This window comes from Erinaceus europaeus, chromosome 12, assembly GCF_950295315.1.
Source record: "Erinaceus europaeus chromosome 12, mEriEur2.1, whole genome shotgun sequence".
In the NCBI taxonomy this organism is placed as follows: domain Eukaryota; kingdom Metazoa; phylum Chordata; class Mammalia; order Eulipotyphla; family Erinaceidae; genus Erinaceus; species Erinaceus europaeus.
In genome coordinates, this window is record NC_080173.1 from 43847908 (window position 1) to 43960173 (window position 112266).

General features: G+C 44.0%; 5 protein-coding genes across 12 annotated transcripts; 2 read left to right on the top strand and 3 right to left on the bottom strand.

Moving 5' to 3' along the window:
- Window positions 1–8099: 8099 nt before the first annotated feature.
- Window positions 8100–22409, top strand: GFAP (glial fibrillary acidic protein). Of its 2 annotated transcripts, XM_060203343.1 has the most exons (10): window positions 8100–8582; window positions 9921–9981; window positions 10150–10245; window positions 11932–12093; window positions 16098–16223; window positions 16442–16662; window positions 17222–17265; window positions 17661–17774; window positions 20218–20303; window positions 20910–22409. In XM_060203343.1, exons 1-10 carry the CDS (start codon window positions 8125–8127, stop codon window positions 20949–20951), a joined length of 1410 nt encoding a protein of 469 aa, XP_060059326.1. In that variant the 5' UTR covers window positions 8100–8124; the 3' UTR covers window positions 20952–22409. The 2 variants fall into 2 exon arrangements, with proteins under 2 accessions (XP_060059326.1, XP_007535799.1); XM_007535737.3 differs by lacking the exon at window positions 17661–17774 and having other exon boundaries at window positions 8102–8582.
- A 272-nt stretch (window positions 22410–22681) lies between these two features.
- On the bottom strand, window positions 22682–24233 carry FAM187A (family with sequence similarity 187 member A). The gene has a single exon (XM_007535751.2). The coding sequence runs from the start codon at window positions 24231–24233 to the stop codon at window positions 22926–22928; it is 1308 nt and encodes a 435-aa protein (XP_007535813.2). The 3' UTR covers window positions 22682–22925.
- Window positions 24234–24323: 90 nt separating this feature from the next.
- On the bottom strand, window positions 24324–30844 carry CCDC103 (coiled-coil domain containing 103). 2 transcript variants are annotated; one of them, XM_007535738.3, is made up of 4 exons: window positions 30754–30844; window positions 29141–29290; window positions 27494–27623; window positions 24324–25572 (listed from the first exon to the last, which is right to left on the bottom strand). In XM_007535738.3, exons 2-4 carry the CDS (start codon window positions 29281–29283, stop codon window positions 25141–25143), a joined length of 705 nt encoding a protein of 234 aa, XP_007535800.1. In that variant the 5' UTR covers window positions 29284–29290; window positions 30754–30844; the 3' UTR covers window positions 24324–25140. The 2 variants fall into 2 exon arrangements, with proteins under 2 accessions (XP_007535800.1, XP_060059327.1); XM_060203344.1 differs by having other exon boundaries at window positions 30695–30758.
- A 208-nt stretch (window positions 30845–31052) lies between these two features.
- EFTUD2 (elongation factor Tu GTP binding domain containing 2) lies at window positions 31053–85309 on the top strand. Of its 3 annotated transcripts, none has more exons than XM_007535739.3 (28): window positions 31053–31202; window positions 32780–32888; window positions 37781–37946; window positions 40274–40352; window positions 45199–45274; window positions 45752–45817; window positions 46606–46641; window positions 49311–49401; window positions 51889–51971; window positions 54633–54799; window positions 60568–60692; window positions 64229–64292; window positions 64633–64723; window positions 69030–69165; window positions 71988–72115; window positions 73531–73724; window positions 75536–75647; window positions 76098–76238; window positions 76885–76986; window positions 77909–77991; window positions 81453–81539; window positions 81744–81870; window positions 82079–82166; window positions 83161–83279; window positions 83366–83460; window positions 84150–84303; window positions 84451–84558; window positions 84844–85309. In XM_007535739.3, exons 2-28 carry the CDS (start codon window positions 32784–32786, stop codon window positions 84937–84939), a joined length of 2919 nt encoding a protein of 972 aa, XP_007535801.1. In that variant the 5' UTR covers window positions 31053–31202; window positions 32780–32783; the 3' UTR covers window positions 84940–85309. The 3 variants fall into 3 exon arrangements, with proteins under 3 accessions (XP_007535801.1, XP_016049190.1, XP_016049191.2); XM_016193704.2 differs by having other exon boundaries at window positions 31078–31198; XM_016193705.2 differs by lacking the exon at window positions 31053–31202 and adding an exon at window positions 31284–31398.
- Window positions 85310–85797: 488 nt separating this feature from the next.
- On the bottom strand, window positions 85798–88486 carry HIGD1B (HIG1 hypoxia inducible domain family member 1B). 4 transcript variants are annotated; one of them, XM_060203345.1, is made up of 4 exons: window positions 88365–88486; window positions 87209–87358; window positions 86524–86658; window positions 85798–85942 (listed from the first exon to the last, which is right to left on the bottom strand). In XM_060203345.1, the coding sequence occupies exons 2-4, from the start codon at window positions 87306–87308 to the stop codon at window positions 85878–85880; spliced, it is 300 nt and encodes a 99-aa protein (XP_060059328.1). In that variant the 5' UTR covers window positions 87309–87358; window positions 88365–88486; the 3' UTR covers window positions 85798–85877. The 4 variants fall into 4 exon arrangements, with proteins under 4 accessions (XP_060059328.1, XP_060059330.1, XP_007535803.1 ...); XM_060203347.1 differs by lacking the exon at window positions 88365–88486 and adding an exon at window positions 88073–88236; XM_007535741.3 differs by lacking the exon at window positions 88365–88486 and adding an exon at window positions 87650–87805.
- Window positions 88487–112266: the final 23780 nt, after the last annotated feature.

Genomic DNA, 112266 nt, shown 5'->3' on the forward strand with positions numbered 1-112266 from the left:
TCCTCCCTTGCCCACTTTCTTTTTTTTTGAAAATTTTTAAAATTTATTTTCCCTTTTGTTGCCCTTGTTTTTATTGTTGTTGTAGTTATTATTGTTAGATGACAGAGAGAAATGGAGAGAGAAGAGGAAGACAGGGGGGAGAGAAAGATAGACACCTGCAGACTTGCCAGACTTGCTTCACCGCCTGTGAAATGACTCCCCTGCGGGTGGGGACCTGGGGGCTCGAACCAGGATCCTTATGCCAGTCCTTGCGCTTCATGCCATATGCGCTTAACCCGCTGCGCTACCACCCAATTCCTGCTTGCCCACTTTCTTTCCATCATCACCCACACACTGCAAGAAAGAGGCCTCTGTTGACCCTCCAGACAAAAAGCTGAGGTCCAACTCCATCCTCAGAACTTCAGGAAATGGGAGAAAGATGACCTTCTGGATGGAATGTCAGTATTCAGGGAGCAGGACTCCAGGTATCTTGGGGATGGGATTCATTAGGACATGCATTTAACACAGGTAGCTCTTTGAGGTATGGGCTAGGTTTATTTTTCACCAAAGTCCCAGCATCCAACAGGCATTCCAGGGAGGAGTATAGAGTAAGCAAGGGCCTGGGCTAAAGTTTTTTGTTTTTATTTTTTTATGACAAAGAAAACAAGAGGGGGACTTCCAGAGGCGGAGCTACGAGCAGCAGATCGCTTTCTCTCCTCTCTTCTCCTCTCCCGGATCAACTAGGAATACCAAAGGAGACCACCCAGACCGAAACAAGACAGGACTAGAATGACCACAGAAACCCAGTAAATCACCCGTGAGTACAAACACGTGTGGCTGGTGACAGAGAGGAGAGAGGGGCCTAAGGAGAGATTAAGTGACTGCTAACAGTTCGACAGTTTGTCAGTGGAGACACCACCTCCAGTCTGCTCCACCAACAAGGGGACAGCTGAAGGGAGGAAAGGACTCCCCAGAGACTCACCAAGTGCAACTCTGAGTCTCCATTGCTACTACCCTCAGAATCTGGAGCAGCAACAGGGAGGGACACCAGGGTACAGATATCTAACCGGGAAACTCAGGAGAAGACCTATACCTTGGTGGCATAGCTGAGGGGCTGTGAAAGTCTCTTTGCATAACCACTGGATTATCTCTGCCACACCCTGCTTTATCTCTTGGTCAGGAGTCAGTGATTAAGCCAAGAAGCCTATTTAAAAGCCCTCAGGCTCCCATAGCCTACAGGGGAAAAAAAAAAAAAGGCTTTTACACCACTGAACTCCAACTCAGGGATTGAAAAAACTGTTAACTTATATAAAATGGTTAAAACAACAAGAAAAAATATTGGAGACTCGAACCAGGACAAGAGTCCAGTTAAAAGTCCTCCAGAGGGTGAAGCACAAAACAACGAGTTCAACATCCAAACATTAGCTAAGGAAATAATAACAGGAGTGAGTAAAGAATTTGAAAAAATTGTAATCAGAAATGCAGGAACAACAAATGAGAATATGGAAGAAAATTCTAATTATCTCATGGTTATTAGAGAGCTGAAAGCTGAAATCGCTGAGCTAAGAAGGCAACTAGCTGAACAAGCTAAAACAGTATCAGAGCAGGGCAACAAAATAGATGAACTCCAGAAAGCAGTAGAGGGCAGAGAGAATAGAATCAATGAGGCTGAAGATAGGATTAGCAATATTGAGGATGAATTAGAGACAACTAAAAAAGAAGTAAGAGATCTCAAAAAGAGATTGAGATGCTGAAAACAACAACAGAGTCCTATGGGATGACTTCAAAAGAAACAATATACGCATTATTGGCTTACCAGAGGAAGAAAGAGAAGGGGAGGAAGAAAGCGTTCTCCAGGCCATAATAGCTGAAAATTTCTCTAGTCTAGACAACACCAAAGACATAAAGATTCAAGAAGCCCAGAGGGTCCCAAACAGAATTAACCCAGACCTAAAGACACCAAGACATGTCATACTTACATTGGAAAGGAATAAGGATAAAGAAAGGATCCTCAAGGCTGCAAGAGAAAAACAAAGAGTCACCTACAAAGGAAAACCCATAAGATTAGCAGCAGACTTCTCCATACAAACACTACAGGCCAGAAGAGAATGGCAAGATATCTATTGAGTGCTCAATGAGAAAGGCTTTCAGCCAAGAATACTATATCCTGCTAGATTGTCATTCAGACTAGATGGAAGCATCAAAACCTTCTCAGACAAGCAACAGTTGAAGGAAGCAACCATCACCAAGCCTGCCTTGAAAGAAGTTCTGAAAGGTCTCCTATAAACAACCAGACCACCACAAATAGAACATATATCAAAACACTCTAAAACTCTACAAGAATGGCGTTAAAATATCTTCAATCTTTGATATCAATAAATGTCAATGGCCTGAATTCACCTATTAAAAGACACAGAGTAGGAAGATGGATCAGAAAACACAACCCAATATGTTGTCTACAGGAAACTCACCTAACTCAACAAGACAAACACAGACTTAAAGTGAAAGGATGGAAAACTATCATTCAAGCCAATGGCCCACAAAAAAGGGCAGGAACAGCTATTCTCATATCTGACATGATAGACTTTAAAATAGATAAGATTAAAAAAGATAGGAATGGACACTACTTAATGCTCAGAGGATCAGTCAATCAAGAGGACTTAACAATTATTAATATCTATGCACCCAATGAGAAGCCATCTAAATACATCAAACTTCTACTGAAAGAGCTACAGCAATATATTAACAGTAACACAATCATAGTAGGGGACTTCGACACCCCACTATCTCAACTTGACAGATCATCCAGGCAGAAAATCAGTAAAGACATAAGGGAGCTAATGAAGAGATAGATAAACTAGAACTATTGGACATTTTCAGAGTCATTCATCCCAAGAAACAGGAATACACATTTTACTCAAATCCACATGGATCATTCTCAAGGATAGACCATATGTTAGGCCACAAAGACAGCATCAGCCTATTCAAGAGCACTGAAATCATCCTAAGCATCTTCTCAGACCACAGTGGAATTAAACTAACACTTAACAATCAACAAAAGATTAGTAACAGTGCCAAAATGTGGAAGCTCAACAGTACACTTCTTAACAATTTCTGGGTCAAAGAGGAAATCAAGGAAGAAATCAAAATGTTTTGAGAGTTCAATGAAAATGAAGACACAAGCTATCAAAATATTTGGGACACAGCTAAAGCAGTCCTAAGAGGGAAGTTCATAGCTATACAAGCACACATTAGGAAACAAGAAAAGGCACGAATAAACAGCCTGATTGCACATCTTAAAGACCTAGAAGAAGAACAACAAAGGAATCCTAAAGCAACCAGAAGGACAGAAATTACTAAAGTTAGGGCAGAAATAAATAACATTGAGAATAGGAAAACTATACAAAAGATCAATGAAAGTAAATGTTGGTTCTTCGAAAGAGTAAACAAAATCGACAAACCTTTAGCCAGACTCACAAAACAAAAAAGGGAGAAGACCCAAATAAATCAGATAGTAAATGAAAGAGGAGAAATCACAACAGACACTGCAGAAATTCAACATATCATGCGAGGCTTCTATGAACAACTATATGCCACCAAGCTAGAGAACCTGGAAGAAATGAATGATTTCCTAGATACCTACCAACTTCCAAAACTAAGTCAAGAGGAAGTGGATAACATGAACAGGCCCATCACAGCTAATGAAATTGAAACAGTTATCACAAATCTTCACAAAAATAAAAGTCCTGGATCAGATGGTTTTACAAATGAATTCTACAAAACCTTCAAAGAAGAACTAATACCTCTACTTTTAAAAGTCTTCCAGAAGATTGAAGACACTGGAATACTCCCTGCCAGCTTCTATGAAGCCAACATCACCCTGATACTAAAAGCAGACAGGGACACAACCAAAAAAGAAAACTACAGACCAATATCTCTGATGAACATAGATGCGAAAATATTGAACAAAATTCTAGCCAACCGGATACAGCAGTATATCAAAAAAATTGTTCATCATGACCAAGTGGGGTTTATCCTAGGCATGCAAGGTTGGTTTAATATACGTAAATCAGTCAATGTGATCCACCACATCAACAAAAGCAAGACCAAAAACCACATGGTCATATCAATAGATGCAGAGAAAGCCTTTGACAAAATACAACATCCCTTTATGATCAAAACACTACAAAAAATAGGAATAGATGGAAAATTCCTGAAGATAGTGGAGTCTATATATAGCAAACCTACAGCCAACATCATACTCAATGGTGAAAAACTGGAAGCATTTCCCCTCAGATCAGGTACTAGACAGGGCTGCCCACTATCACCATTACTATTCAACATAGTGTTGGAAGTTCTTGCCATAGCAATCAGGCAGGAGCAAGGAATTAAAGGCATACAGATTGGAAGAGAAGAAGTCAAACTCTCCTTATTTGCAGATGACATGATAGTATACATGGAAAAACCTAAGGAATCCAGCAAGAAGCTTTTGGAAATCATCAGGCAATACAGTAAGTATTGTCAGGCTATAAAATTAACATTCAGAAGTCAGTGGCATTCCTCTATGCAAACACTAAGTTAGAAGAAATTGAAATCCAGAAATCAGTTCCATTTTCTATAGCAACAAAAACAATAAAATATCTAGGAGTAAACCTAACCAAACAAGTGAAAGACTTGTATACTGAAAATTATGAGTCACTACTCAAAGAAATTGAAAAAGACACAAAGAAGTGGAAAAATATTCCATGTTCATGGGTTGGAAGAATTAACATCATCAAAATGAATGTATTACCCAGAGCCATCTACAAATTTAATGCTATCCCCATCAAGATCCCAAGCACATTTTTTAGGAGAATAGAAAAAATGCTACAAATGTTTATCTGGAACCAGAAAAGACCTAGAATTGCCAAAACAATCTTGAGAAAAAAGAACAGAACCGGAGGCATCACACTGCCAGATCTCAAACTATATTATAGGGCCATTGTCATCAAAACTGCTTGGTACTGGAACATGAACAGACACACTGACCAGTGGAATAGAATTGAGAGCCCAGAAATGAGGCCTCACACGTATGGACATCTAATCTTTGACAAAGGGGCCCAGACTATTATATGGGGGAAGCAGAGTCTCTTCAACAAATGGTGTTGGAAACAATAGATTGAAACATGCAGAAGAATGAAACTGAATCACTGTATTTCACCAAATACAAAAGTAAATTCCAAGTGGATCAAGGACTTGGATGTTAGACCACAACCTATCAGATACTTAGAGGAAAATATTGGCAGAACTTTTTTCCGCATAAATTTTAAAGACATTTTCAATGAAACGAACCCAATTACAAGGAAGACTAAGGCAAGTATAAACCTATGGGACTACATCAAATTAAAAAGCTTCTTCACAGCAAAAGAAACCACTACCCAAATCAAGAGACCCCTCACAGAATGGGAGAAGATCTTTACATGCCATACATCAGATAAGAGTTTAATAACCAACATATATAAAGAGCTTGCCAGACTCAACAACAAGACAACAAATAGCCCCATCCAAAAATGGGGGGAGGACTTGGACAGAATATTCACCACAGAAGAGATCCAAAAGGCTGAGAAACACATGAAAAAATGCTCCAAGTCTCTGATTGTCAGAGAAATGCAAATCAAGACAACAATGAGATATCACTTCACTCCTGTGAGAATGTCACACATCAGAAAAGGTAACAGCAGCAAATGCTGGAGAGGGTGTGGGGTCAAAGGAACCCTCCTGCACTGCTGATGGGAATGTCAATTGGTCCAACCTCTGTGGAGAACAGTCTGGAGAACTCTCAGAAGGCTAGAAATGGACCTACCCTATGACCCTGCAATTCCCCTCCTGGGGATATATCCTAAGGAACCCAACACATCCATCCAAAAAGATCTGTGTATATATATGTTCTTGGCAGCACAATTTGTAATAGCCAAAACCTGGAAGCAACCCAGGTGTCCAACAACAGATGAGTGGCTGAGCAAGTTGTGGTATATATACACAATGGAATACTACTCAGCTGTAAAAAATGGTGACTTCACCGTTTTCAGCCGATCTTGGATGGACCTTGAAAAAATCATGTTGCGTGAAATAAGTCAGAAACAGAAGGATGAATACGGGATGATCTCACTCTCAGGCCGAAGTTGAAAAACAAGATTAGAAAAGAAAACACAAGTCGACCCTGAAATGGAATTGGAGTATTACACCAAAGTAAAAGACTCTGGGGTGGGTGGGTAGGTGGGGAGAATACAGGTCCATGAAAAATGATGAATGAAATAGTGGGGGTTGTATTGTTAAATGGGAATCTGGGGAATGTTATGCATGTAAAAAAAAAAAAAAAAGAATTAGAAACGCAAAGCAGAAATTGACTGAGTTTGGAGTATGGCACCAAAGTAAAAAAGCAGAAGTACACTAGAGTTTGCAGTGAGTACCTCCCTAATACTTCCTCTCCACTTTTCCAAGCTTTGGGTCCATGATTGCTCAACAATTTGTTTGGCTTTGTATGTTAACTCTCTTTTCAGTCACCAGGTTCCAGGTGTCATCAGGATGCCGGCCAGACTTCCCTGGATTGAAGACCCCACCAATATGTCCTGGAGCTCAGCTTCCCCAGAGACCCACCCTACTAGGGAAAGAGAGAGGCAGACTGGGAGTATGGACCGACCAGTCAACGCCCATGTTCAGCGGGGAAGCAATTACAGAAGCCAGACCTTCTACCTTCTGCAACCCACAATGACCCTGGGTCCATGCTCCCAGAGGGATAGAGAATGGGAAAGCTATCGGGGGAGGGGGTGGGATATGGAGATTGGGTGGTGGGAATTGTGTGGAGTTGTACCCCTCCTACCCTATGGTTTTGTTAATTAATCCTTTCTTAAATAAAAAAAGAAAAAGAAAAAAAAAGAAACAGCCACATTAAGCATCAGGTCTCCCACAGTGAGTGTGGGTCATCCAAAAACACCACTAAGTCCAAGCCCAAGTAAAAAAATTAAAAAAAATAATAAATAAATAAATAAATAAAAGGAAACAAGAGGGAAGGGGAAATAGAGAGAGAGGAAAGATAAACACCTGCAGCACTGATTGGGGGTGGGGTGGGGCTTGAGCCCAGGTTCTTGCACATTCAAGCTAATGCCCAGCCCAGTTAGTTAATTTTTTTTCTGAGTTTACTTATTTTATTTTAACAAGAGAGATACAGAAGAGAGAGAAAGTCCAGAGCACTGGGCAACTCTGGGTTATGGAGGTGTGGAGATGGAATCTAGGACTTTTGATGTGAAAGGCTCTTTCCATTCTCCTCCTCCTTCTTCCTTTTTAGTGATTTACAAAATTATAAGATAATATGGATATAATTCTACACCATTCCCTCCATCAGCGTTCTGTGTCCCCATGCCCCTCCAGCAGAAACTTCAGTAGTTCTTTGAAGGTCACAGATAGGGGTTGACTTTATATCCATATCTATTTGTCTCTATCTGTATCTCTAGATAGATATATAGATTTTACCCATTTTTTTCTATGATCCTTTCTAAGTCACAACTGCATCTATTACTACTTCCAGTGCCCTTTGTTTTTCCTCTTCTCAGATAAGCAAAATAGTGCCTGGCTTCCTCTGGCATTTTCTAGATTTGCTTCCTTTTCAGTGATGGTATAAAAAAACAAAGAGTCCTGGTGACAAACATTTTGGGTCCTGGCAGAATTGGGATCCATATTCCCCTATATTTTCCTAAAAGGTTTTTTACATAAACGTTATGCAATCTCCCCAGCCCAGTCCTGGGCTACGGAATCAGAGTTGAAAGGCAGGTCAGAGGTGTCTGGTCCAGCCCTCTCTTGACATACCTTCTACAGAAAGGTCTCCTTGGCCTGCAGCCAAGCCCCCAGGCCAGCACCTGACCCCAGGCACTGCCCATGAGTACCTCTGCTATGACAAGGCCAGGGCTGGTATGCTCAGGGCACCCTGTCTTTGGGCATAGTGTCTGGGAGGTATGTGAGAGGAGCTGTCCTCATGGCTGGGCTACAGTCCAACACCACCCCTTCATGCTGTGCCAGGGGACATTGCCAGGGGGCACCCTGGGCAATGCTAGGCCAGCCCGTTCCTCCATAAAGCCCTCACATCCCAGGGGCCAGGAGAGGCAGGGCAGGATGGAGAGGAGACGGGTCACCTCGGCTGCCCGCCGTTCCTATGTCTCCTCGGAGATGGTGGTGCGGGGCCTGGGTCCCAGTCACCGCCTGGGGCACAGCATCCGTCCCCAGCTGGCTCGAATAATGCCTCCACTCCCAACCAGAGTGGACTTCTCCCTGGCCGGGGCACTCAATGCCGGCTTCAAGGAGACACGAACCAGTGAGCGGGCAGAGATGATGGAGCTCAATGACCGCTTTGCCAGTTACATCGAGAAGGTTCGCTTCCTGGAGCAGCAGAACAAGGCACTGGCTGCTGAGCTGAACCAGCTGCAAGCCAAGGAGCCCACCAGGCTGGCAGACGTCTACCAGGCTGAGCTGCGTGAGCTGCGGCTGCGGCTTGACCAGCTCACTGCCAATGGTGCCCGGCTGGAGGTGGAGAGGGACAACCTGGTGCAGGACCTGGGCACCCTGAGGCAGAAGTGAGGAAGGGGCTGAGGAGGGGGGCCTCCTCAGGGAGGGCTAAGTCCCCACAAGAAAGTACCTGCAGGCTCTCATCTGGGGTTCTCTCTCCTTGCTTCCCAGTTTCCCCACCTCTGGGAGGGGAGAGTTGTCATTTTTCCTCCAAGATAGTGAGGAGACTGGGAGGAGATTCTGAGCCTGAGGGGTCTGATACCTGAGGACCTTCTTCCCAGGAGCCAAGGCAACCTCAGCAGCTCCCTCCTGGGGACAGGGGAACAGGAGCAGCCAGGGGCATGGCAGGAAGGGATCTGTGCTTTGCCTTCATTGTTGGGGGCTTGGAGCTGTGGCGGGGAGCATGCCTGTTCTGAGCACAGGGTTATGTATGAGAAATTGAAAGTGAAGGTTGATATGCACTGGAGGACTGGATTCTTGGTAAAGGAAGTGGGTGACTGGGGAGGTAGTGCAACTGACAGAGCACCAGCCTTACATACCTGAGATTTCTAGTTCAAACCCAATGTTGCTTTAACATGTCTCTCTGTTTCTCTGAGTCTCTGTCTCTCTATCTCCTCTCTGGTTTGATATGAAATAAATATAAATAAAATCTTAAAGAAAAAGGAACATGGGGTGATCATCAAAATAGCTTGCTTGGATAGAGTGCTACTTTTTCATGTGTGTGACCCAGGTTCTAGCCCCCACTGCATTAAAGGAAGTCTTGGTGCTATAATCTCATTCATTCTCTCTCTGCCTTTCTGTCTACCAAAAGGAAGGAATGAAGGTAGAAAGGAAGGAAAGAGAAAGGAAAGGAAAGGAAAAGAAAAGGGGAAAAGGAAGTGGGAGAAAGAGCAGGCAGGCAGGTCAGGCTTCAGACTGGAGCTGACGACCCATCATCGGTCTATAGCTCTAATCAAGGCACTTCAATGTGCACAGCTGTGAGGCAGAGATATTAATAAACCATTTCCAAAAAGCCAGAAGAACCCCAGCACAAGGTGCTATGCTAAGCCAGTCAGGCACGAACCTGTGTCCCCAGTATAGGAGGCCATGTGTGTCCATCTATAGCTGCAAGAGCCCAATGGTGGCAGTGACTGTGTGGGCAGGAACGGGTGCACCACCCTGATAAGGTGCCAGAGTAACGAGCTGAAGCCGAGGCCCTTGTCAGCTCACCCTGCTGGCAAGACCTCTTACTAGGACCCCTCTGATCCTCTTGCTGTCATTCCATCAGTCCAGGGGGCGAGAGGGGGGGGATGATTGGGGTGGGGTGGGGCAGGGGTGCTCTCCAGCAGTCACTTCCAGAGAAACTGAGCCAGGAATTCAGGAGTCTTCAGAGGAATCTGAACCCCAGAATTTACCTCCCAATCCAGGCTCCAAGATGAAACCAACCTGAGGCTGGAGGCTGAGAACAACCTAGCTACCTATCGACAGGTTAGGGGCACAGAAGGGAAGATGGGGAGGGAGTAAGGGTTGATGGCAACACCCAGATCTAACCCTCCAAAAGAAAGCACTGTTCCCTCTGAGTCCCAGAAGGAGGGTCACAGCAAAACTGGAGGAGAGAGCCGGGTCAGAGTCATCTATACCTCCTCCCCCCTCCAGGAGGCAGATGAAGCCACCCTCGCCCGTCTGGACCTGGAGAGGAAGATCGAGTCCCTGGAGGAAGAGATCCGGTTTTTGAAGAAGATTCATGAAGAGGTGAGGCTGGGGCAGTGAGGGAAAAAAGCCAACAGAGGGGTGAGGAGCAACAGGAAAAGACAGAGACCTAGACACTCAAGAGACAGCAAAAAAAAAAAAAAGCTGATTTGGACAGGGAAAGAAAATCAGAGGCAGAGAGACAGTCAGACAGGAGACATCTCCCACCTCTGGTAAACACACACACAGTCCCCCCATTGAGAACTTCCATGGAATATGCTGCCTTGTTTTTCCTTCCTTTTTTTTTTTAAGTTTTTTTTTAAATATTTATTTATTTATCCCCTTTTGTTGCCCTTGTTTTATTGTTGTAGTTATTATTGTTGTCGATATTGTTGGATAGGACAGAGAGAAATGGAGAGAGGAGGGGAAGACAGAGAGGGGGAGAGAAAGATAGACACCTGCAGACCTGCTTCACCGCTTGTGAACTGACTCCCCTGCAGGTGGGGAGCCAGGGGCTGGAACCAGGATCTTTACACTTTGAGCCACCTGCGCTACCACCCAACTCCTCTTCCTCCCTTTTAATTCTGTGAGATAGGAACCCTCCCAGCACTGTCACCCTTTCAGAGAGGAAGATATTCAGAGAGGCTAAAGAATTGACTAAGATCAGTTACCCTGGCTCCACCCCCTCTGCCATGTGGTTCATTTAAATTCTTCTTCTAGCGTTTGCCTTCTTCCGTAGCCAGTCAACAGCGTCAGGTTGAAAGCTTTCAGGAGCTGCTTGTTGCTGGCTTTGAAAGTGACTGGGATCCATGTGGATTCAGTCGGCTAGGAAGGATCGCCAGTTTCCCCAATGAATGGGTACTCACGGGATGCACCACGAGAAGGTCGATCCAATGCATCCCTTTCATTTAAATAAGAGCCATGCATTCAAAAAAGAACCCAAGACCAGGAGACAGCTTACACAATAGAGGGCATCAGGCACAAGGGGAAGTTTCATGAGTGGTGGAGCAGTGTTGTGACATCTCATCTTCTCACTCTCCCTCACTTCCTTTTTATCTCTCTTTCTCTCTCTCATTTTCTCTCTGACATTGACAGAGTGAGTGGGAAAAGATTCTGCCCAAAGAATAAAGCCTCCACCTCCCAATCCCTGGAGTGTGCGTGGAGAGAGAGAGAGAAGAAAAGAAAAGAAAGAAAAGAGGTCCCACTGAGGGATCCAGTGATAGTTTTTCCTATTATGTGCAAGGTGCAAAGACCTGGGTTCAAGTCCCTGGTTCACATCTGCAGAGGAAAAGCATCCTGAGTGGTGGAGCAGTACTATAAGTATCTACCTCCTCTCTCTCAAGAAAAATTAAGACCACCAGGAATGGTGGAGTAGTAAAGATACAGAACCCCAGTAATAGCCCTGGTGACGAAATAAATAAATATCCCCTGACCTCTGGCCACAGATGGATTCCATGGCTTCTTCCAACTGGGAGCCCAAAGATACAACACCCACAGGAACTTAGCCTCTCACAAGACATAGGCACACTTCCAGTGTTCCTGCTTGCCCAGGTCTGGGAGGAGGATGCTGAGAAGCCCCCCAAACTTCCCCCTCAGCCCTAACTACACGTCTCCCTCCAATGAGGACTGCCCAACCCTTAACCAATATCCATGTCTGAAGGCTCAGACAGAAGAGGGCATGACAGCCTGGTGGAAGCCCCCATACAGCCTGCTGCCAGGCTCTGACAGCTCTTCTTTCGCCCCGACCAGGAACTGCAAGAGCTCCAGGAACAACTAAATCGGCAGCAGGTCCATGTGGAGCTGGATGTGGCCAAGCCAGACCTCACAGCAGCCCTGAGAGAAATCCGCACACAGTACGAAGCAGTGGCATCCAGCAACATGCAAGAGGCAGAAGAGTGGTACAGGTCCAAGGTAGTCCTGCCTATCAGCCAGTCTGCCTCTTCCAGGCAGTCCTCCTAGTACTATACAAGAGAATCAGGGGACAAGGGTGGAGGAAAATGGGAGAGGATCTTTCATGGGCAACTAACCATCATCAGAGAACAGGGTGACTTACCTGGGGTTATATAGGAAACTTCCGCTAGGAATTTATTGTTCTTGCTACTTTTTTTCCCCTTTATTTGAGGATTAATGACTTACAGTTGACAGTAAAACACAGTAGTTTGTACATGTGTAACATTTCTCAGTTTTCCACATGACAGTTCAACTAGGTCCTCCTCTGCCATCCTGTTCCAGGACCTGAACCCTCCCCCCGACCCCAGAGTCTTTTACTTTGGTGCAATACACCAACGCCTGCCCAAGTTCTGCTTTGTTTTCCCTTCTGTTCTTATTTTTCAACTTGTGTCTATGAGTGAGATCATCCCATATTAATCTTTTCTGTTGCTACTTTTACTATTATTACTAGACAGCATTGTTGTGTGCCAGGCCTTACACTTTGCTTGAATTTTTTTTAACTGTAAAGTAACTGTTTTCTCGTGTATGAAACAACTGAAGTCAGAGAGGTTAACTATTTTGCCCAAAGTAATAATTCCTGAACAGCAAATCTAAATTTCTTTCTTTTTAAATTTGATTTTACTTATAGACTAGAGACAGAGAAATTGAGAGGGGAGGGAATCAGGCAGTAGCGCAGTGGGTTAAGCGCAGGTGGCGCAGATGGCGCAAAGTGCAAGGACTGGCATAAGGATCCTGGTTCGAGCCCCCAGGTCCCCACCTACAGGGGAGTCGCTTCACAGGCAGTGAAGCAGGTCTGCAGGTGTCTATCTTTCTCTCCCCCCTCTGCCTTCCCCTTCTCTCTCCCTTTCTCTTTGTCTTCTACAACAACGACATCAATAATAACTACAACAACAACAATAATAACTACAACAATAAAACAACAAGGGTAACAAAAGGGAATAAATCAATTTAAAAAAAAAGAAATTGAGGGGGTTGGGCAGTAGCACAGCGGGTTAAGCGCACATGGTGCCAAGCGCAAGGAGCCGGCGAAAGGATCCCAGTTCGAGCCTCCAGCTCCCCACCTTCAGGAAAGTCGCTTCACAGGCAGTGAAGCAGGTCTGCAGGTGTCTGTCTTTCTCTCCCCCTCTCTGTCTTCCCCCCCCTCCATTTCTCTCTGTACTATCCAACAATGAACGACATCAACAATAACAATAATGACCACAACAAGACTACAACAACGGCAACAAAAGAGGGGAAAAATGGCCTCCAGGAGCAGTGGGTTCATGGTGCAGGCACTGAGCCCCAGAAATAACCCTGGAGTAAAAAAAAAAAAAAGAAAAGAAATTGAGAGGAGATAAGGAGGTAGAAAGGGAGGGGGCTGGGGAGACTGCATAATGTTATGCAAAAGCCTTTCAAGCCTGAGGCTCTGAGATCCCAGGTTCAATCCCTTTCTCTCTCTCTCTCTCTCTCTCTCTCTCTCTCTCTGTATCTTTCCCTCTGTATCTACTCTTTCTCATTAAAATAAAAAAACAAAATAAAATAGAGAGAGAGGGGGAGTCAGGCGGTAGTGCAACAGGTTAAGCACATGTGGCACAAAGTGCAAGGGCCAGTGTAAGGGTCCTGGTTCAAACCCCCAGCTCCCCACTTGCAGGGGAGTCGCTTCATAGGTGGTGAGACAGGTCTGCAGGTGTCTATCTTTCTCTCCTCCTCTCTGTCTTCCCCTCCTCTCTCCATTTCTCTCTGTCCTATCCAACAATGTCAACAACAATAATAACTACAAAAATAAAACAACAAGGGCAACAAAAGGGAATAAATAAATTTTTTTAAAAATTTAAAAAGAGAGAGAGACAGAAAGAGAGACACCTACAGCACTGCTTTACCGCTGGAGAAGCTTCCCTCACAGGTGGGAAACAGGGGCTTCATAACTAGTAATGCTCAATCATGTGTACCACTGCCTGGCCCCCAGAGCTAGGTTTCTAATCCTATACTTCTCATTCAGGAGTCTTGTCTTCTCCTCTCTGTCTCTTTCTCTCTCTCTCTCTCTCTTAGATTTACTTGTTAGCATGAGCAACAAGAGAGACAACTGAAGGAGAGAAAGAAAACCAAACCATTTCTCTGATGTATGTAATCAGAGGATAGAACTTGAGACTTCATGCCCCATCTCCTGGGATGCATTTTTATTTTTATTCATTTATTTTTTTGGCTGTTTGTTTAAAAATTTTCTTGGGCCCAGGAAATAACATAGTGGTTATATAAGACTTTCTTGCCCGAGACCCTGGGGTCCCAGCTTCAATACTCAGGGCCACCATAAGCCAGAGTTGAGCAATGCCCTGGGAAAAAAAAAACTTATTTATTGGATAAAGACAGAGAGAAATTAAGAAGAAAGGGGAGAGAGAAAGAGAAACACCTGTAGCACTATCTCACTGTTTGTGAAGTTCCCCTCCACTGCAGGTAGAGACAAGGGGCTTGAACCCAGATCCTTGAACACTGATAACTGTGTGCCACCACCCAGCTGCAAAATTACTTATTATTTTATTATTAATTTATTATTTTTTATTTTTTTATTCTTATTATATTTTATTATTATTTTTTTTCCTTCAGGGTTATTGCTGGGCTTGGTGTCTGCACCATGAATCCACTGCTCCTGGAGGCCATTTTTTACCACTTTTTGTTGTAGCCTCATTGTGGTTATTATTATTGCCATTGTTGATGTTGTTCATTGTTGGATAGGACAGAGAGAAATGGAGAGAGGAGGGGAAGACAGAGAGAGGGAGAGAAAGACAGACACCTGCAGACCTGCTTCACCGCCTGTGAAGCGACTCCCCTGCAGGTGGGGAGCCAGGGGCTCAAACTGGGATCCTGACGCTGGTCCCTGTGCTTTGTGCCACATGCGCTTAACCCACTGCGCCACCGCCCGACCCCCTATTTTATTTTATTTTTTTAAATGCCCAGAGCACAGCTCTACTTTAGCATATGCAATATTGTAAATCAAACCCAGGGCCTCCACACATGCAAATCCTAAGCTGTAGCTGCTGAGCCAATTCTCAATGGCTGTAAAGCCTATGTTCCGGGTTAGCCAGTGCTATTATATACCAGGCACTGCCAGGGTTACAAAGACATGGCTCAGCTGCCTAGAGAGATGTGCAGCACATTAAACATGGCACCCAGGGAAAACACAAAAGGCCAGGCTTTATATGCACTGTGAGGGCCAGGAGGGTGACCTGGAAGGAAAAACATTTTGGCTAAGTGGAACTGGCAAGCTATAGACATGAGAGGAGAGAAGGGGCATTCCAAATAGATGGAGGACAGAATCAGACAGAGGGCAGGAGGCAAGAAAGCACACAGGCAAGTAAGTGTACTGGCCCAGGGTTCTGGGCTAACTATGAAGTGGCAGAAGGCAGGGATGGTTCTGAACATGGTTGAGACCTGATGGAGCCATTTAGGCCTTCACTACAAACGGGGGAGGGGGGCTGAGGGAGGAGAGAAAAGACTATGAGAAAGCAGAGTTCTGCTTGCCAGAACCACTGTCTATAGTGGAAACAACAGTTTTTAATCCACACATGAAGCCATCAGTGCTAGGAATTTTAGATTCTGCACCAAATGCTGTAATATTGACTCAGTTTTAAAACTTTTTAATCTTTATTTATTGGAGAGACAGCTGGAAATTGAGAGGGAAGAGGGAGATAGAGAGATACCTACAACACTGCTTTACCACTCGCAAAGCCTTCCCCCTGCAGGTGGGGACCAGGGGCTCAAACCCAGGTCCTTGTGCATTGTAACATGTGCACTTAACTAGGCGTTCCACCATCCAGCCCCCATTCATTCATTCTTTCATTCACTGAGCAGCCATCCCACTGGGAGTTATATACCAGGGGCTTCTGTGCATCCTGTCCAGGGACCACAGAGGGTAATCCTGACCAGAAGCCACACAGCCTCAGATGCCCACCAAGGCCCCACCTGTGACTTCACCCATCCTCTTCCTCTAGTTTGCTGACCTGAACGATGCTGCTGCCCGAAATGCTGAGCTGCTCCGCCAGGCCAAGCATGAAGCCAATGACTACAGGCGCCAGCTGCAGGCCACAGCTTGTGACCTGGAGTCCTTGCGTGGCACAGTGAGTGCCCCAGGCCCAGGGTGGTGAATGGGTGGTCCCTGGAGGCTGGGGAAGAGGAGGTGAGGGCCTGCAACCTGGCGTAGGTGGTGTGGTACAAAGTAAGGTCAGGACCTGGGATCAAGCTCTGGAAAGTTGTGGGGAGTGGTAGTGTGGTGGGGGAGGGACTGCATGAAGGTGTCTGGAGGGATTCTCCTTCTTTCCCACCCCTGCCGGCATAGAACGAATCCCTGGAGAGGCAGATGCGGGAGCAGGAGGAGCGCCACTCACGGGAGGCAGCAAGTTACCAGGAGGCACTGGCCAGACTGGAGGAAGAGGGGCAGAACCTCAAGGATGAGATGGCCCGCCACCTGCAGGAGTACCAGGACCTGCTCAATGTCAAGCTGGCCTTGGACATTGAGATAGCCACCTATAGGAAGCTGCTGGAAGGAGAGGAGAACCGGTGAGCCCTAACCACCTTCCCTGGGGATCCTCCAAGAATGGCCTCTGCTCTCTTCCTGGGGTACTCTTCTTATTCAGCCCAGCATGCAGAAGTGCTCCCTACCTGGAGACCAACACAGTGCATGTCTGACACACAAATGGTGCTCAGTAAATGTTTGATGAATGCACAGACTCAATTCAACCAGTGTTGATTAGGGTCCAAGTTCAAAGACTTGGGTCACTGCCCAAACTGAGAGGTCACATGCCAGTTTCCCAACAAAGACTGGACTTCCTGTCCCCTTACTGGTCTCTCTGGCCTCCTCAGAAGGTCCTTTACTACCTTTCCCACCGTCTGCCATGCCCCAAGTCTCCACCTTTGTAGATAGTGGTCCATGCCCCTTGCAAACCACCCCTTCAAAGCTCTAGGGCATGCACTGGCCACTGGGAGAAGCTAGGAGACAAGGGCTGGCCTCTCCTAGCAGGGAAAACAGCTTCAAGGCTGTCATAACAACCTTGATCTAGAACGTGGTCCCACAGTATCCCTAGCCAGGCTGGTCACCCTTCTCTCTGTTGTCTTTCAGCATCACTATTCCTGTGCAGACTTTCTCCAACCTGCAGATCCGAGGTCAGTATATCAAGGTCTTCAGGGAAGAGTTGGGATTCTTGGCCCCTCGCCATACCTAGAACCAAAGAGCCCCTAGGGCAAAGGGGTCTGAGTGTCTCCTTGGGGGTCTTTACCACTCAGCCCAGAGCTCCTAGCAAGAATGCCATCCCACACATTCTAGATGGGGACTGCAGTTTTGTGCTGCTGCCGCTATCAAAGGGCTGGTTAGTGAGTTAGCTAGGAATTGAGCTCTGGCTGCCCAACTTCTGGTCCTTCTATGCCAGTCCCATACCCAATCCTGGCTCACAATTCTGCCAAGTAACTGGGAGAGGGTGTCTGCAACAGCCTAAGTGAATTCTGTCCATCTGAGCATTTCATGTTTTTGTTTTTGTTCTTTTAATCACTTGTCACTACAGGGGGCACCAAAGAAGGGGAAAGTCACAAGGTCACAAGACATCTCAAAAGCTTCACAGTACAAATTGTACCAATACAGGTTCACCAGATTGTAAACAGAGCCTCACCAGCTCTCGGTTAGCTGTCTACCTCTCAAACACACTACTTTTCTCCCCCTCTCCACCCCTCTCTCAACAGGAAGAGAGTCCTACTTTCCCCAGTGACACCTTTCCCCAGTCCTCTTGAGTGCCTTCCTTCCAGATCCCCCTCAAGCATCAACACCATGCCATTTCTCCAGCCCTCCAGCAAGTTCAGTGCCTAGCTCAGGACCTTGCACACAGTCAATGCAGGTTAAGCTGTCAGAGCTAGTGGTATTAGAGGTAATGTACCCTTGAGGGCTTAGATGAGACGCTCTAGTGCCTCTTAGTAAATGCCAGTCTCTCTGCCTTTCCTCTTCTCCCTGACTGGAAGGGTCCTGGGATCTCCCTGTGCCTAGGGTCAGGTTCTGTTTGATTCATCTGTCTGTGAGACGCCACTGCCCTCTGCAGTGCTGATTCAGCCCAGAGGATTATTTCCCTCTGGACTACTGTTCTTGCATAGAATAGTTTTATGTGCCTAGCTCTTAATTTTAAATATTAGCAATTATGACGTTATATTTTTTCTCTCTGAAAGGGAGAAGCTAAATTATTTTTGGCTTGTATATGACCCTCAAATAATTTTTAGCTAAGGTTAAAAAAATTCCTTTAATCCAAGAAGTGGTACAGTAACTAGAGCTCTGGACCTAAGAACATGAGGTGCTAAGTTGGATCCTTGGCATCTCATGTACTAGAGTGATGTTCTAGGTCTTTCTTTCATAAATAAATCAGTAAATATTTAAAACTATTTCTTCATAATTAGAAACTTTAGGAAAACCAGATATGCATCCCGAAGGCTCAGTCCAACATATTAAAAACATTTTCTTAAAGATTTATTTTTAGGAGGGGCTGGGTGGTGGCACACCTGGTTGAGTGCATGTGTTACAATGTGCAAGGACCCAGGTTCAAGTGTCCGGTTCCCACCTGCTTTGTAAGTGGTGAAGCAGGGCTACAGGTGTCTCTCTTTCTCTCTCCCTTCCCTTCCCTCTCAATTTCTGGCTGTCGCTATCCAATAAATAAATAAAGATAATAAAAAATTATTTTTTAAAAAAGATATATTTTAGGGTCAGCAAAACAGCTCACCTGGATAGTGAGCCTGTTTTGCCATGCTTGCAACCCAAGTCGGAGCCAAACTACCATTGCACTGAAGAAAGTTTCTGTGCTGTGGCTCTCTCTCTCTCTCTCTCTCTCTCTCTCCATCTTTCTCTTTCTGTCTGAAAAAGTCAAGAACCATGAAGCAAAAAAAAGAGAAATTTATTTTACTTACATCATATGTGGTAGTTTTACATGAGAGACAGAAGTCAAAGAATCACTCCAGTTTATTCAGCACCAGGAATCAGGAGCCTCAAGCATACAAGTCCTGCACTCTACCAGCTGAGCTATTTCCCCAATCATTCAACTCAAAATCGTAAGAGTTAATGAGGAGCTGGGTGTTAGTGCAGGGTGTTAAGACACATGGCACGAAGCACAAGGACTGGCATAAAGATCCCGGTTCGAGCCTCCTGGCTCCCCACCTGCAGGGGGGGTCACTTCACAAGCAGGTCTACAGGTGTCTTATCTTTCTCTCCCCCTCTCTGTCTTCCTCTCCTCTCTTGACTTCTCTCTGTCCTATCCACTAACAACAACAATGGCAACAAAATGGCCTCTAGGAGCAGTGGATTCATAGTGTAGGCACTGAGCCCCAGCAGTAACCCTGGAGGTAAAATATATATATATATATATATATATATATTAACCAGACAGATCAGGTAGAGATAATACTGCCAAGTGTCAGGTAGCAGAGGGTCACTAAGGCCCACAGAAATGGCAGAGAGCAGTAAGAACAGGGAAAGAGAAAAGAACCCCCTTTTATTGAGCCAGTAGTTTAATCAACATCCCCTCCCCCCCCCTGGTCTCCCTCTTCACTGCCCTCTGGGAAAGTAAACAGTAATGACCCCACTTTGCAGATGAGGCTGGGAGAGGTCAATTAGCTTGTCCACAGACAGATAGATGCTTAGTATTCTTTTTTTTTTTTTTTTTTTTTTTTACCAGAGCACTGCTCAGCTCTGATATATGGTGGTACAGGGGATTGAACCTGCGACTTTGGAGCCTCTGGCTTGAGAGTCTCTTTGCATAACCATTATGCTATCTACCCCTGCCCGGATAGCTGCTTAGTGACCCACTCAGTTTCAAAGCTCAGTGCTCCTTCTTCAGCACAGAGCTGGGTTGTCAAAAAGCAGGTGTCAGGCAAAGGCTGAAGAGAAACCAGCAGCCAGGTCAAGTGAGTGATCAGGACACAGAGCATCCAATGTGTGCCCAGAACTGTGGTAACCTGGGGGTCTCTCACCCTTTGGAAGAATAAGCTGTTGTATTCAAGATGAGGATATGTGATGGGGAAGCTGACACTGAGAGAGGGCACTAGGTGCCCTGAAAGCCCATGGGAGGCCTCTTCTCCTCATGCCTGCAGAAACCAGCCTGGACACCAAGTCGGTGTCAGAAGGACACCTTAAGAGGAACATCGTGGTGAAGACCGTGGAGATGCGGGATGGAGAGGTGAGACGGGTGGACCAGAGACTCCAGCCCATCAGGCTCTGGCTGCTGCCAGGAATTCTCAAGGCAGGGCTTCAGAAGGAAACCTGGGACTGGCATATAGAATTTTCTAGATGACTCACAAGAACTCCTCAAGGAGGTTCTAGAAGAGAGGAAGGAAGCCAACTATAACTCAGTTCCTAGCCCTCCTGGCAGTTGTCAAGGGGAGGCTTCCCTCCTTTCTCACCTCCAGATTCAAGTACTCCCAGCCGGGGCCTTGAGGTGGGGGGAGGAGAGAAAGAAAATTAAGGTTAGCAGTTTTCACTCTCAACTTACGATTTCCCACTTGGGAAGAAGAACTTGCCAGTGGTGTGGTAAGAGGAAGTTTGACATTCTGCCTCCCCCATAACTGATCTTACAACCACTATGTTCTCTCAATGCTGCATGTGGGGGTGTGGTTGGAGGGAGGGCAGGAATCCTGGCTACTATCAGATAAGGGACAGACCGGGGTGTGTGTGTGTGTGTGTGTGTGTGTGTGTGTGTGTGTGTGTGTAGGAACTAGCACTGCTGGATCTGGACTCTGTGTGAGCACCCAACTGTTGCTCTGAGCACCCTCTCTGTTCCCTGCAGGTCATTAAGGAGTCCAAGCAGGAGCATAAGGATGTGGTGTGAGGTCAGCGCACAGGGGACCCCTGCCCATGGCAGAGGGGCCTGTGGCAGGAGAGGGGAGAGTTGTCCCTCCTCTGAGAGTTACTATCCCCAAACCTTAGTTCTACCCCACCTCCCATTCCCCTACCCCCTCCGGCTTTGCTGGCTTGCTGCCTTAGGCTGTGTCAGCAGTGGCCTTCTAGGCAGCATCCACTTGCATCTAGCAACTCCTACTAACAGGACTCTGTCCCCGAAAGGTGGCCTGGAGGGGTGTGACCTGAAGCTGGGGTTAGAACTGGGAGAGGAAGAAAGAAGTTAGGGAGAGCTTGAGGAGGTAAAAAGTCATATCCCTAATCCCCGTTGTCATGGCAACTGTTGCCCAAACCTCATGTCTCTGGGGTACCAGGGAAGTGGGCTTCCTAAGCTTCCTAAGGCAGCTAGAGAGAAATTCCAGGAAACTGGAAGCAGCAAGGGGGCTGCTGGCAAGGGAACTCCAGCCAAAAGCTAGTTCTTCTAGACTGGCCCTGTCCAGCTAGAGCGTGGGTAGAGCTCCTGCCACCTGGAGTGGCTCATAAGGGGGCCTCCTTGGCCTGCTGGGGTGTAGGAGAGGATCCCCCAGTGTCTTAGCCCCACCAAGTTGCCAGGCAGCAGCTGCAGGCCTTTACTTGGGGGTCTCTATACTGTAAGTAGAAAGAGGCAGAGTGCTGAGAAGTAATAAGGGAGGGGGTTGCCTGACCCTTATGTGTAAGTAGAGAAAGGTCAAGTCCAGAAAGATTTCACCTCATACAGGCTGGAAGAGGGGCAAGTGGAGATGGTGGAAGGGGCAGCTAGATGGTGGCAGGCACGGGGGTCACCAGTTCCATTTGATCTCTAGGTTACAGGAATCACAAAAGGAACTCATCCTCTGAAGATAATTAAATGTGGGTGGAGGGAGACCATCCAGGGAGGCAGGGCAAAAGTGCTAAGACTCCTCCCTTGCTGCATAATTCCCCAGGCCTCTGAATCCCTGTAGCTGCTGCCCTCCTCCCATCCCTGCAAATACTGCTGAGTGAAGCTGCTTCCACAAGGCTGACCTTCTCCACACCTCACCTGCTGCTTTTCCCAAAGTCCAGGTCCCTGTGGTCCCTTCTAATTCTAATGAATCCCTATATTTCAAGTTGTAACCCTACATTATAATTCAGAAAACTGAGGCATAAGTAGAGGAAGACACTGGGTCGTGTTTTTGTAGTCTGGAGGGCTAGGCGGTGGACAGTTGGTCAGATGCTCTAGCATCTGCTTTCCCTGGGCAGACTGGAGTGCTGAGATGAGGCAGACACCTATAAGGCCAAAGTGGTGGTGGGAGAAGTGGGACTTGCTCCCTCTTCCCAAGAATTGGTGCTCCCCTCCACACACGCTCCGTCCTGCTACCCATTGCTGCTAACCTCCAGGGCACCTCTGCTGCCTTTATTCACTGTGGATTAATAAAGTACACTGCTTCTGCCATCCCTGGAGTAGACTCTGATCTGTTTAGAGAGGCTGGGGCAGTGGCAGGGGCAGGGGGCAGCCTTGTATGAAACCCAACTTGCCGACTCCCCTCTGTTCCTATTCTTTACCTTTATTCCCAAACTCACCATTTCTACCTGACAGTTCCAGGACTAGGTTGGGTAAGAAAAAAGAAGTTTTGCCGTAAGTTTTACACTCTTCTCTTCCTTTCCCTAATTCAACCACCACCCACTTGGTCACCCACAAAGGAAAGAATGCATATCGAACACTGCTCAGTACCACATCATTCATTTGATAAATATAAGGTTCACGTCTTTCTTCTCTGACCTGAATGTGAAACCAGAAGACACATGCACTCTGTTGACATCTAACTTGGCTTTAGTCCCTCACATTCCAGACATGTCTGTGAAAATGGAGAGCAGGTGTAATTAACATATTTCTCCACAACCCCTTAAGAGGTGTTCCAGCCTGGTATCTGGTATCATATTAATAGTTACATGTGAACACAACTGGCCTTCATAGCTGGGGAAGAGATATCCTGGGTGAGAAGTTGGGACAACAGTAAAACAAGTGACAGCAGCAACGACAGAGGTGAATGATGACAAAGACTGCTGTGATGAGCAGGTAGCCTATCAGGGTGAGCATCAGGGCTGCGCGGGTCTCCGGGTCAGAGAATGAGGCTTGGTAGCGCCCTAGAGATGTCACGCCTAGCCGGAAACCAGCCACCCGAACTCCCTGCCGCCAGCAGTAGTAGATGCCCCGGTCTGTCAGCTGGGCAAAGCGGATGTGGAGGTGGTTCCCATGGTCAATGAACACCCTCATGGACCTGTTGACACCTATCAGGTACTGGGTGCGGTAGAGGTGTTGGTGGTTCTTATCCCAGGCCACAGCATGCTCTGGCCGGGCCCCGGGGCAGGAGATGATGAGTCCATGGCCCAGCCTCTGCTGGTGAAACTGAATAGGCACCTGGGGCACCCAGGGTCGACTGCCCACTTTGGACACATAGTTGAAGATGGCCATCACACCTTTGTGGATTGTCTTCCTGTTGTGGCAGGGGGCCAGGCAGCTCCGAATCAGCACCTCAGGTGTGTGGTCCCTAGTCTTAGTCTGGAGCTCTCTGGACACGGCCCGAGAACCACAGGACACCACATCAGGTAGTGTCTTCTGGTAGCGTGGGGATAGGTCTGGGCTTTGTAGGTAGCACAAGCCAATACGCCACTGTTCCCCACGCACCCCACAGCGGTCACAAGGCGTCCACTCCCAGAAGGTGGTGAAGACATGGAGAGTCCCATGGTACTCATCTGCAAAGGGCTCCTGGCCCTGGTCTCTGAAGGTGGCCACTATTCTCTCACTGCTCTGGATGTCCACATCATAGGCATAGAAGTAGTCCCCTTTGCGGGTGCCACAGAAATACAAGCCTGAGTCCTCAGGCTGGGACCGGAAAACCAACAGGCTGAACATGTGGATGCTGAAGCGAACTAGCATGTCACTGCCCACGCGCACTTGGGCAGCTTCCGTCAGGACCCGACCATCAAAGTCTGTCAGCACTTTGGTGTGGCTGCTGCCTAGGTGCTTTTGGTAGTACCAGACAACAGCTGACACATCCTCAGGCTTGCAGTGGCAGGGGAGTTCAAAGCTCATATCAGCCAGGTAGGCCACATTGTCAAACATTAGGAAAGCTGGGCAAGGGGTCCTCTGAAAAATGTTCTCCTTTTCCACGATTTCAAAGGCCTGAAAACTCCCACACAGCCATAGAAGTATTGCTGTGTAGGCCAAGTTCATGCCTGCAGGAGGCAAAAGGCAGAAGGGACAGAGCCATGCCATGGCACGAGATCTTTGGGTCTTCTAGAAATCACTGCCAGGAGAAGGCATCTATATGAAAAAAGATAAACTATCCAGGAAAAGAGGCAACAATTTGCAGCAGCCCAAGGCAAGGCAATTTATTCAGCTGGTATATAAGATTCCTTTCTAATGTTCCAGATGTGCTCTAGAAAGAAAACCATTCTAGAACCCAGCCCTCTATTCCCTTTCTAGAACACTAACACTCATCCTGGAATGAGAAGCAGGGGCCCAGGTTCTAGGACAGGGGGATGGCTGCCTCTCTCCTTTAGTCCCACTCTTGCCTGCCTGGTGGAGAGATCATCCCTCTAGTTAGTTTGGGAAAGGAAGGAAATCTGTTGCCTGCACATCTGACTGACTGAAGAAGCCTACAGGGCTGACTAGAATGGAGCTGATGGCTTGGGGCTTTCCTAGACACAACCTATAAAGTGACCACACCCTAGAAAAAAAACACTACATCTCATCTGATCATCTGTCAATGACATGTCGACGAATTAGTTTGAGATTACAAATATACTTATTAAGAACTACAGTGATCTGGATGTATATGTATGTATATATAATGTATATATATATGTAATATATATATTGATTGGAATAGTTCGTTTTTAGCTGGGCACAAACCTATCTTTCAGGATTGTGGGCCAGAGGTTTGGCAGAAAAGCAGAACTCTTTCAATTTCTTGGGTTCTTGATAAACCTGTGGATCTACACACAGAGTATCAAGTCACTGGTAACTGGAGAATTTTAAAAATTCAGCTTTTGTTTTGAAAATTCCAGGTGAAAAATTAGGAGTAGGTTTCTCATCACATTCCTGCAGAGACTCTCAAGACAACAACCAAAAAGTGCCTCCTACAACTAGTGGGGCCCTTGGAGGCATTTGGCCATGTCAATCACTCCACCTGATATAGCCCTAGCAAGTTTTGCAGGAGCCTCTCTTCCTCCCGAAGCCCACCAGGGTGCTCCTCTAGACTGCACTCCTCCAGGCTGGAAGCACTCATGGCCTGAAGCTTCTGAAACAATCCTCTACAGCCCTCTCTCTCTGCAGGACTCAGCAGACTCAGGTTCAAGGTGAAGCGCCCAGTGCTGGCCAGGCTTTGCAGGATTGCCAGCACCACCAACCGATCGGATAGCCTCACATTATCAGCCAGAGACACCAGCAGCTCTCCTAGAAGGCCAAACCCAATGTCAGTCTGGAAGATGCGAGCCAGCTTTGAAGCTCCGAGTTGTATCAGGGCCTGGTAGCGTTCTGGTCCTCTTTGCAAATGACGCCGCCAATAGCGGTAGAACTCTGCTGAGGTCTCGGGCTGAAGGAATTCCTTCTCCTGGAACACATGGGAAAGAAAAGTAATCCAAAGCTCTTTCAGCTCTTCTGTGACAGAGAAAGTGAGTATTCTGTTAGCTTTGGTGTTGCTCTCAAAGCACTGAGAAGGCTGTGGTCCCTGTGGACTCCATTTTCAAATGAGGAATCCAGAGAAAGGACAGGGAGAAGATGGTCCCAAGGAACCCAAGCCATGACTTGAGTTTCTCAGATGTATCAGGATTTTCTTACTAATAAGTGTAGAATAAATCAGGGTGGAGGGGACTAAATAAAAGCTTAGGAATAAGAAAGGAATTCCAGATAACTGTTAAGAACCTGAACTGCAGCCCAGAAGGTGTTGCAATGAATGGATAAAGCATTGGACCCTTGAGCATGAATTTCTGGGTTCAGTCCCTGGCACTCTATATGCCAGTGATGCTCTGCTTCTCTCTCCTTTCCTCCCTCTCCCTCCCCCACCCACTCTGTCATAAACACACACACACACACACACACACACACACACACATGCACAACCTGACAGCTGGATCTCCCTCCCAACACTGTCACAGGATTATGAAGCTATATTATCAACTTCTCAACTTGCTCTGCCCAGTTTAACTCAGCCCTATAATCTGCTGTTTGCTTTATTTTTCTAGAGTTGTGGTTTAACATGAAAAATAAAGGAGAGGGACTTGGGCAGGCATAGGGAACCTTTTTCCCCCCCCTGCCAAAGGACCGTTTAGCTAGTTATAGCATCACTTGCAGGCCATAGATGATTATAAACTTAGGGGGCCAGGTGGTGGCACACCAGCTAAGTGCACATAGTACTAAGTACAAGGACCTGCACAAGAATCTGAGTTCCAGCCCAGGCTCCCCACCTGCAGGTGGGATACTTCACTAGTGGCAAAGCAAGCATGCAGGTGTCTGTCATTCTCTCTCCCTGTCTCCCCCTCTTCTCTCAATTTCTCTCTGTTTTGTTAAATAAAAAAAAGGAAAAGGACAAAATGGCTGCCAGGAGCAGGGATTCATAGTGCTGGCACTGAGCCCCAGTGATAACCCTGGAGACAAGAGAGAAAGAAAGAAAAGGAAAGAAAGAAAGAAAGAAAGAAAGAAAGAAAGAAAGAAAGAAAGAAAGAGAAAGGGGGTCAGGTGGTAGTGCAGTGGGTTAAGCGCATATGGCACAAAGGACTAGCGTAAGGATCTCAGTTCGAGCCCCAGGCTCCCACCTGTGGGGGGTGGGGGGGCCGCTTCACAAGTGGTGAAGCAGGTCTGCAGGTGTCTGTCTTTCTCTCCCCCTCTCTCTTCCCCTCCTCTCAATTTCTCTCTGTCCTGTCCAACAACAACGACATCAATAACAACAATAATAACCACAACAACAACGATAAAACAATCAGGGCAACATAAGGGAAAAAAATAGCCTCCAGAAGCAGTGGATTAGTGGTGCAGGCACAGAGCCCCAGCAATAACCCTGGAGGCAAAAAAGAAAGAAGAAAATTATCAAGTTGTAAATTAGCACTATAGGGCAGGGGTAGATAGCATAATGGTTATGCAAAGAGACTCTCGAGCCAGAGGCTCCAAAGTCCCAGGTTCAATTCCCTGCACCACCATAGACCAGAACTGAGCAGTGTTCTATTTTTTAAAAAATGTCTGGGTTGCCTTGGCAGGGCCAGACCAAATGATTTCACGGCCCATAAACAGTCCAAGAGTAGAAGTTCCCCAGTCCTGGGCCACAGAGATAGCATTAATCGTCATGCAAAAAGACTTTCATGCCTGAAGTTCCCAGGTCCCTGTTACTACCAAAAGTCAAAGCTGAGGAGTGTTCTGGTTAAAAAAGGAAAAGTGGAAAAAAAAAAAAAGAAAAGAAAAAAGAAGGGAAGCATGTGTTGTAAAAAGACAAGATTGGAAGTTAAAGGTGGGTCAATCTGCAGAGGATGGACCTCATATACCTGGGGGATTTCAGTGGCGTCATCCTGGGAGGTCCACCCCGGAGCAGTGTGACAGTTCCAGGGCACAGTCATCTTTCCTATCTTGTCCTTCTTCTCCAGTGGCTTCAGATGTGATGCAAGGACAATGCCCCTATGGGAAAGGACAGAGATGTTGTCTGTTGTTGTGAGATGACTGGACTTTGCATGATATATGCTGAACTTGTCAGTCCAGTACGGTGATAGTAGTAGTAACAATAGCAATGGGCAAGGTGGCTCAGTAGACAGTGCATAGGACTTGCATGCATGAAGCTCCAGGTTCAGTCTTTAGCACTATATATCGTGAATTGCTGTTCTGCCCACCCTCTTATAAAATAAGCCATTTATAAGTAATAACAAGTGTGTTATGTGGTGGTGCACCTGGTAAAGCGCACACTGCTTGTGTGCAAGGACCCAGGTTCAAGTCATCAGCCCCCACATGTATGGGGAAGCTTCATGACTGATGAAGCAGTGCTGCAGGCATGCCTTTCCCTCCTTCCTCCCCTCTATCTCTCCCATCTCTCTCAATTTCTGTCTCTATCCAAAATAAATAACCTTTAAAAATGTAATAGCAACCACTGTTATCTCATAAGTTTGTAAATCAATATCAAATCAACAATAAAAATTTTAAAGTAATAGCATCAACATTTCCCAGTTTTTAAGTACTTCCTTTTGTTGCCCTTTTTTTTAATTGTTGTTGTTGTTATTGTTGTTGCTATTGATGCTGTTGTTGTTGGGCAGGACAGAGAAATGGAGAGAGGAGGGGAAGTCAGAGAAGGGAGATAGACACCTGCAGCACCTGCTTTACCGCTTGTGAAGCGACTCCCCTGCAGTTGGGGAATCAGGGGCTCCAACCGGGATCCTTAAACCGGTCCTTGGTCCTTGAGCTTTAAGCCACCTGTGCTTAACCCGCTGCACTACTACCACCCCACCCGACTCTTTTAAGTACTTCCTATGTGTTAGTTATTGTGCTCAAAATCTTACATATAACTCACTTAATCAAAGTAACAGTCACTCTCTTCTACTCAGAAACTAGAGGCTCAGAGAAGTTAAGTTATTTGCACAAGGGGCAAGGGAGAAAAGCACAAAAAGGCTTTCATGCCTGAGGTTCTAAGGTCCTAGGTTATAAAATGCCTGGTACCTCCATAATACAGAACTAGGTGCTCTGGTAAAATTAAAAATAATAACTATTGGGGAGTCAGGCGGTAGCGCAGCGGGTTAAGTGCATATGGCGCAAAGCACAAGGACCGGTATAAGGATCCTGGTTCAAGCCCCTGGCTCCCCACCTGCAGGGGAGTCACTTCACAGGCGGTGAAGCAGGTCTGCAGGTGTCTGTCTTTCTCTCCCCCTCTCTGTCTTCCCCTCCTCTCTCCATTTCTCTCTGTCCTATCCAACAACAACGACGATGAACAACAACAACAACAACAATAAAAAAAACATGGGCAACAAAAAGGAAAATAAATAAAAAATATTTTAAATTTTTTAAAAAGGTGTTTGCCTAAGAGCACACAGATAGCAGAGGGTAGGGTCAGGACTAAACCCAGAATCGCCTGGATCCAAGAACATGATGTTGTTCTTCACTATGATGTGCCATAACAGGAAGATTTGAGGGCAAAGGGGCATTAAGTCAACCTGAACTCCTCATAGGAAGCCACTTTCTGTTCCACTGCCCGAAACTTGGCAGCATTCTCCCGTTTGTACTTCTCATCAGCAGCAATTGCATCTTGCAACTCTTTCTCCAAAGCCTTGAAGTCAATGATGCTATTTCTTTCCATGGTCTGCCTGAAAAGGCAAAGGAAATGGATATTAGTTGAGAGTCACCATCCAGGAGAAGGGTCCATCTGTCTTGTTTGTCAGCCCACAAAACAACTTCAAATCATTATAGATAATCTTGCCAATGATCCTGAGGCAGGTGCAGTAAATTTCTCAGTGTTCTGCTTTACAGAGAGGAGCTGAGTTGCAGAAGGACTTGCTGATTCATGTGAAATGTTTTTCACCCCACAGTTTTTTTTTTTTTTAATCAGAGCACTGTTCAGCTCTGTTTTTATAGTGGTGCAGGGGATTGAACTAGGACTTTGGAGCCTCAGGCATCAGAGTCTCTTTGTATAACCACTATGCTATCTGCCACCACTGCAGCAAGGACTTGCTTAGGTCACTGAAAATAAAGTCCTGACTTTCAGTTAGGAGCTCTGTTATAATTTTGTTCTCTGCCTCTGAGAAAATTCTAATATTGGTGTTTCAACTGAAGAAGCATTTGGATCTCAGAATTCAGTCCTCTCACTCTTCCACATGGGCTCAGGCTGTATCAAGTTGTTAACGACAGAGGAGCTCATATAAAAGCAAAAGTATTGGGGAGTCAGGTGGTAGCACAGCGGGTTAAGTGCAGGTGGCGCAAAGTCCAAGGACCTGCGTAAGGATCCCGGCTCGAGCCCCCAGCGCCCCACCTGCAGGGAGGGTCGCTTCACAGGCGGTGAAGCAGGTCTGCAGGTGTCTATCTTTCTCTCTCTCTCTCTCTGTCTTCCCCTCCTCTCTCCATTTCTCTCTGTCCTATCCAACAACGATGGCAACAATAAAACAAGGGCAACAAAAGGGAATAATAATAAAAAGCAAAAGTATTGTTAGCTACTCTTGAGCCCAGGGATAGCATTTCACCCATCATTAAATGTCTTTAGTGCAGATTACTGAAGGGAGAGGGACGTAGCTCAGTGGTAGAGCACATGTATCTTAGATGTATGAGTTCCTCGGTTCAATCCCCAACACCTCCCCAAAATAAAAGCAAAAACAAATACTACGACTGAACAAGAAATCAAGAAAAAAATGACAAGAGAAATGGGACTCAGTGGTCCCCTTTCTCAAATTCTTTTATCCAACCTTACGCTGGAGCACATATCCCTAGATGCACAGGCAGCCTCTTTATTTCAGCTACTGAACTTGTGCAGCTTCCTGGCATCTAAATTTGCTTAGCCTTCGAAAGTGAGCTCATTTGTGTGGTTTCTAGACTTGGCTCTGGCATTACGTGCGTCTTTGCACTGGAACTCTTGGTGAGTCGAGTTGGACTTCGTGATGGAGTCAACATTAACTGCAGGAGGTTTGCAAGTCCACAGCCCTCCCCCTACACCTCAATGTGAGAAAGCAGACAGGAAGGTATGAACCCTAAGTGCTGTCCAGCTGGGGGCCTTCCCCAACCTTCGAATATGGCAACAAATATCCTTCCGCCTCTATCATCTCCACCCCCTGACCTTCACCTCAGTAGCCAGGACCTTGGTTCTTTGATTTTTGGGGGGCAGTGGGGAGACCCTCTAAAGCCGCAGAACCAGACAATTCAGCATTGACCACGCCCACCAGCTGTGGTTGCCAAGCAACTCCTCCAACGTCCTCTCACAGATCGGCCTGAAGGCCCTCTGTCAGGGTGTCCCGAGGCGCCTGGTTAAATTTTTTGCTTCCTCAAGTCTCACACGCTTTGGAACAGCCTACACCTCGGTTCAGGGGTCTGCGGGTCCGCCTCATCTGTTCCTGTGTTTACGGCTGGTATTTTTGTCGAGCTGGTTTTCAGGCAGAGTGCTGTCCTCCATGGCAGAACGCGACCATGGCGTCCGCGGGGTCTTTTTAGACGGCGGGCGCAAGCCGTGCTGCGGCGTGGGGCGGAAGCGCGGTCTCCAGCGGGCAACTTGGACTCTGACCCAGCCGGTGGTAGGTGAGCTGGCCGCGGTCGTAGCGCGGGAAGGTTGCTCCGGGTGGGATGGAAAAATAAGTAGCTTCACATTTGGAAAAGATATTGCTGTCTTCCCTCTTTCACTCTACAGTTGTATAAATTTGAGGAGTGGAACAGGAGAGGAAATGAACACCTATCCTACCACCACCACACACCCTCACCCTCATATCGTTCATCTGTAAAATCCTTTTTCTTGGGGGATCGTGATCTCACTATCTAGCCCCATCTCACATTCTCATCCTTCTATACCAGCCTCACCTCTTCCCAACCAAGCTCTCTGTTCTGCATTCCTTTGAGGGCCTACATGATAACAGGATGCTGCAGTGGTGTTTGGTACCAGCCCCCCGCCGTCTTAAGTCTTAACCAGAACTCTTTTCAGCTCTGTCTTATGGTGGTGTGGGGGATTGAACCTGGAACTTTGGAGCCTCAGACATGAGAGTCTCATGGTCTAGGAGGTGGCGTAGTGGCTAAAGCCCTGGACTCTCAAGCGTGAGGTCCCCAGTTCAGTCCCCGGCAGTATACGTACCAGAGTGATGTCTGGTTCTTTCTCTTTCTCCTCCTCTTTCTCATGAATGAATAAATCTTTAAAAAAAAAAAAAAAAGGGAGTCGGGCTGTAGCGCAGCGGGTAAGCGCAGGTGGCGCAAAGCACAAGGACCGGCATAAGGACCCCGGTTCGAACCCCAGCTCCCCACCTGCAGGGGAGTCGCTTCACAAGCGGTGAAGCAGGTCTGCAGGTGTCTAGCTTTCTCTCCTCCTCTCTGTCTTCCCCTCCTCTCTCCATTTCTCTCTGTCCTATCCAACAATGACAACAACAATAATAACTACAACAATAAAACAACAAGGGCAACAAAAGGGAATAAATAAATAAAATAAATATTTTTAAAAAAATTTTTAAAAAGACGAGAGTCTCTTTGCATAACAATTATACTATCTCTCTTCCCTCTCCCCCCCCACCCCCATCCTTTTTAACCAGAACACTGCTCAGCTCTGGCTTGTGGTGTGGGGGATTGAACATGGAACTTTGGAGCCTCAGACATAAGAGTCTCTTTGAATAACCATTATGCTATCTGTCCTGCCCCAGTACTAATATTTTTATTTTGATAGTTAATATTGTGGTTATTTAGGACAATACTCTTGCTTGTAGAAATCACATCCACTGGGAGTCGGGGCGGTAGTGCAGTGAGTTGAGCACAGGTGGTGCAAAGCACAAGGACCTGCATAAAGATCCCAATTCGAGCCCCCGGCTCCCCACAGGCGGTGAAGCAGGTCTGCAGGTGTCTATCTTTCTCTCCTCCTTTCTGTCTTCCCCTCCTCTCTCTATTTCTCTCTGTCCTATCCCAACAACTACAGCAGTGACAACAATAACAACAGTAAAAAACAAGGGCAACAAAAGGGAAAAATGGGCCTCTAGGAGCAGTGGATTTGTAGTGTGGGCACCCAGTGCCAGCAGTAACCCTGGAGGCAAAATAAATAAAAATGAAAAAAAGAAAAGTAGGGCCTGTCATGGAGTATTTGATTATCTTGGCAGAATCTTAACTCTTTTCTTCTTGAATTTTAGCATTATGGATACTGACTTATATGATGAGTTTGGGAATTATATTGGACCTGAACTTGATTCTGATGAAGATGATGATGAATTGGGCAGAGAGACCAAAGATCTTGATGAGGTAAAACAAATGTATTGCTTTTTTTTCTCTCTCTCAAAGGAGGGAAGCGGAGGGCAGTTGTTGGCTCACCTAGTAGATTGCACACGTTACCATGTGTAGAAACCTGAGTTCAGGGGCCAGGTGGTGGTGCACTTGGTTGAAGACATGTTACAATACAGAAGGACCCAGGTCGAGCCCCCAGTCCCCACCTGTAGCAGGAAAGCAAAGAGAAATGGTGAAGCAAAGAGAAATGCAAATTAAAACGACATTGAGATTCCACCTCACACCTGTGTGAATGGGCTTCATCAATAAAAACAGCAGAAGATGAGTTTTACTACACTGCTGGTGGGAGTGCAAATTGGTGCAGCCATTATGGAGAAAAGTATGGAGTCTTTAAATACAAGTGGAAATACCGTATGATCCAGCAGTTCCACAACTAAGCATGTACCCAGAAGATGTAACACTGATTTGAAGGGATATATGCACCTCTATTCAGAGTGGCTTTATTGACAGTAGCAAAAACTTGGAAACAGTCAAAATGTCTTTCAACAGGTGACGGGATGAAAAAGTTCTGGGACATATATTCAGTGGAGTATTATTCAGGAATTAGAAGATGATTTTGTGTCCTTTGGGATAAATTGGATGGAATTGGAGAAGATTATGCTTATTGAAGCAAGTAAGGAGGTGAAGGACAACTGCAGAATGATTTCACTCATATATAGAATGTAGAGAATTAAACATATGAATGTGAAAAAGAAAAATGTCATCGTGGGGCCAGGCAATAGTGCACTAGGTTAAGCACACATAGTGCAAAGTTGCAAGGACACGCAAGGATCACAGCTTGATCCCTTGGCTCCCCATCTGGGGGGTCAGGGTGTGGGTGGGGTTGCTTCGCAAGGGTGAAGCAGGTCTGCAGGTCTTTCTGTCTCCTTCTGTCTTCCTTTTCTCTCTCTCTTTTTAAGTCATTATTTGCTTATTGGATAGAGACAGCCAGAAATTGGGAGGAGGAGGAGATAGAAAGGGAGGGAAACAGAGAGACACTTGTAGTCCTGCTTCACCACTTGTGAAGCTTTCCCCCCTCCAGATGGGAGCTGGGGGCTCAAACCCAGGCCCTTGTGCATGTGCACTCCACCTGGTGCGCCATCACACAGCCCTTCCTCTCCTCTCTTAACTTCTCTCTGTCCTGTCCAACAACAGAAAAAAGATGACCAGGAGCAGTGGATTCATATTTCAGGCACCAAGCCCCAGCAATACTGGAGGCAAAAAAAAACCAAAACAACCAGTCAACCTATATCTAAGAATGTGAGAGGACTTTCATGGTTATCAGTGGGAGTGGGGAGTGGTGGCAGGGGGGAGGGGAAGACTAAACTGTAAATCATTACTCAATAAAGCTCTAAGGAAGAAAAAAAAATGATGTAGAAAAGATATAAAGAAGGAGAAGTGCTTGTAGTACTTTTCCACCACTCATGAAGCTTCTTTGAACTTGAGCCTAGAACCCTAGGTCTCCTACTACCAAATGAGTCACCTCCCAGCTTCTGATAGTCTTCATTCAAAGTCTTGGTAGAGGGAGTCAGGCAGTAGCGCCTCGGACTAAGTGCACGTGGGAGGGAAGCACAAGGACCCGTCAAAGGATCCCAGTTCGAGGCCTCGCTCCCCACCTGCAGGGGGTTCACTTCACAGGCAGTGAAGCAGGTCTGCAGGTGTCTGTCTTTCTCTCCCCGTCTTCCCCCTCCTCTCTCTGTTTCTCTCTGTCCTATCCAACAACGACGACACCAATAACTACAACAAGAAAATAACAAGGACAACAAAAGGGAATAAATAAATATAAAAAAAAAAAGTCTTGGTTGATTGGAATGCTATAGAACTTCAAGGTGCTATTTAAGAACTATGATATATGTGCTAGGTCACTGATAAGGCGATTTTATTTTTATTATTTTTTTAATTTACTTATTTATTTTCCCTTTTGTTGCCCTTGTTCTTTTTCATTGTTGTTGTAGGTGTTATTGATGTTGTCATTGTTGTATAGGACAGAGAGAAATGTAGAGAGGAGGGGAAGACAGAGGGGGGAGAGAAAGACAGACACCTGCAGACCTGCTTCACTGCCTGTGAAGCGAGTCCCCTACAGGTGGGGAGCTGAGAGCTCAAACTGGGATCCTTTTGCTGGTCACTTTGCGCCACGTGCGCTACTGTCCGACTCCCTGTTAAGGTAATTTTAGGATATTCAGTTCTTGCCCATTCCTGTATAGTTCTTAGCTTTTATTTATTTATTTAAGAATAACAAGACCTTAAGTTAATATAGTCTCAGACCATAGTTAAGAAGAAGCAAAATAATTGAAGATAACTTACCCATAAAAGTAAGTTCTTGGGAGCAGCGGGTTAAGTGCACATGGCGGAAAGCGCACGAATGGGCATCAGGATTCCGATTTGAGCCCCTGGCTCCCCACCTGCAAGGGGCTTTGCTTCACGCACGGTGAAGCAGGTCTGCAGGTGTCTTGTCTTTCTCTCCCCCCTCTGTCTTCTTGTCCTCTCTCGATTTCTCTCTATCTTATCCAACAACGACAGCAATAACAATAACTTCAACAATAAACAAGGGCAGCAAAGGGAAAAAAACTAAAAAAAAAAAAAAGTACTTTCCAGGCATGGTGAAGGACCTAATAGTTAATGTCATTTGCCCCATGTTACAATCACTTTTGCCTTGTCTGTTTGCACCAGAAAGGCAAAGCCCCTTAAATGACAGGCCTTTTTGTGACTTGTCTTGGAGTAGCCAGGAGAGATAGTTCTATCTAAAGATGTTTAGATAAAATTTCTGGGTGGAGAACTTCCCTTCCCCAAAGAATACCTCTCTGCCTTTTGACCTTTACTGTTATTTTTTAAAATTAATTAATTAATTTCCCATTTTGTTGCCCTTGTTGTTTTTTATTGTTGTAGTTGTTGTCATTGTTGGACATAGGACAGAGAGAAATGGAGAGAGGAGTGGGAGAGAAAGATAAGACACCTGCAGACGTGCTTTACCACCTGTGAAGTGACTCCCCTGCAGGTGGGGAGCCAGGGGCTCGAACCAGGATCCTTAGGCTAGTCCTTGTGCTTTGTGCCATGTGCGCTTAACCCACTGCGCTACTGCCCGACTCCCCTTTACTGTTATTCTTAATCCTTTTTGAAAAGATTTACTCTCAAGGCATTCCTGACTTAATGAGAGTGACATTGTTAAAGTTAATGGAGCGGGAACATTTAAAAAAAAAAGTGGAATGAAGGAAGGGAAAAAATGGTCACCAAGAACAGTGAAGTCGTGCAAATACTGAGTCCTAGCAATAATGCTGGTGGCAAAATAAGTAAGGACCTGGAGGTGACTCAACCCAAAACCTAGGTTGAATTTCAGAAGTCTCAATTTGTTCCCAATTACTGCCTCTGATTTCTACCCTTAGAAATTTTGGGTTAAAAAAAAAAAAAGAAATTTTGGGTTTTGTTTTAAAAGAATGTTGTGGCACACCTGATTAGGTACTCACATTAAAGTTTACAAGGACAAGTTTTCAAGCCCTTGGTCCCCACCTGCAGGGGGGAAGCTTTGCAAGTGGTGAAGCAGTGTTGCAGATGTCACTATGTCTCTCTATCTCCCCCTTCTCTCTCAGCTTCTCTCTATCTCTATCCAATAATAAATAAAAGTTTAAAAAAAAAGAAGAAGAATACGTAGGCCCAGAAGGTAGTTCAGAGTTTAGTGGGGAAAGCACAGTCTTTCATGCATGAGACCTTATGTTCTATCTTCTGATCTTCTGTGTTGCTTGGGAGCACCAAGAGCAAAAAAAGAGGGGAATAAAGCTCCATGGATGATAAAGTAGTGGAATGAAGGAAGTGCTTTGATGTCCCCCCCCCCCTCCGTGTTTCTAAACAATAGAGATGCCAAAAAGTTGGGTTTGGGCTGGTGTGGGAGGTGGCACAGTAGATAAAACATTGGATTCTAAAGCATGAGTTCTCGAGTTCAGTCCCCAACAGCACATGTACCAGAGTGATGTCTGGTTCTTTCTCTTCCTTTCTCATTTTAAATAAATAAACTCTTTTAAAAGAAAGTTGGGCTTGGGAAGACAACTCAGATGTATCATACATTCAAGAGGGGCATGTGATAAGCCATTTATTTTCTCTAATCTTGATCTACCTGTGACTGTTTATCGTTGTTTTTGCCCTTGTTCTTTGTTGTTGTTGTCATTTTTGTTGGATAGGATAGAGAGAAGTGGAGAGAGGAGGGGTACACAGAGTGGGGGAGAGAAAGACAAGATAGACCCCCATTTAGGAAAGGGCTAGTTTAAGTAAGGAGAACCATTTATAGCCAGGACTTAAAAGTTTTCTCTTCTTCAGAGCTTGTTTGGAGGTTCTAGCAGGGGAGTGCAGCTACTTGTATACCCTCGACCGAAGACCAGTCCGTCTCTATTCGGGGAAGGCCGTCTTCTTCCACTGAGTGCACAAGCTTTGGGAGGGATGCACATGGAGTTGTGAGGGAGGAAGGGGACATCTGCCTAGCAAGCCAGATCAGCCGAATCAACCCTGACTATCAGTGGGGTGACAGATGTCGCAGCCAGATCACCCTCACACTCAAGTTTTCTCTTCTTAAAAGATCATACAAGAATAGACCCTGCCACAGATGGAGCATTGGACTTTCATGCATGAAGTCTTGAATTTGAACCCTGGCATTGTTTGAATAATACTCTTGGTGTGTACCCATGTGTATGCACTCCCTTGGTCTCTCTCTCTCTCCATCCCTCCCCCCTTCATTAGTGAAATTAAAAATAAATGCATTTTAAAAGAACATAATGTAATTCAATGTAAGAAGCTATTAGGGATGTGAAATCATTGCTTTTAATGAGCGTGATGCAGTCAATCATTGAGTAGAAAAAGCATGCGTCTCTTAACAATCTCATGTTTAGATGGATGATGATGATGATGATGATGAAGTGGGAGATCATGATGATGATCATCCTGGAATGGAGGTGGTGCTGCATGAGGACAAGAAGTACTATCCCACAGCAGAGGAGGTGTATGGTCCTGAGGTGGAGACCATAGTTCAAGAGGAAGACACCCAGCCTCTCACAGGTAAGTTGGGTGATATTGGGTTGTGAGAGGTGAAATTGAAATTAAAGAATTTCATTTCATAGCGAACAGTGATCTTGATAGTGAATAAGTTGATTTGTTTTTCTTTACTAGCAGCAAAGCAGGTGTCTATCTTTCTCTTTCCCTCTCTATTTCCCTCTCCCCTCTCAATTTCTCTCTGTCCTATCCATTAAAATGGAAAAAATGGCCACCAAAATTAGTGGATTTGTAGTACAGATAACAAGCCCCAGTGATAACACTGGAGGCAATAATAATAATAGGCTGGGTGATAGTGTAAGTGGTTGAGTACACGTTACAGTGCCCAAGGACTCAGGTTTGAGCCCCCAGTCCCCACCTGCAGGGGGAGAGCTTCATGAGTGGTGAAGCAGGTCTGCAGGTGTCTCTCTGTCTCTCCCTCTCTGTCTCCCCTTCCCTCTTGATTTCTGACCGTGTCAAATAAATAAAAATAATAGTACAAATTTATTTTATGTATGTTCAGCCCTCAACACCATAAGCCAGAACTGAGCAGTGCTCTGGTCTTTCTGTATTTCTCTCAAATAAAATTAATAAAATATATTTTAAAATGATTATTGTTCAGACAGAGAGATAACTCATCATGTAGAGTGTTCATCTTACTATGCCCAAGGTTCTCAGTTTAAGAGCCAGTACTGTATGGGAGCTAAGAGTCCTGTGGATTACTATTTTTTTTCATTAGTGATTTGATATTGACTTACAAAATTACAAGATAACATGGGTACAACTCTAAACTGTCCCCACCATCAGAGTTCTGGATCCCCAGTCCCTCCATTGTAGGCTACAGCAGTTCTCTCAAGGTTGCAGATATGGATTAACTATTATTTCTACAATCATCTGTCTATATTTGGACTTTTTTTTTGAGGGGGGTCCCATCTTTTCCTTTCCAAGTCACACATAAACCTATTATTAAATCCAAGTGTCCTTCCCTTTTTCCTCCTCTCTTTCCAGTTCCTGATAGTGTTGTAGTTCAGAGCCCTCTGGTCATCTTCCCTCTACCATTTCTCACCCACTGAGAGTATGGATCAAAGTTGTTTTTGTGGATTATTATTATATCAGATATCTGAAGACTATTTTAAAGGTTTCCCTGTGGTCTGATAAGTTTTTCTCTCCAAATAGTTCCAGTTTCTTTAACCAGTTCTCAGAATGCATATTTTCCACTTTAATCAATTTTATTGATCTTCTGGCAAGTAGTTGCATGTACAGATGTAAAGAGAGATTTGGGACTCATATTGACCTCAACCTGTATTTAGCTCCTCTTTCATAAAATGAAGTCTAAACTCCTTAGCCCATAATTCAAAATCCTTTATTCTTTCTCCTAAACAAGATTCTCAGAACTTTCATTAAGAATAATCTTTGTGGGGGTCCAGTCGTAGTACAGTAGGGGTTAAGTGCACATGGTACAAAGCGCAAGGACCAGAGTACGGATCCCAGTTCAAGTCCCTGCCTCTCCATCTGTAGGAGGTTACTTCACATGCGAAGCATTGAAGCAGGTCTGCAGGTGTTTATCTTTCTTTCTTTCTTTTTTTTTTTTTTTTTAACCAGAGCACTGCTCAGCTCTGGCTTATGGTGGTGCAGGGGATTGAACCTGGAACTTTGGAGCCTCAGGCATGAGAGTCTCTTTGCATAACCATTATGCTGTCTCCCCCGCCCGTGTTTATCTTTCTTTACCCCCTCTGTTTCTCCTCCTCTCTTGATTTCTCTCTTGTCTTGTCCTACAATGACAATAGCAGTGACAACAATAATAACAGCAACAACAAGGTCAGCAAAATGGGGAAAAAAAGGCCTCCAGGAGCAGTGGCTTTGTAGTGCAGGCACTGAACCCCAGCCATAACCCTGGAGGCAAAAAAAACAAAGATCTTTGTCAGTAATAACAAATTTTAAATTTAAAGTTTTTTTTTTTTTTTTTTTAATTAACAAGAAAGAGAGAATGAGGTAGAAAGAACAAGAACATTAGTCTGGCACATACAGTACTAGAAGTCAGACTCATGACCCTATGCTTGAGGGTCCGCTGCTATATCCACTGTTGCCATCCCATCGGGTGCAAGATTTATTTATATTCATGAGAGAAACCAGAGCATTGCTCATCTTTAACATAAGGTAGTGCTGAATTGAACTTCAGACATCTAAGACCTCAGCATGGAAGTCTGGTGTACTAGCTCTGTATTATCTCCCTGTCCCCAAAGTAATGTAAATTGATGTTTGTGTTTTGATGTAGTCAAATGGAATAAGACTCTATATTTTTGTTTTATGCTTACCTACACACAACTGCTTTTTTTTTTTTTTTTCCCTCTTAGAACCCATCATTAAGCCAGTGAAAACCAAGAAATTCACTCTGATGGAGCAGACATTACCTGCCACAGTATATGAAATGGAGTAAGTTACAGACCTCTCACTTTTCTTTGCACAAATAGTGTGGGTTCATATCATGGAGGTAGGAAGTAACTTGTCCATATCACCAGTGAATTGTTAAAGCAAAATCCCTCTCTACAGTTTGCCAGAATTTTCCTTTAGTTATGTTACGGTTACCAAAATATTTAGATACAATCCTCACTTTTCTCTGGCTCTCCCTATTTTGTTTTGTTTTTTCCCCAACCTTTCGTTTGGTATTGGAAGCTAGCCCATAGGACAGAACTAGGTATTGTAATTATCAGTATGAGGGCCAGAGAGTGTATTTTCACTTGGTAAAATAGCCAAGTGAAGAGCATATCAACTCTGTTTCAGAAAGGAGAGCATAAGCAGGAAGATAGGAGCATAGAATAATTTAGTTCATATCACAGTTATTGAAAATATCTTTATAAAATTTGCTTGTAAGGCCCTTGTCTACTGAAATGTTTTGGGCTCTTTCATTTATAATGGAATCAGTTTTTTTTTTTAATATATATATTTTAATATTTATTCCCTTTTGTTGCCCTTGTTTTTTTTGTTGTTGTTGTAGTTATTGTTGTTCTTATTGATGTTGTTAGATAGGACAGAGAGAAATGGAGAGAGGAGGAAAGACAGAGGGGGAGAGAAAGATAGACACCTGCAGGTGGGGAGCCTGTGAAGCGACTGGGGGCTCGAACTGGGATCCTTTGTTGTTTTTATTATTGTAGTTATTATTGTTATTGATGTTGTCATTGTTGGATAGGATAGAGAGAAATCAAGAGAGGAGGAGAAGACAGAGAAGGGGAAAGAAAGATAGACACCTGCAGACCTGCTTCACCGCCTGTGAAGCGACTCCCCTGCAGGTGGGGAGCCGGGGACTCCTTAACGCTGGTCCTTGCGCTTGGGGCCACCTGCACTTAACCCGCTGCGCTACCGCCTGACTACCAAAAATATATTTCTGTTATAAGAGTCTGTTCCCTTCTGAAGTGTCAGTTCACCTGCCATCATGTATACATTTTTTTCACATTCAGATAAAGAGATCATAATGCCAGAGCTTCTTCTGCCCGTGCCATATCACATATAATGTGCTGGGGCCCAGACTTGGGCCAAACATGGCAAGGTATGGGTCCTACCTGATGAGCTGTCTCTTCAACTCCATTCATACTTTTTTTTTTTAACTATAGCACTACTCACCTCTGGTGCTGAGGATTGAACATATTTATGATAAATAAATAAATAAATAAATAAATCTGTTTTATTGTGTATTAATGAAAAAGAACAAGAGCATTACTTTGACACATACAATGCCAGGATCGAACTCTGAACCCCATAATTGAGAGTCCAGTGCTTTATCCACTGCACCACCTCCTGGTCTGCAAGTAGCCTTGGTTTTTTTCAAAGAACTAGAGTTATCTGAAGGTTGCTTGCCACATGTAATGGTGTGTGATAGGCAAGAAAGACAGCACTGCTGATTTCGATTCCCCTCTATCCCAAAGGTAGTGCTGGGGCCTCACACATATGTTGTATCACCACTAGGTGATCTCTTCAGGGCCTATTCATTTGCTTATTTATATATATATGGTTTAGTATTGATTAACAAGATTGTAGGATAAGAGGAGTACAATTCCATAAGATTCCTACCACCAGTTCTATATCCTACTCTTTATCCCTCAGGAGGTATGGACCAAAATTCCTCATGGGAATTTGGAAAGTGGGAAGGTCTGGCTTCTGTGATTGCTTCTCCACTGAACATTGGTGTTAGCAGGTTGAGCATACTCCCAGCCTGTCTTTATCTTTCCCTAGAGGGATAGGGCCCTGGGGAGGTGAGGTTCTGGGACCCATTGGTGAGATCTTCTGCCCAGGGAAATCGGCATGGCATCATGCTAGTGTCTGCAACTTGGTGGCTGAAAAGCAGTAAGATATGAAGCAGGACAATTTGTTTAATAAGCAGGAACCTAAAGGTCAGAATAAAGTGGATGGTACTAAGAGTCTTGGTGTAGCAGATTTATATTTATTTTTTAATTATATATTTAATACACGTTTTTGCTGCCCTTGTTTTTATTGTTGTAGCTATTATTGTTAATTGATGTCATCATTGTTAGATAGGATAGAGAAATGGAGAGAGGAGGGGAAGACAGAGTGGGGGAGAGATAGATAGACACCTACAGACCTGCTTCACTGCTTGTGAAGTGACTCCCCTCCAGGTGGGGAGCCGAGGGCTCGAACCAGGATCCTAACGCCGATCCTTGTACTTTGTGCCACCAGCACTTAATTCACTATGGTATCACCCGACTCCAAATTTTATATATTTTTATTTATTATTCATAGAGACAGAAATTGAGAGGAGAGGGGGAGGTAGAAAGGGAAAGAGACAGAAGTCCTGCTTCACCATTTGTGAAGCTTTCCCCCTGCAGGTGGAGACCAGGGGCTTGAACCCAGGTCCTTATGCACTGTAATGTGTATGCTTAACCAGGTGCACCACCGCCTGGCCCCAATTCTTTATTTTTTACCAGAGTACTGCTCTGGTCTGGCTTATGGTGGTACCAGAGATTAGACATGGGACCTCAGAGCCTTAGGCATGCAAGTCTTTTATATAACCATGCTCTCTTTCTAACCCATTTATAATTTTTTATTAGTGGTTTAATAATAATTAACAATATTATAAGATAACGGGTACATTTCCAGAGTTCCCAACATCAGTGTTCTGTGTCTCATCCCTTCTATTGGAAGCTTTCCTTTTTTTTTTTTTTTTTTTAATGTCTCCAGAATTATCTCTGGGGCTCTGTGCCTGCACTACAAGTCCACTGCTCCTTGCGGTCAGCTTTTTTCCGTTGTTGTTATTATTGTTGGACAGGACAGAGAAATTGAGAGAGGAAAGGAAGACAGAGGGGGAGAGAAAGATAGACACCTGCTTCACTGTTTTGAAATGACCCTCCTGTAAGTGGGGACCTGGGGGCTTGAACCAGGATTCTTGCGTGGGTCCCCTTGTGCTTCATACTATGTGTACTTAACCTGGTGAATTACTGCCAGGTTCCCCAGCTTCCCTGTTCTTTATCCCTCTTTGGAAATATGGACCAAAATTCTTTATGGAGGGCAGAAGGTGGAAGGTTTGGCCTTTGTAATTGCTCCTCTGCTAAACATGGATGTTGGCAGGTTGATCCATAACCTCAGCCTATTTCTGTCTTTCCCTAGTGGAGTAGAGCTCTGGAGAGGTGTGGTTCTGGGACACACTGGTGAGGTCATCTGTCCAGGGAGGTCAGGATTGTAGCCCAATTTTTAATTGAGAGAAACACCACAGCATTACTTCATAATCCAAGAAGTCTCCCCGTTGTCCCTTGTGCTATTTGTGGTGCTCCCGTATGGTGAAGCTCAAACCCAGGGCCTCACACGGTTTTTATTATTATTTTTATTATTTTTATTTTTATTTAAATTTTTTTGCCTCCAGGATTATTGCTGGGGCTTGGTGCCTACACTACAAATCCACTGCTCCTGGAGGCCAATTTTCCCCATTTTTGTTGCCTTTGTTGTTATATTTATTGTTAATGTTTTCATTGCTGTTGTTGTTGGATAGGACAGAGAGAAATGGAGAGAGGAGGAGAAGACAGAGGGGGAGAGAAAGACAGACATTAGCAGACCTGCTTCACCGCTTGTGAAGCGACCCCCCTGCAGGTGGGGAGCCAGGGGCTCGAACCAGATCCTTGCAATGGTCTGTGTGCTTTTGCACCATGTGCGCTTAACCTGCTACACTACCGCCTGGCCTCAGGTCTTACATTTTAAGGCATATATTTTAGTGAATGAGCTGTCTCCTAGACAACTGGTTTTTATTTAAATGAAAATTTTCTTCTTAGTATCGTTATAGTGAGCTAGGGTTTTCTTGACAACCTTGCTAACTAGCTCTAGTGGGAAAATTTCAAAAGAGAAGATCATAAAATAATTTTAAATAGTACCTTTGGCATCAGAGAAATAAATGTATAGAATCTAACCTGAAGATTTTGAAAAGGATGGTATTCTCGTTTGTGTGTATACATATATATGTTTGTTTGTTTTTCCTGCTTGCCTTTTATTATTGTTTTTTCTGTCATCACTGGGGATTCACTGCTCCAAGCTGATTTTTTTAAGCTAGAGAAAGAAGGAAAGATAATCACAGCACTAAAATATCCTCCAATTTGTTGGGGCCAGGCTCAAACCTGAATAGTGTGCTTAACAAAGCAGGGGCTATGCAGGTAACTTGCTTTTTCCAGCCTCATTTTGGTGTTGAAATCCTCGTAACATTTCACAGTTGTTTCACCCCATCTACTCTATTCCCAAAGTTAGAACTGTGTCAACACAGACATTTAAGTTTGCCTTTGAGTTTTCTCCAGATGGTCTGAAAGTTGTTCCTCAGTAAAATATACCTAAAACACCTTTACACGATTATTTATTTTATTTATTTATTCCCTTTTGTTACCCTTGTTGTTTTTTATTGTTGTGGTTATTATTGTTATTATCGTATATAGGGCAGAGAGAAATAGAGAGAGATGGGGAAGACAGAGGTGGAGAGAAAGATAGACACCTGAAGACCTGCTTTACTGCTTGTGAAGCGATTCCCTTGCAGGTGGGGAGCTGGGGGCTTGAACCAGGATCCTTACCCATGTCCTTTAGATGATTCGTTTTTTTTATAGACATTTCTTTTTTATGTATATTTTTATTTATTTATTTTACCAGAGCACTGCTCAGCTCTGGCTTATGGTGGTGCAGGGGATTGAACCTGGGACTTTGAGCCTCAGGCATAACCATTTTGCTATCTACCCCTACCCTACACAATTCATTTGAAAATTTTTTGCTAGAATCTCTCTTTTTTTCTTTCTCCTTTTAGCTTCTTGGCAGATCTAATGGATAACTCGGAGCTCATTAGAAATGTAACCCTTTGTGGCCACCTCCACCATGGCAAGGTGAGAGAAATTTTGACTACTTGGAACAGGGTTTCCTTCATTCTTGCTTTTGTTTTTTCTTTTTTTTCTTCAATTCTCAGTCATGAATTGAGGTTTGAGGTCATAAGGCTGAACCTTCTGACTATAGGGGACATGATAGACTGTTTCAAAACCATGCTATAAAATTTTAGCTTTTCCTGAGTAGCACATTGATCCTGTTCCTAAGCCTCTAGAATGCATGAGCCTTGTGTCTACATCTGGTCAAAATGGGAGAATTGATCCTTACTTTAATTTCATAAGTTTTCATTTCCTGGGAGATCCTTGTCCAAGAAAGATTTCACATTTCATTTGGAAAATAATCCTGTGGCTTCAGTGTTTATCCTTTGCTATCCCATAATCCTCCTTGCTCTCATCTTCCTCTCCTCATCCCTAAATTATGTGGTGTATTGGGAGCTGAGTATTGTGGTTGGCAGGTTTTAACCTTCTCTTCCCTTTCAGACATGTTTTGTAGATTGTTTAATAGAGCAGACTCATCCAGAAATCAGAAAACGCTATGACCAAGATGTAAGTAGAAATTCTTTTGGGTTTGGGAGGAGGCATTCAGAATATACAGGGGTATACCTTCCCCTTCCTTTAATCTTCCCATTCATTATAAGCAATGATGTCTGCAGAGTGCTGCTTTATAACTATAATCTCTATTAATAGTTTTTAAGAAGATAATTCCAGCTCTCTTGGGAGCATAGAGAATATTAACCTGCAGTATTTTTAGATGGTCTGTTCTACACTTGGGATCCCTCCTCTGTTCTGATGTTTCCTGACTTTTGTTGCCCATTCTTTTCAGTCATAGTATTAATAGTCTTCTCTATAAATATGATACAATTAGACCTTGTTGTGTTCATGATAAATTTAAATGCCTGTGATTGAGGCCAAGTGTTGCGGCTACAAGTCTCAGTGCAATAAATGTTCTATCTTTGTCAGATTGATTGTTTTGACATGTGGGGGTACCACAGAGACTGGATGTGTCTCCCTTTGCCACACTGTAAGAATTCAGTGCATTTGGTATAATTTAGCTCTCCAGCCATACTTGGTCTTTTGTGACCACCCTACACCCACCCCAACCAAAAAAAAATTAAAAAGATAGTAATAATAATACACATCCAGGAGTGTTTTTCATGTAGGAGGTCCCTGGTCTCATTGTCTGGAATTTCTGTGGGGATACTCTGCTCTTTCCAATTTATTCTCCTCCTGAGGCAGAAGTCCTCGAGTTGGGATATGGTGAAGGACAGTGATTGATAGTCTGTGTGTAGGGGGGAGTCTGAATTCAGGTAGTAATGATAATTTATTTTTTCCAGCTGTGCTACACTGACATCCTCTTTACCGAGCAAGAGGTAAGTGTGGTGAAATCTGGTTGCCCACACCAGACTCACCTGTAGTAGTTTTTTCTTTTTAATTATTTTTATTTATTTATTGGATAAAGATAGAAAATGAGAAGGAATGGAGTGATAGGGAGGGGGGGTGAGGCAGTGGCATATCTGGTTAAGCACTTGCTTTACAGTGCACAAGGATCCAGGTTTAAGCCCCTGGTCCCTACCTGCAGGGGAGATGCTTCACAAGTGGTGAATCAGGGCTACAGGTATCTCTGTCTCTTTCCCTTCTTATCTCTCCTCCCCTTAAAATTTCTTTCTGTCTCTATCCAATAATAAGTAAATAAAATATTTGATTTAAAAAAAAAAAAAAGACTGAAAGAGACACCTGCAACACTGCTTCACCACTTGCAAAGCATTCCCCCTGCATGTTTGGACCGGAGACTTGAACCCAGGTCCTTGCGCATTGAAGCAGGTGCACCACCACCCTTCCTCCTTCTCCAGTAATGGTTTTATAGAGAATTTAGGAAAGCTTTTGTCATAACTCTTTAGCTCATTATCACCACCTCTTCCAACCCCTAAATATACAATTAGGCATTGTGTTTTTCATGCCTGTGAGATCAAGTGCTCTCACATATTTCCCTGTCATTCATTCACAATACATACTATGAAGGAGCTGAGTAGGCAGGCTATATGACACTCTCCTTCTTTGACTGTATGTATTTTGACATAATAGGGCAAATACTAAGCATGATGTTTACCTTTATGTTATAAGTTGTGCAGGAGTCCAACTTGAACTTTTTCTAACTTAGTATTTATCTATGAATGAGTGGAGGAGAGAGAACCAGAGCATCACTCTGGCATATTCTGGCACATGTGATGCCAGGGATAAGAGTAAGGACCTTGTGTTTGACGGTCCAAGGCTTTATTCAGTGCACCAACTCCTTGATCATACAACTTGATTCTTAAGGATGACATCATATTTAGCACCTATGAGGTCACTCCATCCATCAGGTTTTAGCCTGGTCCACATCACATGAAGGAAGCTTTAGACCTGTGGTTGCTTTCACACTATCTTTGCCTATTTCTCTCTCTCTCTCAAAAAGGAAAAAAAGAGAGAGAGAGATAAAGAAAGACTCCATCTATGAGATGCTCTCATTCGAAGAGTGTTTTTTTTTTATTTTACTGTTATTATTATTGTTGTTATTTGCCTCCAGGGTTATTGCTGGGGCTCAGTGCCTACACCATGAATCCACTGCTCCTAGAGGCCATTTTTCCCCCTTTTGTTGCCCTTGTTGTTGTAACCTTGTTGTGGTTATTATTGTTATTGTTGATGTCGTTCCTTGTTGGATAGGACAGAGAGAAATAGAGAGAGGAGAGAAAGACAGACACCTGCAGACCTGCTTCACTGCCTGTAAAGCGACTCCCCTGCAGGTGGAGAGCTTGGGGCTCGAACCGGGATCTTTATGCCAGTCCTTGCACTTTGTGCCACGTACGCTTAACTTGCTGCGCTACTGCCTGACCCCCTTTTTAAAATTTTTTAAACTATATTTGTTGGGTAGAGACAGCCAGAAATTGAGAAGGAGGGAGTGATAGGGAGAGAGATAGAGACACCTGCAGACCTACATCACCACTTGTGAACCTCTCCCTCTGCAGGTGGAGGCTTGAACACTGTAACATGTGTACTCAACCCGTTGCACCACCACCTGGCCCCAATGATTTTTTTGTTGTTGTTATTAATAGTGTTACAATATTGTAAGATTACAGTATTCCATACCACACCCACCACCGAACTTCTGTATCCCCACCCTCCCACCTCCGAAAGATAACCACTATAGTTCTTATAATTAGTTTGCTTCTGTGCTTTGTTTTTTCCCTAAATTCATGTGAATCAGATCGCTAAATTCCACGAGTAAAACCATCTGGTAGTTGTTTTTTTTTTATCTCTTTACTTATTTTGCTAAACATAATCACTTCCAGTTTTATCCATTTTGTCCCAAAGGACATACACAGTATTATCTTTTTTGATTGCAGAATAGTATTCCATGGGATATATATCCCATAACTTCTTTTTTTTTTTTTTTTTTTTTTATAATTTAGTTATTTATTCCCTTTTTGTTGCCCTGGTTGTTTTATTGTTGTACTTGTTATTGATATTGTTGTTGTTGGATAGGACAGAGAGAAATGGAAAGAGGAGGGGAAAACAGAGAGGGAGAGAAACCCGCTGCGCTACCGCCCGACTCCATCCTATAACTTCTTTAGCCAGTTATCTGTTGATGAGTATTTAGACTTTCCTCTCTGGCTATTGTGAACAATACAGCTATAAACATAGGGGTGTATATATCCTTCTAATTAGTGTTTTTCTTTTGGATAAATGCTTAAGAGTGGTATTGCTGGACCATAACATAATTCCATTTTATTTGCTTAAGAACTGTCCATGCAGTCTTCCAAAGGGTCTGCGCCATTTCCATCCCACCAGCAGTAATAGCAGATTTTCTTTTTCTCCACAGCCTGTCTAGCACCTGTCATTTTCTGACTTGGGGATGTGAGATGTGAGATGGTGTCTCAGTATAGTTTTGTTGGTTTGTTTAGTGATTTACAGAATAACAGGTGCAGTTCCACACTGTTCCCACCATCAGAGTTCTGTGTCCCCATTCAGAAGCAGCTTTGACTACTCTCTTTGTGATTTTCAGAGAGGTGTTGGCATCAAAAGTACTCCTGTGACAGTGGTCTTACCAGATACCAAAGGAAAATCTTATCTCTTCAATATTATGGACACACCAGGTAAGACATTCCTTGATCTTTTTTTTTCTTCTAAGTTTTAAAAATATTTATTTTCCCTTTTGTTGCCCTTGTTTTATTGTTGCAGTTATTATTGTCCTTGATGTCATTGTTGTTGGCTAGGGTAGAGAGAAATGGGGGGGGGGAGACAGAGAGGAAGAGAGAAAGAGAGACACCTGCAGACCTGCTTCACCACCTGTGGAGCTACCCCCTCCAGGTGGGGAGCCGGGTGCCCGAACCAGGATCCTTACACCGGTCCTTGCACTTTGCCATATGTGCTTAACCCGCTGTGCTACCGCCCAACTCCCTCCTTGATCTTTTAATGTCAGAGCCATCTCCAGTTTGATTTTTGTACTGCTGCTCTTTCAGAATCAAGCAATGTTTTTTAAAAATATATATATATATTTATTTTATTTTTTCCTTTTTGTTGCCCTTGTTTTATTGTTGTAGTTATTATTATTGTTATGATGTCATCATTGTTGGATAGGACAGAGAGAAATGGAGAGAGAAAGGGAAGACAGAGAATGGGAGAGAAAGACAGATACCTACAGACCTGCTTCACTGCCTGTGAAGCGACTCTCCTGAAGTTGGGGAGCCAGAGGCTCGAACCGGGATCCTTACGCTTTGCCATGTGTGCTTAACTTGCTGCGTTACCACCCAACTCCCAGAATCGAGCAATGTTTTTACATCCCCTTTACTTATATTGTATTCTCTAGCTCTGCTCTTGCCTCTCACACAATTAAAAAGTAATTCCCCAAGGGGCCAGGTAGTGTTACACCTTGTTAAGCTCATACATTATATTGCACAAAGACACAGCTTCAAGCCCCTGGTCCCCACCTGCAGGGGGAAAGTTTCATGAGTGTTGAAGCAGGTCTACAAGTGTCTCTCTGTCTCTTGCCCTCTCTATCTCCCCCTCCTCCTCAATTTTTCTGTCTCTATACAATAATAAATAAAAATACATTTTTTTTTAAAAGCAGGGGACTGGGCAGTAGCACACAGTTAAGCACCCACAGCGTGAAGCACAAGGACTGGCATAAGAATCTCACTTCGAGCCCCCAGCTCCCCACCTGCAGGGAGATCGCTTCACAGGTGGTGAAGCAGGTCTGCAGGTGTATCTTTCTCTCCCCCTCTCTGTCTTCCCCTCCTCTCTCCATTTTTCTCTGTCCTATCCAGCAACAACAACAATGGAAAAAAGGTGGCCACCAGGAGCAGGGGATTTGTAGTGCAGCCTCTAAGCCCCAGCAATAACTTTGGAGGCAGAAAAAAAAAAAAAAGCAATCCCCCAATAAAATAATTAAAAAAAAAAGAAGTAAGAAAATGCTGCTAGGAGGGCCGGGCAGTAGGTAGCACAGTGGGTTAAGTGTACATGATGCAAAGCACAATAACTGACCTGGTTTGAGCCCCCAGCTCCCCACCTGCAGGGGGCTCGCCTCACAAGTGGTGAAGCAGGTCTGTAAGTGTCTGTCTGTCTTTCCCCCTCTCTGTCTTCCTCTCCTCTCTCCATTTCTCTCTGTCCTATCCAACAACGATGACAGCAATAACAACAACGATAAACAATGAGGCCAACAAAAGGGAAAAAATGGTCTCCAGAAGCAGTGGATTTGTAGTGCAGGCACCAAGTCCCAGCAATAGCCCTGGAGACGAAAAGGAAAGGGAAGGGAAGGGAAGGGAAGGGAAGGGAAGGGAAGGGAAGGGAAGGGAAGGGAAGGGAAGGGAAGGGAAGGGAAGGGAAGGGAAGGGAAGGGAAGGGAAGGGAAGGGAAGGGATGGGAAAGGAAGGGAAGGGAAGGGAAGGGAAGGGGAGGAAAGGGAAGGGAAGGGAGAAAAAAGAAGAAAATGCTGCCAGGGAGGTGGCACAGTGATAAATAAAGTGCAGGAGTTAAATGCAGAAGGTCTTGCATTTGACCTGTGGCACTGAATATACCAGGATGACCCTCTGGTTCTCTTATCTTTCTGATGCTGGACATGAAGGTTACCGTGAGAGCAACATGTCTTGCCCTGTGGCTAATTCTTTTCTTTTAGAAAGAATCAACTCAAGCCATAGTTTTAAAAGGGAAAATTGGGGTTTTGACAGATTGGCCTTGTTTACCACATCAGGTGCTCAGTACCCTCATACCTCTTCACTCTGTCCCCACTCCCACTAGCAGCATCTTACAAGAAGCTGTCTTCAGTCCTCTAGGTAAATTCCTTTGCCCTTCCTGCCCCCAAACTCTCTTCTGTCCCTCTCTGCTTACTGCTAATTAGACTAAGCTGATTTGTGTATGAAGGTGTTGTGCCCTCAGGTAAAACACTACGTTTTTTTATGTTGAGGGTGGGGGGCTTCTATATAAAAACATAAGCCAAGAAAGTGGCACAGTGATGGAATTTTATATACTGCAGAGAACGGTGGGGGGAGGGGATGTTGGGGCTTGAAGTGTCTTTCAGAACACCTACGAATTGTGCCTCCTCCTATCATATATAAGTAGTGACTTATTTGGCATTGACTTTTCAGGACATGTGAATTTTTCTGATGAAGTAACAGCTGGCTTGCGTATTTCTGATGGAGTAGTCCTTTTCATTGATGCTGCTGAAGGCGTGAGTCTGATTGTACTTACTCTCCTGAACCTCCCCCCCCCCCGCCCACAATGCCCAGAGCACTGAGGAAACTGGAGCCAGAAAAATTAAATGCCTGCAGGATAAAGACTTATATTTGTGGGGGGCCAGGTGGTGACACACCTTAAGTGCACATATTACCATGTACAAGGACCTGGGTTCGAGTCCATACTCCCTACCTGCAGGGGGGATGTTTCATGAGCAGTGAAGCAGGTCTGCAGGTGTCTTTCTCTATCTCCCCCATATCTTTCAATTTCTCTCTGGCCTATCCAATAAAATAGGAAGGAAAAAGAAAATAGAAAAAGGGAAAAAAAAAAAAAAAAAAGGCCCTGGGAGCCATGGATTTATAGTGCTCGCACCAAGCCCTGCCAATAAAAATACAAAATAAGTATCTACATTTGTTGGGGCCGGGTGGTGGCGCACCTAGTTGAGTGCATATGTTACAGTGCATGAGGCCCCAGGTTTGAGCCCTAGGTCCCCAGCTGCAGGGGGAAGTTTTTGCAAGTGGTCAAGCAGTGTTGCAGGTATCTGTCTTTCACCCTCCCTATCTCCCCTGCCACTCTCAATTTCTGGCTGTCTCTATCCATTAAAGAGATATTTTACATATATATTGGCTGGGCAGTGGCACACCTGGTTGAGCACACATGTTATAATGCACAAGGACCCGGATTCAAGCCCCCAGTCCCCACCTGCAGGGGGAAAGCTTCACAAGTGGTGAATCAATGCTGCAGGTGTCTTTCTGTTTTTCTCTCTCTCTCTCTGTCTCCCCCTTCCCTCTCAGTTTCTGGCTGTCTCTACCCAATAAATAAAGATAATAATTAGAAAAAAATTTTTAAAAAGAAAGTTTAATATATATATATATATATATTATAAAATTAGTCAGCAAAGGGACACAGAGATCATGCAATGGTTGCATACCATGCCTGAGTCCCCAGAGACCCCAAATTCAGTCCATGGCACCAACACTGGTCTCTCTCATTAAAGTAAAATAAACAGGGGCAGGAGAGAGAGCACAGTGACTGTGCAAAAATACATTTATGCCTGAGACTCCAAAGTTCCTGGTTTAATCCTCAGCATTACCATCAACCAGAGCTGAGCAGTACACTGATGTGTGTGTGTGTGTGTGTCTCGCTTTCACTCTCAATAAAATAAAATATATATTTTTAAGATTTAACATTTTAAAAATAAAGTTAGGCAGCAAATGAAGTATAGAAGTAGGTCTTCATATGGGTCCCTTCTATCCCTACCGAGTGAAGCTCAAAAGTTAGAATCCATTATTATTCAGGAAACCCCAAGGCTAAATGGCAGTTGTAAATAAAAAGGTGGGAGGAGATTATATTTGTGTAAGTGGATTTTAAATATGAGTTTTTCTAAACTAGGGACAGATTGGAGAAAAGAAGTCCAGAGTGTCTTCTGTTTCTAAATTGAAAGATGAGAGGGTGGGGGCAGATAGCATAATGGTTATGCAAAGAGACTCTTGTGCCTGAGGCTCCAAAGTCCCAGGTTCAAGCCCCCGCACTACCGTAAGCCAGAGCTGAGCAGTGCTCTGGTAGAAGAAAAGATAGGTAAATTGGCTAGCCCTCATTTATATAGTCATTGCTGACATAGCCAGCAGAGGGAGCCAGAGCTTCCTTTTTAAAAAATTGATCTTGGGTTAGAGTAAATAGTATGTTTATGCAAAGAGACTCACATATCTGTGGCTCTAAAGTCCCAGGCTCAAAACCCCACCACCACCACCACCACCACCACCATAAGTCAGAACTTATTAGTGCTCTGGTAAAATAAAAAATGATAATAAAATTTTTTAAAATTGATCTCTTTAATTTGGGAGTTATTTCAAACTTGGGGTAAAGTTGAAAAAATAGAACTCTCTCACTTGCTTTGTAAATTCTCTCTCATTGTTCATGTACACACCTGTGTGGTTATTTCTATCTTTAACCCCTTATTTGAAAGTAAACTATTTCAGAATATATTTCCTAAGAGAAAGTGCAATTACATACATAACCAGACACACCACACAGAGACTTTAATATTGACACAATATTATATACAGATATTTTTCTAAAACAAACTTTATTTAATTTCAATAATTGACCCAGTACTTATTTATTAAATAAAGATTGTCCCAGTCTTTATTTATTTTCCTACCTGGGGACTACTCAGCTCTGGTTTATGGTGGTGCCACGTTTGAACTTGGGGCCTCTAAGCCACAGTCATGGAAGTCATTTGCATAACCAGCAGAGGGGAAATAGCATAGTGATTATGCAAAATGACTTTCATGTCTGAGGCTCCTGGATCCCAAATTCAGTTTACCACCATATATATATATGGTTTGTTTTTTTTTCATCAGTTCTTCTTGGTAAATCCAGTTCTTTTCCAGAACCATGGGTTCTCTGTAGCCTTCTTCTCTTCCGTATCTAACACTGAGAAATCTGGCTCCCAACATCATTGGTGTTTGTACACATTACTAGTCTGACAGGCATGCCCTTTGAATCCTATATCTGACTTTGGGCAAGATGTTCTCTGGTTCTACTGAATAATCTGTCCCCCATGTCCTCTTTTCCATATTTCATACTTAAAATAGTACCCTCTGAACTCTATTCTCTTTGCTTTTATCACCACTCGCTGAATTGTATCTCTCAGGTGATGCTGAACACAGAGCGACTGATCAAACATGCGGTGCAGGAGAGGCTGGCTGTGACTGTGTGTATCAACAAGATTGACCGGCTGATCCTAGAGCTGAAGTTGCCGCCAACTGATGCTTACTACAAGCTGCGCCACATTGTAGATGAGGTCAATGGACTCATAAGGTATAGGACTCTAGGGAGTGGATTTTCTATCCTCTGGGACTCTGGCTTTTCAAAATCTTAGAATTAAACACTTCTGGGGGCATCTCTGATTCTTGGCACATTTGATGGGCAAATCTAGAGATATATTCTGGGTCCTGTGGGGGATAACTTTACAACCTTAGCTTCATTGGCTCTGATTTAACCACTTTTACAACTTAATACATATCTTCAGTTTAGTATTGTGTCAGTACCTTAGGTTTTACAGTCAGTCTCATCTTTGCCTCATACCAACTATGTATAGGTGGACTTAAATTTATAAAGCCTCAGTTTCTGTAAAAAAAAAAAAAGAGGAAAATAACTGCCTAATGGAACGTTACCCAAAAAGTAGGTAATCAGTGTGACACATTTAGCCCAGTGCTAGCATATAGTCTCTGACTGGTAAACTTTTACAACTCTTGACTTTAAGCAAAAGGCCAAGAAGCACTTGATAGAGGTTTAAAAAAAAAAAGTTATTTATGAAGGAAAAAGAGAACCAGAGTATTACTCTGGCACATGCAGTACCAAGGATAGAACTTGGGCCTTCGTACTTGAGAGTCTGACACTTTACTTTCTGCACCACCTCTCAGGTCACTATCTCTTTATTTTTATTTTTGTTGTCACTCTATGACTTCACTCCAAGTCAGCATTTTGATTTTTAGTATATTTGTTTTAAATAGAAAAACAGGGGCCCCATCTGCACTGGGGTCAATGACAAGCTTCACAAGTGTCTTTCTCCCTCTGTAGCTCCTCCTCCTCTCTCAATTTCTAGCTGTCCTTTCAACTAAAAAGAAAAAAAAAAAAAAAAAGACCTCCAGGAGTGGTGGATTCACAGTGCAGGCAGGCACTAAGCCCCAGCAATAACCCTGCAGACAAAAACAAAAGAAGATTAAAAACCGAGGTGTCAGACAGTGGTGCACCTGGTAGAGCACACAGATTATAATACACAATGCAAGCTGCAGATCCCCACTGCGAAAGGGGATGTTTCCTGAACAATGAAGCAGGTCTACAGGTGTCTTATGTTTCTCTCTCTCCCCCTTCCCTATTGATTTCTGCCTGTCTCCAGTAACTAAGTAAATAAAATAAAAAGATACAGTTGTACCAAAGCTTCCTTTGGTGTGATGGGTACCAGACTCAGATATAGGCCGTCCCCATGACAAAGCAAGTGCAGTACCCAAATGAGTTATTTGACATTTTGTGACTTATTTAGGAAATGGGAAGTGACTTGCCTAGTAGAGCACATTTTTTTACCACGTTGCAATGACCCAGACTTGAGCCCCAGCCATAACATCAGTTTATTAATAAATGAGATTGAGAGATATACACACACCAGAGCGCCATTTAACTCTGGCATATAGTGGTGTCACACAAATCCTCTAACAGTCACCTATTATAGTACAGTAAGTCCTTCCCAGGTGAGCTCTCTTCAGCCCAGATATAGCTGCTTTTTCATTATTAATTTTTTTAATACTTTACTTTAATGAGAGAGACACCAGAGGTGGTGCTGGGGATTGAACCCTGAGTCTCAGGCATGAAAGCCTTTTTGCATAACCATTATGCTTTGCCTTTTTTTTTTTTTTCCTTTCAGTTGTCACCAGAATTATCGCTGGGACTTGGGACTTTGTGTTTGCACAATGAATCCATGCTCCCAGTAGGCTTCCCCCCTCTTCTTTCTTTGTTGTTTTTGATGGACATAGGAATTGAGAGGAAAGGAGGAGGTAACGAAGAGATACCTGCAGCACTGCTTCACCACTCATGAAGCTTTTCCCCTGCAGGTGGGGATGTTACAGTAACCTGAAACCCTGGTTGTTGTGTGTGGTAATGTGTGTGCTTTACCATGTATGCCACTACCTGGCCCTACTTTTTTTTCTAACTTTATTTTATTTGGTAGGACAGAGAGAAGTTTAGAGGGGAAAGGGAAATAGGGAAGGAGAGAGACAGACACCTGCAGACCTACTTCACCACTTGTGAAACTTTTTCCCTGCAGGTGGGGACTAGGGACTTGAACTCAGATCCTTGTTCACTGTAATGTGTGCACTTAACTAGGCACCACCACCTGGCCCCTGCCCTACCTATTTTTCACCCTTTTTTTTTTTTTTTTTTTTAACCAGAGCACTGCTTGTGATAGTATGGGGGGGTTGAACATGGGACCTTGAACCTCAAACATGAAAGTCTTTTTACGTAACCATTATGTTTTCTTCCCAACCTACATTTTCCCCCCACCGAAGACCTCGGTTTATACAACACCACTGCTCTTCGTGACCTTTTTCTTTTTTTTGTTTCTTTTTTTGATAGAGTGTGAGAGAGGAGAGACATCACTCATGAAGCTTCTACCCTGTAGACATCCTATGTGGTGGTGTTGGGCTCAAACCTGGCTTTTCATGCATGACAAGTTCTATTTTCTACCAGACAAGCCACCTCTCAGCCCTTTAAGTATCTTTTATGGTATACTTTATTATTATTATTATTATTAAACATTTTTTAATTTATTTATTTTCCCTTTTGTTGCCTTTATTATTTTTTATTGTTGTAATGTTATTGATGTCATCATTGTTGGATAGGACAGAGAGAAATGGAGAGAGGAGGAGAAGACAAGAGGGGGAGAGAAAGATAGACACCTGCAGACCTGCTTCACCGCCTGTGAAGTGACTCCCCTGAAGGTGGGGAGCCGGGGGCTCCAACCGGGATCCTTACGCCGGTCCCTGAGCTTTGCGCCACTTGCGCTTAACCCTCTGTGCCACCGCCCGACCCTCGAACTGGGATCCTTATGCCGGTCCTTGTGCTTTGTGCCACATGCGTTTAATCTGCTGCACTACTGCCTGACTCCCTATGGTATACTTTTATAATGTATTTAGCAAGGCGGATTTTAGTCTCGTTAATTGGTATGAGTGGGATTAGGAAACTATGAAATATATAAGTGGCTTTGAGGAATAGGATATATGAAACACTGACAAGACCATAGGATAAGATGGGTACAATTCCACCTTTCCCTAGTGGGGCAAAGCTCTGGGGAAGCAGGGCTCTAGGACACATTAGTGGGGTCTTCTGCCCAGGAAAGTCCTATTGGCATCATGGTAGCATCTAAAACTGGTGGCTGAAGCTAAATAGATCTTAAAGACTGTCATCTGGAAGCTAGTGGAATACTGGTATCTTCTTATAGAACACAGGAGGAGGCTTCTTACTGAGAATGCCCATCCAGCTAAGAATTAGAATAGTACCTTCATGGCTAGAGACAAATTTACCTTCAGAATTTGACCTCTGCACTGCCACTTCTCTCTCTCCCCCCCCCCCAGTTGTAACACTGATTCTCAATAGTTTTATCATTTCCCTTTCTGGAAGGACTGAGAATGACTAGATCGAAAATAACCATCAGGAATCCAAAATATTATATGATTAACTTGTTTGAAAGGGGAAGAGGGACAGAATAAAGGTAATCCTGATTTGCCAGTATGGGAAGTAAAAGATATATCTCACCCCCTAAACAAAAAATAGTAACATATTGGTGGTAGGTATGGTGTGGAACTATATACAATATAATCTAAGAATCTCGTAACCTATTAATCACAAATAAAAAAGCAGCTTTAAAAATATTGAAAGCAGTTGTCTCTGTGGACTATAATATAGACGTGCCTGGAGTGAGGTGAGGGGCTGCTCTTTATCAGCTAGTACTTTTATTTCTAAATTAAGAAATTTCACAAAACAGTGTGTTAATAAACCTACAGTTATGAATTTAATCCCTCTGTGTGATTTGGTTTCTTATAAATGCTAATTAATACTGTACTAAGTAGCTTAGCATGACTGACTTCCGGATGGCATTTAAAAGACTCAAAAGTTGGGGGCCAGGCAGTAGCACAGTGGGTTAAGCGCACATTGCACGAAGTGCAAGGACCCGTGTAAGGATCCTGGTTCAAACCCCTGGCCACCTACAGGGGGGTGGCTTCATAGACAGTGAAGTAAGTCTGCAGGTATCTGTCTTTCTCTCCCCCTCTCTGTCTTCCCATCCTCTCTCAATTTCTCTCTTCCTATGTAACAACAATGACAGCAATAACAATAATAATAACAACAATGATAAACAACAAGGGCAACAGAAAGGGGAAAAAATAGCCTCCAGGAGCAGCAGTGGATTCCTAGTGTAGGTACTGAGCCCCAGCGATAACCCTGGAGGCAAAAAGAAAAGAAAAGAAAGACTCAAAAGTTTTAATGCAGGGGCAGTGCCACACCAGGTTAAATGCACATAGTGTGAAATGCAAGGATCCCAGTTCAAGCCCCAGCGCCCCAGCTCCCCACCTGCAGGGGGTTGCTTCAATAGTGGTGAAGCTAGTCTGCAGGTGTCTCTTTTTCTACTCCTCTGTGCCTTCTCCTCCTCTCTCAGTTTCTCTCTGTCCTATCCAGCAACAACTATGGAAAAAATGGCAAATGGCCTCCAGGAGCATTGGATTCATAGTGCAGGCAGTGAGCCCCAGCAATAACCCTGGAGGCAAAAAATAAAAATGAATAAAGAAAAATTTTAAAAATGTGTTTAAGTTTTAATGTAATTATATAAAAACAAAGTAAAAAAGAATATAGAGCAGTGGGAGTGGGGAGCAAAGTTGCCCTTTTCTCATTCACTTATACTGACTGACATGTTTTTGCATTTGTGAAGTTGAAATTTCTTTAAGATTTCTGATACAGTAGATTTGCTTCCTATGTTCCAAGGTCTTTGTCTCCATCCTTCAAGCTTTTTGTTTTTAATTTTCATTTGTAAAGTGGAAATATTAACAAGACCATAGGATAATAGGGGTACAATTCCCACCACCAGAACTCCCTATCCCATCCCATCCCCCTCCCTTGAAAGCTTTCCTGTTCCTTAGCCCTCTGGGAATATGGACCCAGGATCATTATATGGTACAGAAGGTGGAAGATCTTACTTCTGTAATTGCTTCCCCACTGAACATAGGCGTTAGCAGATTGATCCATACTCCCAGCCTGTCTCTCTCTTTCCCTAGTGGGGCAGGGCTCCAGGACACATTGGTGGGGTTGTCTGCCCAGGGAAGTCCGGTTGTCATCATGGTAACATCTGGAACCTGGTGGCTGAAAAACAAATTGTCTACTGAGTTTTCGTTCTTTTTTAATCTGTTTTTTAATATTTATTCTCTTTTGTTGCCCTTGTTTTATTGTTATAGTTATTATTGTTGTCATCATTGTTGGATAGGACAGAGAGAAATGGAGAGAGGAGAGGAAGACGGGGAGAGAAAGATAGACACCTGCAGACCTGCTTCACCGCCTGTGAAGTGACCCCCCCCTCCAGGTGGGGAGCCGAGGGCTAGAACCGGGATTCTTACACTAGTCCTTGCACTTTTTGCCACCTGCGCTTAACCCACTGCGCTACCGCCCGACTCTCTTCTTTCTTTCTAAGATCTATTTATATATTAAGAGAGAGGATGGAAGGAAAACCAAAGCATGATTCTGGCACATTCAATGTCAGGGATTGAACTTGGGGCCTCATCCTTGAAGAGTATGATACCACTACTTCTAAACCCCTCAAGTTTTCTATGTTCACTGCAGAACATACAGAATGTTCCCAGCTCTGGAAGATCAGCTGGTTATTGGGAGTCAGGGAATAACAGCTTCATGGGACTTTCTTGGACCAGGCTATCGGCAAACTCCTGAGGGCAAGGACTAGAGACGGGATGATATCGAATCCCTGCTTTCACTCTTGGCTTGGTCAGTGTTACTGCACATCCTGACTTTGCTCATGGCTGTCTCTCTTTCAGCATGTATTCAACCGATGAGAACCTGATCCTATCCCCTCTCCTGGGCAACGTCTGCTTCTCCAGCTCCCAGTATAGCATCTGCTTCACGCTGCGCTCCTTTGCCAAGATTTATGCCGACACCTTTGGTAAGTTGTGACTGGCAGGCTGTCTCACCAGAATCTCCTGTTGTGAGGAGCATTTCATATATTGGTATCATTTTAGGCTCTGTATGTACTCTGTGCACTTTTCTGGTCTCTAGATGCTTTTCAGGCTAAGTTGGTTCTAACAATACAAAATAAAGGTAACTAGAATGAAATGAGAGGGAATTTATTTTAGGAAAAAAGAATCTCTTCAAGAATGAGATAGATTTTAGAAAAAGAGAAAGGAAGGAAGGGAAGGAGGAAAGAAGGAATGGAATAGAATTGTCTGTGCGCATAGGCCTGTCCATATTTTTCAGTGGAACCTTTCTCACTCATAGTACCTCTAGGTGTCTTTCCAATCATATCTAAGCACATAAGAATCTTACAGGCCTGTGGTCTAGGAGGTGGCACAATAGATAAAGCATTGCACTCAAGCATGAGGTCCTGAGTTCAATTCCCGGCAGCACATGTGCCAGAGTGATGTCTGGTTCTTTCTCCCACCCCTCTCTCCCCTATCTTTCTCATTAATAAATAAATATTAAAAAGAAGAGGAAGAATCTTACAGGCCTAAGAGAAACCTCATGATGAATTTGTAGTCAGTGAAAGGAAGCTTCCACTGGATGACCAGCTGAATTCTTTCTTTTTTTAAAAAAATCTTTTTAATATTTATTCCCTTTTGTTGCCCTTGTTGTTTTACTGTTGTAGTTATTATTGTTGTCGTCTTTGTCGGATAGGACAGAGAGAAATGGAGAGAGGGGGAGAGAAAAATAGACACCTGCAGACCTGCTTCACTGCCTGTGAAGCGACACCCCTGCTGGTGGGGAGCTGAGGTCTCGAACCGGGTTCCTTAAGCTGGTCCTTGCACTTTGCGCCATCTGCGCTTAACCCCCTGTGCTACCTACCACTGGACTCCCCCAGTTGAATTATTTCATATGTACTTGAGCTCTCAGCACCAGAGCCTTGGGACCCAGCTTTTCAGCTTGAAAGATTACCTTAGAATCCATCTCTGTGCCTCCACAACTACATCACATTCCAGTGGATCATATCTTGGTGTCATTTGCATTTTTGTTGTTTTCTTTTTCTTTTTAAACTATCATCCTTGGTTTTAGAGCTAAGGAGATATAGGCTCTCTGAGAGAACTCATAACTAATCAAGGGAATTCTAGTACTTCTGTTCTTACCAGTGAATTCTCAGTGTGAATATATTTGCTCTTAAGAAAATAATGAATGACTAAAAATTTGTCTCTTTAATATGTACATACTTTGATACATTTTCATTATGGAAAAATAGAATACATTAGTAAAATCTATTGAAGAAAATTAAGTTCTCCATTATCATAACCATTTCATACTTTTTTTTTAAGATTTTATTTACTGAGGAGAGCGAGAACAAGAGCATCACTCTTGCATATATGCTGCCAGAGATGAAGCTCATAGCCAAGAGTCCAACAGTTTATCCACTTTACCACCTTCTGGACCTCACAGACAATTTTTGGTAGTTCTTCCTGTTTAGTGTTTTACATGTAGTTTTACATGTATTAACTGTAGTTATAATAATAAATATAGAAGATAATAAGTATGTATTTATACTATATTTTTATTACTGGAGTGTAAGAATTTGCCTATTAAAATTTACTTATGAAGAAAATCGGGGGGGGGCTGGCAGTAGCACAGCAGGTTAAGAACACATGGCGCAAAGCGCAAGGACTAGTGTAAGGATCCAAGTTTGAGCCCAGGGCTCCCCACCTGCAAGGGGGTTGCTTCACGAGTGGTGAAGCAGGCCTGCAGGTGTCTATCTTTCTCTTCCCTTCTCTGTCTTCCCCTCCTCACTCTATTTCTCTCTGTCCTATCCAACAACAACGACAGCAATAACAACAATAATAGTAACAGCCACAATGATAGACAAAAAGGGGAAGCAACAAAAGGGAAAAAAATGGCCTCTAGGAGCAGTGGATTTGTAGTGCAGGCACTGAGCCCCAGCAATAACCCTGTAGGCTCAATGCCTATACTTCTCCCGGCAACCGTTTTTTTTCCTTTTTTTTCTTTTCTTTTTTAATTATATTTATTTGATAGCCAAAAATTGAGAGGAAGGGGATTATAGAGAGGGCAAGAAGCTTTCCTCCTGCAGGTGGGGACTGGGAGCTTAAACCTGGGTCCTTTCTTATTGTAACGTGCGCTTAACCAGGTGTGCCACTACCCAGCTTCCCCTTCTTTTTATTTTCTATTTGGTTGGGCAGATAAAATTAAAGGGGCAGGAAGAGATAGAGAGGGGGATTGAAAGAGAGACACCTGCAAACCGACTTGCTTCACCATCATGACACTTCTCCCCCCTGCTGTTTAAGAGTGGGAGCTTAAACCCTGGTCCTCACACATCCCAGTGTGTACACTTAACCAGGTACACTACCATCTGTGCCCATGAAAAGTATTTTATATAACTTACCATTTGCACATAGTCTAGAAATACTATATGTAACAATTTTTTTCATTAGATTTTTTTTTTTTTTTTTTTTCTGTATAAGTACCACACACTAACCGATTGCACCATTGGAGCTCTGAAGTTTTTTTTTTCCTGGAAGTTGATCTTGGGGAGGAATATTAGGGATCATTGAGAACTTAACCTGTTTGCATCTAATAAAACTATTGGGTTGTTTTTTTTCTCTGGCTTCTGACGGTGCAGGGGATTGAACCTAGGAAACTATTGGGTTGTCATGATGCATTTTTGCATAGAAAAACATAGAAAAGTATGTCATGACTTCTCCGACCCAGTATTTCTAGAGCCTATGAGACTAGAATCCACTTTGCCTTTTGATCAGATGATACTGCCAAAATATATACATCTTCTAGCAAGAGTTCTATAGCAAGGCTTGAGAAATATCTAACTTCTAGCAGTTTCGTCCAGTGGAAGACAGAATCCCACAAAGTGAAGGACAACAATGAAAGTTAGTGTAGGCCTCCTGCCAGATAACTACTATAGGCAGGTGGAGCTCAGGGAATTCAAACTCCAGTGTACAAGGGATCAAAGAAAGCTACATGAAGGAGATGGGACCCTAGAGAACAAGGAGCCAGAATTCCAGGCTTGCACGGTTGGGAGAAGAAACGTCTGGGTGAGTAGTATTGGCATATGGCTGTTCACTAATAGTTAAAAAGGAAATATGTTTAAGTAAAAATTGCTGACAGGCTGGGTTGGAACCACATTGAGACAAATGTAAGTGCAAATGTAGGGAGGATGACATATAGATAATAGAACTTGCTCCATTGAAAGAAAGGAGTTAAACCATGTTGTTGTCTGTGGCTTAGTCTTAGTGTCCACAGAAGATGAAGATCAGAGAGGCTACTCATTTTGGCTCCAGCAGACCTTGTGAGCTTTGGGCCAGTTCTGTTCTTTGTGCCTCAGTGACCTCGTCTGCCTGTCTGGTAACGTGGAAATCCTGGACCTTGGAAATGAAGGTCCTAGGATCCCACAACTGCAAACTGTGGCACTTGAAACAAAATTTCAGATAATTTTTTTCTAGGTAGATTATAATTGTATGGCTTCTCTTAAAGGTGACATTAACTATCAGGAATTTGCCAAAAGACTGTGGGGTGACATCTACTTCAACCCCAAGACGTAAGTAGAATGTGGGGTCTGACTCTGGAGAGGTGCTCCATTTTCCCGGTGAGAGCAAGCAGATAACGCTTTCCTAAAATCAACCCCTTTGTTGATTTTAGTAGATATGAGCTACTATCTCTCTTCCTCTAAGTGGGCTGGCTACCTAAAACTGATGTGAGGGGCTGTTTCTCTTGTGGCCTTCACAGCTCAGCTCAGGCTGTCAGGATCTCTCCTTGGAAATTTTATGCTTACACATACCCTCCTTGCCTCCTTGCCCTTAGTCCTGCTCAGATTCATAATGTCAAGATTGGTGACACTGCCTTCTCCCTTCTGGATCATCCATAATTCTTCTCTTTAGGCGAAAATTTACCAAGAAGGCACCAACCAGCAGCTCTCAGAGGAGCTTCGTGGAATTTATTTTGGAGCCCCTTTATAAGATCCTTGCACAGGTGAGTCTTGGTCCATCTCCTTCAAGTCTGAACCCAGATTTCCCCTTGTTGTCCCTAAGCCTACACAGTTTTGGATCACTAATTATAACGGTGGTTTGGTTACCAGTAATCTGGAACTAGATAGTACAACCCACAGAGTACTGTTGAAATTAGAGTAGAGCTAAGGAGATAGCGTAATGGTGATGCAAAAAGACTTTCAGGTCTGGTGCTCTGATGTCCCAGGTTCAATCCTATGCACCACCATAAGCCAGAGCTGAGCATTGCTCTAGTAAATAAATATAAAAATAAGAATTGAAAAAAATAGAGTAGAAGGAAAAGGCACAAAGGTCAGTTTCTTCTTCTAGCGTTTGCCCTTCTTCCGTAGCCAGTCAACAGCGTCAGGTTGAGCCTGATGTAAAGTTTCGAGACCTCCTTTGAATCTGGAGAGGTGGCAGTCGTTGACTATGTGGGTCATAGTCTGTCTGGAGCCGCAGGGGCAGTTCGGGTCGTCTCTGGCTCCCCAGCGGTGGAACATAGCGGCGCACCGGCCATGGCCTGTTCCATAGCGATTGAGGAGGGCCCAATCATGACGTGCTAGGTCAAAGCCGGGTTGACGCTTGCAGGGGTCTGTGATGAGGTGTTTGTTCTTTACCTCAGCTGACTGCCAACTTTGTTTCCAAGAGACTGGAACAGAGAAGTTCAGTGTAGGCGTAGGGGACCAGATTGGGTGACGAGACGCAGTGCTATAGCTCAACTAAGTGGGGGCACGCTCCAGCTTTGTCATGCTTGCAGCCCACTTTCTAGAACAGCCATTGCTGCCCTGGGGGATGCTTTCATGCTGTGGTGTCTTTCCCTCTCTCCCTCTGTCTCTATCTGGAAAATTACTGAACCAATGAAGTTCCAGTGACAACCAGAAGTGTGTGTGGGGGGGGGGGGGGTAAGGAGATGACAACAGAAAGAAAAGGTACAAACTTGAAGAGTTTTGTGCAAAGAATGTGATAATAACTAAAACTTTCAGCTATAGGTTATCAATTTATAGTTGTGCATGTACATATATACATACATGCATACTTGTTATAGGTTATTTATAGCAGCAGTTAGAAAGAACTGGAAAAGCTAAATGTTCATCAGTGAGATAGCCTGGAAAAATGACTTACAGTATATCCCATAAAATGAAATATTTTACAGTCATTAGAAAAATGACTGTTTTGAATTTTTATTTTTGTTTTGCCACCAGGGTTAACACTGGGTCTCAGTGTGTGTGTGTGATTTCACAACTCCTGGCATTTTTTTTTTTTAATAGAGGGTGGGAGAGAAAGGAAAGATACCATAGCACTGCCCCACTGCTTGTGAAGCCACCCTCCCCCCTCCCTGCAGTTGTTCCCAGGTGTATAGTAATTTGTGCTCTATTGAGTGAGCCACCTGCTAGCCCCCTTCTTTGGTTTTAGTAACTGACTGTATGCTTACATGATATTTGTCAGATTGAAACGGGTGCATCAGACACTGGCAAGAATGCTCCAGATGGGGCCAAGAGATATCTTCACTGGTAGAGTGCACACTTAACCATGCACGAGAACCTGGGTTTGAGTTCTAGCATCGCATAGAATTACCATGGAGGACAACAAAAAAAGCTTCATGAACATGAGAAAGGTGTTATGGTATCTCCTTTCTGTCTATCTAAAATTTAAAGATTGGAGGAGCAAAATTTATATACCGGGAGAGTGGAATTACATAAACACAAAGTCCCAGTGAGCAACAACAACAACAAAAAACCCTAATGCTCCAAATAGCCTGGGGAAGTTACACAGTGCTTGTGCTGTGGACTTACCAGAGCTGAGTTGTGGAACTGGTAAAAAAAAAAAAAAGTATAATGTATTTGTGTGGTTTAAATATGCCTGAAAAGGGTACAAAAATGTTTATAGAATTTTCATTACAGATCTTTCTCCTAAGACAACTATAAAATATATGAGTGTTTAAAAAGCACTGTGATAAATAAATACATGAACAAAATGTGTGTGGCCATTCCAGCTGACAAAACAGGAAAACACACCAAGACAAAATACCATGATTAAACTGTATTAGTGTTGAAAATAGTATCTTCTGTCACACTGGAGTAGATTAATAAAATTAATTTATAGAATCTGTCTCAGTCGAGACCTTGAGGCTGCTGAGGATGATTTAACTTGGCCCTGCCCTGACAGGGCATGGACTGCTAGGTGACCTTTTTTGGTTTCCTCCAGTACAGTGATCCTCTAAATCAGAGAAGACTAAATAGGGAAGGAAGGGCAAGGAATTCCTAGTCAGGATGTGATTCTGCTTTTCAAACACCAGGGGGCAGCACTGGCAATAATGCAGTTAAATGCCTTTCTTTAGCCAAACTTCACCCATGGTTGGTTTGGAGGATAAATACAAAAGACTCCCCTGAAACCAGATTTTTCTCCTTGTCAAGAGCTCTTCCTTTCCTTTTTTTGCTAATGCAGTGCTAGGGAATTTTTTTTTTTTAAATCAGAGTACTGTTTAGCTCTGGCTTGTGGTGCGGGGGATTGAACCTGGGACTTTTAGAGTCTCAGGCATGAGAGTTTCTTTGCATAACTATTATGCTACCTACCACTACCCTTTTTTAGTTTATTTTTTATAAAGTATATTTTAATGGTTTGCATTCAGCAGTAAATACATGTGTCAATTTTCTCAAGTTTTCTGCAGAATACCCAAACCCCCAGCCTAAGTCCTATACTATTGTGTGCCAGGACTATATTGCTATCCCCCCCCCCAGTCCTTTACTTTGGTGCAAAATTTTATTGTATTTTAATAAGAGAGAGAGAGAGAGAGCACTACAGAGAGAAAGACCAGGCTACAAAGAGAAACACCAAAACACTGCTCAGTTTTGACTTATGGTGGTGGTGGGAGTTAAATCTGGGACCTTAGAGCTTCAGGTATGAAAGGGTTTGTTTTGTTTTGTTTTGTTTCCTCCAGAGTTATTACTGGGGCTTGGTGTGAATATGAGTCCACTGCTCCTGGAGGCCACTTTTTCCATTTTTTGTTTGTTCTTGTTATTGGATAGGACAGAGAGAAATTGTGAGAGGAGGGGGAGAGAAAGAAAGACATCTGCAAACCTGCTCCACTGATTGTGAAGTGACCTCCCTCTGCAAGTGGGGAGCTGGGGGCTCGAACTAGGATCCTTTCACTGCTCACTGCACTTTGTACTATGTGTGTTTAACCCAGTGTGCCACTGCCTAGCCCCCTCAGGTATGAAACTTTTATGGGGGCCGGGTGGTAGCACGTCTGGCTAAGTGCACACATGGTGCACAGGGACCCAGGTTTAAGCCCCGGTCCCCACCTATAGGGAAAAGCTTCATGAGTCATGAAGCAGGGCTGCAGGTGGCTCTCTGTCTGTCTCCCTCTCAATTCCTCTCTGTTTCTATACAAAATATAAATAAATAAAAATATTTTTAGTGAGAGGAGAGCTCTACACTATCATCCATGTAAGCATCTCACACATAAAACTGCATGTACTGCATTGGGCGAGCTATCTCCAGTCCCCAAAGAGTTCTCCTTTAGAAGAGAACTTAGGATAGGCAAAATAGCTCACTTGGATAGTGTACTTTCTTTGTCAATAGCACAACCTAGGTTCAAGCCCAGCCCCCATCACACTACAGTAAGCTTTGGTACTGTGTTGTCTGTCCCTGCCTCTGTCTTTCCTATCTGAAAAAGTCAGCATACAGTGGGAAAACACACAGTGATGAGAGAGAGAGAGAGAGAGAGAACCTGAGAAAATTGTATTGTGCAAAAAGACTTCCATGCCTTAGGCTCCCAAGGTCCCAGGTTCAATCACTGTCACCACCATAAGCCAGAACTGAGCAATACTGTGGTAAAAGGAAAGAAAAGGAAGAAGGAGGAGGAGGAGGAGAAGTAACAATAGGGAGTTGGGCGGTAACGCAGCAGGTTAAGTGCACATGGCATGAAGCACAAGGACCAGCGTAAGATTCCGTTTTGAGCCCAGGCTCCCCACATGCAGGGGAGTCACTTCACAAGCGGTGAAGCAGGTCTGCAGGTGTCTTTCTCTCCTCCTCTCTGTCTTCCCCTCCTCTCTCCATTTCTCTCTGTCCTATCCAGCAACAATGACATCAACAACTACAACAATTTAAAAAAAAAGGACAACAAAAGGGAATAAATAAGTATTTTTAAAAAGTTATATAAAAAAGGAAATAAATATTTCAAACAAAAAAAAAGTAGTCACAATGACACTTCAAATTACCCTTCTTTTGTCCTTTGTAGCACCACATTGGGGCTGTCAGTACAGCTGACATGGTATCTGTTGTTGTCACAGGTTGTGGGTGATGTGGATACCAGCCTCCCAAGGACTCTGGATGAACTTGGCATACACCTGACCAAGGAGGAACTGAAGCTGAACATCCGCCCCCTGCTCAGACTGGTGTGCAAAAAATTCTTTGGCGAGTTTACAGGTAATAAAGAGCTCTTATATCATCATACTGTGCCCTGCTGTATGTATCATGGGAACCTATTCCTTATCCCACCGTGGTTCGAGGATCTGAGGCTTTTTTAAGCCAAATGCCTATTGGGATACAGAATGCCTCATGTTTCCCTCGCTTCTTTCCTTAGCAGAATATAACCAGAGTTCTGCCTTGGGAAATAAAAGCAATTAACTGTACCTTCCAGAAAAGCATACAAGTAAAGTTCTAATATGTGGGGCCAGGCAATGGCGCACCTGGTTAAGTGCACACACATAGTGCAATAAGGACCGGGGTTCAAGCCCCTGGGTCCCACCTGCAGGAGGAAAGCTTCATAAGTGGTGAAATAGAACTACAAGTGTATCTCTGTCTCTCTCCTTCTCTGTCTCCTCCCCTCTTAGTTTGTCTCTATCCAGTAATAAGTAAATAAAAAAATAATAATAAAGTTCTAATATGCTAGCTAGGGACAGAAAGAAGGTAGGGTAAGCTGAGAGTTAGGACTAGATAAAGTATTAAACTCACATACGTGATGTCCCAAGTTCAATCACCAGCATCACATTTGCCAGAGTGACACTGTTCACTTCCCTGGTGTATTGATAACTAAATCTTTAAAAAATGAAGGAAGAAAAGGAAAAGGTAGAAAAGCATGCTATGAGAACTTGGAAGACGAGCTATAAACTTAAATATCTTTCTCCTGAACTCTTCTTCAGTTTTGATACAAAGAAAGTAAGTGATATGGCGCAAAGCACAAGGACCGGCATAAGGATCCTGGTTTGAACCCCGGCTCCCCACCTGCAGGGGAGTCGCTTCACAGGCGGTGAAGCAGGTCTGCAGGTGTCTATCTTTCTCTCCCCCTCTCTGTCTTCCCCTCCTCTCTCCGTTTCTCTCTGTCCTATCCAACAACGACGACAACAACAACAATAACTACAACAATAAAACAACAAGGGCAACAAAAGGGAATAAATAAATTAAATAAATATTTTTTTAAAAAAAAGAAAGTAAGTGATAAAATAGAAAGAGCCCTAGATTGGTTGAGAGAAGAACTAAGTCTTGCTCTGGTACTGTCCCTGAGCCAGCTTATAGTTTTATGAGAAGAGGAGGAGAAAAAGAAGCCCAGAACATCACTCTGACATATGTGATTCTGGGGATTGGACTTGGGATCTCATGCTTGAGTTTCCATTGTACTACCTCCCAGGGTGCTAGCTAATTCTTTTGTGACTAATCTCATCTATAAAAAATGGAGGTAAAGGGGGTCGGGTGGTAGTGCAGTGGGATAAGCGCACATGACAAGAAGCACAAGGACCAGCATCAGGATCCTGGTTCAAGCCCCTGGCTCCCCACCTGCAGGGGAGTCACTTCACAAGCGGTGAAGCAGATTGCAGGTGTCTATCTCCCCCCCACCATCTTCCCCTCCTCCATTTCTCTCTGTCCTATCTACCAACAATGACATCAAGAACAACAATAATATTAACTACGACAACAATAAAACAACAAGGGCAACAAAAGGGAGAAAAATAGCTTCCAGTAGCAGTGGATTTGTAGCACAGGCACCGAGCCCCAGAGATAACCCTGGAGGCAAAAACAAAAAATAGAGGTAGAGTAGGTGATAGCCACCTCAGCAACCTCTTGATTCTAAGTCTTTTGGGAATTAAGTGTATAAATCCCCAAAGTACATCATTTCAGTAGTTCAGTCTGGCCTGCCATACTGAATAATCTGACTTACAATTCATCTGACATACAACATACTAATTAAAAGCAATTGCCTGAGCTGGGTAGTTGAGCTCACACATTACAGTGCAAAAGGACCTGGGTTCAAGTCCCCATCCTCCACCTACAGAGGGGAAGCTTCACAAATGGTGAGATGGTTGCAGGTATCTCTCTGTCTTTTCCACTTTCTCCCTCTTCCCTCTCAATTTCTCTATCTTTATCAAAAAAATAAAGAAATATTAATAATACAAAAAAAAAAAAGCGAACATCTACCCCAGTGTTCTAGTGAAAGTTCTCTCTTCTGTAACTTACTGACTATTAGAAAAGGAAGGTGACTTATTGAACACAGATGCATGCACTACCCCTCAAAGATGAATAGTCAACTCTGGAATTTTTCTAAGCAAATCTAGAAAGAGGAGGTGGAGTGCTTAGTTCAGTCTAGGTGCTTATATTTTTTATATTTATTTTTGTTTATTTTAACTAGACAACTACTCAGCTCTGGTTTATGGTGGTGCTAAGGATTGAGAGCCTGAGGCATAAGGATTTTTACATAACCATTATGCTAGCTCCCCAGCCAAAGAGTTTATATGTAAGAAAGATTAATGGATTGACAAAAAATTTTTTGTCACTTGAGTTCCAAGAAATCACTGAAACATGCTTTTTGCAGTATTCTGGCATCACTAACTCTGAAATCTGGCGTCTTAGGGTTGCTAAGATAAGTAAGCTGAGAAGGCACCAGGCAGGGGGTGACCCAGATTTGAGCCTCTGGAGTAGTGAAACCTTGACAATAACAAATAAAATGAAATATGGCAGGGCATCACTTTCACTGAAATCATAGTGTTATACTATGCCTTTTAGAGTTAGAAATTAGTCCTCTTACTTTAAGCATTTTTTAGGATAGATACAGAAAGAAATTGAGAGAGAAGATGGGAGAGTGAGAGAGGAAGAGAAACACCTAGAGCACAGTTTGACCACTCGGGAAGTTTCCCCATCTGCAGGTGGGGACTCACTTTAAGTTTTTGACCATCATGAGTGGGCCAATACTTGAGCATTCACTTTCCCACCCCCACCCCACAAGAGTAGAAGTGAAGGCTTTCTTTTCTCCATAGGCTTTGTGGACATGTGTGTGCAGCATATCCCCTCTCCAAAGGTGGGTGCCAAGTCCAAGATTGAGCACACCTACACCGGCGGTGTGGACTCCGACCTTGGCGAGGCCATGAGCGACTGTGATCCTGACGTAAGGAAATATGCCCCCCAGCTCTGATTATATCCCTTCTGTAGGGGGATCCTATTTTCTAATCTTAGGAATAGTAACTTCTTTTAATCATGTCCTGCAGTGCTTCTCCCCATGAACACACTTAGTCAGACTTGAATTCCAAGCCTGACCTTAGTGACCAGGAAGGTGAATCAGTCAGTAAAGCTCAGGACTTACATGTGTGAGGTCCTGGGTTTGGTCCATGACACTGCAGATAGAGGAGCATTACTCCAAACTATCTATCTCTCTGTCTCTCCTCCACCCTTTAAATCAATATGCCTTTTTTTTTTTTTTAAAGTTTAAATGGACCAACACCTGGTGAAGTGCTCACATTAGTGCACAAGGACCCAGGTTCATGCCCCTGGTCCCCACTTACTGGGGCAAAGCTTTCACAAGTGGTGAACCAGAGCTGCAGGTGTCTCTGTCTCTATCCAATAATAAATAAAATTATTAAATAACTGAACTAGACAAAGCCCAATATGACCACTCTTAGTCCTATGATCTTGGGGATATTATTATTTTCTTTCATTCTGAGTCTGAGTCTTTGGCTGTAAAGTAAGGATAATAAATAACTATGTGTGGCCTGAAAGGTGGTGTAGTGGATAAAGCATTTGGACTCAAGAATGAGGTTCACAGTCCAGTTCCTGGCATCACATGTACCAAAATGAAGCTCTGACTCCCCCCCCACCTTACCTAATAAATAAATTGAAGCTCTGCACTTGTTATGAGAATTAAATATGGATAAGAAAGTATTGGCATGTACCTGGAAGTAAAGTTTCAATGAATGGTAGCAAATCATTTCATTCTGTTTTATTCTATGATGCTAAGTCCTCTAGCCTGTTCTGTTCTGCTGCTGCTAGGTCAAATTTTGTGTTCTTTTTATTCCACATAGTGAGAGGGAGACACCATAGCACCAGTGTTTCCCCTGGTGCTCTGGCACTCCCGTGTAGTATTGGCACTTGAACCAAGACATTCACCCTACTAGGTGAGCTATCTCCTGTCCTTGGTACTGGTTTTTAAATAAATATTTTCCAGCTATTCCTAAAGCAGTCTAGTTTCTTAGCATAAACACAGAGCTAATTGAGTTGTGAGTTTTATCTTTGAATGAATTTAGGGATACTAATTTTTATGATCTTGAATTTCACAGTGGCAGTCCAGGGCCAGGGAGACAGCTTAGCCTATTAGAGTATCAGTTGTATATCCGAGGTCCAGAGGTTACAGGTTCAGTCCTTGGCACCACTTTATACCAGACCTGATATTTACTGCCTCCCTTCCCACTACCTCATACCTTCCCCTTCCTGCCTCATATAACGCTTGCCATTATTGTCATGAGAGGTAGAGACAATGGTAATCACTGAGTGTGTGTGCTTGTGACTACACTTTGTCACCACTTTCAGGGTCCTCTGATGTGCCACACTACCAAGATGTACAGCACAGATGATGGAGTTCAGTTTCATGCCTTTGGCCGGGTCCTCAGTGGCACCATCCACGCTGGGCAGCCTGTGAAGGTGCTGGGGGAGAACTACACCCTGGAGGATGAGGAAGACTCCCAGATATGCACTGTGGGACGACTTTGGATCTCCGTAGCCAGGTACTGGGGTATTAATTCCTTGGAAGCACAGAAGCTGCTGAGCTCCCCCTAATAGAGTTTAAGATGACCCTTCTTCAGCAGCTCTATTGACTTGTAGGTCTTACTACCCAAAGACGCTAAGGCCAAAAGGCAGCTACTGTTGGAAGAACACTGAGAGCTTTGTCTTTGCACTTTGGATGGGTTATATGAGCTTTTGCAGTGGGAATTCTCCTTTTGGTGATCTTAAATCTCCCTTCCTAGAAGTCTATTCCTTTTTTTTTTTTTTAATTAATTTATTTTCCCTTTTGTTGACCTTGTTATTTTTTATTGTTGTTGTAGTTATTACTGTTGTTATTGATGTCGTTGTTATTGGATAGGACAGAGAGAAATGGGAGAGAGGAGGGGGAGAGAAAGATAGACACCTGCATACCTGCTTCACCACTTGTGAAGTGACTCCTCTGCAAGTGGGGAGCTGGTGGCTTAAACCAGGATCCTTATGCCAGTCCTTGCGCTTTGCGTCGCCTGCACTTAACCCACTGTGCTACCACCCAACTCCCCAGAATTGCAATTTTTGAACTTTTTAAATTTATTTATTTATTTATTCCCTTTTGTTGCCCTTGTTGCCTTATTGTTGTAGTTATTATTGTAGTTGTTATTGATGTTGTTGTTGGATAGGACAGAGAGAAATGGAGAGGGATGGGGAAGACAGAGAGGAGAGAAAGGTACCTGCAGACCTGCTTCACCGCCTGTGAAGCGACTCCCCTGCAGGTGGTTTTTTTTAAACTTTATTTATTTATTCCCTTTTGTTGCCCTTGTTTTATTGTTGTAGTTATTGTTGTTGTTGTTGTTGGATAGGACAGAGAGAAATGGAGAGAGATGGGGAAGATAGAGAAGGGGACAGAAAGATAGACACCGGCAGACCTGCTTCACTGCTTATGAAGTGACTCCCCTGCAGGTGGGCATTGGGGGCTCGAACCAGGATCCTTATGCTGGTTCTTGCACTTCACTCCACCTGCGCTTAACCTGCTGCGCTACTGCCCAACTCCCCCAAATTGCAGTCTTTATGGTGATTTCATCATCACTACATTCTGTCCCATAGACTACATCTTTTTTATTTTAAGATGAAATCACCATTTTTATTTATTTATTTAATCACTTTTGTTGCCCTTGTTTTATTGTTGTAGTTGTCGTTATTGATGTCATCATTGTTCGATAGGACAGAGAGAAATGGAGAGAGGAGGGGAAGACGGGGGGGGGGGGGGTAGACACCTGCAAACCTTCACCGCTTGTGAGGTGACTCCCCTGCAGGTGGGGAGCTGGGGGCTCAAACCGGGATCCTTATGCTGATCCTTGCGCCACATGCGCTTAATCTGCTGCGCTACCACCCAACTCCCCTTTTTTTTTAAATCCCTTTTGTTGCCCTTGTTTTGTTGTTGTTGGATAGGACAGAGAGAAAGATAGACACCTGCAGACCTGCTTCACCAATTGTGAAGCGACTCCCCTGCAGGTGGGGATCTAGGGGCTCGAACTGGGATCAGTTGCGCTTTGTGCCACCTGTGCTTAACCTGCTGTACTACAACCCAACTCCCGGACTATATCTTTTTTAGTCAGTAGCTAACATTCAACTAGAATTAGGTTGTCCTGTTTAGTCCTTTTGAAATGCTTCATTCTCTCTACCACTCCTAAGTTTGTAATTACACATCTGTATGTTCATGTCATTGTTTATTGTAGCCCTTCCCCCCCCCCCACCCCTCACTCATTACTTGGTATATGAGTTGTTCAGTAAATTTGTATGGAATGAATTTTCAGCCCAAGTTTTATTAATGCTCTAGGTACCACATTGAGGTGAATCGTGTTCCTGCTGGCAACTGGGTTCTGATTGAAGGTGTTGATCAACCAATTGTGAAGACGGCGACCATAACTGAACCCCGAGGCAATGAGGAGGTAACTATGTGAAGAGTTAACTAGAAAGACTTAAGCCAAAGAACCATGAACAACACATGAGCAACAAAGAGCAGAACATGACGGGCTGTATTCTAGTCACTGCTGCTTCCTGGTTTCTCACCTGGTTCCTCAGCACAGATTTGGTTGCATAGCTCTGACCCTGCATAGTCTCCCTGTACTCCGCTCAGATGCTGATGATTATTAGGTGTTGGTCAACATTTCTCCTTTGGCTATTTCTGCTTCTGTTTCTATTAGGGGTCCCTCAATTCTTTCTACTCTTTGTCCTGCCAAAACACATGGGAATAACTGATCCTTCAGGTTGCCTTCCAGCACATTGCTCCTGGTTAAGAGAATTGTCTTTCCTTAGCAGTATTGGCTCCCTCTTACTGCTTTTTGCTCCTTGTATGGCTATTCAGGTCAGTTGTCCTTATTCTTCATTTTACATCTCAGGCTCAGATTTTCCGGCCCCTGAAGTTCAACACCACATCTGTTATCAAGATTGCTGTGGAGCCTGTAAATCCCTCTGAACTACCTAAAATGTTAGACGGCCTGCGCAAAGTCAACAAGAGCTACCCGTCGCTCACCACCAAGGTATGTCTGTGGCCCACAGCAACTTCCAAGCCCTGCTGGCCCCAAATAGGTGTTGTGTGCTGCCACTGCTTCATGTCCACTATGTGTCTGAGCTGCTTTGAGCTGCCTTATCAGCAAGAATAGGGGGTGAAACCCTTTATTGTGTAGGGTAGTGGGTGCACATGCACATGTGTATATATCTTCCACAAGTGTTCAGATTGGTGGAGATACTCCTTGGAGAGTGATTGAGTGGTTGGTCAAGACTAAAGGATCAGCTTGTGTCTACAGAGAGCAGCATTTTCCCTCAAGTGACTTTTAAGATGGGAATTAAAACCCAGCAGCACTGTGGTGAGGGAGCCAGATATCTTAAAGCCAGACTTACAGGTCACTGCTCTCACTGACCCACTATTTATTTTATTTTTACCAAAACACTGCTCGGCTCTGGTTTAAGGTAGAACCCCTGACCTTTGATGTCTGACGTGAAAGTCTTTTTGCTATCTCTCCAGCCTTGCTGATCTTTTTGAAGAGAGTGGAACTGACACTAAGTCATCACCCTTTTTTGGTAGTGAGTTCATGTACATTCTCCTGGTTTCTGACCTTGATTCTGTTTCTGTCTCATGTTGCTGGCACAAGAGGCAGGGTGTAACCACCAAGATTGCTGTTTCAGGTGGAAGAGTCTGGTGAGCACGTGATTCTAGGTACTGGCGAGCTCTATCTGGACTGTGTGATGCACGATTTGCGGAAGATGTACTCAGAGATAGACATCAAGGTAAAGTGCCAGAACCCTCATTTTATTATTATTAATATTATCATCTTTATTTATTGGATTGAAACAGCCAGAAATCAAGAGGGAAGAGGATGATAAGATAATAACCTCTTAGATTCTTCTACCAGTAATCCCAGGCTTAGTGCTATAAAAGATACTGGTTAGGGGGGTTGGGTGGTAGCGTGCACAGTGGTTTAAGCGCACATGACGCAAAGCACAAGGACCAGCGTAAGGATCTCAGTTCCAGCCCCCAGCTCCCCACCTGCAGGGGGTCGCTTCACAGGCAGTGAAGTAAGTCTGCAGGTGTCTTTTTCTCCCCCTCTCTGTTTTCCCCTCCTCTCTTTACTTCTCTGTGTCCTATCCAACAACAGCAGCAGCAATAAGAACAATAATAACAACAATGATAAAGGCAACAAAAGGGGAAAAATAGCCTCCAGGAACAGTGGATTCAAAGTGCAGGCACCAAGCCCAGCAATAACCCTGAATGCAAAAAAAAAAAAAAAAAAAAAAAAGACATACTGGTTAACCAGATACAGGCTGTGTGGGAGTTTCAAGGAATAGTTGTCCTCCACAGATAGTATGGGTTGAGAATTGAATAAGCACTCCCAGTCAGTCTCTAGCAGACCCAGAGGAATAGTTTTAGTGAATAGTTGTGGGACAGCTGAACAGATATTGAAGGATACCTTGGAGGACTGTAATTTAGGTCCCAGTTTGATTCCCCCACTTAGCGCCTGGCTTGAGGACATAATTTCTGTACTGCACTAAGTTTTCTTAGACTTTTTACTCATTCTTGTCCTCGTTGCTAATACTGACTAAGATGGGTTCAGTACAAAGGTAGTGTCAAGGGAACTTCAGAATTATTTTGATGAAAGATTGTTCTTCTGACAAAATTAGGCCTTATCTGACAATTTGTTTTTATCCTTAGGTGGCTGACCCTGTCGTCACATTTTGTGAAACAGTGGTGGAAACATCTTCGCTCAAGTGCTTTGCTGAAACACCCAATAAGAAGTAAGCTTTAGGGAGCAGGCAAAATAGCTCACATGAATGATAGCTGTTTTGCAATGTGCGTGACCCAGGTTCAGTCTAGCCCTCACTGCATTGAAGCTTCAACTTCAATGTCTCCTCTCTCTCTCTCTCTCTCTCTTACCCTCCCCCCCTTTTGTCTGTGTGTGTATGTGTCTGTCTATATCTAAAAAAACAAAAATAAGAAGTAGCTTTAGGACTAAGAGGTAGTTCAATATGGTATCTACCCTTCTGTACACAGGGACCCTGGAATTTGTGCCCTAGTACCATGGAAGGCACTAAGGACATTCCATATGTGGTGGAGTGGTGATTGATGTCTGTCCTCTCTTAAAAAGGGGATGGGGGCAGTGGGCACAGACCTGGGCAGTGGTATACTCTGTTGAGCACACACTTTACTAAGCATGAGGACCCAGGTTTGAGAAGAGAGGCCCTAGGTTCAGTCCCTAGGTCTACATATATCCAAGTGGTACTCTGTTCTCTCTCTCAAGTAAATAAATTGCAATGCTAGAGGTGGCACAGTGGATAAAATATTGAGCTTTGCGGGAGTCGGGCTGTAGTACAGCGGGCTAAGCGCAGGTGGCGCAAAGCACAAAGACCGGCATAAGGATCCCGGTTCGAACCCCGGCTCCCCACCTGCAGGGGAGTCGCTTCACAGGCGGTGAAGCAGGTCTGCAGGTGTCTATCTTTCTCTCCTCCTCTCTTTCTTCCCCTCCCTCTCTCCATTTCTCTCTGTCCTATCCAACAACAACAACAACAATAATAACTACAACAATAAAACAAGGGCAACAAAAGGGAAAAAATAAATAAATATTAAAAAAAAAAGTTAAAAAAAATATATTGAGCTTTGCAAGCATAAGTTCCTGGATTCAGTCCCACATTGAATGTGCCAAAGTGATGCATAATTTTTTCTCTCTCTTGTAAATAAATAATCTTTTTTCCCAAAAAATAATAGATAAGTTTTCTTATAACATTTGCCTCTATATGTGACAAAATGTTAATAAGGAAATAAGGAAATTGTTAATGTTAATAAGGAAATAAGGTAATTTTTATTGTGGAAAAAAAATTTGCCCCAAACCTACTTGGTTTTTGTTTGTTTGGTTGGTTGGTTTTTTTAAATTTCTCTATTGGGGCATTAATGTTTTACACTTGACAGTAAATACAATAGTTTGTACATTACATTTCTCAGTTTTCCACATAACAATACAACCCCCACTAGATCCTCTGTCATCCTTTTTGGACCTATACTCTCCCCCTACCCACCCCAGAGTCTTTTACTTTGGTGCAATATACCAGCTCCAGGTTCTACTTGTGTTTTCTTTTCTGATCTTGTTTTTCAACCTCTGCCTGAGAATGAGCTCATCCCATATTCATCCTTCTGGTTTTTGGCTTATTCCACTTAACATGATTTCTTCTAGGTCCACCCAAGATGGGCTGAAAATAGTGAAATCACTGTTTTTAGTAGCTGAGTAGTATTCCATTTTGTGTGTGTGTGTGTGTGTGTGTGTGTGTGTGTACACCACAACTTGTTCAGCCACTCATCTGTGGTTGGACACCTGGGTTGCTTCCAGGTTTTGGCTATTACAAATTGTGCTGCCAAGAACACATGCGTACACAAATCTTTTTGGATGAGTGTTGGGTTCCTTAGGATATATCCCCAGGAGAGGAATTGCAGGGTCATAGGGTAGGTCCATTTTTAGCCTTCTGAGAGTTCTCCAGACTGCGGTTGGACCGCAGTCTGGAGACTGCGCAGAGGTTGGACCAATTGACATTCCCACCAGCAGTACAGGAGGGTTCCTCTGACCCCACACCCTCTCCAGCATTTGCTGCTGCTACCTATTCTGATGTATGACATTCTCACAGGAGTGAAGTGGTATCTCATTGTTGTCTTTATTTGCATTTCTCTATCAATGACTTTGAGTGTTTTTTCATGTGTTTCTCGGCCTTTTGGATCTCTTCTGTGGTGAATATTCTGTCCATGTCCTCCCCCCATTTTGGATGGGGTTATTTGTTGTCTTGTTGTTGAGTTTGGCAAGCTCTTTATATATTTTGGCTATTAAACTCTGTCTGATGTATGGCACGTAAAAATCTTCTCCCATTCTGTGAGGGTCTCTTTGTTTGGGTATTGGTTTCTTTTGCTGTGCAAAACCTTTTTAATTTGATGTGGTCTCATAGGATTATACTTGCCTTAGTCTTCTTTGTAATTAGATTTATTTCATTGAAGATGTCTTTAAAATTTATGCGGGGGAGTTGGGCGGTGGTGCAGTGGGTTAAGCACACATGGTGCAAAGCGCAGGGACCGGCGTAAGGATCCCGGTTCGAGCCCTCGACTCCCCACCTGCAGGGGAGTCGCTTCACGGGCGGTGAAGCAGGTCTGCAGGTGTCTATCTTTCTCTCCCCTCTCTCTCTGTCTTCCCCTCCTCTCTCCATTTCTCTCTGTCCTATCCAACAACAAGGCAAAGTCAACAATGGCAATAATAACCGCAACGAGGCTGCAACAACTAGGGCAACAAAAAGGGGGGAAAAAAGGCCTCCAGGAGTGGTGGATTCATGGTGCAGGCACCGAGCCCAGCAATAACCCTGGAGGGGAAAAAAAAAATTTATGCGGAAGGGAGTCAGGTGGTAGCACAGTGGTTTAAGTGCATGCGAACCACAAGGACTGGTGTGAGAATCCCGGTTCGAGCTCAGGCTCCCCACCTGCAGGGGAGTCGCTTCACAGGCGGTGAAGCAGGTCTGCAGGTGTCTTTCTCTCCCCTTCTCTGTCTTCCCCTCCTCTCTCCATTTCTCTCTGTCCTATCTAACAATGACAACATCAATAACTATAACGATAAAAAACAAGGGCAACAAAAGGGAAAATAAATATTAAAAAAGAATTCATTTTAAAGAGTAATAGATTCAAATGAAAGATGATAGAAAATGAATCATTTATTGCTTTACTCAGGGCTGGGCAGTGGCGCACCTGGTTGAGTGTGCAATTTACCCAGGTTCAGGCTCCTAGTTCCCACCTCCAAGGGGGTGAAACAGTGCTACAGGCCTCTCTCTCTCCCTCTCTCTATTCCTCTCCCTTCCTCCTTCCCTCTCCCCCTTTCTCCCACAACTTCCCTCCCTCTTTCCTCCCTCCCTATCTCAATATCTTTGTCTTCTGTCCAATAAAATAAAAAAAGTATTTAAAAAAAATTTTTTTAATAGCAGAGCACTGCTCAGCTCTTGTGTACAGTGGTACAGGGGGTAGTACCTGGTCCTTGGGAACCTCAGGCATGAGAGTGTCTTTGCACAACCATTATGCTATCTATCCCTACCTTAAAAAAAAAACAAAAACTTTTTTTAATTGTTTAACTCTATATCCCTATGACTTTCCCTGATGTTGCTGTTTTAGATGTTTCCTTTGTCACCTTAATCTCCCAAAAGCCCTACTGACCCTCCTCACTACCCATTTCCTTTCTGACTAGGAACAAAATCACCATGATTGCTGAGCCTCTTGAAAAGGGCCTTGCAGAGGATATAGAGAATGAGGTGGTCCAGATCACATGGAACAGGTGAGACCAAGGCTCTGATTCCAGGGCTGAAGAAAAATGTTAGCTTTTTGTGGACACAAAAGTCTTGTGTGCACGCTGCATCCCCTCCCCAACCCCTCCACTTGGGTACAATATGAGTAGGCTGAGGTGACTGCTCCAGAAAGGTGGGCTATGAGTTCCCAGGAACCAGCAATCACATTCAACACCTCCATGTTCTCCTTACAGGAAGAAGCTGGGAGAGTTCTTCCAGACCAAGTATGATTGGGATCTGCTGGCTGCCCGTTCCATTTGGGCTTTTGGCCCTGATGCCACCGGCCCCAACATTCTGGTAGATGACACCCTGCCCTCTGAGGTACAGCAGAACTAATGGGAACCCTGAAAGATACTCTTAGCTGTTGAATAGAAAAGCAATGTTTTTTTTTTTTTTCCAGAAGCATTTTGTATTTAGTGTCTTCTGGTGAAGAAGAGCATCCTATTAACCTGTGAGCTTTCTCATCCCTCTAAACTCTTGAGCTATTCAAAGGGTCACTGCTAAAGGCCCTCTCTCATGTTTCATGCAGGTGGACAAGGCTCTTCTTGGCTCAGTGAAAGACAGCATCGTTCAAGGTTTCCAGTGGGGAACCCGAGAGGGCCCCCTCTGTGATGAGTGTAAGTTCCTCAGTGTTCCCACTTTTCCCACCCAAGTCCACTAGAGATCTTCACCTAGGTACTCATTTGGGGGACCTAACAGGAGAAACAGCTTGGGACACAAAGGGCCATCCCAGATCCTGAGCCAGTTTCTTCATTTCTCCTTCCCTGTCCTGATACTATACTTGTACGTCCTGGAATGTAGTAATTTCTAGACTGACAATTGCTTCTCATTCCTGTTTGAGGGATAGTATCAAAAGGGAAGAGGGCAAGAACTGGGCAGTGGTGCACCTAGTAGAACACACATATTATCAAACGCAAGGACCCAGGTTGAAGCCCCCAGTCCCTCCCTGCAAGGAGAAACCTTCTTGAATGGTGAAGCAGTGCTGTGTTGTCTTTTTCTCTCCCTCCATTCCTCCCCTTCCCTCTCAATTTCTTTTTCTATCCAAAACAAACCAAAAAAAAAGTGGGTTCTTCATGCAGGCATCAAGCCCCAGCTATGACCTTGGTGGCAGACTGTCATGCCTGAACCATTAGAGGTCCCAGGTATAATCCTGGACACTACCATAAGCCAGAGATGATCTGTGCTCTGGTAAAATTAAATCAATAAATAAATGTAAATATCAGAGCAGGGGAGATAGCATAATGGTTATGCAAAGAGACAAGACTAGGGATCTGAAGTCCCTGGTTCAATCCCCCACACCACATAGGCCAGAGCTAAGCAGTGCTTTGGTAAAAATAAATAAATGTGAATGTCTGCAAAAAGAAGCATAGAAACTCCTAAGGAAACTTTATAGTTATGACCTGTAACAAGCACTAACAAAGTCTGCTTAACTAGGCCCTCTTTGCAAAACCCTTGCATATACTATTAGAATACCTACACAGTGATTTCTATCATATCTTTTATAGCTATAAGATGTCCTCAGGGCAGCAAAAGGTTCTCTCTTGCTCTGTCCATAGGCCCTTGATTTAACACAAGAAACACTTCCAGTCAGCTTTCTTATCTCCTTTTCAGTGATTCGAAATGTCAAGTTTAAGATCCTGGATGCAGTGGTTGCCCAGGAGCCCCTGCACCGGGGTGGGGGCCAGATCATCCCTACTGCCAGGAGAGTTGTCTACTCAGCCTTCCTCATGGTGAGTGCTACTGTCCTGCTCCTAGACAAACCCCCCCTCCCCCAGCCTTCCCTTTACCCAGGTGCTCAGTCCCTTCTCTGTTGCAGGCCACTCCTCGTCTTATGGAGCCCTACTACTTTGTAGAGGTACAGGCCCCTGCAGACTGTGTCTCCGCTGTGTACACTGTGTTGGCCAGGCGCAGGTGAGCATCTTGAAGCAAGTTGGGGAGGGTGTGGAGAGTAAGAGCAGAACAGAAGGATATTATCCTCTAAGCCTTTCCATGCCATGGACTTAGGGAGAAGGCTTTTTTTTTCCCAAAAAAAGAAGTACAACTTGGGGGCGAAGGGGTGGTGCACTGGGTTAAGTGCACATAGTGCAAAGCCTAAGGATCCCACTTCGAGCCCTGGCTCCCCACCTGCAGGGGGGTTGCTTCACAAGTGGTGAAGCAGGTCTGCAGGTGTCTTTCTCTCCCTCTATCTTCCCCATCTCTCTCAATTTCTCTGTCCTATCCAAAAAATTTTTTAAAAAATATATATTTTTAATGGCCCCAAGATCAGTTGATTTGTAGTGTAGACACTGAGCCCCAGTAATAACTGTGGAGACAAAAAAAAAAAAAAGGATAACTAGGAATCAGGCAATGACCATATTTAGCACACATGAGATTCTCTTGGACGACCATTCTCAGAACTCCTGGGGAAAGTACTGAAAAATGTCAGTGTGGGTGGCCTGTCAGTGTTCCCACTCTTGCCTAGATGTCACTGCCCCTTTGGCGTCCACAAAGACTTATGCTGAGCCCGCAAGCCCTTCCTGCCCTCTGTAGTGCATCATGGGGATTCTTTGATAGGTTGCTTTTGGGAGCAGTGTGCTCCTTTGCTTTGTTTTTTGTCTCAGGGGCCATGTGACTCAGGATGCACCCATCCCAGGCTCTCCTCTCTACACCATCAAAGCTTTTATCCCAGCCATTGATTCTTTTGGCTTTGAGACTGATCTGCGGACTCACACCCAAGGGCAGGCCTTTTCTCTGTCCGTCTTCCACCATTGGCAGGTAAGAGAATGGTCAGGATGGCGGAGGGCCTCCCAAGGACACTTCCTACCTGTTCCCCTTCCAAGCCCTGAAATTTCCAACTAGAGAAAAGTCCTGAGTATTTGGGGAGGTCTGCTCAAACCATCTAAATACCCCTGTGCCTTTCAGATTGTACCTGGTGATCCTCTAGACAAGAGTATCGTTATCCGCCCCTTGGAACCACAGCCAGCTCCTCACCTGGCCCGGGAATTCATGATTAAAACACGTCGTAGGAAGGTATGTGTTCGTCAGGCTCATTGTCATCCCTCTGCCCCTGGTGGTCTCTATAGGTGTTGAGTCTCCTGTTTCTTAATTTTGGACCCTTCACCAAAGACTGAGAGTAGATGGCAATATAATGTAGAAAGATGCTATCTGCATAGGCCTTCAGAAGCCAGACCTGGGCCCCATCCCCTGTGATGGTGCACATAAGGCTCCTGAAACAGCTCAGCCTACGTTCCACCCACCACGAGCCTCTCACTCACCCATAGGCCTCAGTCTCATATTTGACCCCACTTTCTGCAGGGCCTGAGTGAAGATGTGAGCATCAGCAAGTTCTTCGATGATCCTATGTTGCTGGAGCTTGCCAAGCAAGATGTTGTGCTCAACTATCCCATGTGAATGCCAGGACTACTGGCAGCTCCTGCTCTCTACAGTGGGCTGCAGCTCCTGGAATTGAAGCTGCTGCCTATTAGCCTATTATGACTTGGTCTTCACGTTGTCAAAGCATCCGGGAGCTTTTGTGGCCATCTTTAACAATCCAGATGCTTTCAGCCCAGAGCCCCAGTGAAGGAAAGAGCACTGGCTTCCTAGTCTCTTCTCTGGCCTCTGCCTGGCTCCACTCCCAAGAAACAAACTGGAATTTGGGCTCAAAAGGGATCAAAGTCTTTAACCCCAAGGGGCCTGTCTTCAGGATTTAGGTGGGGAAAAAAGTGGGTTTTTTTGTTTTTTTTTTAGTTTGACCTTAAACATGGTTTATAAGTGAACAGAACATTCTGACCTCTGTGTTGTCTGTTCCTTTCATCCCCACTCACCCCATCTCCTCTGCCCTCCTCCCCGCTCCCCCCTCACTTTCTTCCTACATGGTCACATCCTGGAATTTGGGTTCTGATATATCATCTCCCATGAGGCTTCACTGTCTGTGCTCCCAGCTGCAAACTTCCTGCCTGGGTCTCCAGGGAAGTGGCCTGTAGTGGGAGGAACACCTGCCTCATAATTCAGTGTTCCTCTGATCAGGAAACCTCTTTATAGTTCCCACCCATTTCCAGCATTCTCCCCCCACCCAGCCTGGCTTCTGAGTGGGACCTGTAGTGGGTTTTGGGGGGCTGTAGATTACTTCTCTTCCTCTATTCTTTAAGAATCTCCCTAGTCTTGAAGTTGGGAGCCAGAGCTCCAATTTTCAACCCTTTGCTCTAAGTGCTACCAGCCCTTACTAGTCCCATACTCAGCTCTCCCCATATAAAAAAAAGAGACTGTGACTTGTCTTCCAAACTACTTTATTAGGAGCATAGCAAGGTTTGATTTAAGAGGGTCTGACTGCCCCGTATGCTATTGGAATGCTACTTCTCCCTGGAATCCTGTGCTGTTTTCTTGATGTAGTCTCTGTACATTGTGTACACAGCACCTGTGTGTGGGGGGGGGTAGGCAAGGGTGGGGGGAGGAAAAACGCCTCTTGGCATTGAACTCTTCACCCAACTCTGGCTTTCCAAAGGTGTCCCAGGAAGGGATGATGACTAGTCCCAGGAGTTCAACTCTAGCTGTTCCCCTGAGAGTCCAGCTTCCCTGCTCATCTTTCTGCCCCAGTCCCAACAGCTGCTACAAGCACGTTGTCATGCCTTTGAGTTCCTATAGGTTAAAAAACCTAGCCAGTTTATACCCAAATTATATGTGGAGAAACAGACTCAAAGCAAGAGATTTGTCTTGTATCACACAGGAACTATCTGCTTCTTTAATACAGAGAAGAGAATTTAACATATAGTTTCTTCTGAATGATGTTTTTCTTCTAGAACAAACTACCCAATCCCCACAAGCCTGGGACAAAAGGTTAAACAGGGTACCCGGAAAATGACTCAGTTTGAGGACTTAATCCAGGATATGATACTAAGCCTATATAGGAAACAGGAACTAAAGTCACTGTTGGAGCTCGGCCAGCTTTTGCCTAATCAGTTTGACTTCAGTCTCCTGTTTCCCCACCTAGCTACTCACCTAGCATGATTGCACCCACAGCACAGGCCTGTGCTGCCACTCGGGTATGAATCAGGTGTATGGACATCTTGGTTGGACCACGAGCCTTCAGTCGATAAATCCTGTATGCTGCCACCACCAGGCAGCCTCCTACGCCTGCAATCAGAGAACATAACCCCTGGACTTCAGCCAGTACAGTGCTCTCCTGATGAGAGAGACCTCACTAGGCAGACTGTGCTCCAGGATGGGTAAAGGAAGCTATCCCTAGAATATTGAATTGTTTCAATGTCATTTTCAAGGTGATTGCTTCCCCCTAGTGACTCCCCCATATACAAACCAGCCCATCAGACTGACTGCCCCCAACCCTGTTCATTCTGGGCCAGATCCTTCTCTAACTGCTGGATCTTACATCCTAGTATAGTCATTTTTCTACTCACCCAAGTTCTTGAAAAGGGGGCCATAGGTGACCCTAAACTGCTTCCTTTTGTTGGTTTTAATGCCCCAAGTTTCCCCATCTCCCACGCAGTGGGTCAGCTGCCTCCACCCATCCAGACTCCTCACTTCATTTGTGTGCCCCTTTGTACCTTGACACCTTTGTTGGTTACCCCTAAGTGTTCAGTGGATAGGTCCACTTCAGTTCTCTACTTTGAAAAGACTAGGATACATGTCCTCTTAAGGGAAGGTGAATCCCCTCCCCCCCACTTACCTATAGGCACCAGGGGAGACTCCCTGGTCTTCCTCAGGAACTTCTCAGACATGGTGTCTTCACTCTCAGATGGCACCCACCAGCCTTTGTTAGCAGACATGCTCTTAGCCACAGAGGTTAGCAGCTGGGGCTCCACACTTCAGCCTAGTCCTAGAAGGAGATACCCCACAATAAGCATTCAGTTCTCGGGGACCAGGTGGTGGCACACCTAGTTAAGCACATATAGTGCACAGTGACCTGGGTTCAAGCCCCTGGACCCCACCTATAGGGGGAGAGTTTCACACATGGTGAAGTGGGGCTGCAAGTGTTCGTCCTTTTCCCCTTCTATCTCTCCCTCTCTTCTCAATTTCTCTGTCTATCCAATAATAAATAAGTACATAAAATTAGAACTCAGTTCTCAGCCTAGGGTAGAAAGGAAGTTGTCTGCTAAGATTTTCTTACTATGCCCAACACGGCCTCAACTTGGAAAAAACGTCCAGGGTATCCTGTCTCAGATGGCTGGACCACTAGCTCCATCTCTCCATCTCGTCTTCATAAATCTGTCTCTTCCTCAGCTTCTTCACTGTTTTCTCTGCTTTCCCCTCCTCTATCTGTAGCACTATGTGATCCTTGAGCCAAGAAAAGCAACTGGAAAAACCCACAGATGAGAGTGGGAGGAACCCGCACTGAGCTTCAAGTTCTCTCACACACAGAGAAGCCTGGTGTCTGACAGCTCCTGTGGGATCTACAGGACAGGCTCTGGCTCCATGGAGTCATGTATCCCAGACAGTGATACAGGACTGGTTATTGCATTGCTCAAGTCAGACTAAAACCCCTAGATAGTGATTTGTATATAATTTAGTATAGGTTTTAAACAATACTTACAGGAAAATACTGGTCCCTGAGCTGTTTCCATTTGCAGGTTCATCTTTTTTCCAGGATCTTCATAACTAGCCACCCCCTGCCTCTTCCCTGGGTTAGTAGTGTCCCCTATAAATGTCTAACAACAAACTATAAAGTCCAAAAACTCTAGCACCAAGAACAGGAGTTGTGTCAATGAGGAGCCTTTTAAGTCACAAACTCCCTTCTTAAAGCAACTTCTTTTTCTAGCTGCCCTTCCTCTCTTGGAGGAGCAAGGACTGTTGGCCCCACAGATCTTCAGGATGTTCATGCTTACCCGAGAAGACAGCTGAGTGGTGGGTGTGCCAGCAGCCAGGCCAGGACTCAGTGTCTGCTGTTTTGAAGTGGCCTAGAGCTGATGATGGAGCTGCCACTGTGGGGTCAGGGAAGCAATAACAGGCTTTATGGAAGGTTTGAAGTCAGGAATGGAGAGTGGGAGGAGATAAGACATGGCATCAGTCTTAACCCCCCATCTGCTGAGTTCTAGGCTGGAGCTCCTGACACTGGAAAGTAATGAAAGACCAAATGGAGGGGTGCCCTTAACTAGATTCAGTCTTTTTTTTTTTTTTTTTTTTGCCTCCAGGGTTATTGCTGGGCTTGGTGCTTGCACCATGAACCCACTGCTCCTGGGGGTTATTTTTTTCTTTTTGTTGCCCTTTTTTTTTTTTTTATCATTGTTACGGTTATTATTGTTGCTATGTATGTTGTTGTTATATAGGACAGAGAAATAGAGGGAGAAAGACCGACACCTGCAGACCTGCTTCACTGCAGGTGGGGAGCTGCCAGTCCCTGTTCAGGGCCCCATTATGCCGGCCTAGCTTCGCAGGCGGGAGAGAGAGTCGACCAGGGACTCATGGCTGAGTGGTTCAGTCTTTATTCATGTGGAACACAGCGCAATCTAAGCTAGCTCTAATCACAATCCTGTCCTTATATATCCTGAGGCGGAAGTATCCTACATACTTAGGATAGGGGGTGAGGAGAAGGGAAATAGCACTCGAACCAGTGGGGATTAAACCAATGAAAACAGTGATTATGTAAATAGACCACAATGTCAAGCAATGCAACAAAAGGGGTCTTAGAAGCAGAATTTAGAAGCATACCAACATTTTCCCCTTTCTTTTTAACTAATGGCCATAGTATCAGGAGTGTGGGGTGAATAGAAACCTATATCGTACAGGCATTTTCAAAAGAACTGGCATAAGACATGGAGGAACAAATAGGAGAGCAGCAAGAACCAGTGTGATGCCAAGGGGAGGCCTGAGGGGGTGTTTCCTGCCTCAAAGGGCAGTGCCTAGCAGACAAAAGGGTGTTTCCTGACTCTGGGGGCATCTCTTGCCTCTGGGGGTGTTGCATGCCTCAAAGGGCATTTCCTGCCTCTGTGGGCATCTCTTGCCTCTAGACATTTCATGCCTCAAAGGGCATTTCCTGCCTCTGTGGGCATGACCTAGTACGGGGGGCGGGGGGTGTTCTGCCTCTGTGGGCAGGGCCTGCAGGTGAGGGGGCGTGGCCTATAGAGTCCCAAGGCAGCTGGCTGCAGTCGGTCTTTGAGAAACCCAGCAGTGTAAAGGGAAACTGCTGTAAGTTGTGTAAAGTGTCCAAGAGGTGTGCCAGTAAGTTCGATAGACGTGTCAGTCCAAAGCAGATGACCACGGATGAAATACCAGGGGATGAAATGCTGCACGTCTGTCTCGATGGGGAAGGTCAACAACTATAGTTCCACTTTTCTGTTGAGAATGAGCTTTGGAGTCTGTGAATCTGTTTCTTCAGGTTGTGCCAGGTTACATCATTGGTTTCGGGGGGATGGGGGCTGCTATAGTCATGTCATCTTGTAGGCAATGTCAGAAAACGGGTCCAAATGGATTTCTGGGGATTTCATTTGAGCAGATATTTTTTCGTGTGAAGACTTGACAGCTGCAATTCACTTACTTGTCAAACAAAACTTGTAGCAGATTAGAAGTTTACTATAATTGATAACACCATTATAATTGGAAGTCCTTTCTAGTATGATTTTAAGGTTGTTTAAACAGTTTAAACTCAATAAAAAAAACCATGGTTAGAAGCCTCTGGCATGAGAATCATTAATATAACCATTGCGCTACCTACCCCGCCAAATGTTTCACATTAATACCAAGACTTAAAAAATATCAAAAGAGAAAAAAAACAATTTTTTGGACTGTTTCTGGATGTCTCTAGAAATCATGGCTGCATCCAGCATTTTTTTTTTGTAAAGTCAATGTCATACAAAAATTCAGTCATTCAAATCACTCTTTTACGGAATGCAACTGAAAGCAGACAGCAAACTTAAGATATTCAGAGAGAACAACGGGGAATCGAGAGAAAAGCGGTAGGTAATTTTTGTTTTTTGTTTTTTTTCACCTTGAACCAGATTATTTAACTCTCACCATGTAACATCATGAGTCCCCAGAGGGCGTCCTAGTCCAAAAAGCTCGAAATTCCATTTAGGGTGCTTCTGATGGTTCCTGATAGATTGCTGCAGGCACCCATATTTTAAAACATCTTCCCATCAAAGAAAGAACTGAATCAGGAGGGTAGAACTAACCATGTGTCTCCATTCTTGGGGACTGCCAGGGTACTGGAGAATGCTCTTCAAGTTAGAGTAGTCCTTCTTCATGGGAAACGTGGGAGAGGAAGTCCAGAAAGTCCAAGGAGAAATCTCCGTTCATGTCCCAAGCTCTATGATCACGGTCATAAGGAACCAAAGTGTGGCTCACAACAAAATGTAGTCCTTCTCGGGAAACATGGGAGAGGGAGTCCAGAAAGTCCTAGGAAAAATCTCCTCGCATCTCCCAAGCTCTACGATCATGGTCATAAGGAACCAAAGTTCCCGGTCAGAGAACCAAAGTGTGGCCCAGAGCAAAATGTTCCAGAGACAGAGAAACTGTCTCATGAAGAAAGAGTGGAAGCTTTGGGAAATCTCTTCATTAGTAGAAAGGCAACCCATAGTGGATAGGTAGCCAAATGGCTTTACTTATCTGGGGGATGGGCGGGTTAGGTCCCACCTTGGTTGGGCGCCATATGCCAGGCTGGGCTAGCTTCACGGGCGGTAGAGAGACGACCAAGGACTCATGGCTGAGCTGGGAATGCAATTCAATCTTTATTGATGATCGGGGATGCAGTTCAACAATCTAATCTTTCTTCATTCAAAAGCCCTGTCTTTTATGCCTCCTGAGGCGGAAGTGTCAGGAAGAGGAAGTACGTAGGATAGGGGGTGGGGAGAAGGAAAATAGCACGTGAACCAGTGGGAGTTAAACCAATGAAAACAGTGATGATGTAAATAGACCACAGCGTCAAGCAATGCAACAGAAGGGGTCTTAGAAGCAGAATTTAGAAGCAGACCAACAGGGAGCTGGGGACTGGAACCAGGATCCTTATACAGGTCCTTGCACTTTGCACCATGTGCACTTAACCATGGCCCGACCCGCTTCACCATGGCCCGACCCCTTAGATTCAGTCTTTCACTTCCCATGGACATAAACAGCTGGATCAGAGCCAAACTTGAGGTAATGGAGATGTGGTTATAGAAGCAGGATTGGGTTCTCCAAGTTACACCGTCTCAAAGACTCTTTTTTTAAAATTTTTATTTATTTATTGGACAGAGACAGCCAGAAATTGAGAGGGAAGGGGGGGACAGAGACAGACACCTGCAACAACTGCTTCACCACTCATAAAGTTTTCCGCTTGCAGGTGGGGACCAAGGGATCGAACCTTGGCCTTTGTGCATTATAACATGTGCTCAACCAGGTGCACCACGACCCAGCCCCTCAAAGACTGTTCTAAACAACATGGGATTTAAGAAAAATGTACCATTATGAAAGTCAGGCTTTCTTTTTTTAAAAAATTTATTTCTTTATTGGAGAATTAATGTTTTACATTCAACAGTAAATACAATAGTTTGTACATGCATAACATTCCCCAGTTTCCCATTTAACAATACAACCCCCTCTATGTCACCAGAGATACACTCCTGACCATTTTTTAAAATATTTTTAATATTTATTTATTTCCTTTTGTTGCCCTTATTTTTTATTAAAAATTTATTTATTTATTTATTTATTACCTTTTGTTGCCCTGGTTGTTTTATTGTTGTGGTTATTATTATTGTTGTTGTTGTTGGATAGGACAGAGAGAAATGGAGAGAGGAGGGGAAGACAGAGAGGGGGAGTGAAAGACAGACACCTGCACACCTGCTTCACCGCCTATGAAGTGACTCCCCTGCAGGTGGGGAGCCAGGGCTCAAACCGAGATCCTTACTCCAGTCCTTGCGCTTTGTGCCACCTGCACTTAACTGCTGCGCTACAGCCTGACTCCCTGTTGCCCTTGTTTTATTGTTGTAGTTATTGTTGTTATTATTGATGTCGTCATTGTTGGATAGGACAGAGAGAAATGGAGAGAGGAGGGGAAGACAGAGAAGGAGAGAGAAAGATAGACACCTGCAAACTTGCTTCACCGCCTGTGAAGCAACTCCCTCGCAGGTAGGGAGCCAGGGGCTTGAACCAGGATCCTTATGCCGGTCCTTGTGCTTTGCGCCACCTGCGCTTAACTGGCTGTGCTACAGCCCGACTTCCTTTTTTTCTTTTTTTTTTAATATTTTTTTGTTATTAATAGTTTGTTATAAGATTATAAAGTTACAATGGTCCACACCACACCTATCACCAAATTTCTGTATCCCTATCCTCCAAACTAAAAAGATAACCACTATAGTTTTCACAAATCTTACAGTTTACTTGCTTCTGATTTCTTTGGATTTCATTTTTTGGAAACTTCATGTAAATCAAATCTCTAGATTCCACATGTGAGTGAAACTATCTGGTAATTGTATTTCATCTCTTTACCTCACTTAGCATAATCACCTCCAGTTCCATCCACTTTGTTCCAAAGGACACAATATATTTTTTTATCACAGAGCAATATTCCATAGAATAAATACCCCAAAACTTCTTTAGCCTGTTGATGGGCATTTAGACTGCTTCCACTCTGGCTATTGTGAAAAAGGCAGCTATGAACATAGGGATCCATATGGCTTTTCTAATTAGTATTTGAGTGTCCACTGGATAAATGCCTAGGAGTGGTATTGCTGGGTCATAAGGTACTTCATTTTTATTTTATTTTAATATTTTATTTTTGAGAGAGATACAGAGAGAGAGAGACACAGAGAGAAACACCAGAGCACTGTTCAGCTCTGGTTTATTGTGGTGCAGGGGATTGAACCTGGGACTTTGGAGCCTCAGACACGAAAGTCTGTTTTATGCTATCTCCCCTGCCTGGTACTTCCATTTTTAGTTTAAGGACTCTCCATTAGTCTTTCAAAGGAGTCCAGGCCACATAGAAGTAGACAGACAAGGAGTCGGGCAGTAGCGCAGCGGGTTAAATGTATGTGGAACAAAGCGCAAGGACGGGTGTAAGGATCCTGGTTCAAGCCCCCAACTCCCCACCTGCAGGGGACTTGCTTCACAAACAGTGAAGCAGGTCTTCAGGTGTCTATCTTTCTCTTCCCCTCTCTGTCTTTCCCTCTTCTCTCCATTTCTCTGTCCTATCTAACGACCACAACATCAATAATAACTACAACAATAAAAAACAAGGGAAACAAAAGGAAATAAATATTTTTTTTAAAAAAAAGAAGAAGCAGACAGAAAGAAACCACAGAACTGAAGCTTTCCCCAGTGCAGTGGAGCATGTGTCAGGTTTTAAATTCAGTCCCATCAACAATGGTAAAGAATGTTCCATCCTCCAATGGGAGGATGGGCAACATACTCTATGCTACACCTGAGGAAGATGGGTCCTGATATTGAGGCAGCTTGGAAAATTCCTACTCATGACCACAGAAGGTGAACTCAGATGTACAGGGATGCAGAGGTCACATAGGCTCCTAAGCTGAATATGGGCCCCAGATCACATCAAATTGATGGGGTTTACAGTCAATAATATTTATACACCTTTCCCATATTTGGGAGCTACTCTCTTCCCTGATCCAGCTTTCTCATCCTTTTTCCAGCCATGACATCATCTCTTCAGACAATAACTTGGATCCACCTGCATATCAGATTTCAGGCTCAGGGAAAAAAAAAAAAAAGAAACTAGTATAGCCATAGGCCCTTTGGAATATAACTAAAATATGCCTACTAGCTACCTACAAATGGAGGACCCCCCAACTCTTCATCTGAATTATTCAGCCTGTAGGTTCATGATTAGTCAACAATTTGTTTGGCTTTATATGTTAACTTTCTTTTCAGCCACCAGGTTCCAGATGCTAGCATGATGCCAACCAGACTTCCCTGGACAGACAACCCCACCAATGTCCTGAAGCTCCAATTCCCCAGAACCCCGCCCCACTAGGGAAAGAGAGACGGGCGGGGAGAATGGATTGACCTGTCAACACCATGTTCAGCGGGGAAGCAATTACAGACCTTCTACCTTCCACATCCCACGACCTTGGGTCCATACTCCCAGAGGGTTAAAGAATAGGAAAGCTGGGAGTCAGGCGGTAGCGCAGCGGGTTAAGCGCAAGTGGTGCAAAGCACAAGCACCCGCATAAGGATCCCGGTTCCAGCCCCTGGCTCCCCACCTGCAGGGAGTCGCTTCACAGGCGGTGAAGCAGGTCTGCAGGTATCTTTCTCTTCCCCTCTCTGTCTTCCTCCTCTCTCCATTTCTCTCTGTTCTATCCAATAACAATGACATCAATAACAATAATAACTAACAACAACAATGAAAACAAGGGCAACAAAAGGGAAAAATAAATAAAATAAAATAAAATAATAGGAAAGCTATCAAGGGACAGGATGGGATAGAGAGTTCTGGTGGTGGGACTTGTGTGGAGTTGTACCCTTCTTAATATGGTTTTGTCAGTATTTCCTTTTTATAAATAAAATTAAAAAAAAACAATAGCACATAACGACAATGAAAATGGCAGCTTATCTGGAAAAAAAAATTCAGTCCCTGGCACTACAAATACCAGTGTGATACTCTGCATCCCTATTGTTAACAAATACAATATAAAAAAATGAATCTTTAAGGCTATAACCAGGGACTGGGGAGATAGCACCATGGTTATGCAAAAGATTTTTATGCCTCAGGCTCTAAGGTCCCAGTTCAATCCCAACACCACCAGATTGTAGAAATAGCTCAGTTCGCGGCTGGTTGATGTCGCACCTAGTTGAGCACACATGTTGCAATGCTCAAAGACCAGGTTCAAGCCCCCAGTTCCCATCTGCAGGGGGAAGCTTAACAATTTGTGAGGCAGAGCTGCAGGTGTCTCTCTGTCAGTCTCCCTTTTAATTTCCCCCTCCCATCTTGATATCTGGCTGTCTCTATCAAATCAATAAAGTTAATATAAAAATTAAAATTAAGAATATCCTGGGAGGTGGTGTAGTAAATATGGCATTGTATTCTCAAGCATGAGGTCCCGAGTTCAATCCCCAGCAGTACATGCACCAGAGTGATGTCTGGTTCTTTCTCGCTTTCCTATCATTTCTCATGAATAAATATAATAAATAAGGTCTTAAAACAATCTTTAAAAAATTAAAAATTCTGGTTCCTCTCTAGTGTATGAATCTCTCTCTCTCTCTCTCTCTCTCTGTCTTTCTCATATGAAACAAAATGAGTCTCAAAACAAATGCAAGGAAATACAATGTTGAGTGAAAAAGGCAACTTGTAAAACCATCTACACAGCGAGATCGCTTTCTCTCCTCTCCTCTCCTCTCCTCTCCTCTCCTCTCCTCTCCTCTCCTCTACCGGATCAACTAGGAATACCAAAGGAGACCACCTGGACCTAAACAAGACAGGACTAGAATGACCACAGGAACCCAGTAAATCACCCGTGAGTACAAACACGCGTGGCTGGTGACAGAGAGGAGAGAGGGGCCTAAGGAGAGATTAAGTGACTGCTAACATTCAGCAGTTTATCAGTGGAGACACCACCTCCAGTCTGCTCCACAGCAAGGGGACAGCTGAAGGGAGGAGGGGACTCCCCAGAGACTCAACAGGTGCAGCTCTGAGTCTCCATTGCTACTACCCTCAGAATCTGGAGCAGCAACAGGGAGGGACACCAGGGGACAGAGATCTAACCGGGAAACTCAGGAGAAGACCTATACCTCAGTGGCATAGCTGAGGGGCTGTGAAAGTCTCTTTGCATAACCACTGGATTATCTCTGCCACACCCTGCTTTATCTCTTGGTCAGGAGTCAGTGATTAAGCTAAGAAGCCTATTGATAGTTTAAAAGCCCTCAGGCACCCATAGCCTACAGGGAAGAAAAAAAAGAGGCTTTTACACCACTGAGCTCCAACTCAGGGATTGAAGAAAAACTGTTAACTTCCACCACAGTAAACCCTTTAATTAAATTACTTAGACACAAGTCAATCCAGGCAATAGTGATCAATAATTTGAAAAGTACTGATAAAGGGAACTCATAACATAATATATAAAATGGTTAAAACAACAAGAAAAAATATTGGAGACTCGAACCAGGACAAGAGTCCAGTTAAAAGTCCTCCAGAGGGTGAAGCACAAAACAACGAGTTCAACATCCAAACATTAGCTAAGGAAATAATAACAGGAGTGAGTAAAGAATTTGAAAAAATTGTAATCAGAAATGCAGGAACAACAAATGAGAATATGGAAGAAAATTCTAATAATCTCATGGTTATTAGAGAGCTGAAAGCTGAAATCTCTGAGCTAAGAAGGCAACTAGTTGAACAAGCTAAAACAGTATCAGAGCAGGGCAACAAAATAGATGAACTCCAGAAAGCAGTAGAGGGCAGAGAGAATAGAATCTATGAGGCTGAAGACAGAATTAGCAATATTGAGGATGAATTAGAGACAACTAAAAAAGAAGTAAGAGATCTCAAAAAGAGATTAAGAGATGCTGAAAACAACAACAGAGTCCTATGGGATGACTTCAAAAGAAACAATATACACATTATTGGCTTACCAGAGGAAGAAAGAGAAGGCGAGGAAGAAAGCATTCTCCAGGCCATAATAGCTGAAAATTTCTCTAGTCTAGACAACACCAAAGACATAAAGATTCAAGAAGCCCAGAGGGTCCCAAACAGAATTAACCCAGACCTAAAGACACCAAGACATGTCATACTTAGAATGGAAAGGAATAAGGATAAAGAAAGGATCCTCAAGGCTGCAAGAGAAAAACAAAGAGTCACCTACAAAGGAAAACCCATAAGATTAGCAGCAGACTTCTCCATACAAACACTACAGGCCAGAAGAGAATGGCAAGATATCTATCGAGTGCTCAATGAGAAAGGCTTTCAGCCAAGAATACTATATCCTGCTAGACTGTCATTCAGACTAGATGGAAGCATCAAAACCTTCTCAGATAAGCAACAGTTGAAGGAAGCAACCATCACCAAGCCTGCCCTGAAAGAAGTTCTGAAAGGTCTCCTATAAACAACCAGACCACCACAAATAGGACATATATCAAAACACTCTAAAACTCTACAAGAATGGCGTTAAAATATCTTCAATCTTTGATATCAATAAATGTCAATTCACCTGAATTCACCTATTAAAAGACACAGAGTAGGAAGATGGATAAGAAAACACAACCCAACAATATGTTGTCTACAGGAAACTCACCTAACTCAACAAGACAAACACAGACTTAAAGTGAAAGGATGGAAAACTATCATTCAAGCCAATGGCCCACAAAAAAGGGCAGGAACAGCTATTCTCATATCTGACATGATAGACTTTAAAATAGATAAGATTAAAAAAGATAGGAATGGACACTACTTAATGCTCAGAGGATCAGTCAATCAAGAGGACTCAACAATTATTAATATCTATGCACCCAATGAGAAGCCATCTAAATACATCAAACTTCTACTGAAAGAGCTACAGCAATATATTAACAGTAACACAATCATAGTAGGGGACTTCAACACCCCACTATCTCAACTTGACAGATCATCCAGGCAGAAAATCAGTAAAGACATAAGGGAGCTAAATGAAGAGATAGATAAACTAGAACTATTGGACATTTTCAGAGTCATTCATCCCAAGAAACAGGAATACACATTTTACTCAAATCCACATGGATCATTCTCAAGGATAGACCATATGTTAGGCCACAAAGACAGCATCAGCCTATTCAAGAGCACTGAAATCATCCCAAGCATCTTCTCAGACCACAGTGGAATTAAACTAACACTTAACAATCAACAAAAGGTTAGTAACAGTGCCAAAATGTGGAAGCTCAACAGTACACTTCTTAACAACTTCTGGGTCAAAGAGGAAATCAAGGAAGAAATCAAAATGTTTCGAGAGTTCAATGAAAATGAAGACACAAGCTATCAAAATATTTGGGACACAGCTAAAGCAGTCCTAAGAGGGAAGTTCATAGCTATACAAACACACATTAGGAAACAAGAAAAGGCACGAATAAACAGCCTGATTGCACATCTCAAAGACCTAGAAGAAGAACAACAAAGGAACCCTAAAGCAACCAGAAGGACAGAAATTACTAAAGTTAGGGCAGAAATAAATAACATTGAGAATAGGAAAACCATACAAAAGATCAATGAAAGTAAATGTTGGTTCTTCGAAAGAGTAAACAAAATCGACAAACCTTTAGCCAGACTCACAAAACAAAAAAGGGAGAAGACCCAAATAAATCGGATAGTAAATGAAAGAGGAGATATCACAACAGACACTGCAGAAATTCAACATATCATGCGAGGCTTCTATGAACAACTATATGCCACCAAGCTAGAGAACCTGGAAGAAATGAATGATTTCCTAGATACCTACCAACTTCCAAAACTAAGTCAAGAGGAAGTGGATAACATGAACAGGCCCATCACAGCTAATGAAATTGAAACAGTTATCAAAAATCTTCCCAAAAATAAAAGTCCTGGACCAGATGGTTTTACAAATGAATTCTACAAAACTTTCAAAGAAGAACTAATACCTCTACTTTTAAAAGTCTTCCAAAAGATTGAAGACACTGGAATACTCCCTGCCAGCTTCTATGAAGCCAACATCACCCTGATACCAAAAGCAGACAGGGACACAACCAAAAAAGAAAACTACAGACCAATATCTCTGATGAACATAGATGCGAAAATACTGAACAAAATTCTAGCCAACAGGATACAGCAGTATATCAAAAAGATTGTTCATCATGACCAAGTGGGGTTTATCCCAGGTATGCAAGGTTGGTTTAATATACGTAAATCAATCAATGTGATCCACCACATCAACAAAAGCAAGACCAAAAACCACATGGTCATATCAATAGATGCAGAGAAAGCCTTTGACAAAATACAACATCCCTTTATGATCAAAACACTACAAAAAATGGGAATAGATGGAAAATTCCTGAAGATAGTGGAGTCTATATATAGCAAACCTACAGCCAACATCATACTCAATGGTGAAAAACTGGAAGCATTTCCCCTCAGATCAGGTACTAGACAGGGCTGCCCACTATCACCATTACTATTCAACATAGTGTTGGAAGTTCTTGCCATAGCAATCAGGCAGGAGCAAGGAATTAAAGGCATACAGATTGGAAGAGAAGAAGTCAAACTCTCCTTATTTGCAGATGACATGATAGTATACATGGAAAAACCTAAGGAATCCAGCAAGAAGCTTTTGGAAATCATCAGGCAATACAGTAAGTATTGTCAGGCTATAAAATTAACATTCAAAAGTCAGTGGCATTCATCTATGCAAACACTAAGTTAGAAGAAATTGAAATCCAGAAATCAGTTCCTTTTTCTATAGCAACAAAAACAATAAAATATCAAGGAGTAAACCTAACCAAAGAAGTGAAAGACTGAAAATTATGAGTCACTACTCAAAGAAATTGAAAAAGACACAAAGAAGTGGAAAGATATTCCATGTTCATGGGTTGGAAGAATTAACATCATCAAAATGAATATATTACCCAGAGCCATCTACAAATTTAATGCTATCCCCATCAAGATCCCAAGCACATTTTTTAGGACAATAGAACAAATGCTACAAATGTTTATCTGGAACCAGAAAAGACCTAGAATTGCCAAAACAATCTTGAGAAAAAAGAACAGAACCGGGGGCATCACACTGCCAGATCTCAAACTGTATTATAGAGCCATTGTCATCAAAACTGCTTGGTACTGGAACATGAACAGACACACTGACCAGTGGAATAGAATTGAGAGCCCAGAAATGAGGCCCCACACGTATGGACATCTAATCTTTGACAAAGGGGCCCAGACTACTATATGGGGAAAGCAGAGTCTCTTCAACAAATGGTGTTGGAAACAATGGGTTGAAACATGCAGAAGAATGAAACTGAATCACTGTATTTCACCAAATACAAAAGTAAATTCCAAGTGGATCAAGGACTTGGATGTTAGACCAGAAACTATCAGATACTTAGAGGAAAATATTGGAAGAACTTTTTTCCGCATAAATTTTAAAGACATTTTCAATGAAACGAATCCAATTACAAGGAAGACTAAGGCAAGTATAAACCTATGGGACTACATCAAATTAAAAAGCTTCTTCACAGCAAAAGAAACCACTACCCAAATCAAGAGACCCCTCACAGAATGAGAGAAGATCTTTACATGCCATACATCAGATAAGAGTTTAATAACCAACATATATAAAGAGCTTGCCAGACTCAACAACAAGACAATAACCCCATCCAAAAATGGGGGGAGGACTTGGACAGAATATTCACCACAGAAGAGATCCAAAAGGCTGAGAAACACATGAAAAAATGCTCCAAGTCTCTGATTGTCAGAGAAATGCAAATAAAGACAACAATGAGATATCACTTCACTCCTGTGAGAATGTCACGCATCAGAAAAGGTAACAGCAACAAATGCTGGAGAGGGTGTGGGGTCAAAGGAACCCTCCTGCACTGCTGATGGGAATGTCAATTGGTCCAACCTCTGTGGAGAACAGTCTGGAGAACTCTCAGAAGGCTAGAAATGGACCTACCCTATGACCCTGCAATTCCCCTCCTGGGGATATATCCTAAGGAACCCAACACATCCATCCCAAAAGATCTGTGTACACATATGTTCTTGGCAGCACAATTTGTAATAGCCAAAACCTGGAAGCAACCCAGGTGTCCAACAACAGATGGGTGTCTGAGCAAGTTGTGGTATATATACACAATGGAATACTACTCAGCTGTAAAAAATGGTGACTTCACCGTTTTCAGCCGATCTTGGATGGACCTTGAAAAAATCATGTTGAGTGAAATAAGTCAGGAACAGAAGGATGAATACGGGATGATCTCACTCTCAGGCCGAAGTTGAAAAACAAGATTAGAAAAGAAAACACAAGTCGACCCTGAAATGGAATTGGAGTATTACACCAAAGTAAAAGACTCTGGGGTGGGTGGGTAGGTGGGGAGAATACAGGTCCATGAAAAATGATGAATGAAATAGTGGGGCTTGTATTGTTAAATGGGAATCTGGGGAATGTTATGCATGTAAAAAAAAAAAAAAGTAGAAACGCAAAGCAGAAATTGACTGAGTTTGGAGTATGGCACCAAAGTAAGAAAGCAGAAGTACACTAGAGTTTGCAGTGAGTACCCTCCCTAACACTTCCTCTCCACTATTCCAAGCTTTGGGTCCATGATTGCTCAACAATTTGTTTGGCTTTGTATGTTAACTCTCTTTTCAGTCACCAGGTTCCAGATGCCATCAGTATGCTAGCCAGGCTTCCCTGGATTGAAGACCCCACCAATGTGTCCTGGAGCTCAGCTTCCCCAGAGACCCACCCTACTAGGGAAAGAGAGAGGCAGACTGGGAGTATGGACCGACCAGTCAACGCCCATGTTCAGCGGGGAAGCAATTACAGAAGCCAGACCTTCTACCTTCTGCAACCCTCAATGACCCTGGGTCCATGCTCCCAGAGGGATAGAGAATGGGAAAGCTACTGGGGAGGGGGTGGGATATGGAGATTTGGCGGTGGGAATTGTGTGGAGTTGTACCCCTAAAAAAAAAAAAAACCATCTACACAGCATGAAATTCATAGTTATTAAAATATTACAAACTGGGGGCCAGGTGGTGGTACACTTGGTTGTGCACACCCATTACAGTGTGCAAGGACCAATGTTCAAGCCCCCAGTCCCCACCTGCAGGGGGGATGCTTCACAAGTGGTGAGTCAGGGCTGTAGGTGCTCTCTCTTTCATCTCTATCTCTCCCTCCCCTCTCAATTTCTCTTTGTAAAAAAAAAGATTACAAAAACAAGAAGAAAAAAATTAAAAAATATTAATAAAATAGCTCAATTAGTAGATTAAGGGACATACATCCTTGAGGTACCAAAGTTGTGTTGTTGGTGTCTCCTCTCCTCTCTTCTCTCCACCTTATGTGAAACTTCCTTGTTAATGTGCTACTTTATTTTATTTTAGAAAAAACAACAGCAACTAGGGAAATAGCTCAACTGATATAACACTTGACTTACATGTCTAAGGTTCCCAGTTAATCTCAGCACTGCTCCATGGCTTAAATACCAGGTCCTCACTCATGGTAAAATGGACACTTTTCCAGATGTACCATTGTGTAGTATGTGAAACTCTCTTACATGTAATAAATAAAAAGAAGAAGGGGAGGCAAGGCAGTGGCGCACCAGGTTAAGCTCACATAGTACAAAGTGCAAGGACCCATGCAAGGATCCTGATTCGAGCCCCCGGGTCCCCACCTGTGTGGGGGGGTCATTTCACAAGCACTGAAGTAGGACTCTCTGCCTTGATCTTCCCTACCCCTCGTGATTTCTCTGTGTCCTATTAAAAAAAAAATTACCACTAGGAGATGTGGGTTTGTAGTGCAGGCACCGAGCCCAAGTGATAACCCTGGAGGGAAAAAAAAAAAAAAAAGGACTGGGAGGTAGTTCACCCAGTAGAGTGCACACTTTACCATGTGCAAGGACCTGAATCCGAGGCCCCAGCTACCACATGGATCACTGTACAAAGAAGCTTCATAAACATTAAAGTAATGCTGTGGTTTTTCTCATCCTCTAATTAACAAAAAAAAGGGGGGTAACCCACTGGGAGAAATAAAATCATGTAGGGAGTCAGGTGGTAGAGCAGTAGGTTAAGCTCAGGTGGTGCAAAGCGCAAGGCCCAGCTTAAAGGATCCTGGTTCGAGGCCATGGTTCTCCACCTGCAGGGGAGTCGCTTCACAGGCAGTGAAGCAGATCTGCAGGTGTCTGTCTCTCCCCCTCTCTGTCTTCCCCTCCTCTCTCCATTTCTCTCTGTCCTATCCAACAATGACGACAGCAATAACAACAATGATAAACAACAAAGACAACAAAAGGGAAAATAAATACATATAATTTTTTTTTAATTTAAGAAAAAGAAAAAAGTAAAATCATGTAGGCATGAAGATGCAGCAAAAGTGCTGGCAAAATAGCTCACTTGGATTGTGCTTTGCTATGTGCATACCCCAGGTTCAAACCTGGCTCCCACTGCATTGAAGGAAGCTTCAATGGTGTGATCTTTTTCACTCTCTCTCTCTTCCTTTCTGATTATCAAAAAACAAACAGACCCTGGTGGCAAAAGAATCTGAGCCTGTCTAGCTGGCTTCAGTTTATACATCTAATCTGCATCCCAGAAGGTGAGCCAAGCTAAAATCTCCAAGTGAATACTGAAAATGGGGAAAGCAAAGTGATCATGGTGCCCTAGACAGAGAAGACTATCTTCTTGCTAAACAACTGCAGAAAAATACATAGGAGCGCACCATCGTGAGCCCTGCTCAATTCCAGGCCCTTTTTCCTTCCCCCTGGTTACTCTTAGCCCCATGTCTGTCCTTTTAGGATTTTTCCAGCACTGGATGTTTGTACTGCAGCTAAGGGCTCTCTTTTTTTTCTCCCCCGCACTCACTGATCTAGGAAGAGATGCAGGGTCACAGCAACTCCCCAGGGACATCACATATCCCCAGTGTCCATGGGAACTCTCATTCCAGTCATTCACACACACTCTCCAGTGCTGCCTCTCTTGGTCCCAATAGTGACCTGAATTCTCAAGAGATCTTTGGCCTATGCCAGAATTGGAGGGATGGAGACATCTGGATGAAACAGGGCAAGAAAAGATCAACTCCAACACCACTGAAAAGCAGGAGCCAAGTCATGGAGAGTGAAGTTGGACATTTCCTTGTTGTGCCTTATATTACTACTCTCACATCATCTTAGCCCAGAACTGGGAAAACAGTAATGGTTTCTATGATTTACTTAACACCAATGGGTTAAGAAGTATGCCTTAAATAGATTATTTAACCCTCACAATAAATATGAAGGAGGTGTGGTCCGGAAGGTGGCGCAGTGGATGGGGCATTAGATTCTCAGCCATGAGGTCCCGAGTTCAAAATCTGGCAGCACATGTGCCAGAGTGATGTCTGGTTCTTTCTCTCCTATATTTCTCATGAATAAATAAGTGAATTCTTGAAAAAAATATAAGTGAATTCACTATTAAAATATATATATGGGGAGTCAGGCGGTGGTGCAGCGGGTTAAACGCACATAGCGCAAAGCAGCAAGGACCGGCTTAAGGATCCCGGTTCAAGCCCCCAGCTCCCCACCTTCAGGGGAGTCGCTTCACAGGTGGTGAAGCAGGTCTGCAGATGTCTAACTTTCTCTTCCCCTCTCTATCTCCTCCTCCTCTCTCAATTTCTTTCTGTCCTACCTAATAAAAGTTAGAATGAAAGAAAAAAAAAAGTAAAAAGAAGGGAGTTGGGTGGTAGTACAGCGGGTTAAGTGCAGGTGGCACAAAGCGCAAGGACCGGAATATGGATCCCGGTTCGAGGCCCCAGCTCCCCACCTGCAGGGGAGTCGCTTCACAGGTGGTGAAGCAGGTCTGCAGGTGTCTGTCTTTCTCTCCCCCTCTGTCTTCCCCTCCTGTCTCCATTTCTCTCTGTTCTATCCAACAATAACAACATCAATAACAACAATAATAACCACAACAATGTTAAACAACAAGGGCAACAAAAGGGAAAATAAGTAAATAAATATATAAAAATATGAAGGAGGTACTATTGTTGTTTCATATGTGGAAAGCTGAGGCTTGAGGGCCAGGGATGGAACTCAGTGGTTGAGTAGATGCTTCTCACATATAAGTCCCTGGCTTAGGACTCTGGTCTCTGAAGCCAAAGAAGAGATCAACCTAAGGCTTGGATTACATGTCTTTTTTTTTTTTTTTTTTTTGCCTCCATGGTTATTGCTGGAGCTCGGTGCCTGCACCATGAATCCACTGCTCCTAGAGTCTTTTTTTTTTCCCCTTTTGTTGCCCTGGTTGTTTTATCATTGTTGTAGTTATTATTATTGTTTTTCTTGCTGTTGTTGTTGTTGGATAGGACAGAAAGAAATCGAGAGAAGAGGATTACATGTCTTACCCAAGGTCACAACAAATAACAGGACAGGGGGAATCTTATATTTTTAAAAGTTATTACTTTATGAAAGAGAATCAGAGCATCACTTTGGCACATGCTATGTTAGGAACTAAACTCAGGACCTCATGCTTTAGAGTCCAACATTATCTATGGCACCACCTCCCAAGCCTCAGGAACCAGACTTCTAACCACCTCTTTCTTGAAATATGAGAGAAAGAGAACAGAGTATCTTCCTGGTATATGCAATATTATGATCCCAGGCGTGCAAACTGCACCTCTTTAACATGCCACCTCACAGGCCACACACCACTTTTTTTTTTATTGCCATCAAGGTCATAGTGATATTTAAAAAAAAAATTTTTTTTGATGGACAGAGAAATTGACAGGGGAGGGAAGGTTGAGAGGAAAAGAGAAAGAGAGACACCTGCAGCACTGTTTCAATGCTTGTGAAGCTTCCCACCTGCAGGTAGGGACTGCGGCATTGAATCTGGGTCCTTGCACATGGTAACGTGTACTTAACCTAGTGTGCCACTGCCCTGCACCCTCTTTTATATTTTTCCTTTTGTTCATTGTACTCCCTTCTGGGATCACTGAGTTTCCAGGTTTAATCCCCTGTACCACCAATTAAGAAAAAAAGGGGTGTTGTTAAAATTCAGAAGGTTCCAGCTGGCCGGGCTAGCTTCACGGGCGGGTAACAGAGATGACCAGAGACATACGGCTGGGCAGGGAAGCTGTATTTCTTTATTCAGGAACAACGATTCATAAACTAAACCAAACTAATCACCAAACAGAACTCTGCTGCCTCTTTCCCCACAGCAGCGCCAAGCACTCTCTCTTACTCTGCAACTCTGGAACTCTGGAACTCTGGCACTACTCTCAGGGTTCCTGGGGGCGGGGCCAAGCGGGCCGTGAAACTAACTGGACTGATCCAATCCTCTTGGCGGGGGAGAACTAGAACAACCCAATGTAAAGCATACAACAATCCCCCCCCTTTTTTTTTTAACTAAATGACTACAGTATCAAGGGTGTGGGGTGAACAGAAACATATATCATACAGGCATTTTTAAAAAAGAAACTGGCACAAACATGGAGAAACATGTAAGCAAGTAACAAGAACCAGTGTGCTGCCAAGGGAAGGCCTGAGGGGGCCTTTTTTGCCTCAGTGGGCAAAACTTTATCAGCTTAAAAAAAAATTCTTGCCTCTGGGGGGCGTACTTGCCTCGACGGGCATTTGCACGGGGGCGGGGAACGGCCTAGAGTCCCAAAGGCAGCTGGCTGCAATTTACTTACTATGAAACAAAACTTGTTATTAGCATATTTCTAATAGAGAAGGAATTTGAGACTTTTACATATCAACGACGTCTTTTAACCTTTTGTTACACCCATTCAAGATGGAGTCACACCCTAGTTGTGTGTAGGAAAGGAAACCTCAGGCATGAGAATAATTAGCATAGCCATTGTGCGATCTACCATTTCTAATAGAGAAGGTAATGGAGAATTTTACACATCAACAAGTCTATTTAACCTTTTGTTTAGACCAACTTAGTTAAAATATATTGATTTTTAACTAATTTTTACCTCAGACTATAAATGTAAGTTAATTTTATCTTTATGAGAATTACGTTGAAAACCTTTTTCATTTAACTTTGCCTAGTAAGAATTTAGCCTTAAAGTTACATTCTTAACCTTAAAGTTATTGTTTACCAAACTTTAAACATACACATAAACATGGTCATTAATACACAAGGAGAGAAACCCTTGTTACGAAGACATGTCATTTTAAACACGAATTTAGATGTGTACTGTCTTAGTTGTTGGGGGGGTGCGTTGTCCTGTGGTGGTCTCTTGGGCAGTTTCACTTCTAGGAATTGCAGGTTGCGATCTCTGCACAAATCTCTGTGTACTCCAGCTTGTCTGCCTTCAGACCAGAGCTGAGGATCTCTGCCAGGATGTCCAGTTTCGGCAAGGAGCCTGGGGGTCCGGGAGGTCCGGGATCGTTCCAGAATTCATAGCAAGAGGGTGGGCGGTCCAGCCTTGTAGAAGGCGTGGGCCTAGGTGCCCAAGGGTGGCGGCCATGATAGGCCGCCGCGGCCCTGCCCCATGGCCCTGCCATGTCTGCTGCCCTGTTCGCAGTGGCTGAGCAGCGTGGAGGTATCACACGTCCAGTGCCCTGGACCACGCGGTGGAGAGCCGGCTCCTGTGGGCTGGCCTGAGTGCTGGCATTGGGCTCCTGCGTGCTGGCATCGGGCTCCTGCGTGTTGGCATCAGGCTACTGCGTGCTGGCATCGGGCTCCTGCGTGTTGGCGTCGGCCTCCTGCAGGCTGCCAGGCTGCGGGGCTGCGGGCGCGGTGTGCGGGGTTGTCTGGGCGCAGCCGGCCTGCTGGCTGTTTAACCAGGTGGAAATAGCAGCTCCGTGCCTCGCCTTCCACCCGCTGGCTATTCCCGCTTGCCGTTCCGAGTTCACCCGAGCGAGTGGAAACCACAGAGTGGTCAAGAGACAAATGTTCCAGAAACAGCAAAACAGTCTCGTGAAGAAAGAGCAGAGGCCTTTGGAGATCTCTTCACAAGCAGAAGAGAAGGCCATAGTGCATAGGTAGCCAAATTGTCTTTACTTATCTGAGAGATGCGCAGGTCAGGTCCACGTGGGCGCCATTTGTTGTTAAAATTCGGAAGGTTCCAGCTGGCCGGGCTACCTTCACGGGCGGGTAACAGAGATGACCAGAGACATACGGCTGGGCAGGGAAGCTGTATTTCTTTATTCAGGAACAACGATTCATAAACTAAACCAAACTAATCACCAAACAGAACTCTGCTGCCTCTTTCCCCGCAGCAGCGCCAAGCACTCTCTCTTACTCTGTAACTCTGTAACTCTGTCGGGGTTCCTTGGGGCAGGGTTCCTTGGGTGCCAAGCGGGCCCACGAAATTAGCAGGACTGATCCAATTTTCTTGGCGGGGGAGATCTAGAACAACCCAATGTAAAGCATACAACAAAGGGGAAGTTGGGAGGTAGTGCAGCAGGTTAAGTGCATGTGGTGCAAAGCTCAAGGACCAGCGTAAGGATCCCAGTTCAAGCCTCTGGCTCTCCACCTGCAGGGGAGTTGCTTCACAGGTGGTGAAGCAGGTCTGCAGGTGTCTACCTTTCTCTTCCCCCTCTCTGTATTCCCTTCTTTCTATTTCTTTCTGTCCTATCTAATAACCAAGACATCAATAACAACAATAACTACAACAACAATGAAAAATAAAGGCAACAAAAGGGAAAATAATTAAATATGTAAAAAAAAAGAAAAAAGGGGGTGGGTGGGTGGCAGCACATGAGGTTAAGTGTACATAGTGCAAAGCACAAGGACTTGTGCAATGATCCCGGTTCAAGGCCCCGGCTCCCCACTGCAGAGGAGTCACTTCGCAAGCAGTGAAGCAGGTTGTAGATCTCTGTCTTTCTCTCCCCCTCTGTCTTCCCATCCTCTCTCAATTTCTCTCTGTCCTATCCAACAACAACAAAAAAGATGGCTGCCAGGAGCAGTGGACTCATGGTGTAGGCACTGAGCCTCAGTAATAACCCTGGAGGCAAAAAACAAAACTAAGAACTAAAAACAAAACTTCAAGGAACAAATTTCTTTTTCTTCTTTTAAAAATTTTTTATTATCTTTATTGGAAAGAGATAGCCAGAAATAGAGAGGGTAGGGGGTAATAGAGTGGGAGAGAGACAGAGAGACACCTGCAGCCCTGCTTCACCACATGCAAAGCTTCCCTCTACAGGTGGGGATGGGAGCTCGAACCATGGTCCTTGAGCACTTTAACATGTGCACTCATCCAGGTGCGCCACCACCCTGTCCCAAGGAACAAATTTATTTCTTTTTTCTTTTTTTTTTTTTTGCCTCCAGGCTTATTGCTGGGGTTCAGTGCCTGCACCATGAATCCACTGCTCCTGGAGGCCTTTCCCCCCCGCCTTTGTTGCCCTTTTTGTTGTAACCTTGTTGTGGTTATTATTGTGGTTGCTGATGTCGTTCGTTGGATAGGACAGAAAGAAATAGAGAGAGGAGGGGGAGAGAAAGACAGACACCTGCAGAACAGCTTCACCACCTGTGAAGCGACTCCACTGCAGGTAGGGAGCTGGGGGCTCAAACCGGGGTCCTTAAACCGGTCTTTGCGCTTTGTGCCATGGGTGCTTAACCTGCAGCACTACTGCCCAACCCCCCAAGGAACAAATTTCTATAAAACCCTGCTTTTGTAAACAAATGATAAAAGTATGGGACTGGGGAGACAGCATAATTATTGTGCAAACGACTTTCACACCTGAGGATTTAAGGCCCCAAGTTCAATCCTAAGTACCCCCATAAGCCAGAGCTGAGCAGTGCCCTGGTTTAAAAAAGAAAGAAAAAGAAAAGAAAATATTTATTTCCTCCTAGATCAGGCCATACTAATCAAATTTCTAAATTAGAGGGGTCTAAATGAATGATGCAGATAGATTTAGTGAATGCAGTGTTAGACGTTGACTGACCACTTTCTAAATACTTGGTATTGGTCACTCAGCCTCTTTGAGTTTGTGCTTTTGTCTGTAATATGGAGATAGTAAACATTCAAAAAGATCATTGTAAGGGTTAAATAATATAACTTAGAATTCCCCCCTGAATACTGCCAGCTCTATTTCCTCCAAAATTAGAAAACTTGGGGAGAAATGGAAAGTCCCTGACTACAGAAAGAAAGGCTACCATATTCTGGGTGGCCCTAAATTATATATATATATATATATGCTTTCTTACCCCTCTTCAATCTTTCTCATGGGCCTTCCCACCCTATCTGGAAGCTTTAGACTTGTCATCCCTATTGTGGGGGTCAAGGGTGGGGGGTGCGCAGGACTTGAAGCTCTACACAATCTAAGGCACAGTTGTACTATATATAGCTTAAGAGAACTGAATGACCAGACAGGCAGAAGTAGGAACATGCATCTATTACCATGAGCTAAGGAAAGCTGTGAGTGAGGTAATAAGAAAGAATGAACTGTGTAAGGAGCAGGGTGTGCTGATTTGGAAAAGTCTCAGAGTGAAGGGTTAGAAGAACCACATAAGAGACTTTTGGGGCAAAGAGTGGGGCAATGGGAATAGCCAGGGACAATGGATGTTTCCAAATGAAATTTGGCTAAACTGAAGTAGCCTCTAGAAGGTGCATGGAATGGAGACGTGTGACATCCTCCTTCTAAAAAAAAGGCAGGGGGAAGGATGGGCGGTGGTGCAGTGGGTTAAGCACACATAGCTTGAAGTGCAAGGACCTGCATAAGGATCCTGGTTCAAGCCTCCAGTTCCCCACCTTCAGGGGGGTCTCAAAGTCAGTGAAGCAGGTCAGCAGGTGTCTTTCTCTCTCCCCCTCTCTCCGTTTCTCTCTGTCCTATCCAAAAACAATGACATCAATAATAACAACAATAATAACTACAACAATAAAACAACAAGGGCAACAAAAGGGAATGAATAAATAAATAATAAATAAATAAAAGTGGGCAGGGAGGTGGGCAGGGGCACACCCAGTTAAGTGCATATAGTACAAGGACCATACAACATTTGTTCAAGGACAGTCCAAAAAGCCATAGGCCTAGGGCCAGAAAAATAATTTTGGTATCCATTTATCTTTCTGGGAAGACTGTTAACATTTTTAAAAGGTTCTCATGAAGGATGAAAATTTTTCTTTGTAGGTAGAACACAGAACTCCCAGAAGAGTGTTCTGCAACTAAATCCCAGGAGAGAAGGCACTCCACATGCTCCTGTCCTTCTGCAGCTGATTATCAAGTGATGCTCAGCACTACCTTAGTGTCCTTCATCCCATTTCTTCTATATATGTATATCTTTTTAAATTCTATTTTTATTTGATAGGACAGAGAGAATTTAATTGGTGAAAGGGAGGGAGAGAGAACCACTTCACTGCTTCACTATTTACAAGCTTCCCCCTGCAGGTGAGGACTGGGGACTTTAACCTGAGTCCTTGTACATGTGTGCTCAATTCGGTGAGCCATCATCTGGTGTTGGGAAATTGTGAGGATGTGGTTGAGCTAGGCAGGGCTCACAAAGCACCCTGCATTCCTGATACTATGGCCTATCTACATAAGCATTGTTTTGGCTGAAAGATCCCCACCCATGCCATTCCTTTGTCTATCTTCTTTCTACCCTCGAGACCCTCCCTGCCTGCAGGATAACATTAATCCCACCAGTTAAAACCCTTGCAACAGTTGCTAAGGAAGTTCTTACCTTTCCAGCCTTTCTCCGCTCCTTTCCTAGCCATTTCCATTTCTGACTTGCCACTTCTGGGTGGGACCTTTAAAAGCTTTGGCTCTCTGATCAATAAAGGTATTGCATTGTCTCCCCACCACATGTTTGGTTCCTGAGTTATCTCCCTCGCGTTGCTGAGTGAGTAGCAGCCCAGGCTGGCTCTGGTTGAGTTCTCTCGAACCCAGAAAGTATGTGCCTGGGAAGAGGCACCCCCATGCTAGCCTGGCTTCTGGCACCCAAACGTTGGACCTACCCCCCTCAGCTTCACACACAAGCAGCAGACATACGAAGGCACCCCAGCCTCAGATAAGTGTATGGTCGCTTGGCTCTCTGCAGCCTCATGTTTAATGAAGGCACTGCGGTTCTTTTTCTCCTTCTTCTTATTTTCCTGAGACTCCTCTGTCATGGGCAACCTTCCTCCTTATCAAGAGGATCCCCAAGTCCTCCACTACTTTTCCGCTAGACAGTTTCTCTGTCTCTGGGACATTTTGCTCTGGCCCACACTTTGGTTCCTCTTGACCATGATCTCAGCTTTCAGGAGATATGCAGGGCCTCCTCCCAAAAAG

What these genes read in the sequence shown, in the direction of transcription:
- GFAP (XM_060203343.1), top strand. Translation starts at nt 8,125, where the DNA reads ATGGAGAGGAGACGGGTCACCTCGGCTGCCCGCCGTTCCTATGTCTCC. An exon ending in CTCCAACCTGCAGATCCGAG is followed by an intron (nt 17,266 to 17,660) that starts GTCAGTATATCA and finishes TTGTCACTACAG; the next exon opens with GGGGCACCAAAGAAGGGGAA. An exon ending in CAGAGCCTCACCAGCTCTCG is followed by an intron (nt 17,775 to 20,217) that starts GTTAGCTGTCTA and finishes TCATGCCTGCAG; the next exon opens with AAACCAGCCTGGACACCAAG.
- FAM187A (XM_007535751.2), bottom strand. Translation starts at nt 24,233, where the DNA reads ATGGCATGGCTCTGTCCCTTCTGCCTTTTGCCTCCTGCAGGCATGAAC.
- CCDC103 (XM_007535738.3), bottom strand. Translation starts at nt 29,283, where the DNA reads ATGGAAAGAAATAGCATCATTGACTTCAAGGCTTTGGAGAAAGAGTTG. An exon ending in GCTTCCTATGAGGAGTTCAG is followed by an intron (nt 27,624 to 29,140) that starts GTTGACTTAATG and finishes CCTTTCCCATAG; the next exon opens with GGGCATTGTCCTTGCATCAC. An exon ending in ACGCCACTGAAATCCCCCAG is followed by an intron (nt 25,573 to 27,493) that starts GTATATGAGGTC and finishes CATGTGTTCCAG; the next exon opens with GAGAAGGAATTCCTTCAGCC.
- EFTUD2 (XM_016193705.2), top strand. Translation starts at nt 31,346, where the DNA reads ATGAACACCTATCCTACCACCACCACACACCCTCACCCTCATATCGTT. An exon ending in TCCTCTTTACCGAGCAAGAG is followed by an intron (nt 46,642 to 49,310) that starts GTAAGTGTGGTG and finishes TGTGATTTTCAG; the next exon opens with AGAGGTGTTGGCATCAAAAG. An exon ending in GATTTATGCCGACACCTTTG is followed by an intron (nt 60,693 to 64,228) that starts GTAAGTTGTGAC and finishes CTTCTCTTAAAG; the next exon opens with GTGACATTAACTATCAGGAA.
- HIGD1B (XM_060203345.1), bottom strand. Translation starts at nt 87,308, where the DNA reads ATGTCTGCTAACAAAGGCTGGTGGGTGCCATCTGAGAGTGAAGACACC. An exon ending in GTCTCCCCTGGTGCCTATAG is followed by an intron (nt 86,659 to 87,208) that starts GTAAGTGGGGGG and finishes CTCTGATTGCAG; the next exon opens with GCGTAGGAGGCTGCCTGGTG. An exon ending in TGTGGGTGCAATCATGCTAG is followed by an intron (nt 85,943 to 86,523) that starts GTGAGTAGCTAG and finishes CCCCACACACAG; the next exon opens with GTGCTGTGTACACAATGTAC.